At 40.9% G+C, this 144,179-nt stretch overlaps 2 protein-coding genes and 1 pseudogene across 2 annotated transcripts; 2 read left to right on the forward strand and 1 right to left on the reverse strand.

Moving 5' to 3' along the window:
- Positions 1 to 34,579: 34,579 nt before the first annotated feature.
- On the reverse strand, positions 34,580 to 34,968 carry LOC131895624 (small ribosomal subunit protein uS5-like; the record flags this gene model as incomplete). Its single annotated transcript, XM_059246114.1, has 1 exon — positions 34,580 to 34,968. A coding segment is annotated over one exon (342 nt), but the record flags the coding sequence as incomplete, so codon positions are not given.
- A 10-nt stretch (positions 34,969 to 34,978) lies between these two features.
- On the forward strand, positions 34,979 to 35,507 carry LOC131895625 (small ribosomal subunit protein uS5-like; annotated as a pseudogene).
- A 10,235-nt stretch (positions 35,508 to 45,742) lies between these two features.
- On the forward strand, positions 45,743 to 120,006 carry Slc12a2 (solute carrier family 12 member 2). The gene is made up of 27 exons (XM_059245933.1): positions 45,743 to 46,588; positions 63,628 to 63,747; positions 64,912 to 64,987; positions 65,621 to 65,716; positions 66,846 to 66,985; positions 67,776 to 67,886; positions 69,648 to 69,756; positions 71,784 to 71,911; positions 72,008 to 72,092; positions 73,571 to 73,722; positions 78,591 to 78,698; positions 79,867 to 79,990; positions 80,655 to 80,756; positions 81,936 to 82,091; positions 83,210 to 83,309; positions 87,638 to 87,749; positions 89,909 to 90,049; positions 98,203 to 98,309; positions 104,997 to 105,076; positions 106,767 to 106,892; positions 109,247 to 109,294; positions 110,644 to 110,766; positions 112,100 to 112,211; positions 113,774 to 113,860; positions 114,682 to 114,817; positions 115,219 to 115,286; positions 117,236 to 120,006. The coding sequence occupies exons 1-27, from the start codon at positions 45,845 to 45,847 to the stop codon at positions 117,369 to 117,371; spliced, it is 3,627 nt and encodes a 1,208-aa protein (XP_059101916.1). The 5' UTR covers positions 45,743 to 45,844; the 3' UTR covers positions 117,372 to 120,006.
- Positions 120,007 to 144,179: the final 24,173 nt, after the last annotated feature.

Consider the following 144,179-nt stretch of genomic DNA (forward strand, 5'->3'; position numbering starts at 1 on the left):
TAGTCGCCAGCCCTCCAGGTTTCTGCAGTTCTCAGAGCATTCCAAAAAGAACAAAGAAGACACCTATGTCTGCCAGTTGCTTTAGAAGAAAATATCCACAGGCTATTAATCTGGAATCTCTCACTTAAGTACATTTGGGGTCTCCTAATATCTAGGTTTACAAAAACAGTTTCAATTCTAGATAGGTATCGTTAGGACATTTGTGTCAAAATAATAACGTTACAATCCCATGGAAATATGTTTCTAGTAGGGTAATGAAAATCTGAGAGAATGTAGATTTATTTCAAGTTGGCCCTGATTTTTCTCTACAAATATTAATGTCCTGTTCTTGAATACTGGAAGTGTTTTTCTTATAACTGCAGAATTTATTATGTGAGAAAAAGGATTTTACATTTAAGTAAGTCTAGATGAGAGCTGGTGGCAAATTTTAAATCTTTGTCCCATCACAGAATTTCCTTAATTTTATTAAGGTTTTGATAATAGTTGGGTTGTCCAGTGTGAAATGGTCAGCCCTGAAAACGTACACACAATTAGCATTATATGGACTCAACAGGTTATATTTGGGAATGTGTGTGTGTGTGTGTGTGTGTGTGTGTGTGTGTGTGTGTGTGTGTTGTGTATATATGCATGCAGTAGCAAGTGATAAAAAAAGAAGCCATGAATCTGAAGGAGAGGGGAGAGGACTATATAGAAGGGTCTAAAACCTCTAAACTTTAGAAGAATGAAAAGGAAGAGAAAAATGTTGTAGTTAAAATATAATCTCTCTGAGTGAGGTGGTGAACATCTTTAATTCCAGCACTTAGGAGGCAGAAGCAGGCAGATCTCTGGGAAGCCAGCCTGGTCTACATAGTAAGTTCAATGACAGCCAAGGCTATGTAGAGAGATTCTGTCTCAAACAAATACAATCTCGCCGGGTGGAGGTAGCACATGCCTTTAATCCCAGCACTCGGGAGGCAGAGCCAGATGGATCTCTGAGTTCGAGGCCAGCCTGGTCTACAAAGTGAGTTCCAGGAAAGGAGCAAAACTACACAGAGAAACCCTGTCTTAAAAAAAAAAAAATACAATCTCAGATATAAACAGAAAAATATAAAAATGTTATGTCTACAAATAACAGCATACCATGCAAACCTTCTTTGAAAGGATTTTGACCTTAGGATCCTTCCCAGCTTATTTCCGTAGTGCACTTTTGGAGTGTGGCATCTCCATGAAGATACCCACCACAAACATATGGAAAGACGTTACAGCCCACCTTCAAGTAAAACTAATTCTTAGTCTTAGAAACATTTTTTTTTTTTTTTAGGGAAAGAACCAAAACATTTTTTAGGATTTATTTCTTTGGCCTGAGACTGGTGGGTGGAAGGCAGCCATGGAGCCGCTATGATGAGCAAGTGGGTGGTGGAGAGATGGGAGAGAAAGAGAATCAGAGTGATTTGTGTGCCATGAAGAGAGGCTGAACTGGAGACCTGAGGGCAGCGAGGAGCAGCTTGATGTGAGTGGCCTGCACTTCCACCTGAGGCTATGGCTATATTCAGCTCCTTGCTGCCACCAAAGGTCATGTTTGTGTCCGTGATCCTACTGCAGCTGGGGTCTATGTTGATGTCCATGGCCCATTCCCACTGAGGACTGTGTGGATGTCTGTGGTCTGTGCTGCAGCCTGAAGCCAAGTTGATCTTCAAGACCTGCACAGAGCTGGCTCTGTCCCTCACTGGCCACCACACAGTGGCACCAGTGGAAATGTGGGTGCTGGAGAGCTAGCCTCACCCCATACCTGGGGAGAGTGGGAGAGCTGGCAAGCAGACCAACTCACCTACCAACCAGGCCCACATCCAGGGCTTTAAGTTGGCCCACCCCAACATCTACGCCATTTATGGACTGCTGGAGCTCAAGAAGGGCCTGGTCCTGTGGATCCATATACCCACAGGATCTCCACAACTCAGGGCAATAGCCAGATATCCAAGAGTCTTGATGAAGGTCCAGTATTGATGGTATACTAGAAGCCAGAGGCCTTGAACCAGACCAATGACTCATTGCAATGAACATTTGAAAGTAAAGTCATTTAGGCAAAAGGCACTACACGGCACACCAGAATTTCCAATGCCACTATAATGTGTTGGTGGAATTTCTCTATGTCCTGGCAGGTGCTCCCAAATAACCACACTGAAACTTATTGTTAATAATAAATGCTCGGCCAATAGCTCAGGCTTGTTATTAACTAACTCTTACATTTTAAATTAACCCACATTTCTTATCTACACTCTGCCACGTGACTTGGTACCTTTCTCAGTACAGCAAGTTCATTTCCTTCTCTCTGCATCTCCTCCTGATTCCCAGACTCCATCCTTCTTCTTCCCAGCATCCTCCTTGTCTGGCTCTCCTGCCCAATCTCTTCCAGCCCAGCTATAGGCCTAGTCAGCTCTTTATTAATCAATGAGAGTGATACATATTTACAATGTGCAAAGATTGTTCCACAGCAACAATGGACAAATATGTGATGGAGAGGCAGTAAAGACGGAGAGCAGAATGCTACATGCACAGAAGACTGCAGTTGATAGAGGAGCAGATTCTTGCCCAGAGGGGTCGACAAGATGGGTTTTCTTTTTCTAATTTTTTTGGGGGGAGGAAGGTTACAAGGGTAGAGGGCAGATATGGAAGGACTGGGAAACGAGTGGGATTGGAATGCATAATATGAAATTCCCAAAGAATCAATTAAAAAAATAAATTGTGTTTAAAAAAGATTTATTTCTTTTTATTTTATGTGTACATGTTTTGCCTGCATGTATCTAAGTGTACCATGTACATGCCTGGTACTCATGGAGGCCGGAAAAGGGTGTTGGTCCCCTGAAACTGTAGTTAAGGGTGGTTGTTAGCCTCCGTATAGGTGCTGGAATCGAACCTGGGTCTTCCACAAAAGTAGCAATGCTGTTAACTACTCAACCATCTCTCTAGCCTCAAGAATTTTTATTTGTGTGTTTGTTGGTTGTTTGGTTGGTTGGTTGGTTGGTTTGCATTTTTGAGAGAAGGTTTCTTTGTGAACGCTTGGCTATCCTCTAGACCAGATTGGCCTCGAAATCAGAGATTGGCCTACCTCTGCCCCCTCTCCACTCACCAACCCCCATTATGCCAGGATTAAAGGCATGTGCCACCACCACCCAGCTCAAGAACTTTCTTTTACTGGTTTAATAATGTTAATTTATTGCAATTTATATACCCCCAGTTGAAAATGGATATAATACAACATGAACTCAGTGCTATTTTCGTAAACTTTTTGTCTCATTTTGCTTGTTATAGGCATTTTTTTTTCTTTTTGGTCTTTTGCTTATCTACTTAGGTTTCTGGGTTTCTTTTTGTTGTTGTTGTTATTGTTGTTGTGAGGGATCTTTTAGTGTGCTTCATGTTTTTGTTTGTTTAAGATGGATAAAGGGGGGTTGGGGATTTAGCTCAGTGGTAGAGTGCTTGCCTAGCAAGCACAAGGCCCTGGGTTCGGTCCTCAGCTCCAAAAAAAAAAAAAAAAAAAAAAAAGAAGGAGAAAGGGTGCAGAGTTGGATGGGTGGGGGGGATGGGGAATATTTGGGAAGAATTGGGAGAGAGGAAAATCATAATCAGAATATAATGTATGAAAATTTTTTCAATTAAAATTTTAAAAGGGCAAAAAAAGAAATATTTTAAGAAGAAATGCAAATGGACGTGATGAGTGAGTGACAAGAATGTGAAGGTATGTATATAGTGTCTTTTCACATTGTTTTCTTCTGAACTTCCTTGACCTACCATTTACATGGCTAATAGAGCATCTACCTTTGTGTCAAAGTGGCTACCAACAGTTCTGGAAATCTGGAATACTGAGTGGATGGGGAGATGGGAAAGGACTGGGATGGAATTAGTTTTTCTCAGATTTGGATCAAACTGACATGTAAACTGACGTGCTGAATGTGGCCGTATCTTCATTCCATAGGAAGGAACAGGGGAAGACGGTTGAGTGACAAAGGAAATATGGGCCAGAAGCACAGAGATGCATGTACACAGCAATCAAGAGTGTTTTCAACTCTGTCTTCATTTGCAGGCTCCTGAAGACACTCCTGTATTTCAACTCTTCCCCTCCTCTTCCCTGTACTCTCTTTTTCCTCTTTTTCCTCCTCCTCCTCTTCTTTTTCTTCTTGAATTTCTTCTTGTTAAGCTCAGTAAGGTTTCTGTTGCTGGAAAATAAGAGTTCTAACCAATAGACAAATAATGTAAGTATATAACTGAAAAGATAAGGAAACTGGGAAAGATTTATGTTGCTAGAGTTTTCCTGCCTGGCCCACAGTCAGGACAAATCTCTCTCATCCGCCAGTCCCGCAGCCGCTCAGACCCGACCAAGTAAACACAGAGACTTATATTGCTTACAAACTGTATGGCCGTGGCAGGCTTCTTGCTAACTGTTCTTACAGCTTAAATTAATCCATTTTCATTAATCTATACCTTGCCACATGGCTCGTGGCTTACCGGGATCTTCCCATGCGGCTTGTCATGGCGGTGACTGGCAGTCTCTCTCTCCGCCTTCCACTTCCCAGAATTCTTTTCCTTGTCCCGCCTATACTTCCTGCCTAGCCAATGGCCAATCAGTGATTTATTTACTGACCAATCAGCAACACACTTGACATACAGACCATCCCACAGCAGATTTACCCTAAAAAGATAAGGAAACTAGGAACAATTTACATATACAATTATTCACAAGCATCAAGCACCAGAAAACTGGCAATGTTCTAAACATTCAACATTATTCAACCAATATAAATCATGTTGTGGGGAAATGTTCAATAAAGTTACATGTACATAATATATGTAAATAAAAAATTATGGAAGTTTATGTCCAATTATGACCCCATTTGTGAGTTTTGCATTGCACATTGGCACACGGGAATGATGACAACGTCTGAACAAAAATGTCAACAACTTTCTATGAACGACAGAATTTGAAAATTCTTATTTCCTCATTTTAAAAAGTGTTTCCTTATCATTAAGGAGCTTGCACTTCTTTTCCATTCAAAAACAAGAAAGTTCCACAGGAAATGAAAGTGAAGATGGTGGGGATCGTTTGTTGGTACAGAAGTTGAGTGAGCAGATCAGCAAAACCAAAATCTGTAAAAGTTAAATAGGAGCGGCTTCAGCAACAGCTGAATATCGATTACAACTCAATTACGATATTCCTGAGAATGTGAAACAAACCAAAAAAAAAAAAAATCCCCTGAAAATGAATTTCAATTTGATTGTCACAACTATATTGTGTGGCTAAACAAGAGGCGTACACGTAACTAGATAAACAACATGTGGTTTGTAAGCCTCACTCATTCTCTGTGGGCAAATAGTCACTATCTCACTCACATCAGTAACATTTTAATCCAAAATGTAAATCCTACAGATAATAAATCGACCCTGAAGGGAAGGTGTGTGCTAAACTATGAGCACCCTGTGATGGACTGCCATTTATGTTTAAAACAGAAGTTGGAAAAGACTGAAAAGTTTCAACAGAAAGGTAGAAAATCATGACTGTGCATGGAAAACAGTTTTTTGCAAATACAGATTAAACTATGACTCATTCAAATATTTAAAAAATACAGATGAAACTCTCTCTCCTCTCTCTGGCTACCTGCTTGGCATCTTACCCCTTCTAACCTACTTTATACCAAGTGACTTCAATCACAAGATGGGATTGGCAGTATTTCAGAAATGCTTTTCAACAGCACAAAACCTTTTTTTGGAAACTGGGATTAGCTTGCCTCAAATATGGGTATGTAAAAGTAGGCACTCGGTTATGCAATATTTATTCAAGTGGAATTCTTCCAATATTTTCTGGAAGAGAGGTGCTTTTCAATGATGCCATTCTGTGGGCCAACATCTTAGAGAAAGTGCTTAAGAGTGTTCATCTTTTTTTTAATTAGTGTTTTAAGCATTAAAAATGCATAAATGTGAGAAGCTAAGATAAATGTTAGATTTTTCCATGTAGTGAGTGATTAATTTTAATAAATTTTTATTTGAAAATAAGATGAATTCTAATCCTTTAGTATACATCCAGCAAACTTATTACTCAGCAGGAGTGGCTGCCTCCCTCCGTATTAATCTGTACCATGAGTTATGTATATAACTACTGAATCCCTGTCTTGCTTGTCTACTGTCTCCACCAACAGCTCCTTTAGTCTAGCCTTTGGTTCAGTGTGGCACTGAATGGTATGCTCTCCTCCACTCACCTTCCATTCAGCCAGTGCTTTCAATGTTTCTGCTCGCCCAGTTGCTTCCCTTTCTTTTCATCTTGACTTCTGGAGTGTAGTCAGACTGTCAGATTGGGGACTGCTAGTTCCCCAATAATGACACATAGACTTCTTATTAATTATGAATGCTTGGCCTTAGCTTAGGCTTGTTTCCAACCAGCTCTTATAACATAAATTAACCCATTTATATTAATATACATTCTGCCTCTCCTGTATACTATAGATCTAACTCCACACACACACCTCAAATTCTTCCCCAGTTCCTCTCCCTCCCATGGAAGTCCCAACTATTCTCTACTGCCTAGCTATTGGCCACCCATCTCTTTATTAAAGCAATCAGAAGTCATCACTGGCAGAGACACATCTTCACAGCATACAAAAAGATTATTTCACAACACTGGAGTCTGACCATTCTCTAGAATCCAGTCTACAGAACACTGGCCATCTATCTCTAAAGTATTTTTGAGAACTCATGTACTCACAAGATTTTAACTTTCACTCGAGTACTTTATCTTAGCTACAACTGTCAAATTTCCCATTAAGCTGTGGCCTCAGCTAGGATTAAACCCATCATCTTGCACCCCCACACTGTTGTCTTTCTTCATTGTTCAGTTACTAAGTTTTATCCGTTCTTTTAGAGTTGACCCTTTAAATTTCTCTCTTTGTCTTAGTCACCGTTCTACTCCTGTGAAGGGACACCATGACCCAGGCATCTTTTATAAAAGAAAGCAGCATTGATTTGGGGGCTTGTTTACTTTTTCAGGGGCTTAGTTCATTATCGTCATAGCAGGGAGCAGGGCAGCACGTGACAGACATGGTGCTGAAGGAGTAGCAGACAGATCTACATCCAGATCCACAGGCAGCAGGAAGAGAGAGAGGAGAGACAGAGCCTGGCGTGGGCTTCTGAAACCCCAAAACCCAGACCCAGTGACACACTTCCTCCAATAAGGCCATACGTCCTAATCCTTCTAATCCTTTCAAACAGTGCCACTCCCTGGGGACTCAGCATTCAGATATATGGTCTTATGAGGGCCATTCTTATTCAAGCTGCCACACTCTTCATTTTTCTGTGCAATTAACATCCTTACACTTTTATGTAGGGTTGTTTATATATCAGTTTCTCCCTCCATTGGTTTGACACTGGATCTCTTAAAAGAATTAAAACATAGGATTGTGGTTTCTTGAGCAGTAATCCCAAAAAGCATAACTGAGATTCTCAAGGATGGGAAAGAGGATGAATTCAAAGGTGTCTTCTGCAAACTGGCTATAGTAACTGGTACTTGGCCTTACCAAGATCTTATAATGAAGCTTATGAAATGCCTCTCACAAAACTCACCCAGGAGATGAGCAAGGTCAATACCAGTTTATATGTTCCTGTCCCCCTGTTGCATAACTTTATCTGGAGAGCCATATCTATTCCTGCCAGATAGGACACCATGAACTTGTTATTCTCCTACCTTGGTCTTTTCTTAAGTAGCTGGGGCCACAGGCACATGCAGTTCAGGGCTGATACTTGAATTTCTAATCTAGAGGCACGTTTTGTACTTTGTTCTTAAATATATACTTTGTGTCTCCTTTCTATAATAAGATTCTACCTCAGTGGCTTGTGATTATTCAGTATTATTAAAATACCAAAATGGGGGCTGGAGAATTAGCCAGCAGTTAAGAGCACTTGTTACTCTTGCAAAGGACCCAGGTTTAATTCCCAGCACCCACATGATGGCTAACACCCATATGTAACTCCAATCCTAGGGAATTTGATGCCCTCTTCTGACCTTTAAGGGCACCAGGAACTAATGTAGTACTCATACACACATGCATATAAAACACTCATACACATAAAATAATAAAATTAATAAATCTAAAAAGTTTTGTCATGCATGGTGGCACATGCCTTGAATCTCTTCACTTGGGAGGCAGAAGCAGGTAGATCTCAGTGAGTTCTAGTCCAGCCTGGTCTACAAAGTGAGTTCCTGCACAGCCAGGGCTACACAGAGAAATGCTATCTCAAAAGAAACAACAACAAAAATATTAGAATATTAGGTCAGTCCATCAGTCACATTCAATTTCCTCTGTCACATATATGCAGAGGGCCTAGGTCAGTCCCATGCAGGCTGCTGGTTTTCTTTAAGATCATAGAACATCCTCCAGAAGATCTGCCCAGGTTATCAATGCTATTAAGTATGCATTAATCCTTTTATTCAGCTACCCAGGGATTACACAGACGAATTTAACCTTTTTTGTTTTGTTTTGTTTTGGATTGATTTTTCTGTGTAGTCCTAGCTGTCTTGGAATTCACTCTGGAGACCAGGCTGGCCTTGCACTCACAGAGGTCCACCTGCCTCTGCCTCTGAATGCTGGGATTAAAGGCATACACCACCAATTCCTGGTGATTTTAAACTCTTTACCCTTACATCAAGGTTAATTTCTTCAGTAACTCGGTTGATCATCATTGCCTTTACTTATATTTACAACTTATATGAATACTTTTTTTTGCATTCTATTCTCTGTTCCATCCACATGAGTTGGAAGACTTCAAAAATTCCTATTATGTACAAATCAGATGAAAACACCCAAACTATGCTTATAGCCTACATGCAAATAGCACTTATTTTTAGAATAGTCTAAAAATGAGATGGAGAAAACAAACTCCCTTTCTTTACCCTTTGGTTAAAATATAACACCCAAGAAATGTGTCCGGCCCCTTATTCTTTCATCAGGGTTTTTCCTTATGTTAAGATAAAGTTCTAAGAAAATGTCTTCTAAAGAAAAAGGGTTGAGAAGTTATTTTAACCTTAAATAAATGTCTGTATGTTCTGAAAGCATTAGGACAAAGATTAGAGAATGTGTTTTCATTCAGCAAGTATCCATTAAGCATTCTGTGTGAAGAGGCATGATAAGACTGTGTTCACCACTTTTCAGAAAATGGGTTGTTTTCCTTATTACACAAAGTTTGTTTTGTTTTATTTTGTTTTTGAGAAATGGTCTTTCTATGTAGCCCTGGCTATTCAGGGATTCACTATCTAGTCCAGACTGGTCTCGAACTCATAGAACTCTGCTTGTTTCTGTCTTCCAAGTCCTGGGATTAAAAACATACACCACCATAGCTGGATAGTTACACAAAGCTTAGAAATTTTTCAGCGCAAACAATGCTTTGAAAACAGAAATGTCAGCCTTTGATGGTTAGCTCATCAGTGCTTTGGAGAGAGGCGCTGAGAAAATGCTTCCTTGGAGACAGGTTAGGATTGAAAACTTCATTCTTTATTCATTTAGCCTTTCCCCTTCTTACTCATCACGTTATCTACCTCAAAAGTCAACATGGTATATACTAATACAAGTAATTGGTCATTTCAAAGTATTTTTTTTGTTTGTCTGGGTTTTTTGTTTTGTTTTGTTTTGTTTTGTTTTCTGATAATCTGGGCACAAGGGACAAGAACAACAGGAAAATACTGACAGTTAGTGTCAAGTCACTTCTCTGTGTGCAGAAGAATTCAAACTAAGAATTTGCACATTGGGTATGGTGGTACACACCCTTAGCCCCAGTACTTGGAAACAAAGGCAGGCAGACCTCTAGGAGTTCCAGGATAGCCTGGTCTACCTCAGTTCCATGCCAGCCAAGGTTACATAGTAAGAACTATGTCAAAAAAACAAACAAAACAAAAGAAATATTAACTCCACATGGTGGGCTCACACCTTTAATTCCAGCACTTGGGTGGCAGAGGTAAGAGGATCTCTGTGAGTTCAAGGCCAGCCTGGTCTACACAGTAAAACCCTGTCTTAAAAAAAAAAAAAGCACAAAAGAAACTATGGGATCATGCCAACTGAAAAATGGGCAGTCAGGAAGCAAGGCAGATGAATCTCTGAGTTCGAGGCCAGCCTGGTCTACAGAACAAGCTCCAGAACAGCTAAGGCTACGCTAAGAAACCCTGTGTCAAAAAACCAACCCCCCCACCTCAAAAAAAAATGGTCTTTTGAGGAAATTGGACAGCTGGCTTCTCTGCTCCTGGTTTCTCTGAAGGACAGATAAACAGCTCAGTTTCAGCTTGGCGGAGCTTTTGAGGCAGTGATTCCATTTGGACTTTTAGCCTCATGGGCTGGGGTCTATTTGAAAGAGCTTAGCACACAACAATGGCCTTCTGTGATTTTTCCTGTGTCAACCAAAGCTAGAAAAGCAAAGATTGGTTCATCATGCCCATGAGTCATTTTCCATATGACGGAAGGTGCCAAAACTGATAAAATTCACATTGAGTAAATACCAAAAGTGATAAACAAAATAATAATAATAGTAGTAGTAAAAGCCAAAAAAAAAAAAAAGCGTAAAGTGTGTTATTTAGAGGGGAGGCAGTGTTACCTTCAGAAAATGTGTTTTGCTAGTAATTTATATATTGAATATGAGTAAGTAGCCTATCTTAATATGGGATTTCACCCATTTTATCTGTAGTTTAAATGGTAAGTTCTAAGAAACTTATAGGAAAGAATACTATCCCATTATCATTGTCCTTGTACCCTTGGGATAGAAATAAAAATATTTCCTGATCCTTTCAGAGCATGGAGATTGGCTTCAGGTTTATAACAATAAGTTCTTCTTGTGGCTAAAGAAATGAAGCCATCATTTTGGCTGCAAATGACTTTTATAACAGTTTTAATAAGTTGTCATTTTAATCAAGCCTTTGTTTGTCTTGCTGAAGAAGAAAGCAGAGCTTCCTGACAAGACAAAGAATTGATGGGTCTGAAGGCCAAGGCTGTTTGAGTAGAAATTGTCCTCATGTATTGGTGGCTCTTTTGCCAAGAGCCTGATTGGACTATGAGGGCTCTGGCTTTTCAGTGGATCAGTCCTTTGATAGCTTTGTGATATGACAATATAGTTGACAGTAAAGAACAGATAGTGGGGCCACACTGAAGGAAGTAGGTCACTAGGGTGTGTGTCCTGGAGGTTGTCACCTCTCTGCTTCCTCCACTGCCACACGTCTCTACAGACACGATGTTCTGCCTGACGCAGGGGTCTGAGCGACCACAGATCGATCCCTCCGCAACCACAAGGAAAGCTTATCTTTCCTCTAAGTTGATGTTTTTCAGGTAGTTGTCACAGCAACACGGAGTGTAATGATTAAAGAGGGAATGGAAGGAAGCACCATTTATTGAAATAAGAAAGGTAGGGAAGCAGGTTGGGGTGCTAAAAAAAAAAACGCCTTTAATCCCAGCACTCGGGAGGCAGAGCCAGGCGGATCTCTGTGAGTTCGAGGCAAGCCTGGTTTACAGAGTGAGTTCCAGGAAAGGTGCAAAGCTACACAGAGAAACCCTGTCTAGAAAAAAAAAAAAAAACAAGAGTTCACTGCGGCTGCCTGGTATGCCTGGTACTTCTTATAACATAATTTGACATTGGCCTGGGTCCCAGCATCGGTCTGCCTTGGCCCCGGCTCTCATTCTTTCCAGGAGAGAAAGAGAGTTTGCCTGGACTTGGAGCCTGGGTGCTTCGTTCTCTCAAGTCCATGACATCCTTCCAGACCAAGCCTCTATGTGCTCAGATTAGAGATCATCAGTCACCTCTTCCTGACGTCTCATCTTGTAAATATTTGGCTTTGTCCCAGAGAGCCTGAAAGGACCAGTTGTTCAAGTTGAGAGGACAAAGTTTTCACGCTATTCATTTGAGGAGAGGAAATGAGGTGCTAGGAAACAAATAATCACGAAACTAGAAGTACTCAGCAGATTCCTTAAGAGCACACCGAGCAAGAGGCCATATGTTAGTTTCAGTGGTTTTTCAAATTCTGAAAACAAAGTTTCCTAAATTTTAAGTAACATAATCCCAAACTTGACACAGGCTACCTTTCTAATATATGCCTTGAAATTATGAAGTATGGAGTTAGCTGTCACATTTATTTGAATCGTAGAGTTAACCACTATAGGCAGATTTTTCTGTCCCACCTGCCAGCTTCCAAATAGCCACATGGAGATTTGTTATTGACTATGAAAGCTTGGCCCATAGCTTAGATTTGTTTCTAACTAGCTCTTATAACTTAAATTAGCCCATATCTTTTAATCTATGTTCTTTTACTTGGCTTGGTTACCTTTACTTTGTAAAGCCCATGCTGCTTGCTCTGCATCCCCTGGTGTCTCTGTCCTTCTACTTCCCAGCCTCCCCTCTGCCTGGAAATCCTGCCTAGCTATTGGCCATTCAGCTTCTTATTAAACCAGTCAGAATGACACATCTTCACAGTGTACAAAAAGATTATTCCACAACAACCACTGTGATCATTCAATCTAATTGACTCCTTAACACTTCAATTATCTTGGTAGTTAAAAAAAAAATGCTTCTTGTCCTGAATTACACAGGTAATTATGATTGTATTCCCAGGCTCTTATCTTTTCATCATAAACGATGTTTTAATTTGGATTGTCACTCTCTTTGATGACATCCTAAGGTTCAACTTCTTTCCTGGAAGACAGAGAGAAGTTAAGGAAGATTTCTGGGACTTGGAGGGCATGTGTGGCTCAGTGGGTAAACCTTTTACTGCGCAAGCATGAGGATCTAAGTTTGGAGCCTCAGAACCTAGGTCAAAGCTAAGCATGGTCGTGTATTGATGGCCCTAGAGCTGAGGGAATACAGACAGGAGGATCCCAGAAATGCACTCCCCAACCAGCCTAGCCAAATTAGGTACAATGAAAGAGCTTGCCTCATAAAATACAACAGAGAGCCATAAAGGAAGACGGTTGACATCAATCTCTGGCCTTTACACGCACATAGGCAAGTGCACCTGAGCACATACATACATAACCCCCCCCCCCACACACACACACATACACACCTTGTATTATAATATCTGAAAATAAATCAGAAACCAATTCCATGTCCATAAACACAGAATTTTAAAGTAATCTCTTTTCTCCTGTATGTCAACAGAATTCTGGTTCTCTAAAATGAAATAATGTCATCAAATGAAGATGTGACTGGTTTTAAAATAATCTAATCATGTATTTAGTTGGAAACTGAGATCACTTATGATAAATATTTCCTAGGGTTGTCAAACTAGTTCTTTCTCTTGCATTCTGCCAGCTGGTTTGCAAGCTAGCTGGATGCTGACTGTATTTGTATTCAAGTCTACTGAAGGATCAGTAAAAAGTTCTCAGCTCTGGAATTCACTTCCTTGGTGGTCCCACCCACTAATTATGAATTTACTATTCTTCAGGGAATGGCATTAAATGTTTTCTTCTTTGGGCAAATCGGTCTCAGAATTCAAATTGGAATGAGATTTCCACATTAAATAACTAACTAAAGTATGTTTTAAATCATTTTTATGGGTTAAGGATGTAGCATAATAAAGTACTTGCCTAGTATGTATGAGGCCATAGATAGGTTCAATACCCAGCTCTAGTTCAACAAAATGCAACAGAAAAAAAAAAAAAACCCTTGGCATTTTTGTGAGAAACATATAGCATGTAACTTTAGCAGTTAGTAAATAATTTTAATGCATTCACACATACTTCTTGCGTATTTGTCTAGCAATTACTACTTCAAAAGGGAAAATTACATTATACTACATTATGTGTTTATATTCCAACACATTCATACCTCTCAGACATTTTTTTTTAATCTCAAGTAATTGTTTGCCCAAAGAGTAAATCAATCTGGGTATGTTGTCTCATACATCCAATCTCCACACTTGGGAGGATGAAGCAGGAGGATTGCCACAAGTTCAAGGCCTGTATCGGGTACATAATGAGTTCAAGGATAGGCCTGGGGTACAGAACGAAGCCCTGTCTGTCTGGGGAAAAAATCAACTAAACAAACAACAAAAAACCTCATATTATCAAATTAGGCAAAAGACAGTGTAGGCAATTTATATACTTCAAGGAAGTACATCCCTGCTGTAAGCAATACAACCTCGTATCCAAACTATGTAAGTTGCTTTGAGCCTCTATCACACATACCATAAACTAGGTAGCTCATAAAGAATGTAGAACTATTTCTCAAAGCTCTGGATATTGGAAGTCCAAGATGATGTATCAACACAGTGAGGGGCCTCTTCTGAGTTGCAGACAGACACTTTTTAGATCTTCACATGGTGAAAAGAAGGCTATCTGGCTTCTTGGCCTCTTCTTGTGAGCTCACTAAACCCTTCATGAAGAATTGACCTCCCAAAGGCTTGATTTTTGAATACCAGTGCTAAAAATTAATGTTTCAACATATGAATTGTGCAAGGACTGAAGCATGCAGTCAATCACACAAATCTTCTGACCCATTTTTACCATATTAAGATTTTGTTTGTTCTGTTCCTCTACAGAAACATGAAGAAGACCCAGCACTATCAAATTGCAAAACTGTGATGTATGTTGACAAGATGCATTTTTCCCACTGACCCTTAGTGCCCCGCTGAATGCCAAGCATTTATAAATGACTGGTACTGAGGGAATTGTAGATGCAGGCAGAACTCTCTGTTTCTCCTCTAATGGTTAAGAAGCCAAATGAAGCAAAGAGGATGTAGGTAAAAAAACAACCAAGCTTTGAATGACATACCCCAGAACGTCATTCACAAGAAGACAGACAGAAAGTAGGGAAGGTAAAGAATAAATCTTAACAGATGTTAAGATTTGTAATTGTAATTGTCCTCAAATTATCTAGGACAACTACAATGGATTATAAGTCTGTAATAAATTGGTTGGGATGAGTTAGACTGAGAATATAACTGAGCATGAGCAAACGGTGATGACCCAGCAAGGCATGAAGAGATGTGGATTCAGTATGAGGCAGGCTGGCTGACATCTAGTATGTTGGTCAATGTTAGAACAAAAACTCGCCATAACTTCTCATCTGCGATTAGTGTCAATGAAGAAAGGCCAGTGTCCAAGAATCAAAGATGAAAGCAAGTATTTATGGGGCCTTGAGCTCCGAGCACAGCTAGGTGACCTTAGTTATCTTATATCAGCCTATGCATTTTCTCATGGTACTCCAGATTGACACACAGATTAAACTTCAGACACTTGAGATTCAACAGACGCAGAACAACTTCTTCTGAGGTCCTCCCTTATCTGACTAGAGGCGCAAACTTCTGGAAGTAAGGCTGCCATAAACCTTGTTGGAGAGAATGTTACTGACCAGGAAGCAGAAAAGACCACTGATACCTGTAAAAACAAACACCATCCCAAATTTGGCCTCTCCTTTGTTCTCCCTCCCTCTTCTATCAAATTATGTATAGAAATCTCCATCCTTTGCTAACTGGAGACTCCTAGTTTTCTCTGTGTTCCTACACAGGAAAATAAACAAACACTTTAATTATTGTCTTATCTTTTTTCCCATGTAAAGTATAACCTTGGGGCTAGGGAGCTGGCCAATGTCAATAATGTGTGAATCAAGGCTGCACAGCTGGAGGACCTGAATTCAGAGGCCCAGCTTCCCAGGAAAGTGAGTGGTACCTGCCTGTGACCCCAGTGCTGAAGAAGTGGCTCCTTGACTCCTTGGAACTCATAGACAAGCCAAAGCTCGTCAAATTGATAAACCCCAGGCTTAAGGAGAGACCCTGTCTCAAAAAATAAGGCGGAGAGCAAAAGGAAAAAAATATCTGATGTTGACCTCTGGCCTCTACATCATGTGCTCATGTGTGTACACACACATACAAACCTGTAAATTCCCACCTGGACAATGTTACATGATCAATACTTTAATTAATTAAATCGCAACTCCTAAGTCGTGAACCTGAGGGTGGAGGAAAATTTTTTCCCTCCCTTACAAACCCTCGGAGGGAAGTGATCTAATCTCCAATACCGACATAAGAAAAGTTAGAGTCAAATTCAGGAAACCTGCCCACTTGACTGAAGCAGTGTGAGGATTCACATGTAAGACTATGCTGCCCTGGAGTCTATGCTACATTACTCCAGTAAATCATTCAGACTGGGTCTAGAAGCTGCAGTCGCTCATGCAAACTGTCAGATAACTCAGGCATGCCAATATTTATTCCTTGTGGTGTTGGGGATGAACCAGGGACCAGTATGATAGGCAGTCACTCTTCTACTGAGTCCCACACCACCTCCAGTCTCAAACTTCAGATCATTTTGCTCTTTGGATTTTTTTTTTTTTTTTTTGAGACAGGGTCTCTCTATGTAGTCCTGGCTGTCCTGGAACTCACAGAGATTTACCTGCCTCTGCCTCCTGAGTGCTGTAATTAAAATTGTACATCACCATACCCAATCCAAACTTCAGATTTTAAAGGTAATCTCTACAGAGCTGGAGTTGTAACTTAGCAATACAGTATATACATGCTTAGCATGCAAGAGTTTCTGGGTTTAATCCCAGTGCAATACCCCCACCCCCACCCCTGGGGAAAACACACACACCCACATAACCATAACATAAATAAAAACAAGCAATCCTTACACTTACCATCAGATGTCTCAATTCTGAATGCTTTTGTTCATACTAGGGAGGGCCACTATTTATTTGGGTGACTGCAAAGTTCGCCCGAATTATTTAGTTAAAAAAAGCAAAGATAAATGAAGCATTTAACTTTATTTCACTTCCTGCAGAAACCGGTTTCTAAGGTTGACATGTGTTCTCACTGGGAAAAAATTCTTTACATACAACTGAAAAACTGACTCAAGATGAAAGAATTCACCATGAGTAAGATTCACAGTTTATCACAAAGCCAGTGATGAGGAAGTTTAAGTGGAGATAGACAAGACTGAGAACAAACTGAGGCCATTGCCTCCTTTGTACCTCCAAGCATCTCTTTGGAGAGAGAAGCAGCCTGGGTGTGCCTATTCTTAGCAGCTCTGAGGAGGGGAACTAGCCAGGGTTGTGCAGAATCAACTGTGGCGAAGAGAAGGATTAACGAGGAAGGTCCTGGGGGTGGAAAGTGAGCTGCAGGTTCAAAGTTCAATCCTGAAGTGACTAGAGGAGCTTCACAGAGCTGAGTGTGGAAGAAGCCAGGCTATGCGAGAACCCGTGTGTGTGTGTGTGTGTGTGTGTGTGTGTGTGTGTGTGTGTGTGTGTGTATGAACACAGGAACTACTTTGTCTTTAAAAGCCCACAAAATAGGACTGAAGGTACAGAATAGTGGTAGAGTACTTGTCTAATATAAGTGAGACCCTGGGTTCCATTCCCAGTCCTGGAAAAGAAAGTGAAAAAAAAATCCACAGAATAATATACACACTTCCAAATGGTAAAGTGTGGATGTCTATTTGAATATGTTTAGAAAAAAAAAAGCTGGAGGAATGCAGTTTTTTTTGTCAACTGGACACAAGCTAGAGGTCATCTGGGAAGAGGAATCTTCACTTGAGAAAACACCTCCATTGGATTGGCCTGTAGACAAACCTGTGGGGTATTTTTTTGATGAATACTTGATGTTCGAGGGCCCAGCCCATTGTGGGGAGCACCACTCCCAGGCAGGTGGACCTCGGTTGTACAAGAAAGCAGGCTGAGCAAGCCATGGGGAGCAAGCCAATAAGCAGCATTCCTCCATGGCCTCTGCTTTGGTTCCTGTCTCCAGGTTTCTGCTTGAGTCCCTGCCCTGACCTCTCTTCATGATAGACTATAAGCTGTAAAGATGAATAAAGCCTTTCCTCTCCAAGTTGCTTTTGGTCATGATGCTTCTCACAACAATAGAAAGCAAACCAGAGCAGATATCACAGAAATAAAGACCACTCAAATGAGAATAACCAGAGGCTATTTCTCTCAGGCTTGTCTTACAAGGGAATCAGGAATCATTACTTATGCTTGGCAGAGACTCAAAAGCATGCAGAGGAGGGTTCCATGTCAGGAGGCTTTATATCAAAAGAAGAAAAGTTTGAGTACGCTCCAATTGGAAATCATTTGCTTGAGAAGCCAGGGGTGGGCTAACTAGAAGTGGGACTTCTCTTGTGATTAGATGGGAGTTTATATTTGACTTTCTTATTTTGGTCCTAAATTTGAAACTGATAGTCACTGACAGAGCACTGACAGTCTTCTGGATCAATTGCTTCAGGGCCTCTCACTTGGCTTACTGCATTGGCTCTACAGAGGCTGTGTCAGCATTCTGTTTGTTTGTGAGGTTTGTGTTTTGTCCATTTGTGTTGTGGGATATTGGTTTAAGATGTCTTCATTCATTTATGCTGTGGAATACTTATTTAATGATGCAAAGATGTGTTGCATTCTTTTATGTTGCATTTGTTTAACTCTTCAAAGCTGTGTTACTTTGCCTACCTAAAACATCTGATTGGTCTAATAGCTAGGCAGGAGAAAGGATAGGTAGGGCTGTCATGCAGATAGAATAAATAGGAGGAGAAATCTAGAGCAAAAAGAGAGAGGAGTAAGAAAAGGAGAAGGAGAGGAGAATTCTAGGGGCTGGCCAGCAGCTACCCAGACAGCCACAGAGTAAGACACTCAGAAAAAAGTATAGACAGTCATAAAAAAGCAAATGGTTTATAAATAATAAAGTCCTTAAAGAGAGAAGTAAAGTAATATAAAAAAAGAATAAGCCAAAAAGAGATGGGAAATATGCAACGTGTCTGGATCCTGTATATTGTTATGTTAATTTTGAAGTTTTTGAATGTTGGTAAACAAAAAATAGCTGCTGACAGACATGGTATTGTGAACAGGACTGCTAAATTGAACCAACCTAGATATACTAGGGATATCTTAACTTTAAAAAAAAAAAGTAAAAAAAACAACAACAACAAAAAAAAAACAACTTGTTGGGTTAGGTATGTTTTCAAGGTCAAATAGATGTATTTTAGATAGATAGGCCATCTTCACACACTTCAGAGATCTACAGAATATGGCATTTAAGATGTTTTAATAACATAGATTTTTTTTTTTTTTTTTGACAATGAGACATGTGTGCTCCTGGCAGCACCTGTCTATTTTAGAGAAGATGATGGGCATTGAAGAAACTCCGTATGGAGTTTACTTTCTTTGTGGCAAAAGTTTGCCACTGGGCAAGAAAATGCCTTACTTCGACTGCTAACAGTATACTCTCCAAAATAGACAAGCAGGACACAAAAGAAAGGATTGCCAAACTTTGCTAAAACAAAGTAGGACAGCCCTTCAGAATATCTGCTTCACAGATGAGTCTATCAGATATACTAGGACTGTAGGCCGAAGATCGATGCCCCAATGTTGCAGAGGAACCTTGGGTGACTGTCCAGGCAGCCAGCTGTTTCTGTCATTTCTCACATATTTTGGAAGTCACTTGTTTGCACTTCCTGGTTACTCCATTAATATTTTCTTCTTGGGTCTCTGAGGGAGTTGAAGCCTAGATAGTTATAGTTTTCTGTAGCTAGAGTTTTCCTGCCTGGCTCACCTCAGGACAAATCTCTGTCACCCGCCAGTCCCACAGCCATTCAGACCCAACCAAGTAAACGCAGAGACTTATATTGGTTACAAACTGTATGGCCATGGCAGGCTTCTTGCTAACTGTTTTTACAGCTTAAATTAATCCATTTCCATTTATCTATACCTTGCCACATGGCTCATGGCTTATCGGCATCTTCTTATGCTGTTTGTCATCATGGCGGCTGGCAGTGTCTCTCTGACTCAGCCTTCCACTTCCCAGCTTTATTCTCCTCCTTGTCCCGCCTACACTTCCTGCCTAGCCAATGGCCAGTGTTTTATTTATTGACTAATTAGCAACACATTTGCCATACAGAACATACCACAGCAGTTTTTCTTGTTAACAAATTCAGAAATTCAGAAAAGAAACTCCCTAAAAAGGTGTAAAGTGTATATGTTTGAAAGACATCAAAAGATAGCTTTCAGTTGGTAATACAAGTTAGAATAAAATGTGAATTAGGCACAACACTTTGGATTCACCAAAATAGGATAGATAATGGACAAATTCTCTGAATTTGTCAAATGTTTATGGACTGGACATTGTTAATATAATTCTTGGCTATATATATTGTATATGCTTATTGTATGTTTTTTATATTAGTTATAACCTTCTTTTATTATTTTAGACAACAAAGGAAAAATGTGGTGATATATTGTTTACCCTAATAAAATTTGCCCAAAGATCAGACAACAGAACAAGCCACTAGATTAAACTTAGAGACCAGGCAGTGGTGGCACACACCTTTAATCCTAGCACTCAGAAAACAGAGATCCATCTGGATCTCTGTGAGTTCAAAGCCACCCTGGACTACATGAGATCGACTCAGTCTAGGAGAGAAAGCAGAGCCAGGAAATGGTCGCACACACCTTTAATCCCAGGAAGTGATGGGAAGGTATATAAGGCGTGAGGAGACAGGAACTGAAGGCTTTTCAGCCAGAAGCTCTTTCAACAGGAGCTCTTTCAGGCTGAGGAGCTGGTGAGGTAAGAGGTGGTGGCTGTGGCTTGTTCTGCTTTTTTGATCTTTCAGCTTTTATCCCAATATCTGGCTCCAGGTTTTCATTGTAAGACCACTTAGCAATTCGTGTTACCATCTGGCACTCAACGTAACATGAATCTTAAAAGGTCTTTTAATAAAAGAAACCCCTAAACCAGATACTGTGGTAAATGCTGAAAGATCAGAGAGACAAAGGAACAAGCCACAGCCACCACCTCTTACATCACCAACTCCTCAGCCTGAAAAACCCTCTAACCAAAAGGGGTTCCTCAGCTGAAAAGGCTTTAGTTCCTGTTTTCTCACACCTTATATACTTTCTCCACCCTGCCATATTACTTCCTGGGATTAAAGTTGTGTGTGCTTCCCAAACAAAGGCATGAGGTCTTAAGTGGTATGATTAAAGATGTATGCCACCACAGCCTGGCTTTGTTTCTCTCCTAGACTCATATAGTCCAGGGTGGCTTTGAACCCAGACAGATCTCTGCCTCCTGAGTGCTAGGATTAAAGGTGTGTGCCACCACTGTCTGGCCTGTATGTTTAATCTAGTGGCTTGTTCTGTTCTCTGATCTTCAGGTAAATTTTATTAGAGTACACAATATATCACCACAGTAACATTGGGGAAGAGGTTATGCTTTTGTTTCCACAGGAAACAAAAGGCTATGAATTTGTTCTAGGTTAACACAGATCAGGTTTGATTGGGGGAGATCTCCTAAATCTTGACAGATGATATATATATCAACAAAGATTACAGCTGGTCTTCCCAAGACTTGGCCATTATCTCAAATTTTCTCTCTGGGACCGTAAAGATACCTTTACCCACAGACAACAGGAAAAAGTCTAGAGAACATGACTCCCACATTCCCAAGAGGTGGCATGGGTAGTCTTTGGTTACTTGGTGGGTTATGGATGTTTGTTATCATTTAGGGGAAATAGAATAAAAAGACAACTATTAATCTCAGATATTTTGCATTTCATGGATTTTGATATGATGATACAAATTTAAAGTTATTTTTGTTAGACTGTGTACATGTTTCTACTCTTGTTGGGGTATTGTGTTTATTCAGCTCATTTAAAAATGCAATGTATAATTAAAAATGAGGTTAGTGGTTAATCTATAATAATCAAACTTGTAATAATGTTCGGTATGTTTTCAAGGTTAAACGGGTACATTTTCAACAGATGATTTTCAAGTACTTCAAAGATATAGAGAATATGGCATTTAAGATGTTTAATAACCTAAGGTTTATCATGACCATGAGACACAGCTGCTCCTGGCAGCACCAATCTACTTCATAAAAAGATGATGAGCATCAAAGAACTTCCGTATGGAGTTTACTTTCAATGTAGCAAGGCTAGCCATTTGGGCAAGAAACTGTTCCTACTTTGACAGTTGACAGTATCCTGTACAGACTGGACAAGTGGGACACGGGAAAAAGACTGTTGAACTTTGCAAAAACAAGGTAGGGAAGTCCTTTGAGATTCTTGCTTCACAAAAGAGTCTGCCAGATATTCTTCAGGGCACAGAGGAAAGAGACTAACAAACTTTGCCAATACAAGGCAAGACAGTCCTTTTCACTGAAGTCCTGCTTCACTGAAAAGTCTGCCAGATATTCTAGGGCTGTAGGCCAAAGATCAATGCCCCATTGTTGCAGAAGAACTTTGGGTGACTGTCCAGGCAGCCAGATGTCTCTGTTGTTAGGAAATATTACATCCTTCTGGGGTCTTTGATGGAGTTAAAGACTAAATAGTTAAAGTTATGGTTTTCCTTAGTTATGATAGACAGGAAGTTAGGTATAAAACTTCGGAATCACTAAGATAATATAGATAATGGAGTATTTTCTCTGAATTTGCTAAATATAAATGGACTGAATATTGTAAATGTAATTCTTACTTGATAACTGTTTTTGTTGTTTATAGTTTTACTATGTTAAAGTTAAAATCTTTCATTTTTATTTAGACAAAAGGGGGGATGTTGTGGAATATTAGTTTAAGATTTGTTACATTTGTATATGCTGTGGAATATTTGTTTAGATGCAAAGATGTGTTACAGTCTTTTATGTTGCATTTGTTAAACTCTGTAAAGCTATGCTACTTTGCCTGTCTAAAACACCTGATTGGTCTAATAAAGAGCTGAATGGCCAATAGCTAGGCAGAAGAAAGGATAGGAAGAGGTTGGCAGGTAGAGAGAATAAATAGGAGGAAAAATCTAGGGAAGAGGGCAAGGAGTGAGAAAAGGAGAAAAAGAGAAGGATGCCAGGAGCCAGCTACCCAGCTACCCAGCCAGCCATGGAGTAAGAAAAAAAGAAAGGTATATAGAAGAAAGAAAGGTTAAAAGCACAGAGGCAAAATGTAATTAAAGAGAAACATGATAATTTAAGTTAGAAAAGCTGGCCAGAAACAAAACAAGCTAAGGCCAGGCACTCATAAGTAAGAATAAGTCTCCATGTATTTATTTGGGAGCTGGGTGGTGGGCCCCCAAAGAGTTAATAAAAAAAAAAAAAGAAACTACACATTTGCATATCTCAGTATGCACCAAAGTGATCTTAGTGGTTACCAATGACTAGGTAGGAAAGTGTAAAATCAACAAAGGCTAAATTCATGATTTTTCATTCTTAATGTTTTACTTACATAATTTTGTGAGGTTCTTGAATAGTGTGGCAGAAAAACTGGTAGTTGTCTTTTCTATGGTCAACATGGTTGTGTCCTTATTTTACAGTTAGAGAAACTAAGACACCAAGGAGGTGACCTGTCCAGACACCACTGATAAACAGCAGGCAGAGTTGAGTTCCAAGAACACTCTGTCCTACTCACTACTACTCAACCTGCCATGTTATGGCCTACAGAAATACAGTCATGCCAACCATGAAAATGAGGATGCCATTTGGACTACACAGAACGTTGAGCAGAAGCCATGCTGGGCTACCACACTATCAACACCTGCCTGTTGGTAAGTTAGAGTGTAGAAATGGCTGCCGCCCTGGGCAAACTGATTTACCCAAAGTTGCATGGAAATCCTGCATGAATGAGAGGGAGTCAGAGTTTTTGAATTCCCCACAGGGGAGCTTTGGCTTTTGAAAGAGAGCCTTTCTTCTTTAACTCTGTGTGTGTGTGTGTGTGTGTGTGTGTGTGTGTGTGTGTGTGTGTGTGTACAGTGCTGGAACCTTGTGCATACTAAGGATGCACTCTATCACTGGGTTCTATCTACCCTGACCACAAGGCATAGCATTACAGATACAGTTACAGGTAATGACAACGTAAGAGAATGGGGAACTTCTGCGCATCCTTTAGAGAATTCCTTTCAGGGCATCATCCATCACCCATATTGCTGATGACATGCTGTTTTCAGTTTCAAATCTGGGAAATGCAGAAAAAACCCATCCCCTGGGTATTTGTAGAAGTTATAAAAAGGCTGACTCTCTTCATGTGTTCACGCAACTAGCCTAAATTATTTACTTTGCAAATTAAGAGCCTCTTAAAGTACTGTGTTTGTCTGTGGCTTATGGAGTTGAGAACAGTAGGGTTATCCTCTTTTATTTTTAAAAATCTTTCATTGGAATATGGCATTGTGATGATGTTTGTTCTTGAGACAGGGTCTTCTCTCTTAGACCAAGCTGATGTGGAACTCAAAATGCTCTTGAACAGGAGGAATGCTGAGGGTTACAAGTGTGTGCACCCGCACAATGCTAAATGTGCAACTTTTATTTGAAACTTCTAAGTTGTTGGTGGTCACACACGTGCGTGTGCGCGCGCACACACACACGAGCACACATACATTTTAAAATGTGTTTGTTCTTGAACAGAGATGGTGTTGCTGCACAAATTTAGTTTTTGTTTCTTTTGATGCTATGTGGATATGGTCAGGGTTCAGAATAACCCCCTAAATGTGGTTGTTTGGGTCACAATGAGTGATCTGTTGTAGAAACAGCATTGCTCTGTAGTTCTCTTATCTGTATTAAGACCAAACTGAGAAAGGAAATGAAATTGCTTCCTTTCCCACCACAAATCCCATTTCCCATCTCCTTCGGAAATCTCATTGTCTAGCTCTGAATAATCCCTATCTCAAGCTAATGCCTGTGTCCCAGGTTCAGTTTCCAATCTTTTTACAAAGTTCTAATTCCTCTCAGTGTCTATTTACAGTCCCTCCAAACTCTCTACATTCTCTACAGGCACCTTACCTTCCATACAAAAAGATACGTAAGTTTTTGAATGATGTTGACTACATGCTAATCACATCCCTGTGATTTTCCTCTTTTTGTAAACCAATAAATATGTTAACCTCCTCTCCCCCCCCCCCCAATGTGTGGTGGTGAGGGACTAGGAGTTAGATTCCCTGATAGGCAGACAGACAGACAGAGAGGGACAATGACTGGGTAATAAAGACGGTGAACTTCCAAGATGGCTTCTTCCTCACCCTCCTGAACTGAGACAAAAGCCTGGAGTTTTAAAACAAAGGCCCTGTGGGCTTTTTCTCCTGCCTGTAGAGCCTCTACTGATGGAATGGCGCAACAAGGTCGAGGCCAGATCATGACATGTGTACACAAGAATTGTGAGTCAACCATCCATCCTGTTTTTCTTCAAACTGACAAAACCCTAAATTAGGGGGGAAAGAGGCTGGCCTTAGACTCTCTGTATTGGGGAGGGTCTTTTGATCTGTGTGCTGGCAGACACTGAGATGCTATAAAGCTGATAACAGTGCCTAAGGGGCTTCTCCTTTGCCTCTAAGCTGTAACCCTTGGGTCACCGTGTTCAAAGTTAGACTCGTAGTTCATCCTGGCTCTTGACTGACAGGTCCTAGACTCTACCTGTACTTTTAACCATTCGGGCAGGCAGGAAACCCTGGGCCATGCTCTTCTGTTGTGTTCCAAGGGGAAAAGCAGCCCAGCTTCCCAGGTTTTCTGAGTTCACTTTGAGATACCCGCTCACCTTTTTTTTTTTTTTCCCCAACAGGGACTCACTATATAGCTTAAAGCTCACTATAGGCTGGCCTCAAATTTACAGACATCCATCTCGCCTCTGCCTCCTGAGTGCTAGGGTTAGAAGTGTGAACCACCACACCCAGTCAACCCTCACACTTTTAAAGGACATCTTAAGTGTTTTCAGAAGGAAAGTTGATTAAAAACAGTTTAACCCAACAATACTATTGACCCAACATTTATTGTCTGAGAAATTCTGTTCACACAAACTATAAGAATCTCACAGATGAAAATGTGACCTTGTTCTGAGAAAACTCTTATATTGAGATAAACTCTCCAATGTGCCAGTTACTATTGATAGTGTTATGTTACAGAGTGGATATAACAAAGGCCGCCTGCAGCCTGAATCAGAACTATCTGCTCCACAGGTTAATTGATTTCCAGGACTCATAGCTGGAAGAAAATTTGGGAAGATGTGGTGGTTTCTGTTCATAATCTAGTTCTTAGATAATAATCACATTCTACTTCCAAGGAGATGGATAGCTGTGCTGGATTCATTGTATTATATTGAGTCACAGGAAATATGTGTTGAGTCATGGGAAAATCGTTTTTGAAAAAGAAAACCAAAAAGGAGAGGATATGGAAGTGGGAAGGACACATATTAGGGTGTGTCTGAGAGGAGTGGGAATGGGGAGTTGGGGTGGACAGGATCAATGCAAACATGTGTGAAATTGTCGAAGAACAAATCAAAGATTTTTTAAGAGAAAAGAAGCTATGGTGACTCAGAGCTCTGGGAAATGCCTGGGACAGCAGAACAGCCCTCTGGCCAGGGGATCTACAGTGGAGGCCAGTAACCGACAGCCAATGGGCCAAATCTGGCCCCCAAACTGCTTTTGTAAGGCCTGCAAGCTCAGAATGGGTTTTACATTTTCAAGGGACACAACAACAAAAATCAAAGATGCTCACCTAAGAGGACACCTATTATCTGTCTGTCTCTCTGCAGAAGAATGTCATGCCTGCTCCCTGTCATTTAGTCACAGCGATCGAAAGTCCTGAGATTTTTATCTTACAAGCTAATGAGATACGTCGCTGCAGTTTCATGGGTCTAGCAGGAGAGAGAAGACTCCAGGGTCAGCAACTAGGGACTAGTTTCCAGCCACAGCAGCCATCTGCTGCAGTTACTTACATGCAGATTCCCAAAGAGGGACATGGAGAGATCCATGGGACAGACACCTGCTTGCACAGTAGGGAAGGAATCCTGAGCTCAGAGACTCTGAAGCAGTCATAAAGGGCAGTCAACACACCTGCTTTGTACCAGCAGGGAGATATTATCTCAGTGTCCTGGGGCTTTGGGCTATATATTTAAGAACAGATAGTTTGGACTACCAGTCAGGTCTCTGTTTGTGAGACATGCAGAAGCCCATGAGGAGATGGAGAAATGTAGCGATCTTAGTTTCTTTTCCAGTTGCTGTGATTAAAATATCATGATATAAGCACCTGAAGGGAGAAAGAGTTTATTTCAGTTCACAGTTTAAGAGTTATGCCAGAGAACCCGAAGTGGCAACAGCTTGAAGCCGCTGGTCACGTGACATCCACCATCAAGGATGAGATAGTGATGGATGCTGTGCTCAGTTCATAGTCTCCATTTTCAGAAGAAATAATGAAAAACTCCTAGGTTGGATGGAGAAAGAGGGTTAAACACTGTAAGCACAATTCTTTTTTCTTTCTTTTTTTTTTTGGTTTTTTTTTTTGTTTTTTCGAGACAGGGTTTCTCTGTGTAGCTTTGCGCCTTTCCTGGGACTCACTTGGTAGCCCAGGCTGGCCTCGAACTCACAGAGATCCACCTGGCTCTGCCTCCCGAGTGCTGGGATTAAAGGCATGCGCCACCACTGCCCGGCGTAAGCATAATTCATAATTCTTAACACTTAAGAAGTGTTATTATTATCATCTAATTTCTAGAAGCAGAACGGGATAAGCCATTTTCTCAAAGCATTATAAATGAAAGAGTATCTGTAAAAATTGAGACAGTTTTTAAAATTCTATAGTTTTTCAACTCTATATATAGCATTTAATTAAATGTTTAATGAGTTTTCTTTTATTGAAAACAATAAACATTGTAAATGTAGATCATCTTTTGACATAAAATAGGATGTGGGCACCAGAATTCTCTTATTCTAATAGGAAAGGATCCCATCTGAATGTCCTCATGCTGCTACCCGTACAACACTGGAGAGGCCAGGTCACTTCGGTGGTGACAGCTAACCAAGTCTGCTCTGTACTTTTCAGTTCTCAGCCCGCTGAAGGAGAGCTGCAGAAATGGTTTGATGTTTCATTAGTTAATCTTACTTGGTCATTTGTAAACAGCTTCACAACACATAGGAAACAAGACCATATTAATAAACTAAGAAGGACTCGCATGGTTGGCTGCTCTCTATGATCCCTTAGTGTTACTATTTTGATTTGTCCAGTGTGTTTTGGTGGGTTAAACTTGAAGTCATTTTTGCCGAGAACTAAGTAAGAGCCAGGTGTACATGGACTATGTCACGTAGATTATTTTTATATATTAAAACACCAACTCATTTAGACACCTTAGTGTTTTGTTTAGATTATATTTTAAGTATCCTATAAAACTGTTATAGGCTTTTTGTTTGTTTTAAGGCAAAGCCTCAATAGGCTGGCCCCAAACTTGCTGCAATCTATCGGCCTCTGCCTTTCACAAGCTGGGATCACAGGTCTGAGCCACCAAACCCAAACCATAGACAGGTCCAGATGAATCTGCTTAATTTCATTCCAGCAAGCCAATGGTTAGCCGTGGATAAAGTGAGTACTTCTGACCCGTGATACGATGTCTTCAGTAAGGTGAGGGCTGTTGGTTGGAAGGGAAGCTGGAGACAGGGTATTCTTATTTTGACCAGATAATGTTTGATAATATTTTTTTGTAATAAAATTTTGCTATCTATTGGCTTTTCTGGTGCTTAAAGGAAGGAGGCAGAAGTAGCTTAAATGTTGAATATATTTTTATTTTGATGACTCGAACTCGCAACACTCATGCATCTGCAAGGTTTCTTTCTAGGAATGTTCTCACAGACCTTGAAAAAGTTGGAGGACTAATTTATAATTCAATCCATGTCATTATTACATGACAACTCATAAAATTGGCTTCTAAGCAATTTGAATATTATATGTAACTTAAACAATAAAAAGAATATTAACAAGTACAAAAAGGTTACAAAATGAAATGTAAAAAAATTAACTTTGCAATTAAAAAAATATTTGCCATAAAAAAGCAAACTTAAAAAGCTAGTTTCTTTAATCTACCAGTTTTACAAATCACTAAGAGAGAAAAATAGAACAATATAATGTTCTGAGGAGAAACAAGAAGCATACAGTACAAATGCATTCATGGTGTCTGAGGATCATGACAGTAAAACTGAGAAAATGATCGTCCTCTGGGAGTAAAGGAAAGGTATGATCTTGAAGGAACACACTTGGGACTTTGGGGCACCTGGAAATATGTCTCAAGACTATATGGTGACTAACATAGGGGTTTGTTTTATAATTTTAATCGAAATGCACATTCATGTTGAAACACTTCTCTGTTTATATGTTTTGCATGTCATAAAAAATTGCCCAGTGCAGTGGAACATACCGTAACCTGCACACCAGGGAGAAAAGGTAAGACAATCCAGAGTTCAAGGTTGTCTGGGCTACATAGTGAAACCATATTGCAAGAACATAAACAAAACCAAGATAAAATAGGGGAGAGAATATGGTTCAACAGCAGCGTATGGGTCTAGCACGTTCAAGGCCTTGGTTCAATCTCCAACAGCACTAAACAGCTTCCCCAATAATGTCAAAACAAAAACCCAACAAAATACAAAAGTAAAATAAAAAACAAATGACAAACAAAAACCTAAACCAACCACTCAATGAACATACTATAATCCAAGGCTTGTAGACTAGTAGTCTACAATTCCAAGAACTGTCTTATGCTGGTGTACAGAGTCATGCATAAGCTTGCAGGAAGAATCCCAAGGTTTACACATCAATAATCCAAAAATAAAGCATAGAGAGGCTAAATATGGAACCATGTGCAAATCACCACAGCAAAGGCACACTCTAGTCCCAAGAAGAAGCGTTATATTTAGATTAGAAGATAGAATTTCTAATTCCTCTTTCAGGACTAGATTTCTAATATTCATTCCTAAATTAGACACAGGACAATCTTTTTCAAGGACATTACATTTCATGATAAATTTATCTCATAAATTGTCAGGTTCTCTAATTAATCATACTAATATAGTCTATCATGATAATTATGTTGAACAATGAACTGAAAATATATTTATACCTGTAAAGTGGAAATATGCACCTAACATTTTATAATAATTTGTCCTGATGGAATGTGTGTGTGTGTGTGTGTGTGTGTGTGTGTGTGTGTGTGTGTGTTGTGTGTATCCATGAATTGAAAACTTTCCTTCCTTCTCCTTTTCTATTACCAGGACCATGTATCTAGCCTGCACCTGAAGGGCCCGGGAGTTGAAAAGTATAAGCACATGGATCTGGTAGTATAAGCCTGTGATCCCAGCTACTTACGAGGCCAAAATAGGAAAATCAGAAGTTCAAGGCCGTCTGCGCTGTATGAGAAGTTCAAGGGCAACCTAGACAACATGGAGACCCTATCTTAAACTAAAACTAGGCAAACATATCAAGGACTAGGGACTTAGCTGAGCGGCAGAAACCTTCCTAGCCAGTGTGCTCATAGGCTCAACCCCCAGAACACAGGGGAAAAGGAAAAGGCACAAGTATGTGAAGTAGCCATCAGCATATGAAAAGCGCCTCTAAAATCATGCTCCTTAGGCAAAAGTGTAAAGAACTGTATGTGGTACTCCTGATAGAAAAGGAGAGGAACAAAATGTTTAGAATTCTTACCCCTCCACACACAGACACACACACACACAGACACACACACACATTTTTCAAGTCTTGGGGAGAAGCCTTAGAAAATGTTAGCTATATCTTTTTCACTTTACAGTTGTAAGCACGTTTTCAATTTCATATTCATCATAATTATCATTTTGATAATAAACATTTAAACATTAAGCAAATGTGTCCTAACCCCTTAAAACAGGTTTTTACAGGCAGGACTCCTCATTGTAGAAGGATTCCAGAAATCTGTGTGCTTTGCTGGCCATATGATTGCCAGGTAACCTCTAATGCATGTGTGCTCACATAAACACCTCAACAACAACAAAAAAATGAAAATCTCATTTTCTCAATCTGCTGTGTAAAGTGTTGAGACAAGTGGGGGCTGTGCTGGGGGTGGGGACTGGGGTGGGGTGGGGGCGATTGTTCTCTACTCCGTAGTTCCCCCTTCTCTCGGGTTGGAAAATAGCAATAGAGTCTCCTGGTGAAAAGGAGGCCTGGCCTCCTTCAGAAAGCCGGTTCTGGATTGACTGTTGTCTGAGAAGAATGTGAGCACTGAAATCTGAGCTGAGGCTACTCTTACAGCAAAACATAAAAGTCTAAAGACGCAAAATATGTCCTGTGGATTGTTACATTATTGCTGTGTATTAAAATAAAAATCACTCCAATAATAGGGGGTAAAGAGCAAAACTTTATATATATATATATACACACACATATATATTTACTTATTTATAATTATATGCTCTTGTGACTCATTTTATTCATATGATTTTTGACAGCAAAGGATTTCCCAAGCATTCAAAAGCAGCCAAACCCTACTGATCTCACTAAAAACTGAAGGTTAGCAGCGTGATAAGTAAAAACTACAACGTAAGAAACAAACTAGAGAAAACTAGTTTAGTGTAAGGTTTGTAGCCAGAATCCATAAAAATCAAAAGCACTGCATATATGCTGATTCTTGGTTGCAAGCCAACAGTGTTTAATTAAAACAGGCTAAATCGCTAGATGGATATTGCTGCAGGAAAGCTAAAAAGAAAGAGCCAGGTGCGGAGGGGACAAGAGGAGCCCTTCCAGAAGGTCTTGCAGGGACAACCGTGCAGTCCTCTGATTGCTGTCCCCAGAACCAGATGGGCAGTCCCTGGAAGCAGACTGAGACAGAGAGGGGAGGAGAGAGGGAGGGAGAGAGCTTTCTGGGTCTCAGGCAATGTATATCTCAAAAGAAAATAGCAAGGCGGGATTTGCAGAGGGTCAGTCTAAAAGTAGGAGGGTGCTGAGGCCTCAGCCACTCCCATCCAGTGCTCTTTGCTGGATCCTTTTACAACTGTCCCAGGCAGCCAAGGCTTTTGTATTCTCAGCCAGTCTGTCAGTCACTCACAGTGGACTGCCCCAGGCACAGCAGTTCCCTAATGAGGAGGCAGGGAGTTAGGACGAGGTAACAGTTATAGCAAATTGGCTTATTTTCTTATTTTGCATCATACCACCCGGACTTCAAAACATGAAAGAGCCAGGCTGGCACATTTTGGTGATGTGCTCACAATTTAGCTGGAGCAGGCAAGGTCCTAATTTTGTTTTTTCCAAAACTGTGCACAGAGGTAATCATCCACCCTAATAAATAAGTGTGTGAGTATGTGGGGGAAGGGACATTTAAACAAGAATAAGAATCAAAAAGCACTTCAGTGTCCACATCAAGACAGGGTGGAAGCCAGACTTTCGAACCCAGCAAATGTCTACTCCAGGTGTCAGCAGGCGACTCAAAAGACAGACAAATGATTACTAAAGGCTGTTCTTTGGGGGAGGGGTGGTTCCTGAGACCAAGTCTCACTCTGCTGTCCTGAGTGGCCGTGAACTCTGAAGACCCCACTTCACTTGAGTAGCTGGAACTCAGGTATGCAATACTTCAGGGTGGGAGTGAGGCTAATAAACTTTTAAAAGTATGTCTTTAGACTGCTAAGTCTGAAAATTAAATTATCTTTTGGTGATGAGGTTGCCATGGGCTGTGGAGGGGGTGGGTCATCCTCAGACGTTGTAAAGTATCGGAAAGCTGGAGACAGACACAACGCCAACAGAATAACTTTTCTGATGATCTGTTTTTTTGCACTGGGTGTCAAGTTTTAGAATATACACATGCTGTAATTTTATTTCTAGGAATTTATCCTTAGGAAAAATCAAATCAGGGAGAAAGTGGAGTCTTTGAACCCAGGACTTTGAGAGACACCTGGCCAAAAAAGGCAGGCATAAAGAAATGGGGCAGGCAGGGCATGCACACAAAGGCATTAAATGCAACTTTTCTTCATATTATTTACAAAGGAAATAAATGTTCAAACACGACAGATTTGGTGGATTGTGGTAAATCCAAATGATGCAATCTTATGAAGCCGGCAGAAAGCATGCAATTGTAAGACATTGAGCTTTCCACATGGAAAAGTGACTATTTCATCTGTAAATTTTAAAAACTAGAAAAACGTACAAGAAGTTTTTTTTTATATATCAAAACCAAAAGGTGTTACATTTAGGTGACATTATTGCAAGTATTACTTTCATTTTGTTCTCCTATGTCTATTTTATAACTATATTATGCGCTAAAGAAAGAGTTTAGCGGTAGAGTATGTGCCTACCACGCATGAAGCCGTGGGTTCAATTCCCAGTACTGCAAAGCACAAAATGTCACCCTGTATCATGTTTATAATTGTAAAATGATAAGTAACAAATGCCTAATTACTTGGGATCTTAAATGAAATGGTATATATATATATATATATATATATATATATACATATACATATATATTCTATAATTTCCTATTTTAGAAACTGATTTTAATAAAGGTGGATTTTTTAAAATTTATTTTAGTGCGTTGGTGTTTTGCCTGCATGCATGTCGGTATGAGGGTGTGGGATCCCCTAGAATCGAAGTTACAGACATCTGTGAGCTGCCATGTGGGTGCTCGGTGTTAGCATTTCAGGCAAATGCCTAACCAGCACCCTAGGGTCTTATGGCAGTATGTCACGTAATCTATGCACATGTGCTGCATGTCTGCATAAGCCTCTATACACATGCGCATGCTTTAGGATTTGCCCCCCCCCCCGTCCCCGCCCCTACACACCTTTAAAGGCAAGCTCCACCCATTCCTCCCATTCCTCGCTCTCTTTCCCACCGCTCCTCCCAGAGGCGGGCAGGCAGGCCTTTGCACCTCTCCCTTCTAATCTTTCCCTCTCTTTCTCCCTTCTTCTCTCCTCAGCTGTTGTCTCCCCGTTTCATAAACGCTCCGCATGGAGCTCTGTCGCATGGTGTGTCTGTCTGCTCTCGCCCGCCCGCTGTTTTTAACAACACTGGGAATTGAACCTGAGAATAATATCCTGCTCCGCAGGCTGAGAGAGAATTGACACAGGGCCTGGATTGGGTTTTTGAGACCTCAGAGCCCACTTCCAGTGATAACACATTTGCTCCAACAAGGTCACACCCCCCCAGTCCTTCTAAGCCTATCAACGAGTTCCACTCCCTGGTGACTAAGCATTCAAATCTATGAGCCTATGGGGAGCATTCTTGTTCCAACTGCTACACTCAGGCTCACCTAAAACTTACCATCCTTCAGTGTCAGCCTCCTGAACAACTAGGATTTTACCCACGTGCCAACACTCCACACACAGCTTGCGGTGGATGTGTTTGTGGTTTTCTTTGAGACAGGCTTTCATGCCATAGCTGGCTGAGACTGTCCTGGAACTGCATAGCACAAGCTAGCCTGGTGCTTGTGGCAGTTCACTTCAGCTTCCCAAGTGGTAGAGTTAGATGTGATTCTTCATGGTGAGCTTGCAAGGTTTTTGACCGATTGAAGAGTTGATACTCAGGGACATACTGGAAGTCAGCTCATAGCTCAGTATAATTTAAAGTTCTGGTTGTTTTGTTTCCTGCTTCCCATTTTTCCATGTAGCCGATTGACCCTTTACCACCAAGCTACAACATCAACCAGAGAGCCCACTAATGGAATTTTTTACGTGTGTGTGTGTGTGTGTGTGTGTGTGTGTGTGTGTGTGTGTCCACATATATGCCACAGTGCACGTATGTAGGCCAGAGAACAAATTGCAGGAGTCAGTGTTCTTTTACAACTTTATGGGTTTTAGGGCTCGATCAGGTCATTAGGGTTGGTGACAAACTGTCTCTATGTACTGTGCCATCTCCCTGTCCAAGAGAGTTTAATTTTTTTTTTTTTAGCAGATTTAATTCACTTTATTTTTCTTGTATAAAAACCCTTATGTGGTGGCCACAGCTGGAGCCTGGGTCCTCTGAACAGACACTCGGGTGTGGGTTTTCACAAGATGGTCAGTGAATTCCTGATACGGTGATTTGGTGAACACAGTCTCTTTCCAGAGGTCGGGGGTCAGGTAGCTGTAGGTCTTGGAGATGGCATCAAAGGTGGCCTTGGCAAAGTTGCCCAGGGTGGCAGTGCAGCCCCTGGCTGACGTGTAGCAGTCATCAATACCGGCCATCATCAGTAACTTCTTAGGCACAGGAGCAGAGACGATGCCAGTGCCCCTGGGGGCAGGGATGAGACGCACCAACACAGAGCCACAGGTTGCTTCTTCTTCTTCGGGAAAACACCAAATGGCAGACGACGCCGGTGCAGCGGGAGGACCCGGGGGCCCGGGACTAGGAGGCCGCGGCGGCTTCCGCGGAGGATTCGGCAGCGGCCTTAGGGGCCGCGGTCGTGGTCGAGGCTGTGGCCGTGGCCGAGGCCGCGGGGCTCGAGGAGGTAAAGCTGAAGACAGGGAGTGGATCCCCCGTCACCAAGCTGGGCCGCCTGGTTAAGGACATGAAGATCAAGTCCCTGGAGGAGATCTACCTGTTCTCCCTTCCCATTAAGGAATCCGAGATCATTGACTTTTTCCTGGGCGCATCCCTAAAGGATGAGGTTTTAAAGATCATGCCAGTGCAGAAGCAGACTCGGGCTGGCCAGCGGACCAGGTTCAAGGCTTTTGTCGCTATTGGGGACTACAATGGTCATGTTGGTCTTGGTGTTAAGTGCTCCAAGGAAGTAGCCACTGCCATCCGAGGGGCCATCATCTTGGCCAAGCTGTCCATTGTCCCTGTGCGGAGAGGCTACTGGGGGAACAAGATTGGCAAGAGAGTTTAATTTTAAATGAAAACAATTACTTGAACTATAAAAGCTTTATAATCATTAGTGGGTTTTTTTGGTGTTTTTTGGCTTGTATTTTAAAAACTGGAATATCAAACCTTATGTTTAATGAAACATTAAATTACTTGGAAAATACAGAAGCAAATGATAAAAGAAAAAAAAATCACATGCTTAGAAACTGTGCTCCATAAGGACACACAGGAGATATTCAAAAATAAAACTGGAAATGAGGGGTTTTTTTGTTTACCATAATATTTGAATGAGAAAGAAAAAATACGAATTGTTTGTTCTAATAACTTGGGTTAGCCACGGAGAAGAAGACCCTATTAAAGATATACTGAAGTAACTTACATATTCAATGGTTAAAAAAACCAATGTGTTTTAGCGTGTTACTACAGAAAAAAGTCATCCCTTTGAAGTGTTAAATGTAGAATTTTTGTTTTGTTTCAAGACAGGGTCTTACTATGTAGCTGTCCCGGAACTCACTCTGTAGACAAGGCTGGCTTGGACCTCAAAGGGATCCACCTGTCTCTGCCTCCTGAGTGCTGGGATTAAAAGCCTGTGCCACTATGTCAAGCTAAAAATCGTGTTTATTATTTTTGAACATTTTATTCATTTATTTATTATTTTCATATGCATAGGTGTTTTGCCTGTATATATATGTCTGTGTACCACAGGCATGAAATGCACAGCGGAGACCAGAAGAATAAATCTGATCTCCTGGGACTAGAAAAACAGACAGTCGTGAGTTGCCCTGTGGGTGCTGGGAATTGAACCCGGGTCCTCTGGAAGAGCATCCCAGGTGCTCTTAATTGTTGAGCCATCTCTCCAACTCAAATTCTTTTCTTTTTATTTATTTATTTTTACTTATTCATTCATTTATTTAGACAGGGTCTCTCTCTACATAGCCCTGACTATCTTGGAACTCACTGTGTAGAGAAGGTTGACTTCTAACTCAACAGAGGCCTGCCTGCCTCTGCCTCCCAGTGCTGGGATTAAAGGATTGTGCCTTCATGCCCAGCTTTTATATGTGTGTGTGTGTGTGTGTGTGTGTGTGTGTGTGTGTGTGTGTGTGTTTACTCATACCAATTTAAGATCCTTTCCAAGGTCTGGAGTTGTAACTCAGTGATAGAACGCTAGTCTAGCATAGGTCAGGATCTGTGCTTGAGCTACAGCATTTTTTTTTCCCTCGAGACAGGGTTTCTCTGTGTCACTTTGCGCCTTTCCTGGAACTCACTCTGTACCCCAGGCTGGCCTCGAACTCACAGAGATCCACCTGCCTCTGCCTCCCGAGTGCTGGAATTAAAGGCACCACCACTGCCCAGCTGAGCTCCAGCATTTAAAAGAAAAATACTTTCCACATCTTAAAACATTTATAAAAATATATTTGAATTGTATTTATGGCTTTTTGAAAGTGACAAATGGATTAATCATTAAGGAATGCACTAGAAGATTAAACTATTAAGGATTTTTCTCATTAATGTTGAAAGACATGAAGGTATGCAGCTCAGTGAGGGAATGTATTGCATTATTCAGTCCATAAAGCATGGGAAAGGGTAAAGTAGTCATTAAGAGGTGTGTGTTTTGGAGAAGTCTGGCCGAACTAGAGGCTTTACCTCTACTGACTAGCTTTCATTGTACTATACGGTACTCTGCATACGAGAGGAGAAAGGTAATCACCTACAATTGTGACTTGCTTAAGAGCAGAAATATTGTGAAAGTAACCATCCACTCTCAGACTGGATTTAAGGCCCACTCCATGAGACAGAATCCATGCTGGGGTAAACAAGAATCAGAGCCTGGATAGGCCATGGGCCTAGGGAAAAACTAAAAACTATCGTTCTGCTCAGGGAACATAGTAACATGATGACTCCTAATGACATTCTGCTGTACACATAGATCAGACCTCACTTAGCCATTATCAGAGAAACTTCTTCAGTAGACAGGAACTCTACAGAGACCTGCCGCTGGACAATGTGTAGAGAGTGAGAGACTTTGGAGCACTCAGATCTTATGGGATGTCTCCGTCAAATCCCTCCCCTCAAGGATCATGAAACACTACAAAAGAGGAGGCAGAAAGACTGAAAGACCCAGTGGTTATGGAAGACACCAAGGAAACAGTGCCTTCCAGACACAACAGGACTGAAACACATGAACTCATAGAGACCATGGCAGCATGCACAGGTTCCAGCTAGATGGGGTCCCAGTACTGAGAGGGAGACATTGCCATGAGATCCTATCCCTAGCCCAGAAGCTATTTGCAACTGATACCCACTGACAAATTAGTTTTCTCCAATGGAGTCTCAATGAGTATATGAACCACTCTTTAGAGCAGGCACCATGTATAGGAGTATTCGGCCAACACAAAAAGAAGTCAATGGTATTTTTGTAGACTTTTTTTTTCTTCTCATTTTGCTTTGTTTAGGCTTTTTTTTTCAGTCATGTGGTATTTGGTCTTTTGTTTGTGTATTTTGGTTTCTGGTTTTGTGTGGTTGTGTGTGTGTTTCTTGTTTATTTTTAAAGAGAGAGAGGAGAGAAAGGGTGTGGAGTTGGGTGGATGGAGATGTGGAGAGGATTTGAGAGGAATTGGGCTGGGAGAAGCATGATCAGAATATATTGTATGAGAATTTTTTTAATTATAATACATTAAAGATATATTCATTGTATCATTTTAAACAAGAGGTTCATGTTTGCACTGTGAAAGAAGGGAACCAACTCCCACAAGTTGTCCTCTGACCCCATAATGCATGCATGCACACCCCACATATACATACATACATACCCACACACCCATGAAAAATAAATGCAATTTAAAATTTATTACAGGTGTTGTAAGTGTCAATGTATGTATTATAACTGTTTTTGAAACTCTAGTGCGATTCAGGGAATGTGGTTTATTCTGCAGTACATTAGATTCTATAGTATAGTGCAATTATATATTAGGCCTCTGTAAGTGTATTTGTACCCATTAAGCTCTGTTTTGTTTTAAGTCAAGGTCTCACTGTGTTTGCCAGGTTGTCCTTGAACTCATAATCCTTTGGCCTCAGACTAAGCACCTATTAGTCTTAAAGAGAACAGTGAAAAAATTTAAAAACGGTCTGAAAGAAAATGAAGAATCATGTACAATGTGGATGCTGCTTGAACTTCCACATGAAGTAGCTGAATAATGACAGTTAAGAACTGCTTTTAAAAATTCATTACCAAAAAAAGATTCATTACCAGAAAACACAAACAAAAAATGTATCAAAACAGCATTTATTTTGTAATAAAAAAATGCTTAAATACCCCCGAAAAGCAAAAGGAAAATATTAAAGAGATCCCCTCTCCCACCATGTTATGAGATATTTGAATACACTGTGTAAAGATATGTCACTGTGATTGGTTTAATAAAAAGCTAAACAGCCAATAGCTACGCAGGGAGACTAGGCGGGACTTCCAGACAGAGAAGAAGTAGGAAGAGGAATCTACATCAGAGAGAGACAGAGACCGAGTAAGAAAGAGAGAGAGAGAGAGAGAGAGAGAGAGAGAGAGAGAGAGAGAGAGAGAGAGAGAGAGAGAGAGAGAGAGAAGGAGACACAGAAGAAGCAGGATGGGCTGTGTGTGACAGAATGTAGATTAATATAAATGGGTTAATTTAAGTTATAAGAGCTAGTGGGACAAGCCTAAGCTAAAGCCAAGTTTTCATAATTAATAATAAGTCTCCATGTCACTATTTGGGAACTGGCTGGTGGGACAGAGAAAGCCTCATTATACCCTCACACAAAGAGAGACCAAAGACATCACTTAAAAGACTTACTTCATGGCCATTTCTCTGATTAAACTATCAACTAATTTTTGTTGTTGTTTTGTTTTGTTCTGGTTTTTGTGTGTATCTCTGGCTGTTCTGGAACTCTTTTTGTCGACCAGGCTGGCCTTGAGCTCACAGAGACCTGCCTACCTCTGCCTCCTGGGTGCTGGGATTAAAGGTGTGGGCCACTAGGCCTAGCTTTGAATTTACAATTTGTATAAGAGCAACATAAAATTAAAAAAAAAAACAAACCACGGGGCTGGGAAGATAGATCAGTACAGTGTGTACCCCATAAGCATGAAGGCCTGAGTTTGATCCCCAGTACCCATGTAAAGGGCCAGGCATGATGGAGTGATTTGTTATCCCAGTTTGGTGGGGTGGGGTGGAGACAGGCAAATCCCTGGGGCCAGCTGGCCAGCCAGCATGGTCTAATCAATGAACCCAAGGGCCCAGTTAAGAGACTATCTCAAAAAACAAGTTAGACAGCTCCTGAGAAAGGACAGCTGAGGTTGTACCATTACACACATGCACACACACACACACACGAGACAGAGACAGACAGAGAGACAGAGAGACACACACACAGAGGCACATAGACAGATAGTTGACAGATGATAGATAGATAGACAGACAGACAGATGGATAGTGTTGGGTTATCCATTATATATTTTAAAAGGGATAACTTATAAACATGAATTTAAATATTGTGCTTTGAGAATGGATAATAAGGTTTGGATTAATGTTGAATACTGACTTGAAAATATTTTCAATATTTTTAAAGAAAGAAGCACGTGAATAGGACTTAGGGAAGACAACAAAATAACAAGTACAGCATGAACAAGCTTCTCTAGGGCAACTGCTTGCTTTTTTTCCATGATAGGATAATCACTTTCTTTCTCAAGGGAAATACTGTTGACTTCATCGGCGTGCTTCATGCCAGCTAGTGAAAACAGAGAACCACAACCAGGTAGAATGGCAGTTTGTCTAACTGAACTCACTGGCTTGGGGTGTGTGTGTGTGTGTGCGCGTGTGCAGGGTGCATGCTTTTGTGTGTGTGTGTGTGTGTGTGTGTGCGTGTGTGTGTGTGCATGTGTGTGTGTGTGTGCATGTGTGTGTGTGTGTGTGATTTTAAAGGTTCCACATGAAGTCAGGTGGCAGCTCATGCTTGTAACCCCAGCACTTAGGAGGCTGAGGCAGGAGAACTGATGTACCTCTGAGGACAACTTGATCTACGGAGTGAGTTCCAGGCCAGCCTGAGCTCCCGTGAAACCCAGGCTCAAGACCAGACCATTGACAGGTTCCACGTGGTTTTGAATCTCACTTATTCTCACACTGCAGATACAAAGCTAGAGAGTCTAACCAGAATTTATGCCTCCAGTTAGAGTACCTTAGTGTTCTGGCTTCCTTTCCTCGGCTGGGATAAAAACAGTCCCACCAAAAGCGACTTAGGGAGCAAAGGTTTCATTTGATTTAGACTTCCCAGTCATAATCCACTGAGAGAAGTCAGGGCAAGGAACTCAAGCCAGGAGCAAGACAGCAAGACTGCTTGTTATTTTGTGCAGCATTACCTCCCACCAGGGAAGGTAATACTCAGCTAAGTGTTCTTAGACAGTCAAGCACCATACTGCTCACAGTGGGCTGGACCCTCCTATATCAATTAGGCATCAAGACAATGCCCTACAGACATGCCTATATCCTAATCTGATCTAGGCAATTCTTCAGGTGTGGTTCTTTCTTTCCAGGTGACTCTCTAGGTTGTAGCAAGTTGACAATAAAAACTAACCAGGACACTTAACATTTGTAAAGTAAGAAGTTTGATATAACAACCTAAGACCTATCTAGCCTCCAAGTCTAATTGCATTTGGTACAAACTGCTAAATTTGTTGATACTACATTGGCCTGGGCCTGGGCTATTAGCAAAAGGTGGATAAATGAACAAAATAGTGCAGCGTCCTCCTCTATGTCACTGAAGATGAATCTGTTTTTATGGCCAGTCCCTTAGTAGGCACCTGGCAAATCTGACAGCCACATGATTGACAGTTAACTAAGGGAGACCCCCCCACCACACACACATACACACACACACACACACACACACACACACACACACACACACACACACACGTGGAGGCCCAAATTACTCAGGGTCAGAAAATCTGAACTTGCTTTACCCAGCAGGCCTGCATAAAGGGATGATTTGACCACGGACGTGGTTGCCAGGTGTGTGGAAGGGTCTGCACTTGGCTGTACAGTGTGCTTTGATCTAGCAAGGGGGAGGTCTTTTGCCCTGCCCCTTGGCATTATTATAAAAAGCCCTTTTGAATAAACTTCTGGGACGGTGGATTTTGATCCAGGTCCTCCTGAAGCTATCCTGTGTTTTTGTCTCCTCTCCACTGTCTTTTTCTATCTAAAAGTTTCTTATTTCTCTCTCCTCATAGGAATCCTTGAAAAGGTGGGAGCCGCCCTCCCACCCCCACACACAGTGTTTCTACATGTTTCATGTGCATATTTCGATTGTTTCTCCCGGAACTATACCAACTCCCATTCCCCTGGCCAATACTGTTACATAATTCAGTATATTCAACTCTTCTCTGTCCTGCTTCCAAATGACATTAGCTGGTTTTCTTCTCATCTTTTAGGTCCCTTATTCCTCCTGCCTTTTCTGTCATTGAGTTTTGGAAATACTCATTTCTCTACTGAACTAAGCTTTTTGTATATAACATGAGGGTAATGGCATTTTATTCCTCACAGTATTGTGCCATTAAGATTATGATGTAAAGAATTTAGTCCAGTATCCCAGATAATACATTCTTCTAAAGTCATAGCTACTCCTCCTCGAGCAGGTTGATGAAGTCCTGCGTTCTATTGTTGATTCTTCCCCCTCCACTCTGTTGAAGGTCTTGTCATGTGCCCTGCTGTATGTCTGGAAACCCGGTCATGGTTTCATGGGGCTTTTAGAAAAAAGACAGTCTCATCCTCTGCCACTCTTGCCTCTCTCTCAGTCTGACGCTTTTCGTCAAACAGACTTCAAGGTCCTTGGGCCACGTTCACTCCAGGAGGGCTCTGGTCCACACTGTTCCCCTTGTTTGAAATACTCTGAGTTAGTTGACTTCCGGGCATCTTTCAGATTTCTTCTGAAAAGTCACTTCCTCCCGAGTCTGGCCTCTCTATTTTGCATTCTCTCTTAGAACTTCAGTTCGCAGCACAGGCTTGCACAAGTCATTATTTACAATTCCTATGTATTTATTTTTGACACCTCAGCTCCTGTTCCATGTCTCACTTAAACCTATTCCTTTCCTTCTCTTCTCATCTCAGAAACTCCATTATTGTTTCAGTTGCTTGGGCCGAGAGCCTTGGGTTCTCACTCCACACTCACTGTTTCTAGATGCAAATGCTACCGCTTCCCTGACCAACCACTTACTGCCCCACCCCACCACTTACCCCACCTTCTACTATTAACCACCATGGCCAAAGCCACACTGTCCACTTGGTGATTGTTCTAGTCCACTTTCACACATCTTGATCTTTCTCTGCCACTGACTTCCTTGCCTACAGAGCAATTACATTGGTCCTCTGTGTTGGTTACCTAGAGCGACAAATGTGTTGTTTGGTAATTTTGACTGATCACTGTAGAATGTATGTACTCAAACCTACACAGTACATAGTCTACATCATACATGCACGATGCGGCATAGCCAATTTCTCTTAGGCAACAAAACTTGCACAACATTAGTGATCTGAACACTGCATGCTTAATATAATGCTGCGTGTGTATCCAAACAGAAAAAAGTACACTAACATAGGGATATGGATTTTTCAGCTCCATTATGACATTAAGTGACAGGTTTCCTGACCCATCACTAAGCTGGACATGATTCTACATGTAAGATGTTCTTCCTTCCTGGAACTCTTCAGTGATTCGACAGCTGCTATGGACTAAACACTGTGCAGCCCAAACATTTGTAGTTGAAGTTACCCCCCCTCCCCAATCCCCTCATATGATTGAATTGGAAACGAGGTTTTTCACCAGTTACCTTAAGGCTAAATGAGCTCATGGGGATGAAGCTGGGTTCAATACCATTGTGCCTTTATGAGAAAAGGGGGCAGCAGCAGACTGGTCGCTCCACTGTGTAAGGCCGCAGTGAGGAGGCAGCTGTTTGTAATCAGAGTCCTCACCTGAACCTAAGCATGCCAGGACCCCGATTTTCTCAGACTCAGAGAGCCCCCCCCCCCCCCCCGGAACTATGAACAAAAGGTATTTTCTGTTGCTTAAGCCATCCAATCTATGGTATTTTACTACAGAAGCCTGAACTGCCATTCCACTCAGAGTAAAAGCCAAAGTATATCCAACAGCCAGAGGCTTGACACATTTCCCATGTCCTCAAACACTGACCTCCATTGCCTTTGATTCTTCCCGAGGCCTCCTCAGTTCCAGTCAGAGTGCCCTGCATGCAATTCCATGTCAGGCCTATTCCCACTTAGGGGGCCTTTGCTTTCTCTCTTTAGATCGTTCCAAAATATTTGCATAATATACTTTCTCCCTCAAAGGTCACCTCGATGATGTCATCCTAAGGAAGATTTACCATCCCAATCCTACCCCCCCTACCCCTTTCCCTTAGCATTTGCTTCTGATGGGCAGGCTCTGCATCTTATCTCTTTACCTTAACCATCCTCACGAGATGGATGAAGCTCTTTTTCATGGATTTTCCCGAGAGCACAGGGAAGCTCACAGCAGGTGTTTCAACATTTGTTCAACAAATTAATGTTGCATTCTAACAGCCATAAATTAGCTTTAGGCTGAAAGGCTCAAGACAGAGCTGTTACTAGGACAGCGTTCCCTAGCTGAAAATTATACTGCTTGAAAGAAGACGTGATTTTTTTTCTGGCCTCTTCTGGTTTTCCGTTAATACTAGGAAAGTTCAAGGGGGTTTTTAGAAGCCCCGAGTGCAGAGTGCAAGACCCAAGATCTGTGCTTTTCGATTTCCATCTTTAAAATACAGATAACGGTAATAAGCTGATAAATTGTCAAGGGCGATTAAGATCGCAGCTGAAGGTTTTTAAAATTTTGACCGGCTGCTTTTTTTCACACCTTTTCATTTTTGCAAACTTAGGCTCTGAGGCCTTTGATACTTTGATCTTGCTTAAAGTCTTCGGCAAGAGGTAGTGTTTATTCCTACAATTCTCTAAGTATGGAGTAAACACATAGATAGCAGACAATGAGCCCAGGAAACTATTTGCAGTGACTTTCTCTTAGGGCTTTGGAGAGGTGGTAAGTTAAAGGCGAATACTGCGACTAAGCTGGAAAACAGGTGTTGCTCCTCTCCATTTTCGGAGAAAACAAGCCTGCAGAGCAGGAGCGGCTTTTTTTTGTGTTCAACATGAGGAATTCTTCACTACCGCGGCCAAACGGAAAACCCCTTGTTGAAACTGTAGCCTCGGTTGCCGCCGTCACTTTATTCCGAGAGCTGCCGTTTCCTAACAGTGAAGTTAAAAATTGTCTTCCAACCTCGGAACGAGGTTCCCTGGCCCCCTTCAAACCCCGGCTTTAAAAAAAAAAAAAAAAAAAAAAAAAAAAATCAAGGTGTCACCCCAGCGTGGACACACCCACCGCACCGCGGCTGGAATTACTCTCTGGTTATGCACATCTAAAACGCTGGCGCGGGGGTACCCGAGACCAGCTGCGCGCTCGCCCGCTCCGCTCCGAATGAGCGCGCGCGCGCGCACGCAAGCACTCGCGCGCGCACGCAAGCACTCGCGCGCAGGCCCTGCCGGGAGCGCGCAGGCCCTGCCGGGAGCGCGCCTGGCCAGCGCCTCCGGAAGCGCGCGCGGGTCCAACAGGAAAGCCCCCCAGCATCCCCCGCAGCCGAGAGCGCCGCGGGCCCTGGGTACCACGCGCCCTAAAGGGAAACCGCCCACAGGCCCGGCGGCAGCATCTCGCGAGATCTCGCCGGCTCGCCCCCAAGTACTGCGAGTTTAGAACTTAAAAAAAAAAAAAAAAAAAAAAAAGAAGCGAAAGGAGGTCCGCAGAGCCGGTGCTGCCGGGGGTGGGGGGCGAGCATCGGCGGCGGCGGCTGGCACCAGGGTCCCGGGCGGGCGAGTGGGCGAGCGGGCGGCGGCGGCGGCGGCGGAAGGGGCGGCGGTGCGCAGGTCGGCGGCGCGGAGGCGCGTGCGGCCGCGCCTGCTCGCTGCGCGGCTGCGGAGGCCGGCGCTCTCCCAGGCTGGCCGGCGCAGAGCTCGGGGCGGGCCGAGGGGGCGGGCTGAGCGGCCCCGCCTCCCGCGTGCTGCACCGAGCGCCGCGGCGGCCCCGCCGCGCCTTTAAACCGCGGGCCGGCCGCGCTCGCGGGCACTCGGCGGCTGGCGGCGAGCGTGCCGCGCGCGGGCTGGTGGCGGCAGCGACAGCGGCAGCGGCAGCGGCAGCGGCCGCGGCGCTGCGACTCTCGCATCCGGCTCCTTAGCGGGATCGCGGGGCCAGAGGACCCGAGCCGCGCTGTTGGCAAGCGTTCGGGTACCCGCTCGCTCCGCAGGTTTCCCCGAGCGTCGGGCGGCGATGGAGCCCCGGCCCGCGGCGCCCTCGTCTGGCGCACCGAGGCCCGCCCGGGATGGGGACGCGCCGCTGGCTGCCGCCGCCGCCGCCGCCGCCGGGGTGGACCTGCCCGGCACTGCCGTGCCCTCCGGTCGAGAGGATGCTCCGGCTGGGAGTCAGGCCGGCGGGGTGCGCGGAGAGGGAGCCGCGGCGGGGGGCGATGGGCTGGGCAGACCTCTGGGGCCCACCCCCAGCCAGAGCCGCTTCCAGGTGGACCTGGTTTCCGAGAACGCCGGGCGGGCGGCGGCGGCGGCGGCGGCAGCGGCAGCGGCTGCGGGTGCAGCCGGGGCGGCGGGCAAGGAGACCCCGGCGGCCGGGAAAGCCGGTGGTGAGAGCGGCACGGCCAAGGGCAGCGAGGAAGCCAAGGGCCGCTTCCGCGTGAACTTCGTGGACCCGGCTGCCTCGTCGTCCGCGGACGACAGCCTGTCGGATGCGGCGGGGGTCGGAGGCGACGGGCCCAACGTGAGCTTCCAGAACGGCGGGGACACGGTGCTGAGCGAAGGCAGCAGCTTGCACTCGGGCGGCGGCAGTGGACACCATCAGCAGTACTACTATGACACCCACACCAACACCTACTACCTGCGCACCTTCGGCCACAACACCATGGACGCGGTGCCCAGGATCGACCACTATCGGCACACGGCCGCGCAGCTGGGCGAGAAGCTGCTCCGGCCCAGCCTGGCGGAGCTCCACGATGAGCTGGAAAAGGTGAGCTCGCCCAGACCCTCCTCCCTTCCCATGCCCTGGTGCGTGCTGGCCTCAGGATGCAGCCGCTGACTCTCCCTGGTGAGGTGGCAGCACAGGACCCGAGGAACGACTCGCTGGCATCTCTGGATTCAGCTGTCAAGTGTGGAATTGCAGCGGAATGTAACTTAATCCTTCAAAAGTTTGCAGCGGGTTAGGCTGGTTACGCGATACAGCAGAGGCAGCACTTAGCAGCCTTTTCCATCCAGTTATATATCTTGTGTGTCCTGTCTTTTTTCACCCTGTCTTGACAGTGTGTCACCTCTCTGAGTTACGCATGTGTTTAGAGCCCAGAGAAAGGAGTGTGGAGGAGGTTTAGAAAAGGTTCTCTCTTGGGACAGGGTGGAGAGAACCTACTACCATCTGGGTCCTTTTTAGATTGTAGTGTATGGCTTATGTATATCCATTAGGGATCCAGAGTGGAAAGGTTGATGTTTGAAGGAAAATCTTAATAGCATGTGTTTGTAGTCTATTAATAATTAAAGCCCAATTTTTGCAATCATGAGTATGCAGAGGACTATAGAAATCTTTTGTTCTTTTCTTCCTTCCTTCTTTCTTTCTTTCTTTCTTTTTTTTTTTTTTTTTTTCCAAAGGTAGGGTCTCTGTGTATAGCCCTAACTGTCCCAGAGCTTGCTATATAGCCAGGCTGGCCTTGAACTCACAGAGATCCACCTGCTTCTGCTTTCAGGCGCTAGGATTAATTTGCCAACACGCCTGGAGACACTAGAAATCTCAAATCTTGGGAAAAGTTGTGCCTGATAACAGCATGATCTTGTTTGTTTGTAATGTAAACTTTTTGAAAGAGGGCTCCGTCATTGCTGGGCGGTGATAGAGAGATGGCTCAGAAGTTAAGAACACTTGTTGCTCTTGGGGCGAACAGCGAGGGTTCAGTTTCCAGCACCCACATCCTGTAACTCCACTTCCAGGGAAATTCTATGCCTTCTGACCTTGGTAGGCACCAAGCATGCATGTGGTGTATGTCCATGCATGCAGGCAAAACATTCATACACATGAAATATTTGCAAGAGGGTTGTATTTCTAAAAAATGGCATGGATGAGTCTTTAGAGTAAAAAGGAAACACAAGAATTTTATTTTATTTTTCTCCCCCTTGAGGATGTCCAGAAAAATAGTCTGGAGTCCTTTTGTGCAAGCCCTTTTACTTTGTAAACAGAAAACCCTTTTCATACATTCTTATTGACTTTTCCTTCTGTTTTTTTATGGCCTCATAAGGCTTTTATTTCCTCGGGGTTCAGATAATTATTTGAAGATAACATTGATGCTTTTGAGACCTGATTAATATTTAACTTTTTTATGAGTCGAATTACTTGACATCTGCCTCAGCAAGTCTATAATGGAATTTTATGACTTCAGAGTTGGTACCACACAGGTCGAGATGATCAGTGTGAAGAAGTTTATGTGATTTGTTTTGACTATGATGGTTTGATCTCATACATTCGTGTCTTATAAGATTGCACTTGTCCCAGTGTTTGATGGAGTGACAATCACGGTTTGAAGTAAGTGCGTAGGTCCCAACCCTTACAAGCTTACGGATTGTTTAAAAGATTGACATCATTTAGCTTTAGATAATACTACTTCTGTTCTAGTGCTGTATTTTGTCATATCAGAAGCTAAACATTTATTCATAGTTAGGTTTTTTTTTTCATATCCATTCTTTTTTTCTTTATAGTCTCAAGTAGAAATGGAGTTGATAAACAATATTTTATTGGAGCATTTTTAGTATTCATAATTTTTATACAAACACATTTCAGATTTATTTCAGTAAAGCCAAATTTAGCAGTATACCTATAAGTTGTAGAATTTAAGTTGAAAGGTATCATATGTCTTTTGAAAATTTTTGTTGTTTCACATTTTGTGAGTACTAGTACACTTCAAGTCCCCTAAGGCTGAGTTTGGTTTGTGTGTGGCTTGTGGCTTGGGTTCTGGTGTTTTTGTCCAGTTTAGAGCATCTAAAAAATAGACAGATTATCAGTTACGTGGTAGTTGAAAAAGTCACCTAATCCCTCAACCTCAGCTTCCTCAGCTTTCAAGATTATTGTAAAAATTAAAGAAGAAATGCAACAGATATAATGGACCACGGCCGTGCTAAGTTCTTGGAATATTGCTATTGTGGTTCTTATTTTGTCTTGCATTGACTCCTCAAGGTACAAGGCTAAACTCCTAAGATTTCAATTTTAGACTCTCTTAATTACATCACTAGATGCATAAGTTTATAAAACGCTCGATTCAGAGTCCCAGTTGTGCAATGAGTAGCATAATGAATTCTTCAGTTTTATCTTCCATAGCACGTGCTAGAGAGATGCTATTCATTGAGGTGGGCCTTTGGCCTCTACTCAAATTCTGTATAGCGACCAGAAGTCCTTGGTGGTGTTAACTAACTAATAAGCAAATATTGAAGATAATTGCAGCAAATGGGTTAAATACCTGCCATGTTGAATAGTACAGAAACTCTGCTCAGTGCTGTAGGAGGCGCAGGCAGAGGTGTAACACATGACGACGGGGTTCTCTGACTGGATCTCCAGAAGTTGTTCCTCATCCATAGAGATTGACAGAAACTTGAGTGCTGTTAGCCCTTAGTTAATAATGATACCTAGAATTTCTGTGACGCTCTCGTATTTGATTGTCATGTACTGTGCTCTGGTGGCTGAGTGCTGTACTGTCCATGAAGTGTCTAAGGCAGATCTAAGGAACGGTTGCTCAGGATGATGGAAGATGAGAGGGGAGATGCTCTGCACACTCACTGGGAAAAGGCCGAGGCTGTCTTTTGGTCACTGGCCTTTCCAGACTATTTCCCCAAATATCCAACTGCAGGGGAATAAATAATACCCTTGCTGTGTTAGCGGCCCTTCTAGAAAGAAGGCTGGTGACTTTCCAGTTAGGAGCTGTTGGCGGGGTAAGGGTGACTGTTGTCCACAATGCTCTGGAACTCTGGGATGATGGATGATGCGTGAGTGGCAAGTCGGATGCTGTGTCTGCTTGCACAGACATAAAACAAATGAGAGTTATTACTAACATAACAAATAATAGTTTGTTTTTTTTTCCAGTGCAATGAAAGGAAACATCACCAATCAGGATATAAAAACCCAATTTTAACTGGGCTTTGGGAGGAAATAAATGTGGCATTGAGGCTGAGACCTGAAGGATAAGTCGATGGGTAGAATGACATTCTAGAACAAAGACTGTATTTATAAAGGTAGTGAGGAGAAAAGTGCTATGTTCATGTAGCAAACATAGAAGGCTAAAATATTTTACTGTAAATGTAGTGGGAAGCTGTTGAGGGATTCTGTGTGATAGAGTACACGGTCTATTTTATTTGAACATCTTTGCTGGCCCTAGAATGTGTTCTAAGGTGTGACTGGAAACGAAATCTTAAACTGTTGGCCTGACATAGAGATTCTAAGGACTTGTACAGAACAGATTAGAAGTGAGAAAGGCCGACTGCCAGGTTTTGGACTTGAGTAATTGAATAGTGGGCTGGGGTTCTGCTTCCTGACTTGGAAAAGACTGGAAGTGGAATGGATTTGGTGGGATGAAGAGATTTCTAGTTGTATTCTTTGTAAGACACCTTATTCTAAGAGTCACGGAGTGTGGCAGAAAGTTTGTGTGCGTGCGTGCGTGCGTGCGTGCGTGCGGGCATGCGGGCATGCATGCATGCGTACGTGCATGTAAATGGGCGAAGTATCTTAGTTATGAGTGAAAGGTTGGGTTGATAAAGGAACAGAAAGCATGGTCCAGGATTGGGCCTGGAGGTCATCTAAAGTTGTGTTGGGGACTGTTAGTAGCTTGGAAAGCAGTAGCCTAGAAGGGCAGAAAAGAGTTTTAAAGAAGGCCGACACTAAACTAAGCCAGGCATAGTGGCGCCTGCCTTCAGCTCTGGGAGGCTGAGGCAGGAGCACCTTTTGGGGAGAGGCCAGCCATGGCTGTTTAGATGGTTCTAGGCCAGACTGAGTTAAATAGTGAAACTCTCTCTCAAAGGGGTAGAAGCTCTAAAAATTGATGCTAGGAGTTGATTTTAAAAAACTTGCCCCCCCCCCAATCAAAGTATTGATTTCTCCTATAGGAAGAAATAGAAAGTGGAGTATGAAAAACGAGATGGACACCTTTAACACGTGCGATTGGGAGCACAGTTACCAAGTGTGGGGTGGTAAACAGTCTGCTGCTGCTGGACTCAGCATCAGCATCAGCATCCTCATCCTCCTCAATCACCATATTTTGTAACTACAGTTAGAACCGTAGGAAAGTGTTTGAGTGGAGCTGTGCTACCACTGTGATGGGACACATTGTAGTTTGCAAGTGTGTGTCAACCTCAGGTATTGGTCATTGGAAGCCATTTACCTGGACTGACCTAGGCTCACAGATTAGGCTCTAGGCTTGCTGGCCACTGAGCCCTTGCTCTGGGATTACAAGCATAGGCTTGCACACTTAACTGTTTTACTGACTAAGCCAGACTTCACCCCACCTGTCCTTTTCCTCTTTTAAAAATAACGTCCCCTTTGCAGTTGTTTTTAGACCCAGGTTTAGAATCATTTTGCTAATGTTATCAAGTCATGGGATGCCATTGCCTTTCTCATTAATGAAAGAGGAAGGAAGTAAGGAGGCAACAGGATTTTATCACTGAGCTTTTTATTCATTTAATTCCTAAAAAATCTTTTACACATTTACTAGTAATAAAATGGCCTCATAGAAACTGAACATGGTTTACTAGCCATTTAAACTACAGAGCTAGACTTTATACTTGCTTCCCTGTCTGATGCTAGAATATTTTCCAAGGTCTTTCTCTGTATCACATATCTCAGCTATCTCTCAGACCTGCTGTAAGATGCTTGAGCTGCTGGAAAGGGAGACTTTGCCATCATCACTTGAGCCTGTTGACATCCTGAGAATAGGAGGGAGGATGCGTTAGATGATGCAATTGTTAATTAATCCTTCACCAGAATCAGAGCTTTTTGTCTCATTAATTTTCATACAGTGATTAGGTACTTAGAACAGATCTGTTCACTGGATGTATCAGGGCTGGCAGTTCCTGTCACTTAACAAGGGCTTTAAGTAAAACACTGAACAATTGCAGTATTACCTCTAACACTGAGCTGCTTCTATGCCCTGGTAATTATTTCAGGATATAGCTTGGTTCCTTGAAAGTCAACCTGAAAGAACAAGAATAGGTCACAGCTTGGGTGGTATCTGTGAATAGTTTCCAGATGTGAGTAAAAATGTGACCCTAATAAACATTTGCATGTAGCAAAGTTAGATTTCAGTTTTGCTGGGGCCCCAACTTGCTAAATCCATGTTACTGGCTACTGTAGTCTGGCTTTTGTATTCATTATCCAAGTAGATGGAGCTAGCAACTGACTGACTACCTGGGTAAAAACAAAGATAAATTTGGGAATCTAAAATGAGGCAAAGGAAAAAAATCTGTACATTACTAGTCAAATTTGATGCAGTATCTATGTACATTTATGGTCATGCCTATCCTGTGAAACTAGAACCTGAGAGATACAAGTGAGTTTCTTGGTTCTCAGGTTTGGTATTTTTGCTTGCAGTGACTTTTCCTTGTAGTTGGCATATGTTTGGGAAGTTCATAATACCAGTTGAGTTAGTTCCTTGCTGAGTGACATGGGTATACATTCAGTTACCCACCAAATCCTTACTGAACATCAACAGCATTACTGTTGAAAGTGTGGGGGATATAGCAGCCAGTAAGCAAAATAAAGTCCCAGGACTTCTAGTTGCAGGAGACAGTATGCAAATAGGTCAGATGTACTACTGTGAAGGAAATAAAGCAGGAAGAGAAATTGGTGGCCTAGTTGCCATTTTAGAGTAGTTGGGGAAGGTCTTAATTAATAAAAGACACTAGCCAAGGGATCACCCCACGCAAATACCAGGATGACTACTCTAGACTCAGAAATGGCAGGCGTCTGAGACTGAGGTGGGAATGTGACTGGTGTGATTTAGAGGCCAGGGAGGTCAAGACTGGCAGGAGAAGACAGTGACAGAAGAAGTTAGAGATTGGTGTTGAACCTTGCAGATCGTGACAAAGACTTGGGTTTTACTCTGAGTGGCATAGCGGAGACATTGGGAGGGCTTTGAGCTCAGATTTGATGGGATTACACTTATGACTAAATATGACTGATTACCATGTGGAGAATATGCTATAGGGTTTAAGGGAGGGAGTCAGGACAGCAGAATCCGAGCATGATTTTTACAAAGGTGAGCTGTTTGGTAGAACAGAGGTTCAGATGCAAGTGTTTTTAAAGGGAGGATTGTGGGGCCTTTGCTGGAGTTTGGATGAAATGTATATGGAAAGAGAAACATTACGGTTTTTAAAATGGAATTACTATTTATGGAGGTAGGAAGAACTGGGAAGAGCAGGGTTAGGTTGGTTCAGTGGGATATAATCCTGTAAATCTGTTCTGCAGTGGGGCAAATCCTAGAAAATGGCAGCTACTAATTAATTAGAACTTGAGCAGTTTCACATTGTAGCTGTTTGTAAGACTTTCCCCATCTGAAGAAGAGGCACTGAGGTTCTAAGACGTGTACTATGCATGGGGCTAGCGGTACTTGCTCTACTAGGTATATTGAATTTATTCAGCTGAAATAGAGGAATCTTGAGAGACTACTTCTCTAGTGCCTTTGCCATAGTCAGATAAATAGTAAACCCAACAATGCATTGCTGCACTCTTCATTTTAACATACAGCTTTATAAAAACTGAGGCCAGAATAACTCCATTGAGAAATGCGTTCTTCCATCTAATGTTACGTTCCTTCCTTGAGAACTTCTTGTCATAGAAGCAAGCTACCAACACATACTGTTTTCATTTAAGATGGCTTTCATACACACTTGATAGTTTTGCAGATGTAGCCTTGGTGGAGAGGTTCTCTCTTAGCCCTTTGAGGATACTGTTCCAGTGTCTCTGGCCTCCATTGTTGCTGGGAAGAAGTCAGCCAACAGTAGAGGATGGGTAACATCTCTAAGACTGAAGGTTTCCTCATTACCTTTAACCTCCTGCAGTTTGTAGTTACGGGTACTTTCCTCTGTGTGTGTCTTTTCTAGGTTTTTTAGTTTCTTGCATCTGTAAATTAGTTATTTTATCTATTTCTGTCTTCTGTCATCTCCACTCTGACCTGAAGTCCATTCAGTGAATTTATCATTTCAAATATTGTGCTTTTCTTTAAAATATACCAACATCTAGGATTTCTGAAGTTTCCAATGAAGCTTTCATTTCTCTTTTGGATGATGTTGGTAATCAGATTTACCTTTGACTTCTTTTATAGTCATTTTGAAGTGTTTGTGTCCTGAAAAGAACATTTGGTCTGTACCACAAACACTTGAATGGGGAACATTTTCTCATTTGTTTGTACATCTACTAATTTGAGGGGGGGAGGGGAAGAAATTAATGTGTAGATAATACATTGTGGTGACCTTGAATTGTTATTTTTAATATTCTGGGATCGATGTCCCTTTTCTTTGTTGAGACAGTGTCTCACTGTGTATTTTACACTGACCTGGGATGCATTATGCCACGCAGGCTAGGCTTACAGGTGTGTTCCGCCTTGCTGGGCTCAGACAGTGTGCAGTAGCTGCTGTCTCTGTTCTGTACCTGCCTCTGCCAACAGCTGTTGTTTGGCCCCTGGCCAGCTCAGATACGGGGACCTACCCTTACTGTTACTCTTCTTTTTCTAGAAATTCAAGTGAATTTCCCAGTTCCTCTGCTGATTTGGGGCTCTGTTCTGTTATTTCAGACTGGTGTGGCTTCTGTTACCAGTGTAAGCCACAGCCACTTTGAGAAGATCAGTGGAAAAGAAGCAGACTCCTGCTTTCACCAGTGCAGGTCCATAGGTCTGTTTCCGTCTGGTCTGTACTGTCTTCCTCTTTCCCTGGGTTCCTGTCCGTGAACAAACAGTTGGGCTGTCAGTGGGCAGTTCTTGACCATTGGTTAAGTCTGGAGTATCCCACTTAATACATCTTCAGAAAAAGGATAAGTCATCTCTGACTCTGAGTTCCTGAACTGAAAATGGAAGAGATGACAGAAGATAGCATCCAATCCTGAGAGAATCCCATGAAACACCCAGTGCAGTCTGCCCACTCCTGGGTTTCCATGCAGATTGCTTTTCAGTGTTGACTTGGTTCTGATGCTGCTTGTTAGGTTTCTCCAGGTTCTTCTTAATTTTGGGCTTTAGAAATAAAATTTGCACAGGGCTACTGCTTCTTGTTAACAGAAGGTGTATGTTTCCTGGGAATTTTATCTAAAAATGTTTCAAGCTCTTTGTTGACATTAGCCAGTTGTGTGGGATTTGAAATAATGCCTGTGTTATTATTTGTGAAACATTCTTTTGTAACCCAGTCTTGAAGTTTTGGTAAAGAACATGCAGAGCTAGTTCTAGTACTGAATTCTTTGACTTGGATCAGCAGTTCTGACTTGGTTCATTGTGAAGTCACATGGTCACACTGACCACTTTTATCTGTGGCACTTGAGTTTTGAGCTTGCATTAATGCCACTGGATATTAATAGAGCATTGTTAACCGAAGCAAATTGGATTTGTGCAAAACAATACTTTGTTTTGAAAGCGTAGTCTGTGTGGGGAGCATTACACTGAATACACCAATCACCGACGGCACGGATAGGAAGTCTTGGTGGCTTTGGGATGATACAATTAGCTAGTACTTGCTAAAAAAAATCAGAACAATGATTAGATAAGCCCCTCACTTTGGCATCTAAGTTTGCATATATATATATATATATATATATGCTACATATACATGCATATATACAATAGTTTATATTTTAAATGCTAAGTAAGCTGTTTTAATGTAACATTTTGGCTTAGACTTAGCAGCTGCTATTAAATGGCATGAGAACTATTGCTGTTTTAAGGATTTTTACCAGTATTTTAATTCAGAATTATTTTTAGGATGTAAATAGCTTTTTGATGAACATTCACATTTTTAATATATTAGTTTGGATTTATTTAAAGCAATAATAACCCAGTACTCAGAGACTGTGAGTTCAAGGCCAGCCCAAGCTTTCATGATGAAATCCTGAGACACAACTTGAAAATAATAATAGCTTTTCCCTTTTGAAGTTATTTTTTTAGCTTGTATGAGAGCTTTTATGTTGTATAAAATCATCACATTTTTTTCATTTTGTCTTTTCAAACAACATGTGATAGGTACCCCATCTCACAGGTGTTGAAACCAAACTTAGGGGTTAATTCTGTAGGTCATGAGTAGCAGGGCTAGGATTTGAATAGAGCTGACTTGAAAGTTAACCCTTTCACTTCAGTGTATTATTTCAAGGTATTATTTAGAGAACAGATTTACCATAAAAGCTTAATGTTAGTTTAACTCTATTTTAGTTAAAATGACAGGAAAAGTGTCTGTTTCAGACATTTTAGAAGAGTTGAGGTGACTGCGTGCATTATAAAATCTGAATACTGTCCATAAAGAGGACTGCCGCATATGATGTATGCCATGAAGGAACTACAAAAGCATCTGTAGGGGGGTGTGACTAACCCAGTCAATGAGGCTGGATTTACTCTAGGGTTTGGGTTGAGAAAGTGCTAGGTCCCGTTAAGATAAATTGTAAGCAGAGGAAGTTCAAGCTGAAAGTCCCTTAGGAGAAATAGTTTAAAACCAACTTTTCAGGTTGGGAGTGGTGGCATGTGCCTTTAATCCCTACACTCCAGACACGGACACATGCAAACCTTGGAGTTCAAGGCCAGCCCACTCTACCTAGTGAGACCACTTCTCCTTAAACAAACAAAAACCTAACTTTTCAGCTAAAGTAAAATTGCATCAGTTAAATATTTGATTTGAACTTGCAGTAATTTTCTAATTTGAAACATAAGAATTGGCAGGGGAGGAGTTTCAAAGAAAATTAGTAGAATTAGAGCTGCCTTGGGTTAGAAAAATATGAGGACGTTCTTTGCTTTGTAAATGTTGTGTGTGTGATTTTATGTTCATTTCTGCTTGTCTCACTGGGCAGTAAACTCTGAAGACATTGAAAAAAATTCAAAGTCATGGTTTTGTAGACTTGACTAGAGAAAGTCTCAAAGTTAATATTTCCCTTTATTCCTAAAAAGAAAGTGTGCTCAACAGAAAAAGTGAGAATTTCCCTCCTGTTAGCAGTCTAATGTTTATCTTTAATCATGTCAGATATTATTTATTAAAAACAATTGACAAATTCAAAGAATTCAGTGTGGATACTTTATTTTCCCAGCCTTCTGGAAAAGGCATGGACACTTTGGGCCCAGGGGCCAGGCTTGTGATGGGAAAGTGTGCGAGGGAATAAGAAAACAGTGTGACTAGGAACAGTGATTGAAAGGAGGTAGCAAGTTTGAGTGGCTCATTACAACCCAGACACTGAATGATTGGCCAGTTGGACTGACCTCCACCTACCAAAATAGCCTCCAAATAAACTTGGAAAGTTAACGCACACGCCTGTTTCCTGCTACACATTTGATGTCCCTTCCTGAATGGAATACATCTGGACAGATGACAGTTCCATCTCTGAAGGTGCTGTGATGCAGCTGTCTGCAGTCATTGTGTCTTGTTGCTTAGTGGTAAAAAAACAAAAAACAACAACAACAAAAAACTGTGTCTTGCTGTGTTAGGCACAGAAGGATCTAGTGTTTACCACAGGAAACCTGAGGTGCTTTGGGTTGGAGTCTCTGCCAGGGTCTGCTCCCCAGATTTGGAAGAGCCAGATTATTCCTCCGCCTAGAAACCAGCTCCTACCACTGCTGAGCTCTTGTGACACTAATGGAGAAAGCCGCTGATTCCCACTGTCCTTCCCAGGAGCTTGGTGGTTGGAGGCTCTCGTGGAGGACTTGAGAAACAGATGGGGTTGTGTAGAGCTGGGAAGCCAGCACGGTTCACTACTTTGGCTTTTCCATCTTGTTCTTATTTAGTGCACGAGTTTTAACTTGTGATATCATTTAAAGCTTAACTCAAGAAAGGATCATTTTGTTTTATTTATGTGTACTCCTCTTTACTGTTAAGAGTTTTGTTTTGTTTTGTTTTGGTGATTTACAGTTGCCTGAAGTGTTTAGCATTCAGATAGTGTGACCGCCAGAATAATCTGCAAAGGGATAACCTGAAAAAGGGTATGGTTTTGACTTTGAAATTTCTTTTTTCCTCCATTATAGGTACTATCCTGTATTCATCCATCTCCTGAGTGTTCTGTTCTCCATTTTTGTCTCTGTTCAAGTTTCTTTGCTGTCCCTTTAGGTTACTGTTTATAAGCTTTGATTTACCATATAAAAGGGCATCAATAAAATTGTGACCATAATCGAGACTTATTTCATGGATAAAGTATGAGAAAGGTGTTTAGTGTAATAATTCCCTTGTCATCTTTAAGGGGGTATTGAATATATCTTGTCATGTCAGGACAATGCACTATATGCTTTCCAGTACATATAATTTTGACTTAGTGAAAAACTAAAAACCTTCTATATCCAACTTCCTTACCAGCACTTTTCATCTCTAATAAATAGCCATCCTTGAGTATTTGCTAAATGAATGCCCTTTATGACCTCCCTACTCACCATGGAAAGTAATACATTAGTTTAGGATTCATTTTTCATAGAGGATGCTGAAAGGAAAACTTGTTACTCTTAAATAAGTATCTCTTTGCCTAAAAGCAGGCTTGTTTGTTGCCCACAAAACCGATCAAGGTTTGATCATTGTGTATTTCAGCTGTGGTCATCTGCGAGCGGAGTGGAGAGTACTGGGTGTCCTGCTTTTGATCCTCCTTATTAGATGAGCCAGAGCTTCTAAGCAGGCATAGCATGAGCAGAATTGACCAGCGCCAGTACCTGTAGTCCAGGGAAGCTGCTTCCTTCACTCACATAGGGTCAGCTGGGTAAACTTTCTCCTTCTGAAGAGTTGCCAGGGATTGAAAAGGCAGGTCACCTAAGGACAATTCTCCCACTGATAGCTGACTAAAAAAAATACCAAAGTCTAGCTATAGATTTGACTTAAAAACTGTCACACACGAAATGTGGCATTGACACTTCAATTATAGTTTTGTAATCATGGTGTGTCAGCTCAGTAGCCAAAATAGACAACTCACCTGCTTTATATATGTCTGTGTATTATCTAGAGAGCCCACAGCCTTCCAGGATATGGTATTGGTGGACAGGAATTATTATCTCCATTTAGACGAGGAAACCAGTTCTCAGAGAGGGGTTGTAATGTGAAAAGTAAAGTGGGGATATTATTGAAAAAAGGTATGTAGTTCATTGTTGTTGACAGAGCTAAATATTTACTGGAGGCTACATTGAATATGGAAAGGGTCCTAGTAGGTAGAAGGCTATTGGGAAAAAAAAAAAAAAACTAGTCTCTATTGAAAAAAAATCACACTTTTAAGCAGGCTGGGAAGTACCTAGCATGGTGACTGATAGTGTGTTAATATCTGTGTGCCCAATGAATGAGTGAGTGAAAGGGTATGGTTATTATTTATGCCCAGAAAACCTGAGTTACTGGGACTCTTGTTGCACATTGGCACCATTAAGGGACTGGCCCATTTCCCTACTTAAGAGGTATTGATATTTGGGTGGCTTTAAATTGCGCTAGAGACAATGCTGTGGTAGCTTCCTGAGCTCCAGAGAGACACTTTGATACAATTTTGCCCAACTGTTCTTTAAGACAACCCAAACAACCTCTTCCCAAGTTAAAAAAGTATATAGTTTATTATCTTTGCCTGAAGTCACCAAGTAAAGTTACTTTTGTACTAAAAATGAATCTATGCTAATAAACATTGCCTGAAATCTGATTTAATAGTGTTCCCGCTGTACTAAGGGGCTGTACTCCTCAGTCTTAATGCCTTCCCTGGTGCAGGGAGTGGGCATGAGACAGAAATAGTTTTGGTGGATGAAAGTGGTTACACATTTCTATAATCCAGCACATGGGAGGCTTCAGTAGAGGGATGGTTGAGTTTGACCATTTGAACTTGAGGACCAGAGTCCCCTGTCCAACCAGGTGTGGTGACGTGTCTGTGATACCCGTGCTCCTTAAATAGGTGAGATGGGAGGCAGAGACAGTCCCTGGAGGCTTGTGAGCCAGCTAGCTGCTTCCTGTGAAGTAGCAAACAAAGAGACCCTGTCTCAAACAAGGCAGAAGCCAGGGACCAGCATCCAGATACCCCAGTTCGTCCTCTGACTTTTGTCCATGGTTGAAGGGGAGCTTTGAATCCTCAAGAAAAACAAAAGACAGCACCCAGTCTATAAAACATTCTTGCTTTTTCTACTTCCTGCAAAGAAATAATAACCATGGGAGCTAGACTTTCTTCCATTCTTGTATTTTCTCTGTCCTTAGAAAAACACTCACCTGCCCATGTTTTCTCTGTGTTTCTCTCTGTTTCCATACAGTCACCCACTGATGTCCCTGGCCCCTCTTCTAAGTGCCGTTCATGAATTTGAAGCTGCCTGATGGACTCTCTTGTCTCCTGGTCCCTCCTTCTACACACTCCATTGTATCTTTTCCAATTTCCTTTTAGACAGAATCTTGCTTTGTAGCCCAGGCTGGACTTCAATTAATAATCTTCCTGTAACCCAAATACTAGAATTACAGGCATGCTGACATATTCTTTTTTAGTTTTTAGTTTAATATAATTCACTAGTAGGTCTGTTTCTTTTATGAGGAATCCTTCCTGTTACAGTAGGTGTAATTTACGTATGTCTTCCATTATTTCCTGTCTCTCCCTCTCTTCTGAGTTTATTTCCATTGCAACCCCAAACTCAGAATCACAGTGCTACTTCTTTGAGAGCTTTATTTCCTAGAATAATGCTAAGTTAATTTTATCTACTTCATTAATATTCCACTAAATAGTTTTTACTTTCCACCTACTATTGTGGAAAAGGTAGTAAGTATTGAAAATTGTTATTTTTTGTACCTTTTGTCTTGGCCTAACTTAGATAAGTTTGTATTTGAATTTTTATTTGTGAGGTTTTTTATGTAAATTTTTGTTTTGTTTTTTGTTTTGTTTTGGTTTTTTGTTTGTTTTTCGAGACAGGGTTTCTCTGTGTAGCTTTGTGCCTTTCCTGGAACTCACTCCGTAGCCCAGGCTGGCCTCGAACTCACAGAGATCCGCCTGCCTCTGCCTTTAATCCTGGGATTAAAGGTGTGCGCCACCACTGCCTGGCTGTAAATTTTTTTTGAGGTGGATAGAGTTTCATTCCTGAGAGTTTCTTTGTTCCTTGGAAGCCCCTACATTAGACAACTGAAAGCTGAGGATGTTGCTCAGTAGTAGAGCCTTGAGGTGGACACCGAACATTACCAAAATAAAGAAACTCTGATTTCTTTTTATTTCAGGAAATTTAGTTCCAACCCCAGTTTTATTACACTTAAGTCCATTTATTCAGCCACAAATAGCACACTTATTTGATTAACTTGATGTTTGATTGGTTGGTTGGTTTGGGGTCTGTCTTCCAGCCTTGGTTGGCCTGGAGCTCACTGTACATGCCTCAGACTCCTAGCAACCCTCCCATGTCATCCTCATGAATGCTGAGGTTATAGGTGTGCACCATTGCACCAACCAAGCTTTAGATGTATTTTGGAGATTAATACTAAAACTTTGTAAAGGAGGTTTGCTAGAGGATGATTGCAAAGGTGATTTTTTTGTTTTCTGTGATCAAATCATTAGTTTTCTAAATTAATATTTCATATAAGCCAGAAAATACTTGTTTCTTGAACAGTCACTCACAGTGTTCACACTATGGTAGAAACAAGCATAATTGCCAGATCTTCAGCTTTGATCTGAAATTCTGATTAGCACCCACAGCAAAAATTTTAGGATGCCTGCATACTTTTGCATTGTTCAAAAGACACCCACATTGCTGTTTAGCCTTGGGAAAAGTAGCTGGTTAGGGACATACATATTCAGTTTCTTATAACAGAGATGGAATGTGATGCCTTTTCTGTGTATATTATAGACTTTTTATTGCAGTGTGAAAACTAAGGACTTTTTGCTTAAAGATTAATAAGTTGACAGGCTGAGGGGATTGGTGAAATCTGGATGAAGAGTCTCTGTTTACTGTCTGGAGTCAGCATTGACCCTCTGCTGTGTGGGAAACATTGAACAATGGGGTGAAGCCTGACTGGGGTTGTGATGCCCTGACATCTGGTCACGTTGAAGAAAAAGCTATTTCTACACATTTCTGTTAAGGTTAATGACTGCTTGTTGCCATGTTTACACAGATTCTACATAAAGAGAAGAACAGTAATAGGCTAGAGACAAGGGAAGATTGGATGAGTGTATCAGTTTGGCTCTGGTTACACATAACTTTCCATAACACTTCTTTTAATTATAATATTCAGAAGTTCAGATGTTGAAGCACTAAAATCAGTTTTAAAAATTGGACTTTGTATATATAAAGATTCAGTGCTCAAAATATAGCTGTGCTTTATTCTCTGGTGGTGAGAGTATGGATTAAGAACCATGGTGATGGTGTGAAGGTCGTATCTTTAGACTTAGAGCATCTGTCTTCCCAGCCATTTCCTTTTATCCTTCATGTTTTCATTAAGTCTTTGTAATACTAGTTTGGAGATGTCATGCCTTGTGTCCCAATAAGGACTGAACAGGTAGTGAGAACCATTGAGAACAGAAAGTAGAAAATAAAAAAATAGAGCTACAGAATTAGACATGAAACTTTACCTAAGAAAGACAGACTAATATGGAGAAAGCACTGTGTGGTCTGTGCAAAAGTCAATAGAACTGAATGACTAAGAGCATGTAGAGTCGGTATAGAGATGGGGTTCTGAATGAATCTTAGGAAACTTGGGAATCTTCTATATTGGTTGATGTGGTGGTATACATCTTTAATCCCAGCACTCAGGACACAGAAGCAGATGAACCTCTGAGTTCAAGGCTAGCCTGGTCTACAGAGCTAGTTCCAGGACATCCAGGGCTACACAGAAACCCTGTCTTGACAAAAAAACAAAAAAGGAATTTTAAATTGTTAATGTTGATATTTCAGATGTGGGAAAGAGCATAGTAGCTAGATGATATAAATTTGTGCTAAAGAGCCAAGGCCTGACTGCCTGACTGCCATCTGTCTATCTTTGATATGATCTTACTAAGATTACCTGAAAGTGGGACAGGCTGGCCTTGAACTCACAGTCCTTCTGCCTTAGTGTCCTGAGAGTGTTGGGATTACAGGCCCATCTTACCATATGCCTAGCAGCAGCTCTGAATTTATTGACCCATCTAGATTAACTCTGGCAGGCAGCAGTCACTGCATACTTCAGATACCACCAAAGTATAAAACCATTATTCTTTTCATTATTAGTTCAGACTGGATTGTGCTATGTTGCCTTATTGGTGTCCAGATTTTGAACTCAAACAATCAGTCTCTGCCTTCTGAGTCTGAGAATATAAGTTTGTACCACTAGGCCCATTTAAAAAGTTGGGATCATTAAAATGGGTTTATGTCAGAGTGACACCTAATTTTAGGTTTCCTTTTACTTTATTGCTTTGATTTTTTTTTTTTTTCCTAAGGAAAAATATTAAGGGACCTATTTTTATATTGAAATACTTAAGTCAGGTTATTTAGGAAGAAAGGCTTATTTGGCTCACAGTTGTGAGTGCTGAAAGCCCAGACAGCTTGTTGTAGGCCTTGGTAAGGGCTTCCCCTCGACTGTGTCACCTAATAGTGCAGTCCAGTAGAAGAGCATGTACAAGTGAGAGCATTACATCACCCGCATCCAGGAGACATATGCTTGCAGGGTGGCTTCCCTGGTGATGCAGAGACCTTGAACTAGGCCTCTCTTTTTATGGTTTCACACCCCCAGTACCACTATACTGGGGACCAAACTCCCAATTCATGAAGCTATATAGGAAATAAACTGTGTAAATTATTGCATTTCATTCTTGGAAGTTTTTGTCATCCTAAGTGTGGTTAACCATCTTTAGTCATGTTTGTTTGTATCAAGTGATTTAAGATGATCTAATTCTTAATTTGCATTCATATTTCTTTCTGTAACCAGGAGCCTTTTGAGGATGGCTTTGCAAATGGAGAAGAAAGTACTCCAACCAGAGATGCTGTGGTTACCTATACTGCCGAAAGTAAAGGAGTTGTGAAGTTTGGATGGATCAAGGGCGTATTAGTATGTATGCATAGATTCTACATGATGGCATAGTCCTGATTAGAAAACCTAGCTGATGTTCTCAAGATAATTACTATTTTTCTGCTTTCAACTGTTTGTAAGTACTATGGAAGACCCAGTTAATGACTTGTATGTTCTTTCTTTTGTGACATTTATGTTCATTAGGGGAGAAATGTTTATTATTATACACATCACTTTGATAAAATTGGAAACTCACAAATTTTTATTTTTGGTAGAGAGGTCCTTTTTTTTTTTTTTCCCTCGCTTTTTTCGAGACAGGGTTTCTCTGTGTAGCTTTGTGCCTTTCCTGAAACTCACTTGGTAGCCCAGGCTGGCCTCGAACTCACAGAGATCCACCTGGCTCTGCCTCCCGAGTGCTGGGATTAAAGGCGTGCGCCACCACCGCCCGGCGAGAGGTCCTTTCTATATAGCCCTGGTTGGCCTAGAACTTCCAAAGTACACCTGGCTGGCCTTGATCTTGTCATTGTTTTACATCTGCCTCCCAAGTGCTGAATCAGTTGTAACAAAACACAAAGAGGAACACAGAATAAAAAATGAATATATGCCCAAGTTGTAGGAGTATCATATTTAGTTTAAAGTTTTCAAAAATGGTGTGATCCATTGACATTTGTGTTGGTATCCATACAATACTTAACTCTGCCTTAACCATTCATGACAGATGTTATGAATGCTTAGCTAAAACTTATATGATAAAGAGAGATTGTAACTTTGTTTAGAAGTCTTAGCCAGGTGTGATGGCATAGGTCTTTAGTTCCAGCACTCAGGAGGCAGAGGCAGGTGGATCTTGGAGTTCAAGGCCAGCCTACTCTCTGTAGTGAGTTCCAGAATAGCCAGGGCTACACAGAAAAACCCTGTCTTCAAAAACCAAAAGGAGTCAAAGTCTTAAAAATAATCTGCTGTTGTGTTTCTGACATTCCTGGTGAGCACATTTACTTTCAAACATACTTATATGGCACTTAATTACATCAGATAACATAAGCTCCCAGTAAGCCCCTTTGACAAACTTCAGGAAAAGGAGATAGATTGCAAAATGCTTCCGTAGTTTCAAGCACATTTTATCTTTTGGCTTGTTTAATTTTTATTGCTGTATCATGTTTTAATTACATTTCTTGATCTGTGATGTGACCTCTTTTTCCCTCCTAGGTACGTTGTATGTTGAACATTTGGGGTGTGATGCTCTTTATTAGATTGTCGTGGATTGTGGGTCAAGCTGGAATAGGTAAGTGACGTTTTACAACCCTTGACCTGTGTGTTAGAATACCTGTGCCTTTCTGCAGCTGCTGACTAAGCTGGGTTGCCTTCATTATATAGATTGCTACCGTAATTGACTTCCGTAATTTTGACTTTATTTCTCAAAAATGAGATTAGAATTAGGTAATTTATGGCCTATGTCTTAGTTACTTAACCTATTTCTGTAAAGAAATGCCATGACCAAAGCAACTGATAAAGAAAGCATTTAATTGAGGGCTTGCCTACAGTTTCAGAGAGAGAGCCTGTGGCCGTCATAGTGGGCAGCATGGCAGCAGGCAAGGCGGCCATGACACTGGAGCAGTAGCTGAGAACTTACCTCTGACCCACAAGCAGGAGGCAGAGAGAGTGAGAGTGGGCCTGGTGTGGGCTTTTGGAACCTCAGAGCCCTCCCCCAGCAACACACCTCCTCTAAGAAGCCCACTCTTCTAACCCTTCCCAAACAGTTCACCAACTAGATACCAAACATTCAAATATGTGAGCATAGCGGGGGGGGCATTCTCATTCAAAACACCCCAGTCCAGTTCAGTGCTGAGCCCTGCCAGTTCTAGGTAATGGCAGGTTTAGGAGGATAAGGTTCTTAGCTTCTTTTTCCTCCTTCAAGGTCTCTCGGTCCTTGTAATAGCGATGGCCACTGTGGTGACGACTATCACGGGACTGTCTACTTCAGCAATAGCTACCAATGGCTTCGTAAGAGGAGGTGAGCCCAGCTGGCCCAGGCCTGTGTGAAGGACACAGTCATGCCTGTTCAGTTCCTGTAGCTTCTTCTGCCTAGAACCTTTTCCTGTCTATAAATGGAACCTGTGTTCCTGAGAGCTTGAGTCCTGTTGATTGTGCCCTTAGATAATCTGCGTCTCAGTCCCGTCACTCAGACCTGCATTCCTGCATTGCACAGACCAGTCTCTTCCCCTCTACAGCTGAATACAGTAGACAACCATCACAGGCACCTTTAAAAGATGAACACTATAGATTTTATTTGGGCTTACCTCTGAAATGAGTGTGCATTTGCCTATTCTGTGGTTCGGTGAAGTGTATTTGACTTGTACTTCAGTCAGTCAGAAAATTGTTGATCACCTTGTGGCACATGCTGGGTCTGCAACAGTGTCAGGCAGGGTCCAGTTTTCTAAGGACGTAAGATCATACAAGAAGAGTAGTCATTGCTGGAAATCTAGGGGCTGGGAGTGATACCGTGGTTTTGATATACATTATCTTGATGAATGCAACATTGCTGTTTATTACTTTCATCTTTTGTATGACTAATGAGACCAGAAATGAAACAATCATAGTCATCTTTTATTAAAAATTTAAACTTGATGGAGATTATGCAGCTTGGTCTCAAATGTCTAAAAAAAATTTTTTTTCTGAAAAAATTGAAAGCCTCATTTTTGTATCGGTAAAGCCAAAACACTGAAATTGAGGAAAACTTAACATTTTCCTATATGTGACTAAAAACACTCTTAGTAAAATCAGGTTATCATTGGAGGTCAAGTTTTTTGTCTTTAAATCCATTAACTATATGGATCACTAGTATTACCAAACAAGAAACTCCATAGTGCTTTCCTGTGATAGATAAATTCCTTCAAATTGTAACTTTCAGATCAATGAAATATTTGTAGAAGCTAAAAAGGCAGTTCTGAAATTCCTGTTTTATTAATGCAGTTTTTGCTATAATACTTTCCGTAAACATGAGCAGCTCAGATACTAGTCTTGGGGGTATTTCTTTCTGAAAATACACTCACCCACTTGGCTGAACCTGCTTTGTGAATTCCTTGGTGTCATGAACAGAGTTGTTGCCATTTCAAAGCCTAACCTTCCATTCTTTCTCTTAGGGGGAGCATATTACTTGATCTCTAGAAGTCTAGGGCCCGAGTTCGGTGGCGCCATTGGCTTGATCTTTGCCTTTGCCAACGCAGTGGCGGTTGCTATGTATGTGGTTGGGTTCGCAGAAACGGTGGTGGAGCTGCTTAAGGTAATGGACCTTGTCATTCACTTGTCAAGTCTTCATGACAGGATACACACATACACACACACATACCTTGACCTGTATGTGCACTTCAAAAATGCCACCAACATGATTAAATCTTACAAGTAATGTTGCTTATGGAGTAGGAACTGTGTGGTTTTGATAATAGCATGAAGGTTTGTTCTTTTTCCCTTTTGTATCATAAAAGACCATTAAAACGAGTTCACTAACAGAATACATTTCTGTTGTGCCACTTTATAAAACCTAACAGTACCAGTCAGATTATAATTTGCTTGGTTAGTAATTCTTATTTTTGATTTATTGGGTCCATATCAGATATACCAGTATTTGTAATTTAATAAGACATTAGATGCCAGGCGGTGGTGGCGCACGCCTTTAATCCCAGCACTTGGGAGGCAGAGCCAGGCGGATCTCTGTGAGTTCGAGGCCAGCCTGGTCTCCAAAGAGAGTTCCAGGAAAGGCGCAAAACTACACAGAGAAACCCTGTCTCGAAAAACCAAAAAAAAAAAAAAAAAGACATTAGATATATAAGGTAACTGAATGACAATTAATAGTAATTAGTTTTTTTTTTTTCCTTGATTTTTAGACAGGGTCTTGCATGTGACTGGCTGGGAACTTGTATAAATTTTGAAATTTTGATAGTCCTTCTGCCTCTGACTCCCAAGTTCTGGGAACACAGGCATGCACCATCATACTTATCTCTGTCCATTCCTTTAATAAGCATTGATTGAATGTCTATATCTAAGGAGCTGTTCATTGTATTTCTCTTGTGTAGGAACATTCCATACTTATGATAGATGAAATCAATGACATCCGAATTATTGGAGCCATTACAGTAGTGATTCTTCTGGGTATCTCAGTAGCTGGAATGGAGTGGGAAGCAAAGGTAAGTCGTGACAGAGCATCTACAATGTTTAGTCCACAAACCTAATCTTAGGGGAAACTTAAACGGACTTTCAGAATCTAGTGGAAAAGTGGCCATTTTTTATAGAAGTTTATGATATATAGGTTGTTTGGCATTTAAAATGATATATTTGAAGGTAATCCATTTTAAATCCAGTAGAAGACTACCTTCCTCATTATATGCTGTTTTTGAGTGCTTAAGAATTGAGCCTGAGGCCCCCTGCATAATAGGCTTTATGTCTCCCACTGAGTATATCCGGTCCTTCATTCATTTACATATGCAACACATTGATTTTATTGAGAAGATTATAATTGCATCCTACTTGGGCCATAGTTAATGTATAAGAATTCCTGCTGGGCCAGCAAGACAGCTGAGTTGGTAAAGGTGCTTGATACAGATGCCCTGTGGCCTGATTGGATTCCTGGAAGCCACAGAAAGGTGGAAAGAGAGACCCAACACCCTAAAGTTGTCCCCTGAGATCCACACATCACTGTAGTACATATGGCTCCCCTTCCCGTAGGAATCCTTTTTTAAAATGCTTTGTAAACATTTTGTCTGCACATAGTATTTACTCAGTTGTTTTGAGCAGCTGAAGTTGGAGAAGGGTTGATGATCTCTTTGGCTATCTGCCCTCCCTGTGTCCCTGCCCGAGTGCCTACTTGGTACATAGAGCAGTTGCAGGCGTACACACCTCAGTGTTTGGAACTGATCTGAAACTTGATTGGGCACAGGCATAGTCTCCCTTCAAGACTGTAGTCTCGGCAGACAGGTGGGAGAGAGATGTATAGAATGGAAAGCCTGTGGCGTGGGTGGGGATGCATAGACCCATCTTTAGTACTTATTTTAGAAATGTGTGGCATGATTCTACCCATAATTGAACATTCTCAGATAGTTTTGGTTGAGGCAGGGTCTTACTAACTCAGAGCTCAGAATAGTCTCAGACTTGTGGTCCTTCTGCCTCAGCTTCCTGACAGGCGGGAACTTCAGGCTTTAAGACAGGTCTTTAAGAGTTGTTACTCATGTTAACAGCATTTATTGAGTACCTGCTGAATGCTTTAAGACATTTGACAGAAAGGCAAAATGAGACAGACTGTCTAATGGAGGAGAGTGTGGAGACAGACTGTCTGTAATGGAGGAGAGTGTGGAGACAGTCTGTCTGTAATGGAGGAGAGTGTGCAGACAGTCTGTCTGTAATGAAGGAGAGTGTGGAGACAGACTGTCTAATGGAGGAGAGTGTGGAGACTGTCTGTCTGTAATGGAGGAGAGTGTGCAGACAGTCTGTCTGTAATGGAGGAGAGTGTGGAGACAGACTGTCTAATGGAGAAGAGTGTGGAGACTGTCTGTCTGTAATGGAGGAGAGTGTGGAGACAGACTGTAATGGAGGAGAGTGTGCAGACAGTCTGTCTGTAATGAAGGAGAGTGTGGAGACAGACTGTCTGTAATGGAGGAGAGTGTGCAGACAGTCTGTCTGTAATGGAGGAGAGTGTGGAGACAGTCTGTCTGTAATAGAGGAGAATGTAGAGACAGACTGTCTGTAATGGAGGAGAATGTGCAGACTGTCTGTAATGGAGGAGAGTGTGGAGACAGTTTGTCTGTAATAGAGGAGAATGTAGAGACAGACTGTCTGTAATGGAGGAGAGTGTGGAGACAGTCTGTCTGTAATGGAGGAGAGTGTGCAGACAGACTGTCTGTAATGGAGGAGAGTGTGCAGACAGACTGTGACTTTCAGGGTTTGAACCATAGGCTCAGATCGTCCTCCTGGTGATTCTTCTTCTGGCCATCGCTGACTTCGTCATAGGAACGTTCATCTCACTGGAGAGCAAGAAGCCCAAGGGGTTCTTTGGCTATAAATGTAAGTACAAAGAATAGAATACTTTGTTAAGAATGCAAATTACAACACTCTGCTGTTAACTACATTTAGCACATTTTAGGTATTTTAATTGTAATTAAGTTTGGTCCGGTGATTCACACTAATTCATAATTCAGTTTTTGTCCTCTTTATGTAGGCTGTACAACTAGAGTAAAATTGCTTTCATTTCCATTTTCTGTTTTTCAATGACAGCAAGAACAGGTGGGTGAGTATAGGGAAGCCAGTTTACTGAGGAGAAGAAGGTGCCTGCATGGCTCTCATTATGTGTCCAGTTATGTGTTTCTTGGTGATGGGAAGGTGAGAGATGTGCCTCTAGGTGATTTTATTGTTGTACAAACATCTGAGGGGATACTTACCCAGACTATGATGTCTATGATGTCATCAGAACTTAGAACCCATTATGTATATTGCCCATCATTGACTAAAATGCTACTTGGCATGTGACTTTTTAAACGTAACAATTTTAAAGTGCTATGGATTGTGAAAGCAGATTGAAGTTGCAAAAATCATGACTTTTTACCTCTAAATACTTCAGCTCATATCTACTAAGAAAGAGGGCATCAGGAAATTTATCTTTGGCACGATGCACAGATGATGCATAGATGTTTTTCAAGTCTTCATGAGGATCCTAATAGCAACTACAGATTTCCTTGTTTAGGATAAGTCACATTAAGTTGTTCACTTTCCTTTTTAAAACAAAACAAAACTGATTCATGTAATCTTCAGTCTCATAAGGCTTTTTTGTCTTCTGTGATGCTGACAGTTTTCAGAATTACAGATGTGTGTGTGTGTGTGTGTGTGTGTGTGTGTGTGTGTGTGTGTATTGGGATCATCTCTAGCTGGGTTTTTTACATTATAACCAATGTGTCTCAGCACCCGGAATTGAGGGTCCAAGTGATCTCAGCTTTCCCCGCTTGGATGATGTGAGTTTTTATCTCTTTATTAAGGTGATGACTAAGGCTTCTCTGTTGGGAAGTTGCCATTCATTGTCAGTTAATAAGTGACACTTGGAGACAGTGCACAGCCGTGCCTCCACATGACTTCCAAATGGTTTTATTAGTAGTCCTTCGTGGCTTCTGTCAAGTCACAACGACATGGACCAGCATAGATGGCTTTGTCTTCCTTTGTTACAGTCTTCTCCATTTTGGAAGGCTCTCCTTGTTGGCCGACCAATTGATGTTCTGCCTGACTCAGTGCTTGCTGTGTCTCTTACTCCTCTTACTTGTTGGTCTCAGTCAGGGTTACTGTTGCTGCAGTGAAACACCATGACCAAAAGCAAGTTGGGGAAGAAAGGGTTTATTTATTTGGCTTACACTTCCATATCACTGTTCATCACTGAAGGAAGTCAGGGCAGGAACTCAAACAAGGCAGGAACCTGGAGGCTGGAGCTGATGCAGAGGCCATAGAGGGGTGCTGCTTACTGACTTGCGCCCCCTGGCTTGCTCAGTCTGCTTTCTTATAGACCCAGGATCACCAGTCCAGGGAAGGTACCACCTACAATGGGCTGGATCCTTCCCCATCAATCACTGATTAAGAAAATGCCCTACGGGCTTGCATACAGCCCAGTCTTATGAAGGCATTTTCTTAATTGAGGTTCCCTTCTCTCAGATGACTTCAGCTTATGTCAAGTGGGTATTGGAGAGTAGGGTAGAGGTTGGCTCCAGATCAGTGTGTTTCTTTTATTTCCCTACCTCCTTTCTGTGTTTTTTATTTTGATGTGGGGGAAAGTGTGGTCAGTAATCTATACTTGTGATTTTTTGTTTGAGTTAGTGATAATTAAGTTTGGAGATTCTTAAACAATTACTGGTAAGAGGTACCAGAAGGTAGGATATATCCTAGATTAGATCACCATTTTGATAGCAAACCATTCCTTCACGTATAGATACTGAATTAGCATTACATAAGAAAGACCAATTGTGTAGAGACTATATATACTAATTACTCTTGACTTAAATTATTTTGGTCTCATTTGCTATCCAGTAATTGCCAAAATATTTTGTCCTCTGTAGCTGAAATATTTAATGAAAACTTTGGACCGGATTTTCGAGAGGAAGAGACTTTCTTTTCTGTATTTGCCATTTTTTTCCCTGCTGCAACTGGTATTCTAGCTGGAGCAAATATCTCAGGTGATCTTGCAGTAAGTATTATAAAGTACTGTATTGATTACTGATGTGCTAAAAATGCTATCCGGGCATTTATTTTTATAGACTAAAAGAACCTTCTTGTCTTCTAGGATCCTCAGTCAGCCATACCCAAAGGAACACTCTTAGCCATTTTAATTACTACAGTGGTTTACATAGGAATTGCAGTGTCCGTAGGTAAAGAGCCTTCATTTCTTCAATGCCTTAGAAATTTTGTGATGTTCATAGCATAAGTAGTAGTATAGCATTTTCTGACTTTAACATTCCAAAATACTTTAGGTTAAAAAGGCATAGAATTAGTTGCTTGTTTTAATCCAAAACTAGTTGAGGAAAACTAGTGGTGACTTACAGAGAGACATAAAACTACCAAGTGCTTTGTTGGTTCATATCTAGCATTTATTTATTATAGTAAATTAGAAATACATGGAAAACCTATAAACTCACACTTTATTTGGATATATAAGATATATTCACACGTGCAAGTAAATTTTACTCTTAAAGTTATAAAGATTTGGGAGGCCCAGGCAATCCTTGCACACTGTTATGCATGCACCTGTTCATTCGCATACAAAATTATAAGCTCTAAATTTATTCCTTTCATAGTAAGAGGTTTCCATGTATATTTTACTGTGAACACTTCAGTTTTACCACGTTTTTTCTTTGTTTTGTTCAGAAATACTGACAGAACTCTATTTCCAAATTTTGTAGCTATTTCTCAGGGTAATTTTGAAATTTGACTGAACAAAAGTTAGAAATGCTGATTGTATCATGATGGGCCAAATTGCCTTTTTAAAATGGTTTTGGATTTAATTTTTTTTAATACATAATAATGAAATTCATTTGAGAAAACCAAGTGTTTTTTCCTAAAACTTTCAAATATTCTTATATAACATATAGCCCACCTAAATAAAATTTGTTTTTAATTTAACTTATGGCTTAACTGATTATGTTCCAACTTTTAAAATTTTTTGTTGCCATTGATAGATTTCTGCTTTGGTCTGACCCTCTGGTGTTGCTAGACCTTGTATTGACTTCATTCTGTTTGTCCTCAGTGAGCAGTGGGACTGCCCCTTTCTTTCTGTGTTCAGGAGTGGCCTGGGAAATTCAAAGCAACGGACCCTTTTACCCCAAAACTGTCTGGTACAGCACACGAGTGTGATCCTGGTGCTCAGTGTTTTCCTTGTCAGTGTGCCCAGGCCACACTGCACAGTGACTGACAGGACATGAAACGTGGCCGCTTTCAGGCTGATTGGAGTCCTAAGTGTTCTTTCCTCTCTCTCCCCGGTCCGCTAAGAGTTCAGAGGTGCATTTAGAGGGAGAGATGCTTTTGGAAACAGTCAAAAGGTAGAGAAAAAAAAAGTAACCAGCAAAGTACTATGTAGTCTGTCTAATCTTTGAAATATTTATACAAGGTTTTCCAGTATTTATGTAATGCTGGAAATGTAACACTTTTTTTTTTTTAAATAGAAAGTTCAGTTTCATTGCTTAAATTTTAGTGACCACAAAGCTTTTCATACTTCATTGAGAGTAAAGTTCAGTATACATGCAGTGTGTGCTATTATGAATGTGCACCTAGACAACACTGTGATTTCTTTATGAATGGATTGTAAGAGGAATGCATGGATGAGTTACTCTGATTGTTGCTTGTGCTTCAGGTTCTTGCGTGGTTCGGGATGCCACTGGGAATGTGAATGACACCATTACAACAGAGCTCACAAACTGCACTTCTGCAGCCTGCAAATTGAACTTTGACTTTTCCTACTGTGAAAGCAATCCTTGTTCTTATGGGCTAATGAACAACTTTCAGGTGAGCATTGCGTTCATATTATATAGACATTCTGTATTTACCTAATAGTAAACCACTATGAAATCTGGCCTTTCAGAATATAGCTGTATGTTAGAGGGGAGGACAGTTGATACTTTGTGCCCCTCCTACTAAACTGTATCATCACTAAGTAGGCAAATGGAAAGCATGAAAGAGAGAATAAACTCTGAGATGATTCATGAAGAAAACAAAGCCTTTGAGAGTTATCTTTTCTAATAGAGGGCATAGTGTATATACATGTAGAGTATGGATATACTATTTCAGAAAACCAGGGAACAAGCATCTTTTGTAAAAGTCACTTGTGGTGGTCTGTTTCTGGGTTCTGTCTGCTCTGTTCCATTGAGCTTTGGGTTTGTCTGTTCATGAGTATCAGTCCTGATTCACATAGCTATTATAATAAGTCTTAAAGTCAGATTAACTCCTTCTTCTAAAAAAGTTCTAGCAATTTTAGCTTCTTAGTAATTAGTGGTACCCTCCTTGCTACTTTATGGATGAATGAACTATTAGTATATACCGAGCGATAGAGCTGAGTTTGTGGCTTAGTTGGTAGATGCTTTTGCTTAGCATGTGCAAACCCTGGCTGGGTCCTCAGACCACACGCACAGGGTGAAGTGGCACATTCCTGTAATCCCCAGCGTTTGAGAGGTAGAGCAGGAGGGTCAGCTCCAGGTCATCCTTAACTGTGTTGCAAGTTTGAGATCAACTTGAACTACATGATACCTTTTTCAGCATCTATATTGATTGATATGAATAGTAATGCTAGTTAATTAGGTATGGTCTGTGTAGGTTTGTGCCTTACCAAACCACCATTAACAAGAGAATTAAATTATGAATAGATGCTTAAAAGTTAGAAAACGTTTAAAACATGTGAACTGTATAAAGATCAGTATCAGTATTAGGTTTTTGGAGACTTAATTCTTTGTTGTTTATTATTTACCTCTGTTAAGATTTTAAATGCAAGTGGCTGAGGAAACAGCTTAGTTGGAGCACATGGACATGAGTTTGGTCCCCAGAAGCCATGTGAAAAAAACTGGGTTTAGTGGTATGTGCTTGCCATCCCAGAGCCAAGGAGGTGGAGATGACTAAATGCTCAGCTCACTGGCAGAAAGCCCAGGCCTCCTGGTGCAAATTTAGGCCAGTTTTGAGATTGTCTCAGGCAAAGCTGGGCAGTACCTGAGGAGTGGCACCCACGGCTGTCCTTTCCCCTTCCTGTGAGCACGCTCACGTGTTCATGGACATACGCACGCATAACAAAAAGATGGTGGCAATGAAGTGAGCTTTTAGTGTGTCAGAATTGCACAGATGACCAAACAAAAACATACACGTGGACTTCGGAGGTCAATACAAAATAGTAATTTTATAGAATATGGATTTTTGTTGATCCCAAGTAGGAAAATAGAATTTTTGTTACCAAAACATAATTAACACAGTAGTGAAAATCTGAATATTTTTAGAGCTCACTATTGCTATTTACAATATGTAAATATTTCATGATACAACTTGTTGGTATTTTTTGCTCTTTGGGGGGGGCCCATTACCCAGCTCCCAAATCACGCATGAAGGTTTATTCTTAATTATAAATGCCCGGCCTTATCTTGACTTGTTTCTAGCCAGCTTTTCTTAAATTATCCTGTCTACCTTTTGCCTTGGGGCTTTTATCTTTCTCTATTCCTGTATAACTTTTCTTTACTTCTTACTCTGTGTGTGGCTGGGTGGCTAGCCACTGAAGTCCTCCTCCTCCATCTCTTGTTCCTTGCTTGATCTTTCTTCTTTTCCTCCCAGATTTCTTCTATTTATTCTCTCACCTGCCAGCCCAGCCTATCCTTTCTCCTGTCTCGCTATTGGCCGTTCAGCTCTTTATTAGACCACCAGGTATTTTAGACAGGCACAGTAACAGCTTCACAGATTTAAACAAATGCAGCATAAAGGAACGCAACACATCTTTGCATCATTAAACAGATATTCCACAGCATAAGCAAATGTAACACATTTTAAAATAATATTCTACAACAACTTTCTGAACAAAAATTTTAATGGCATTTTATTTTCCATTGTATAGTTTCAAGCAGTTTATTTGTAGTAATTGTGTTAGATTCAATTATGTGACACACCTTTGTGTTTTCTAGTCACAGGATTAGGCAAAATTGTAGCAATGACAGTATTCATGCTAAGCTAATGATTCACTCCAGTTCTGACATTGATATTGTATATAAAAGGTACAAACATTGGTCTCTGCCCAGTGATGGAGAATGCTAGTCTGATTTTTGTGTGTTTGTGGAAATACACTGTGTTCTTTATGATCTCTCTTATAGTCTCATTTGAGTATAGCTTTGTTTTAATTTAAATAAGTAAGACTTTTAATGCCATGGGAAGAAATACACAATGGTGGTAATGGGGGAATCCTGTATAAATCATGTGTTATTTAGAGAAGAAAGCATGGTCAGTAGAATATAACTAAACAATATGTAGGTTACATACTGACTTAGTGCTCTCCTGCTGTGAAGAGACACTGATCAAGACAACTCTTATACAGGAAAGCGTTCAACATGGGGCTTGCTTACAGTTTCAGAGGCTTAGTCCGTTATCATTGTGGTGAAGAGCATGGTGGCGTGCAGGCAGACGTGTTTCTAGAGAAGTAGATGAGAGCTTTAATTTCTGATCCTCCGACTGCAGGTGGAGAGAGAAACAGACACTGGTATAGCAAGCTTTCTTGGACTGCCAGCCAACAAATCATGACACGGAGTCTTTCTATTAATTATGAATGCTCAGTCTTAGCTTAGGCTTGTTTCTAGCTAGTTTTTTTTTTTTTAAACTTATTTGTATTCATCTATGTGCTGCCCCAAGGTTCATTTACCTTATTTATGTACTGTCCATTCTGCTTTCCTGCTTCTTCCACATCTGGCTGCCTGGCTCCTCTTTTTTTCTCTGTCAGCCCTGCCTATCCCTCTTCTGCCCAGCTATTGGCTGTTCAGCTTTTTATTAGATCAGTCAGGTGCCTTAGACAAGGTGAAACAGCAGCATATCTTCACATCGTTAAACAAATACTCTATTCCACAACACATTGGACCTGGTGTGGGCTTTTGAAACCTCAGAGCTCACCTCCAGTAATTCACCTCTTCCAACAAGGACATATCTCCTAATCCTTCCAAACAGTTTATTAACTGGGGACTAAGCATGCAAATATTTAAGCTTATGGGGTCCATTCTCATTTAAACCACAACAGATGACTTTTATAAAATCCATATAGGCCCTACTTTATAATGCTCTTTTACATATATAAATAGCTTTATGCTTAAGAGAGTAGAGGCATTTAGGATGTCTTACTGGTTTTAAAATTTGAATTATATATGTGTTTTGTCTCATTACATTATTTTGATATCCTCTGAAACTTTTGACTTAGCGCATTGCATGATGTACAAAATGTGAGGGGTTTTTGTTTTTGTTTTTGTTTTTGCCAGCCAAAGCTCCTCATACCTGATCTGTCACAGCCCTCTGTTTGTCCTGTGCTCGGTCACTGTGTTTTTGAAAGTGTGTGCACACATGCTGCCATTCCTTACCTCCACTCAGTGCTTCCTTTGGAGCGCCGTCTTGCCTTTCGTCTTGGCTGCTGTATGTCATGGACCACACTGATGTCGGCACTGTTTTCATTCAGTGTCACTCTGTGCAAATATTCCTGGTTCACCATTAAATTTTAAGACATGCTGAAGTTTGGGTAAATATTTAACTGGAAAGCCGGAAGTCTAGTTGGCTTTCCCTGCAGTATTCCCATTACTAAGCATAGGACGTGATGCTGATCTGTGCAAAGGACAGTGCAACCAGAGAATGTGTCTGAGGTTTTGATGTTTATTCTGGGAGGAGTGCACATGCACACACGCTCATGGGCCCTCATAGTCAATGTTTGGACACAATGAACTTCTTATCAATTTATCAGTGTGTGGTTAATTGTGTTTTGTTTATAACTTCTTATATCACAGGTTTTTTTAAAAACAAAAGTAGAATTTGTATCACAACCTTTTGGCTAGATGTATTTTTACTTAAGAAAACACCATACCCACAATCCTATTGCAGCCCCATAAAAAGCAACCATCTTAATGTGGTATACTTTGACAGGAGCTTTAACCTCAGTCTGACTCTTTGGCTAGATCTGATAATCAGTTTTCTAGAAACTAGGATGAGAGGAGGGGGTTTTACATAATAGAGATGCAGTCAGCACATTGCAGGATATAGGATAAAAGCTTCAGAGAATGGCAGGAAAGAATTAAATAAATTGAAAAAATATGAAACTATATATTAAAAATATTGAAAAACTGAATCAACCAAATATAATAATCACTTTTGAGAGCTAGTTGAAGAAAGACCCAAGAACTTGTTTTAAAATGACTAAGAAAACGGGGCAGTTGAAGCTGTTTGGTTGCTGACTAGATGTGTGATACTGTGAAGGGGTGGCCAGATCATGGAGCTGGGCCAGGGCCTTTGGCTACAGCTTCCAAATGTCTGCCTGTTCACAGACACACGCTGAACCTTTGCATTAAAAATCTAGGCTTGGAAATGACATGGGAGTGGCCGAAGTTGTCCATGGTTGAAACCTAGTGACAGGTAGTTGGTAGTTCATTATCATCTTTTTTCTGCCATATGTTCATTTGGGAATTTACAAGAGAAAAGCATTTTTTAGTGGTAAATCTGTTTTAATAATTTGTAATTTTCTTATCATTGCTATTTACCAAATTCCTGTCAGATTATTCCAGTATTAGTTTCCTTTATTAGAATCCTCAAATTGTGACTGTTCAATACTTTACTCGTTTTCAACCATTTTTTATGACTGACTTTCCAATTTTGTCACTTCATTTAAGGTGATGAGCATGGTGTCAGGGTTCGCACCCTTAATCTCGGCAGGTATCTTTTCAGCCACACTTTCGTCAGCGCTAGCCTCTCTTGTGAGTGCCCCCAAAATATTTCAGGTAAATGTTTTCATCTTATAATTTGTATTGAGTGGGATGTTAAGATATTTCAAATTTTGGATTGTTGTTATATTCAAATAGGTTACCTTTATCAACCTCACATGTTTGATATGTTTGCATATACGTATATCAAAATTGGTATAAATTTTATGTACGTAAATGCTACGCAGATCTATACAAACATTTGTGCATTTTTCTAATGTCAAGGTACATGCTTAGAAAGGATGATTTGGGGGTCTAGAGAGATGGCTCAGCTGTATTGGGCTCATGCAGAGGATCCAAATTCAGTTCCCAGCATGTATATTGGGTGGCTCCTAACCACCTGTGACTCTAGACACATAATTAAAAATGACAAACATAAATATTTTAGGGGTAAAAATGATGAGTTTTGCTTCTTGATATACTTAGCATAAACGTCTAGGGTTCTTTTCTTTTCAAGTATTAAGAGTGTGATCTAAGACTAAGCAGAAGTATGAATAATGGTTTCAGTTAGCAGGATGCCAACTGCAGTAGTTTATGTGGCTAGCATTACATTAATTGTAGTAGGTGCAGTGATAACGAGAATGAACATTAACTTCCTGTAGTGACCATTAAGCAGATAATAATGATTAGGATATCATTTTTAATTACCAAGTCAGATAAATTATTGGTTTTCTGCCTTATTCTTAATATTGGTAGCCAAAAAGTATAGTAATGGTGTAGAATATGATTTTTAAGGCAGCATCTATTAAGAATTGAAGAAATGTGGTTAAACTTTATATTTGGGGTTTTTAATCTGCTTGTAAGTTGCAGATTTGGGCTTAGTTTTCTTAAAGCCATGGGTATATCATACTTACTAACTTCCAAGTTTCTTTTTTATTGTATTATTATTTGAATGTCTGCTTCACTGGTTCTTCATAAGTGGAGTTTCAACATGGGTGGTGTAAGACAAAATCTTAAACAGTGTTATAAACCAACTACCCTTCTGCTATTTGAACTGTTTATATATCCTTTATAGTCTGTAGGTGAAGTACTGTGAGGTAGAAAACAAAGAAGATCAGAAATGAGAGACTCGGGCTCCATTCTTTATTAACCGGCTTCAACTGTTAGGAGATTTGTGTATTTTAATTTTCATGTATTTCATTTTAATGTTTGGTTTTGTTTTTGGTTTTTTTTTTTTTTTGATTAGGCTCTATGTAAGGACAATATCTACCCAGCTTTCCAGATGTTTGCCAAAGGTTATGGGAAAAATAATGAACCTCTCCGTGGTTACATCTTAACATTCTTAATTGCACTTGGATTCATCTTAATTGGTTAGTTCTATGAATGGTCTATCATTTAGGTTTTGGTATGTTTATAGCATTACCTATAATCATGAATATTAAATTATTAACAAAATGTGCCTTGCTTTAGTATACTAAATTAACTTCTAATCAAACAAAGGAATAAGTAAAATACTACAAATACTAGTGTCAGATATAATTTATTAAAATTATTGCTATTACATAAAATTAGGGATAGAAGAGATTACATTTTTTTTAAAGACTCATGTAGCCCAGGCTGGCCTTTTATTATTCACAATTGTATCCAGAGATAATCCTGAATTCCTGATGGTCCTGCCTCTATTTCCCAAGGACTAGGATTATAGGCATGTACGACCATGCCCTTTTCCTAAAATATGTATGATGTAAGGAAAAGGACATTAGTGTATCCCAGGAAGGTGATACCTCTATCTGATCTTATGTAAAGCTGTGGATTCTTCACTGCTAAAGATAACTTTAGACTTTCTAAAGAATTTTGTCTAGATTCTCAAATTAGTTGACTGAAAGTCTCATTATACCATCAATTGTAATGGCAAGATATAAATATCAGTCTGTGGCAGATTTATGGCTATTTATTATGCTATTCAGAAATTAGGAATATTTCAAAATTTTAAGTTTTAAGTACCATTAAACTTATTTCTTTTTTCTTTTGCAGCTGAATTGAATGTTATTGCTCCAATTATCTCTAATTTCTTCCTTGCATCGTATGCATTAATCAATTTTTCAGTATTCCATGCATCACTTGCAAAATCTCCAGGTGATTTACATTTTAAAAATTTATATGTACTAATGGCTTTGATTTCAGAGGAAACAAAATTTCCACTTTTCTAAAATGTGATGTTTGTGAGTTTATTTCATTAAAGTTATTTTCTTTTATAGTTATGTCAAATTCAGTGCTCAAAGAGCTCTTTATTATGAAGTACACTGATAATAAGCTGTTTCTTTTCAAAACATTAAAAATAGCATTTGTCATATTAAAGTGTTATTTCTTATTTTTAAAATTTCTTTACCATTTGCTTACCTAATTCAGTTCTCATAACATTGTCATTATTTAATAAGCTTTCCAATTTGGTCTTTTTGGTGCTGAGAATTGAATCTGGTGCTTCAAACATGATAAGCACACATTTTCCTATGGAGCCTAAGTGCCAGCCCCCAGCGTGGGTTTTACACAATGAGTTCGTGGAGTTCTAACATGCGGGGCTCTATCAACTGAAGAAGTACCATGGGGCTTTTGTTAAAAGTGGATGAGGGGTTGAAAATCAGGAAAAGAATGGAAAGTACAGAGGAATTCAATTTTCTCAGAACAGGACAAATAACATGTGGGGTTTTCAAAGGAAAAGGACATATGAACACATATGTTTTAGCTTCAGTTTTACTTTCAAAACAAACTTTTATTGAAGTAATTAAAAACTATTTTTGACAAGTTTAAAACATGGTCTTTTTAGTATTTTATGAGTAGTTTTAATTCATACATACTAATGGAAAGGTATGAATTTCTTGATTTCACACCAAGATTTTGTTACATGGGTAGGTTGCTTGAAGTGTTTTATATAATCATTAGAACGTGGATGTGTCTCATGCTGAAGACTGGAGGGTAAAGCTGCCTCACTGAGGAGAAAATCTGAAGCCTTTCTGTTGTGTGATGCTTATCTGTTTTCACTCTGTTGGGTTGATTTAAAATTTAAAGGATTGTGTTGACTGAAAGTCTGAGAAGATGCAGTAGTAGGAAAATATTATCTTCACAGTCATTAAGAATTATCAAAACTAATTGTGATCAATAACAGCCATTAACTTTACTGTTAGATATTAGCCTTGTACTTTATATTTTAAGTCATCTGAGTGTGGAAGCTATAGTGAAAGCCATTTTATATGTAATTACATACCACTGTATACAGCAGATGGAAGTCTGAGTGGCGTTTCTGTGTGTCCTTGTTAGGATGGCGTCCTGCGTTCAAGTACTACAACATGTGGATATCCCTTATTGGAGCAATTCTGTGTTGCATAGTGATGTTTGTCATTAACTGGTGGGCTGCCTTGCTCACGTACGTGATAGTTCTTGGACTGTACATTTATGTTACCTACAAAAAACCAGGTCAGTAGTCTTTTCTGTTTAGTATTTCAAGTTAGAAAATGTTGACAAATTTTTGTTACTTTTTATTCAAACATCTTTTGTATATTTGGAAAGGTGTCACATGTAAAACTTTCAATACCTTCTTTTGTATTTAAATGTTTTAAAATTTGCAGCACTATAGTAACTGCTAGCCAAATATGTGTGTATATTGTCTCTTGTCATCATCTTAGAACTGTTGTAGAGCAGGGGATTCAAGCACTAAAATATGCAAATAAAATTTTTTTGTTTGTTTGTTTTGAGACAGGATTTCTCTGTATAGTCCTAGCTGTCCTGGGACTCACTTTGTAGTTCAGGTCTCAAACTCTTTCTCTATATAGTCCTAGCTGTCCTGGGACTCACTTTGTAGATCAGGTCTCAAACTCACAGAGATCTGCCTGCCTCTTATCTCTTGAGTGCTGGGATTAAAGGCGTGTGCCACCACCACCCAGCTAATATAAATGTTCTTAACTGAGAAATGATTAGTGATTATCATCTTCCACATTGATGTTGTCTACGTAGGTCTCCATGTAAGTGATAAGGGTAATAATGATGGAACATTTTTGATCTGATGTGATGATGAGCTTTTGGATTCAGATGGTGGCTTTAGAAATGAATGGACAAAAGAGCTGTATTTTTAACTTTTAGGAGCAATTTTTCTTCTAATATACCTATTAAGCATACATTAATGTGTTTAAAATCACTGAGGGCCCATCCTTTTTAATTCAATGGTAGAGGACATTTTCATGATTAAATAGCTTGAATGTATTTGCTGTATTTATAATGTGCCCTTCAGGTCTTTGGCTATAGAACAAATAATTTTAAATGTTTTATTGTTGAGAGATTGTTTCGAGTTATGTGAACATGTGTGCAGTGCCATCAGTATGCCTGTGTTAAGTCAGGCCTTTTTTCAAGGGCAGTGATGGACATGATGATAGTCTCAATGTGCTTCTATATTACCGGAACTGTGCAAAGTTACAGAATAGTAGTTTATTTTAGCGCTTGACTTACAAACATAAAAATTCTGCCCAATTTGCTATCAGTCTCAGTGGTTTGAATCGGCTGCAATTGGTGTTATACTGCATGATCGTGTTTTCCTACAGATGTGAACTGGGGATCCTCTACACAAGCCCTGACTTACCTGAGTGCACTACAGCATTCAATTCGTCTTTCTGGGGTAGAAGACCATGTGAAAAACTTCAGGTAAGAGACGAGGCACCACAGAGGGAGGCATCCTCTGTTTGCTAGTCCGTCAGTTCTAAACCATTCATTCTTCAGTAACATTCTATGGAATAGTACAAAACATGCTGTTTTGTTTGGCTGGTCTTGGACAGTTAATCATTCAAAACCAAATCATAAAAAAAAAATTACCTCCCTTCAAAAAAAGATTATGGAAGTTTTGGAACTGTCATTTGAAGAGAAATATTTTTTTTCTCTTTATAACCATTAATGTTGTATACCTATTTAAAAGTTTTTAAACAATTTTTATGTGTGTGGATGTTTTGCCTGCATCTGTCTGCACCACTTTCTTGCCTGGTGCCTGCAGAGGCCAGAGAAGAGCATTAGACTCCTGGAACTGGAGTTACACACAGTGGTGAACTGGTGTGTGAGGTGTTGGGAATTGACCCACAGAAGAGGTATTTTGTTTATTTGTTTGAGACAGGGTTTCACTGTATAGCTCCAGCTGGCTGGGGACTCGCTTTGTGTAGACCATGCTATCCTTGAACTCACAGATCTGCCTACCTCTGCTGCTTGTGTGGGGCAAGCACAACCATGCCTGACATAGGCTTGTTTGGATACACCTATTTTTGTAATTTTACTATTGATATTGAGTTATTCACATTTTTTAGCAGCTAACTGGAAACCACTTGTAGTGATAAGACTCTGCTTTAGGCTAAGGAGTACTTGCATTGTACTTCCCTCAGCAAACGACTTTATCATTGGTCTATTAGTCAGTGAGACTTCTGCAATATACTGCTAATAATGGAGTAGATCCAGTTACTAAAGCACTGTTGAGAGATGGCTTTTCTACATTCAGAAATATTATTTATGTATATAAAGTCCAGGAAATTTTAGCTTATTTATACTTAATATTTTCATAAAATAATATTTTTTAAATTGATCAAATTGTTTAGCTGTGAAGAGGTGACTTCCTTTGGTAATGAGTCATCCCCTTTCATTGGCTTCTGTAACACAGACAGAGTTGTTCCAGAAAACATCTTTGAAGAGATATGTTTCAGGAGAGAATTGCTCTCCATAGAAGGAGGATTTGTGTGTGTTCTTTATGCTGCTCCTTTGGGCACCTGCCCACCCACTGTCCCTTTTCTGTAGAATGAAAAGTTCCCAGAGACCACACTTTGCAAGTGGGGGGTGGGGTGGGGTGGGGAGGGGATGAGAGCCGTGGTAGAAAAACTTAAATTTTTAGCATAGTTTGCGTCGTTGATATTAAGTATGACAGAAATTGTAAATTATTCTTTTGTGGGTTGTGTGACATAAATGAAGATATGAACAAAAGTCACAGTTAATTTTAAATCAGCAAAAACTTGCTTGGACTTACTTTTTTTTATAATTGGAAGGATTTTTTTTTTTAAGTTCTTTTTATCCCAGTTTGGTTTATTGCTATTTACTAATTTATCGGTATAGCCCAACTATTCTGTAACTCAGGGTACTCCTGCCTCTGCCCCTCAACCAAGTCCTGAGATTATAGGCATGTGTGTGTTTTAATTTTTTATGAAAATTAAAATAAACATAGCATAAAGAGGAGAATTTGTAGAATTTTGCATGAAAACCAATGCTTGCCTATCCTGTGTTCTTTTCCTGTACCAGAGGCAGCAGGTTCTGCATTTGGCTGCCTTGTTACCTGTTTGTTTTGACTTCATGAAGCCATGCTTGTCTTGCTGTGCATTCTGATTTTTGCTTGGCCTCTTTCTGGCTACAGTGCATGGATGTGCTCTTCCCATACTTCCAATACATTTTATGATGTTACTTTGTTTAATTCATATTTAATATTTATATTTTTATGATGTTAAACAGGGTCGGCAGAGTGTAAATTTCTTTTTCTTGGCTTTTTTTGTTGTTCTATTAAAACTAGTAATTCTTTTTTCCATGTTTAATTTTTGTATTTATCTCAGCCTTCATCAGAGTTGCCAAAAGTTAGAGTTACTTGAAGTTTCTTTCTCATTGTTTCCTCCTCCTTTAGTTTGGGCTCTTGAATTTAACTCCATCTAAAGTGCAGTATCTATGCTCCTTGACAAGGAAGTTCTGCATTGGTGGTCAGGTCCTTCCTTGCCAGTCAAGTCCTTAATATAGATTAACGTGGCTTTGCCATTCTTCAGGGAATTTAAGTCATCTTAAAGGCTTTCTTTTTGATCTGATTAGATTTCTCAGAAAGGAATAGTTTAAGCTGTTTGTATGTCCTTGTTACCAGAATTCTGAGAGCGAGGTAGGGAAGAAGGTGGAGGTTTCAGCCCATCAGCAATCTTCTAGGCCCTCTATTTTAGATTGCCGACTTCTGCCCCTAGCTTTTTTCAGTGTCTGGACCACAGAGATCTCTTTAGCAAGCAGCCCTAGTGCTGGAAATGACTTGGCTCTTCCTATTGCTTCTCATGTGTGGTGAGACCCATGTCTTGATTCAGGTTTCTCTCACGGCATCACTGCTGTCTCCAGATCCGTGAACTCACCGTTGTCGCTGTGCTTGAGGTAGAGAATCAAGAGTTTCACAGCATCCCTGTTCGTTTACTTTCCCGATGGCCAGCACCTTCGCCCTACTGCTTGCCTAGAGCTTTCAGTAGTTTAGTGCTTGTTACTGTCCTGTGGATTTTGTGGTTTTAGAACTTTTAAACATGGAAGGTGTTGGGAGATGTTCAGACCTGGATGGTTTAGGGCAGGTAGGCAGATTTGGTCATTTGGCTCTTTACTCCATTCTGCTGTAAGCTTATAGGAAGGAAAGGAAGACTTTTAAGTAGCATGGCCTGGAAAAGGAACACCTTCAGCATTGTAAGATACCCACAGTTACCTTATTCTTGGAAGGTGGATAGGATGTTCGATAGCTGGAGAATCGTGCCACCTGCAGAAGCTGAAAAGCGACAAGATAGTCAGAAGAGAGCACTAAATAGTCTGCGCCCTGGGCCATAACGTTACATTTGATTGCTCCAAAGCAACTCTCCCAATCAGTAGAGCTGATTTAGAGCTACTTCACTAAAATTCTGAATAAGTCAATATTTTGAAAAGTCTTTGTTAATATTTTTATTATTTTAGGAACTAGTCTAAAAGTGTTTAAGTTAGAATTAAAGAAAAAATTAAATCTTTACTTAGTTTTATTTTATGTATATGTGTGTCTTTGCCTACATGTATGTCTGCGAATCAGAAAAGAGGGCATCTGGTCCTCTGAAATGAGTTATAGACTGTTGTTAGTTGCTACGTGGGTGCTGGAAACCCTGCCCTGGTCCTCTGCAAGAACAGGAAGTGTTCTTACCCACTGAGCATCTCTCCAGTTCTTATCTTAGAAATCCAGTCAGCTCTTTGCTTTGGTTTAATTATAGATGTTGCTATTTTAAGGAACTTTGCTAATCTGTTTTAATCGGTAAAATGGATACCTAGATATTATATAAATAAGACTGATTTCCTCTTATAGTTAGTGAAAATCAATTTTTATTTTTCAAGACAGGGTCTCTCTCTGTACTCCTGGCTGTCTTGGAACTTGCTATGTAGATCAGGTTGGTCTCAAACTCACAGAGATCTGCCTGCCTCTGCCTCCCATGTGCTGGAATTAAAGGTGTGTACCACTGAGGCCAACCGAGTGTCAATAGTTTAAAACAGCTAAATATTTTGTATCTTCTCATGTTTACACAGATACTTGAGTGCAGTTTTGGCATTCATCATTATTAACTAGAATTAAAAGATTTTAGTCCAATAGAACATGTAGTTCAAACTGCTGTATTTGGTTTTACTTACATCACAACAGTCTTAGGTAAGCTATATTAGACAGGGTTGATATGGGAAGTAGATGTCATTGTGGTGAGATGGAACTCACCTGTTTATATTATGGATTAGTTGTGCTCAGTAAGTTTTTCAGGATCTATGAAATGACTGGAACATTTATTACCTTTGAAGATTTAAAAAAAAAAAAAATGGTTACGTCGTTCTTAAACAAGGTGGTGATTTCTTTAGCATCCCAGAAACTCAGTGTTTAGAATTGCCTGTTGTTTGAGAGGGGCATCTGGTATGTTATTTGTTACTTTTAAACATTTGGTGTAATTTACGTGTATTTGTCTGTACAAATGTCCCTGTGTCTGTGGGGGCCCTTGATGGCCACCTGGGGTTACAGGCAGTCTGGAACTGCCTCTCATGGCTGCTGAGCACTGACTTGGGTCCTCTGGACCAGCAGCAAGCACCGTTGACTGCTGAGCCGTCTCTCCAGCCCCAAGTAACCCTCATCTTCTTAGAGTTCTTCTGTAGCTTTGTTTTTAGAGAAACCACATACAGATTTCAAACTGTTCTAATTTTATTTTATTTTTTTAATCTTAAATTAGGCCACAGTGTCTTGTTATGACAGGTTCTCCAAACTCACGCCCTGCTTTACTTCATCTTGTTCATGACTTCACGAAAAATGTTGGTTTGATGATCTGTGGCCATGTGCATATGGTATGTATCAGTTTTGTTTTCTATAGTAAAACATTTTTTCACTCATCAAACAGATTGTAAGTTACAGACTTTATAGATTGGAAATCATTGGAAAAATTTGTAGGATTTTTTTTTTGAGATGTTTTCTTCAAAATACTTTTTTCTTTAGACAGTTGCAAAGTAACATTTTTTAAAAAGATCTAGATATTTTGAACTGTTGTGATTTTAACCAGGAGTAAGAAAAATATCTAAACTAATAAAAATAAGTTTTCACCCAAAAAGTAATGCTTTTTAAAAACATTTTGGATCTTGAAGATAATTGTGAAATGATGTCTTACCTGTTCTGCATAAGAAATTAAGATGGCCCTTTTTTGTGGCCTGGCGCCTCTTGGCCAGCTATGTCCAGATGAAGCTGAACATCTCCTTCCCAGCCAGTGGCTGTTGGAAACTCATTGACATGGACAACACACTTAGTACTTTGTGTGAGGGGCACATGGTCACAAAGCAGCTGCTGATGTTCCAGAAGAGTTTTGTGGTCCAAGTCGGTGGGATTGATAGAATTTTCCCATTATGCAAGATATTTTGATCCACAGCAGAGTGTGCCTGCTACTGAGTGAGCGCATTCCTGTTATAGATCAAGGAGGATTTTGGAGAGAAGCACAAGTCTGTTTGAGATGCATCATGGATGCCAGCCTGAGGGTTCTCAACTTGGTTACTGTAAAAAAGAGAGAGGAAGATATTCCTGGACACTAACTACTGTGCCTCAGCAGCTGGGGCCCGAAAGAGCTAGCAGGACCCGAAAACTTTTCTGTCTCTCTAAAGATGATGTCTGCCAGCATGTTGTCAAAAAGCCCTTAAGAAGGTAGGAAGCCAAGGACCAAAGCAGCCAAGATTCAGCATCATGTTACTCCACACATCCTGCAACACAGATGCCAATGTATTGCTCTGAAGAAACAATACCATGAGAAAATGAGGAGGCTACAGAATATGCTAAACATTTGGCCAAGAGAATGAAGGGACGCCAAAGAAAAATGCCAGGAACAGATTGCCAAGAGATGTAGGCTGTCCTCGCTGAGAATTTCTACTTATAAATCTGAGTCCAGTTAAAAATAAGTTTTAAGCGTAACAAATAAATGCTAGGCCCTGCGGGGAGGGTAAAAAAGAAAACCTAGAGTGTCGTCGTATTTGTTTTTTCTCAAACCCTGCTCCACTGTTAGGTGCCAGAGTGTGTGCTGTGCATTGTATTGGAACTCTTGTGACAGTTGCTCTTCCCGTATGGTTGCAAAGTCAAGGCCACAAATATCCATGTGCACACACATGGGCCTGTGTGTGGAGGGCTTGTCAGCATTGATCCCACTTAGGGTACATGGAGCCTTTCAGTTTGTCTCTAGCTGATCCCCTGAAGTCAGTGTCTTGAGCACAAGATGCTAGAAAGAAGGCAATTGCCATTCTTAGGAAAGATATTTTTCTCTACATACTTGTTTTTTTATAACTTATTTATTTTTATTTTATGTGCATTGGTGTTTTGCCTCCATGTATGTCTGTATAAAGATGTCAGACCCCCTGGAACTACACACAGGTGTGAGCTGCCACATGGCTGCTGGGAATTGAACCCAGGTTCTCTGGAAGAGCAGCCAGTGCTCTTAACCACTGAGCCATCTCTCCAGCCCCCAGCATACTTATTTTTAAGATGTGTTGTATAAAGGTATCAAAATGGAATTTTGAGTTAGCAAAGCTTGTTTCCTTCATTTTACAGCAGAAATACATTTCTTTCTTTGATTTTCACTGATATTCTCAAGTTACTGTGACTTAATAACCCAGACACTTAGACCCAACAGAAAGCAAAGTAGGGAACTTTCTGTAGAAGAATAGAAGGCTTTATTTTGCATTGTGTAATCTCTTTTCCATTTTCAGTAATTGCAAATTTCTCTCATTAATTTAGGATTGACATACTTTGTTTTAAAATCTTTTTTCCTCCCTTCTCCAGGCCAGCAGTGCTCTGCCTGTTTGTGTAATCTTAAGTATTAGAGAGGACTCACTCAGGGAGAATGAAAGACTGTTCTTGCACCTCTCCCACATCAGCATTTAAGCACATCTTTCAAACCAGCGTAAGAGGATACCTCTTCTAAGAGTAAAAGGTTGTGCTTCAATAACAATTTCGATACTATTTTGTTTTAAAGGGCCCTCGAAGACAAGCCATGAAAGAGATGTCCATTGATCAAGCCAAATACCAGCGATGGCTCATTAAAAACAAAATGAAGGCTTTCTATGCTCCGGTGCATGCCGATGACTTGAGGGAAGGGGCACAGTACTTGATGCAGGTGACGAGTCCTTCAATGGCTGCATTTGATTAAAGCTTCTGCTCTCTATTGAATTATTACGGCAATATATATGTATATTATTTCTAGTACCTTTAAGCAAACCACTAACTTTTGTAGTTTAGAACTCTGCAGACATTTTGTGCTTTCAGGTGACACAGAGGCCCATTGGAACATCATCTCAGCCTCTGTTAGCTGTTTCTCACCTCCTCTACCCACTAGGTTTGTTTTTAAAACGTTGAGTCATAGCCATCTTTAGTTTGGCTTTTCAGAAAGTCTTGTCTTTTGTGTTTCTGTTTATTTGCTAGTTCTAAGTTTGGGCTTTATGTGTTTTAGAGGCACCACATAGGAAATCTGGAATCAGTCCCAGGCTTAAATGGTAGTGCTGTTGCTGTCTTATGGATTTTGGACCAGACTATTTACTTAACTTCTGAACTCTACCCTCCCTGTCCTGAAGGCAATAGGGAGATATAAATTGAGACAGTGTTTACCAGCTTAATCTTCGAAACCAATCAAACACACATTAAAAGTAAAAAGGGCCCTGACTGGAGCTGTCTGTTAAAGGTGAGGTGAGGCTCCTAGCACTGTCCTGAGCCCATCCTGCCGCATGCTTCTTAGAACTTATGAATAATCCACACAGTCTGTAGGAAGGGCAAGCAGTGAGTAGGTTGCTAAGTAATTATGACATTATTATATGAAACGGCTGTGATTCAATGATGACAGCAAATGGAAGGAATAGAGGCCACTCACAGACAGTTTACTGTATAAGTGGCTTTGAGAAGGTTGTCAGTAATAACAGCTGTCAATGGAAACGGAATGAAATAAATCCTTACAAAGATTATGCAGAAATCATTTTGAAGCAAGGTTTGGTGTATGCCTATATAATCCCAGCGCAGAAGGCTGATGCTTGCCATTAGTTGAAGACCAGCTTGGGATACATGCTAAGATCAGGCCTTCCATGGCTGCAAAACAGAAAGAGCCAGATGTGGCAGTGCACAGCTGCAGTCTCAGGACTTTGGAGGCTGGGGACTATCCCATGCTTTTGGCCAGCTTGGTCTACACAGTGCATTTCAGGCCAGCCAGGATTACATAGTGAGACCTTGTCTTAAGTGAAATCGAAACAAAACCATCATTTTTAACATAGATTAAAGGCCTAGAGATAAAATGCAAATTTTAAAAAGTAGGAGAATATATAAAATATTCAGAGAATAATTTCCTAAGTGAAGCCCAGAAAACAGAACTATGAAGAATGTCAGTATTCTTTTGGAAGTTGAAAGCTTTGAGATTTTAAAGGAAACATAAAAATGAAAAAAAAAAAAAAAAGTCCCAGATTTCTGGGAACATAATAATCCTGAAGTGCAGAGTGTGTCCTGAAATACTGTTAAGTCAGTAACAGAGATGAAGAAGGGTGAAAGACAATTCACAGAGGAAAGCTAGGTGACAGGAATAAGTGAAAACCAGTTCTGCGCCCATGGTGACCAGGGTCACTTCTGTCAGATAAAGAGAAGTCGGGCAGTCCATGCCATAGTCACTAATAGACAAGAGCCTGGCAATTTGAAGGACTTTTTTTTGGTAACACTGGAGAAGAAGCCTATGCTTCATGCAGACCCCTCTTCACGTGTAAAGAAGACTCGGTGCAGTTTTAAGTTCCAAGCACAAGAAACCTCCTTCTGAGTCGTTGGTCAGGCTGTCTAAGTAGTTCCCCAAACAGAATATTGATGGAGCCCTTGGCTGTCTCTCAGGGATTGAGGGTGGGCCTTTATTCCTGATGACACCATACACTTAGGACATGTGAGACTTAGAAGATTCGATCTGGGTCTGACCCCAAAGCCTCTTTTCCTGCAGTCCACCTTCCATGGTTCCAGAAAATGCTATGTCAGATGCTAAGGGAGGGAAGCTATTAAATAGTTCAACACAACTACAACATCTGTGAAACATGACGGTTTACCAGCATGGCAAGGTGTGCTTAAGTGGCAGGCACATCTTGGATATTAGATAGAAGGTCTACTCATCAGGAGGGAAGTCATCTCTGGTACTGGAAACCTAGCTGGCTTACCCAGGCTAGTGAGGTCATGGACCTTAGTTAGGAAAGAATCCATTATTGCCACTTGGCAGCATCATTTGCAATAGCTAAACACAATTATAATTAATTTCAGCAACCATCAGATAATTTAAATGTGACATGTATCATTGTATAGAATTCTGCATACAGGTGAAAAGAACTGCACATACCCATGTGGGTAAATCTCAGAGTTAAAAATAGCAACTCTTAAAAAGTGTATGAAAAATGGAGGATAGCAGGGCGGTGGTGGCGCACGCCTTTAATCCCAGCACTCAGGAGGCAGAGCCAGGCGGATCTCTGTGAGTTCGAGGCCAGCCTGGACTACCAAGCGAGTTCCAGGAAAGGCGCAAATCTACACAGAGAAACCCTGTCTCGAAAAACCAAAAAAAAAAAAAAGAAAGAAAAAAAGAAAAATGGAGGTTGAATTTTTAAAAATTGCAAAATGTTCCCTGGATATGTCCCTAAATAATAGAATTGCTAATAGATGTGATAAGTGCACGTGAAGACGCATGCAATCTTCATGTGTGTTTCTGGTGTCTGTCTGAACTGTGTGCTTGTTGCTGTGTGCTGTTTAGCTTTTGTAGTTTGTAACATTTTAGTACTTGAGGTGTCATGTGATGCCTTTTGCCAGGTTGTTTGTGATGAGTTAATCCTGCTGGCCTTTGTGAAACTTACAGAAACACTTTGATAACCACTTACATATGTAATCATTTTTATGAAAGAAAACTCACTAGAGCAGATTTTTGTTTTCCTCTCTCAGTGAAGCAGGTTTGTGATAAGGCCCAAGAGTCTCCCTTTCTCCTGAAAGTGCAGACCATGCTCCTGCCACTAGTCCCTCTGTGGAACTGCCCCGCCTCGGGAGCCAGAGACCCGCTGCCCTAGACAGTTCATGTGGTGTACAGCTTGGAGTCTGGGAAGACTCGGACTAATCTAGTGCTCCTCATCAACTCGCATGCCTCCCTGGATCATGAAAGTTCCTCAGTGTGGGGCGAGGGCAGGAGAAGCAGAGCAGGATCATCTCTTGTGATTGCCCGGTGTGCCCCGCAGCCACAGCACTGCGCCTCAAAGGGTGGCCGCGCCAGCCGATAGCTGTTGTAGAGTGCTGCAGACTGCTTCTGTAGAGTTCGCAAGTCAGAGTGTTGGCACTGGAGAGTTGGTTCCCTTTCCGTGTGGAAGGAAGCCTGTCACTTACGTGATGGGTTTATCTTGGTTTTTTTAATCATTGTCAGGAAGTGTTAAGGACTTGTTTTTCTTCACCGCCTTGTATTCTACAGTGCGGTTTTAAATAATTGATTCTTTCAGTAGAAATTACACTTTACACTTCTGATTTCTCTCCTTTCTTTCTGTCTAGCTAGTCTTGACCATCAGAATTGATCATTAAACCAGCATAAGGATATCAGCCTTCATTACAGAGTTTTAATCTCTAGTTTGCTAATGAGAACTTTAACAGTGAGACATTAGCATGGTTCATTTCTTCATTTATGTTTTGGATTTTCTTTTTCTTTTTAAAAAGGCAGTAGACATCTGATTCTCAAGCCATTTTTAAATCTTAATTTTATATAGCAAAATGATATTGTTCTTAATGATCATTCCAAATTACATCATGATGGCTCTTCACATCAATTGCTTACTTAGAATTTCAGCCTAGAATTACCTTGTGTGGCGTCTTCTATAAGTTCTTACGCTTCCTTGGTCATGTGCTGGAACAGTGGGTAATGGCGGTGGCAGTTTTTGTTACTTCACTGTCTGTCCTGGATCTCACTGTGTTAACTCGTCTGGCCTTGAGTCACAGTACGTGATCCTCTTGTGTCTGAATCCACAGATTGGTTTTTTGTCAAACACTAATGAGGTGTTTTCTGGAAACGATATTTTTTGAGTAGTAAACTGTCTGCTTAAATGCATACTGCTTCATGGAATGTTGAAATAATACCTCTTTTGTAATACCTACACTGAGTAGAGGCTTTAAAGGTGAAAGAAATACATGTGGAAATTTTAAAAAATTGAGTAATCCTAGGGAGAGTTACTGCAGTAATGCCATTGAAAGCCTGAGTATACAGAGGGTCTCACAGCTGTTTATTCCTTATTTTATAAAATTGGAGCTAAGTGGTAGCATGCGTTCTTACTTTGTGTGAGACCCTGAGCTTAATCCCTCACACCAAAACAAACAAGCCATTTTAATTATAGTAGGATTATGACATGATAGTTTTTTTCTCCCAAGAAAATGACCTTTATAGTATTTTGTACCATCAACAAGTTACTGGCTGTTTTGTGAGTTAACTCTATTAAACAGCTGTTGTACTTTAAGATAATGCTTGGTTCTGTTCAACACCCTTGACTCCACCTCCACCCTGAAAAAAAAAAAGTGAGACTGTTGTGGTTACACCACCCAGCAAATAGTTTTGCTTTTAGAAGAAGATGGGATATTCTTTGTTGTCCCTTTAAGGAAAGGATGTTTTAAATCCCGAGTAAAATCTTGATCTCTTAAATTTGTACATGAGAATGATGAATACACGCTTGCAGGATAGCTTACTTCCTACTCCTTAATTACTGAAATGCTTAGGGCGGTGGCACATGGCCAGGCCTCTGATAAATATTTGAATTCATGTTTTGAAAAAAAAATGATTTAGAGTTGTCACTTAGAACCATAGACAAAAGCAAATTAGAATGTATCTCCAACATAAATGAGAGCTAAAGCCATAAAACTTAAAGAAAACAGAGCTCAGTTTTCCATGACCTTTGATCTGGCAGTGGAGTCAGTTATGACACCAAAAGCATGAACCTTAAACAGAAGTAAATTGGACATTTCCAGAATTAAGATGCCCTCTGCAGAGGACTTTATACGGAAAGTGAAAGCAGCTTACTGAATGGGAGAATATGTCAATGAATCCCATAAAGGGTTTTGTCTTAGTGACTAAATAACTTAGTAACTGTTGTTGTGATGAGACACTATGATCAAGGTAATTTATAGAAGAAAGAGTTTATTGTGGGTTTATAGTTTTAGAGGGTGAGTCCATGACCATCATGGCAGTGAGTATGGTGGCTGGCGGCAGGCAGGCAGGCAGGCAGGCAGGCAGGTAGGCAGGGAGATGTAGCAGTAGCCAAGACCTCATATCCTGACCCACAAGCACAAGGCAGAGAAAGCGCTTACTGGGTCTGGTGGGCCACCCCCCAGTGACACACCTCAACAAAGCCACCCCTCTTAATCCTTCCCAAACAGTTCACCAATTGGGGATAAAACATTCATATATATGAGCCTGTGTAGGCCATTCTCATTCAAACCACCACAGGTTTTGATATCTATAATATATATTTTAAAACATCTGAAAGTAATAACCAAAACAACAGAATTGTTACACTTTGGTAAAGAAAAAAATTATATATGTCTCCAGTAAACATGAAAAGATTTTCGACATCATTAATTATAGAGGAATTGTAAATAAGAAAAAAAACCATAATGAGATACTAGGTCAATATTGGGATAGCTATAATTTTAGAAATAGAAAGTGTTATGGGATTGTAGAAAAATGAGAGCCTGTGCTTTGCTGATTGTGAGTATAAAGTGATACAATGTTATAAAATTAAGTTATTGTTCCTCAAAAAAGGTATAAATTTAAAGTGACTTTGTGACTATCAGTTGTGCCACACTCTTGGACATTTATCCCTAAAAACTGAAGGAACAGAGTTAGGTTTTTATGCAGATACTCAACACTGCACCATCATGCACAATAGCCACAAGCTACAAAGTGTAAACAGCCACCAAAGTGTTCGTCATCAAATAGATGGATAAGCAGCTGTGACACATGGAGATGTAAATACAGTAAAAGGCTGTTTGTCTGTGGAAAGGAATAAAGGTGTACTCAGGAGACGGCCTGCTAAGTGAAGTAAGCTAAACACCAGAGTTCTGGGGTTTTGTTCATGAAATAACTAGGTAGAAGTATATTAAATGTCCTAAGGGAGAGCATGAATAGCGATGAATAGCTACTACACAGCAGCTGTGGAATTTCTGATTGGAGTGATGAAAAAGGTTTGGAAATAGTGGGTTATTACTTGGCAGTATTATGGACATAATAAATACTGCTTGACATGGTAACTTTCTTAACCTTATACCATAATTCATTTATGTGTGTGTGTATGTGTGTGTTCATGTGTGTGGACTTGTATGCCTAGGCCAGAGGTGTGGTGATATATTGTGTACCCTAATAAACTTGCCTGAGGATCAGAGCCAGCCACTAGATTAGACATAGAGGTCAGGCAGTGGTGGCACACACCTTTAATCCCAGCACTTGAGATCTCACGCCTTTACTTGGGAAGCACACACGCCTTTAATCCCAGGAAGTGATATGGCAGGGCAGAGAAAGATATATAAGGTGTGAGGAAACAGGAACTCACTCTCTTTAGGCTGAGGATTTCGTAGAGGTAAGAACTAGTGGCTGGCTGCTCTGCTTCTCTGATCTTTCAGCTTTCACCCTGATATCTGGCTCTGGGATTTTACTAAAAGACCATCTAAGATTTGAACAACACAGAGGCCACCCTCAGTTGCCATTCTTGTGGATGTCATCCACCTCTTGTTTTGTTGTTTTGAGACAGGGTCTTTGACTCTCTACCTGGAACCAGCCAGTTTGTCTAGCTTGGCTGGCCAGTGAGCCCCAGTGATCTGCCTGTCTCTAGCTCTATCACTGGTATTACAAGTATGTGCTGTAAAAACAAGGCCTGGGTTTTTACCTGGGTTCTAGGATTGAACTAAGGTCTTCATGTAAACTGTCTCCTCAGCCCTTATCACAATTTTTAAAAAGTCACAGCCTCCTCCCCAAACTTAGGTGTTGTTGCAGTCCCAGGATATAATTTCTCAGTGTACTTAAAGAAACAAACAAAACCTTAGGAAAGAGATTGTATTGGACTTTGAGGAATAATTGTTAATTATGTTCAATTGCTGTGTCTGTTATGTGTGTTTTAAGACAGGATCTTCCTATCTGCCTCTGATATTATGTAGCCGTGACACTCACTATATATAGACCAGGCTGGCTTCAAACTCTTGGCAGCCCTGGCTCTGCCTCCTGAGTGCTGGGACTACGGGCATGCACCACTCTACTTGGCCTGCGTTGTAACTCTTGGGGAGATTCAGAATACTTGAACTATTGTGGGATCCCACACAGATTAAAAGAATTCAGTTTCCTATTGGTGGAATTCAGAACTCCAGACATCAGACTTACATCTAGGCATTAGTGACTATTATTAAAATACATCATGGAGGTAGAGAATACAGCTTTTTTAGTTAAATACGTTATTTTGGTTAGTAAAAGTACAAAATTGTTGTGTCATCAAGATATAATAATGAATTGAGTAGTTTTCAAGTATTTCATTGTAACATTTTTATTTGTGTTTAGTATAAATAATTTGGGGTGAATTTCATATATATAATTTACAAAACACCTATCAATTTGGAAATACATCATCTTTTAAAAAATTCTTTAATTAAATAGTCTGTATTCTTTTTTTGTTTTTTTTTTTCATTTTTCTTTATTAAGAATTTTTCTACTTGCTCCACATACCATCCACAAATCCCCCCTCCTCCCTCCTCCCACCCCCTAGCCCTCTTTCCCAAGCTACTCCGCATCCCCACATCCCCCAAGTCAAGGTCTCCCATGGGGAGTTAGCAGAGCCCAGCACACAGAGCCTAGGCAGGTCCAAGCCCCTTCCTACTGCACCAAGGCTGTGCAAGGCATCACAGCACAGGCACAGGATTCCCAGAAGCCTGCCCCCATAGACCAGGGACAGATTCTGATCCCCCTGCCTGGGTGCCCCCCAAACAGTTCGAGCCAAACACCCGTCTTCCGTATGCAGAAGGCCTGGTCCAGTCCCATGGTGGCTCCACAGCCACCAGTCCACCGTTAATGGGCTTCACCTTGGTCTGCTGGCAGTGGTCCAGAGGGTGCCTTGACTGGTCTACTCTGGTGACCAGCCTAGCAAATAACCTAGCTGTCATCATAGAGCCTTTGTCCAGTGACTGACTGAAGCAGATGCGGAGATCCACAGCCAGACACCAGGCTGAGTTCTGGAAATAGTCTGTATTCTAAGTTGTGTTTATATATTTTAGGCTGCTGGTCTTGGTCGAATGAAACCGAACACGCTTGTCCTTGGATTTAAGAAAGACTGGTTACAAGCAGATATGAGGGATGTGGATATGTATATAAACTTATTTCAGTAAGTATGCTCAAAATTGTTATGTATTTGGCAGAAAAAAATGCTAATTTTGAAAGTATTCATGTTTTTACCTTGGTTTTTTTATGTAGTCTTTCCATATTAGGTGCATAAAAATTAAAAAGAACCCCATGAATTGTCTGGGTTTTAAAATAATGATCTATTAGCAAAATACTGATCTCTTTTTACACAAAACATATATACAAGTACTTCTATATATGTAAAGATGTAAATACATCTACAAAATAGCTTATGTATGTGTAAAATAGTTTGTTGACCTTACCCTTACCTTTTTATTGTATTTTTATTAATTCTTTAATAATTTCAGTGTATCTGGGACATATTTACCCCCTTAAACTCTTCACTTTCTATCATCCTTTCTCACTCACCTTTGAGATTACTTTTTCTTTCCTTCTCCCGTGCCCAGCTGGTGTGTGGTCAGCCTACCAGGGATCCCATTAAGAAATACTTGCTCTCTCACCTGCTCCCAGATGCCAGTAGCTCCTCAGCTAATGGTAGGGTTACAAGTCCACCATCCTCCCTTTGGCTGGAGCTTGTGCATGTTGTCATTTCACTGTGAGTTCATATGTGGGTCTTTCCTATTTTCTCTAGAAGACTTCCTTGAAGTTGTCCACCACCATTAGCTCTTACAGTCTTTCATCCTCTCTTTGGCGAGGATTGCTGAGCCTCAGGGTAAAGGGTATGGTATGAATGTCTGACTTCGAGCTAAGCATTCTAGTTTTTTTTCTCTGTACATTCACCAGTTTGGAGTCTGTTAATTGCCATCTACTGCCAGGAGAGGCTTCTGATGGTGGGTTAAAAGATGCTCTAATCTGTGGGTGCAGCAATCAGTCATTAGAGGTAGTTTTAATACTCAGTTCTCTGTCCGTTTAACAGACTAGTATTGGGTTCGCCCCTGGGGCCTATGATCTGTCAAGCTACAGATTCCTTAGTCCTTTTAATAGTGCCATGTATGAGTTCTGTCTCATAGATAAAGCCTTAAATCCAGCCAGAAAGTGGTTGGTTACTCCCATAACATCTGTGCCGCTCTTACACCAGTGGGCATTATCCTGTCAGCCAGTCTTTGTTCTACCTTGCAAGGTTTCATAGCTGGGTGAGATTGAGGCTTACTGTTTCTTCTCTAGCACTGGGCATAGAACCTTCCAGCATCATGATCACTGGCCAGTAAGGATGAAGCTAGCAGGTGAATACCCACTTGATGTCTCCATATCTGTAATTCACGTATGTGGTATCTTCAGCAGGTTTTTTAGCATCAAGTTAGGGAGGTTAGCTTGTAATACTTGGAGGTCTATGTGTCCCCATTGGCCAACAACTCAAAAAAATGGTAACCCATTCTTGCACTGGGGTAATGTGTTAGATAGAATGGGATATCTAGTTGAGATATCCCTCCCCCATTGTAGAGTAACACCGTTATACCTCTTTATATATGTCTATATTTTGTGAAGCATCTACAGTCAGTAGGTTTCCAATTTTTTTTTAAAAAAAGACTTTAATATTAGTTACCCCTCCTCCCCATATTCTCTCTTCTACCCTGCCTCCCATCTTCCATCTGTTTAATCTGTCTTATTCCATTATTCCCTTTAATATTTTATACTGCTGTGCCCTGTCTCCACATTCTTGAAGGCCACTTCTCCCCAGTGTCCCCTTAATAAATTCCTGACTTCTGTGCGTATTACACATGGAACACATGTATCTGAATACTCAAAGGTAACATCCAGAAATGAGAGCAAACATATGCTGTTTATCTTTCTGGATTTAGGTTACCTTATTCAGTATGAATGTTTCCAACTCCATCAGTTTACCTGTGAATTTCATAATTTCATTTTTCTTAAGAGCTGAATAATCTTTCATAGATGCATGCGTTAGATGTGAACAAGGATGGTGTGTACAGACCCTGCTTCCTGTGTAAGCTGGCCGGCTTCTTCCTGTGCTTTTGCTGTGGCTGAACAGTCAGATGGCGGAGTATCGCTTTGTAAGGTCTTCATGTGTCCTGCACTGAGCGGCTGCAGAGATGGATTTGGTCCCCATGCTGGTCTCTGGTTCATTCCTTGAGTTACTTGTTTGCCTTTTCCACGTGACGTTCTGAGCTGCTGGTTGGTTCTCATTTCCTCTGTCTTGGTGGTTTCACATCACTCTAACTTCTTACAGCTTGTCTGCTGAGTTCCTTTTATTCTCTTGCTACTTTGTCGTTCTGGTTCGTAGACTTTTGCGTATATATTTAATCTTACCAGTGCTTTGTAGAACTAAATTATTTAATTAAAGAATTTTTGTTTTTGCCAGATATACTTGTTAAAACTTGAAAAGTACTTCCTTTTCCTAGTATTATGGGATTTGCTCAACAAATCTAATTTACACTAACAATTCTCACTGTGCCATTATGGTACAATATTATCTTGCATATAGACATTTGTCTTTCAAAACAAACATCAGTGAGAAAATCCTGTCTTTAGCAAAGTGGTTCTCAGATGGAATTCACAGGCCCATTTTCCTGTGAATTCTGATGGGGGTTACTTGGAACTCATTGGAGTCATCGCCTGTACTGATTTCCTGCTACGTCTGTCTGATAGCTTTTTTTCATAGCTTATTTGAAAAGTTTCCGGAAATGATCAGAGGTCATAGTTGCTCTTTGAAAAGGTCCATGTTGATTAGTAATACACACAGGTGACACACAAGAACCCTTCCATTGTTAGGTGGTTTCAGGAAGGTCAAAGGCTGTGGAGCTTGTGCCTTCTGACCTTCTGGGGGCAGACTCCCTCTGTAGCTGTCTAGTTCTCTACTTCGTGTATGTGGTGCCTCAGAAAAGCAAAACAGTACACACAAAGATTAAATCATGAGCTATCAGAGTGGGTGGGTTATGCTCTTTCCTCTCAAGGATCAAGAGCAGTGAGATGGAGTAATTACCCTAGAAAATAGAGAAGCAGCACTTGGAAAATGGTTATTATACGCCAACTACATTAGTAGTACTTGTAGTTGATCATGATGGCCCTGACAGGGGTCTGTCTTAATGCTTTGGAAGTTAGCATTGCTCTGTATGTTGTGCATCATTTGGCCACTTGCAGACAGATAGGGAAGGATATTCTTTAGCTTTCAAAGCCATTAGAAGTTAATGGCCTTGTTGTTAATGTTACTACACTTACTTACATGTGTACATACATGGGCATGCTTGGTACTCGTGTGGCGGTCTGAGGACAACTTGCAGGAATCAGTTCTCTTCTCTTACTATGTGAGTACCAGGGATTGAATTAGGGTTGTTGGGTTTGGCAGCAAGTGCCCATACCTACTGAGCAAGCCATCCTCCTGGCTCTCAATGTTATTTTTGTGTTTTGTTGTGTAGTACTGGAAATTGAAGCTAGGATTTTGCACATGCTAGAGATGCATGATATTCCACTGAGCTATGAGGGTTGTACCCTCATCCCTACAAAACCATCCAGGCTGGTTTCGAGCTCACTCTGTCACTGAGGCTGATCAGTCCTCACCACCCAAATGCTGGAGTTACAAATGGTGTTTACTACCACACCCAACCCTTTCATTTTTTTTAGGGTGGGCGAGGAGAAAGGGTCTCCCACTAAGTTGCTCAGGCTGCTTTTAAACTCAGTCAGCAGCCCAGTCTCACCTGACTGTGTGATCCTCCTGACTCAGCTTCTCCAGTAACGAGGATTGCAGGTCTTTATTACCAGACCCAGCTAATGGCAGCTTTAAAGCATGTTACTGCTCAATCTTTGTCTTAGATAATTATCCCTTAATGATTTCTGTGCAGTTTTAAATATTTGTGTAATTGAGTATGCTTTATATATTTTATTAGCAATATGTAAGACCTGAAACAAAACATTTCCTATAATTTATAGCAAAAACATACAGGTATTTTATCTATGGTAAGTTCGAAGTTTATTTCCTGATATTCTCTAAAGAAAATTGGCAGTTGATTTTATTGATTTACTATACTTAAAATAATTGGTTACTTCTTTAGAATTAGATCCTTCAAGATATAATTGAGAAAGTAATCTCTATTAAATTTCTTTTTACAATGACTCTTTGACCTTAGTTAACTAATTACAAGAACAAAGCCAAATAATCTCTACCCCATAGATAAATAGATAGATACGTAGATACATAGATACATACATAGACAGACTGACTGACTGATTGACTGACTGACTCACTGACTTTGTTATACCCTAAACAGTCTTCATTTTGTTTGTAACAGCAGCAAGTGCTCTTAACAGCTGAGCTATCTCTTCAGCCCCGGTTTTCAGTTTTCAAAGTTTTAAGTATGGGCTTAGAGGAACCTTCAAGGTTTTGGTGTACATAAATACATCCTTGCAATGCCTTTTTTTATTTTTGATTAAAACTTTTTGATAAACTATATTTTGATCATATTTTCCTACCTCCTCCAACTCCTCCCAAGTCTTCCTGCCTCCCTTCCCACCCAGCTTCATGTTCTTTCTCCCTATGCTGGCTAGTTTTGTGTCAACATGACAGAAGCTATAATCATCTGAGAGGAAGGAACCTCAATTAAGAAAATGCCTCCATAAGATCAGGCTCTACATAAGACTATGGGACATTATCTTAATTGGTGTTGGGGAGGGCCCAGCCCGTTGTTGATGGTGCTGTCCCTGGGCTGATGTTCCTGGGTTCTATAAGAAAGCAGGCTGAGCCGGGCAGGTGGCACATACCTTTAATCTCAGCACTGGCAGGCAGAAGTACGCAGATCTTTGAGAGTTTGAGGACAGTCAGGGCTATTAACACAGAGAAACCCTGTCTCAGAAGAAAAACAAAACAAAACAACAAAGGCTTGTGGAGCAATTCAGTAAGCAGCATCCTTCCATGGCCTCTGCACCAGCTCCCGCCTCCAGGTTCCTGTCCTGCTTGAGTTCCTGTCCTGACTTCTTCAGTGATGGACTGTCACCTGGAAGTGACAAAGCATAAGCTAAAATAAACCCTTCTGGGTCATGTTGTTTTCATCACAGCAATAGTAACTCTAAGACACTCCCTCTCTCTCAAAAAGGAAAAGAAAAGAAAAACCAGAACACCCAACCAGACACAGATTGCACAAAAATAATACAACAAAACCATGGAATCCATTTTTGTGTTGGCCAGCCAACCCTAGGCATGGTAGAAAACCTTAGACTAGAGAGGTCCTGGGCCCTAGGGGAAAGCCTGCCACTAATGTTCTGCGAAAGAAAGGTGGCCGTAAAATGACTGCTGATGGTGTACTGCTATACCAGAAACCAGTGCTTTGCACCACCCTCACTAGAAAGTTGTTCTTGCAGTAGGTGGTAGCTAACAGACTCACCACTGTAGAGCATGCTGACAGTGAGACTTGGAGCACGAAGCCCTAAAGAAGTCGTTGTCAAACCCTCCCCTCAAGGCTCAGGGATCTGTGTGAAAGCGGAGGCAGAAAGGTGTAAGAGCCATGGTGGTGGGTGACTCCAAGGAAGCAGCATCTTCCAGACACAGCAGGACTAGGCCGCAGAGAGACTGACAGCACACCCCAAACCCGCACAGATTCAAATCGGACACTAGACTAGCTTCTAAAAAGTACAAATACTTTAAATACTACCCTTAGGGTGTGGAGATGGCCCAGCCGGTGAAGCGCTTTGCTAAGAAGGCGTAGGGACCCGAGTTTGATCTCTAGCACTCATGTGAAAACCTGGGCTTGGCAGCGCGCCCGTAACCTCCGCCTTGGAGACTGAAGGGAGGAGAGTGCCTGGGCTGTGTGGGCCAGCCCGAGCTGACGTGACAGGCTCCAGGCTCCAGGCTCAGACAGTTGTAGTGATTGAGGAAGACACTTGATGGGGACTTTGTGGATTCTGCAAGTGTGCACAAGTACTTGTGCACACATACATTAACACACTCACAGATACTGTCCTTTCAGAAATGTCTTCATACACTAAAAGCTGTTCTCATTCTCAGTAAGATCCATTTCTTCCTCTTCAGATGTTTCTCTTAGCTTCAAAGGAATACACCTAAGTTTAAGTGCAGTAGGATTACTGTAATGGTTGTTTTCTGTCATATTGCCTTGCAAGATCAAAATACTGTTGGATGAGGCTAGATGGTACAGTGGTTAAGACCACTCAGTTCTTCCAGAGGACCCAAGTTCCATTCCCAGAACCCACTCCAGGTGCCTGTAACTTCAGCTAGAGGGAGATCCAGTCCTTCTGGCCTCTGTTCTCATAGACACTTAAGTGCACATGCCTCCACACTGACACATAAAGAAAAATAAAATAAAATCTAAAAATAAATAAATAGCCAAACAGCAACAGTTACCAAACAGATTGCTCCTGCTCTAAAAAGCTGCTCCATGAGTCAGTCGTAGTGCTTGATGATGCTGTGAATTCTGGGAAGTACATTGTGAGCTGGCTTTGTTGAGAGTAGGTACAGAAAACTAGGCTACACCCAGGCTATATGGCATGTGAAGGCATGCATATGGTATGTTTCTGACCAGAGCATCATGTGGCACATCACTGTAATATAAACTTACATGGTTTCAAGGGTATGATAGAAGAAAAGTGTGAGATTAGGAACTAAGGTGATTCATTTCTCTCTGACTTTCAAAACATATTAAAGAAAACAGACATTTAGAGTGGAAAGTCATTTTAGAGATCCATGGGTCCTTTCACTTTTTATAGAACATAAACAATTTTGTGATTCTCCCTTCCTCTGTTGTAGTGATGCTTTCGACATCCAATATGGAGTTGTGGTTATCCGCCTAAAGGAAGGATTGGACATATCACACCTCCAAGGACAAGGTCAGTGCTCCTCAGATAAGATTTTATTCTAAAAGTATCAATTACTTTGTTAAAAAATTGTGCCTATTGTTACATGATCTTCACTGACTTAGATATTGCCATCTTCATGCTTCCCATCTTAGGATCAGATGCTCTGGGAAGCCACCAATGTCTGCATCTTAAAGGATGGCTGATGATTATTAATGGAGGATAAAATTTAGTATAAGTCATAGCCTTAAGAAAGGCAGACATTAGTTATGATTGTAAATTGGCCAACCAAATTTTTTTTAAAAAAAAAACAGGATGAAAAAAATATTTAAACCACTACTAAGATGCTTAAATCACTACTTAGGCTGTTAGTTAAATAATACGATGTATACATTTATTTTTAAAGTGATGGTTAGGACCCAATTTAAGGTATAACTTTCTTGCTGATTTTATGAAAATGGAAATTTCCATAGCCTTCAAAAAGGTTTGCTCATTTAAAAGTATTGAATAGCTACCATTTCCCCTTATCAGTTAGTTAATGAAATCATCAGATTAGCTGAGGTTAGATAGACAAGAAGCATATAAAAACTTGTAATCTGTTCATGATTTAAACTCTTGAAACAAAGAAGCTTAGCTCGCTGAAAATGTACTTTCTTTTTCTGGAGTGACTGTGGTAGCACCTCATTTGAAGTCTTGAGACTGTGTTTAGAGAGCCTGACTCATACCCATTGACACTGCATGATTAGAAGTGGTGCCCTCTCACCCAAGAGAATGATGGATTATTCCGTTCTGTTATTTACCGGGGTTTGAATGGGACTGAAGCATTCAAAAGTACTATGTATTTATGATTATTATGAAGTGCTTTTTTGAAGGCTTTGCCCATTGCTAAGATCTGGTCTTAGGCCCAGGTAGATGTCTTCTAAAACTTCCAGCCTTTACCCGTAATTTTGTAGCCTGGCAAGCTGGGTGGCTTCTGGGACTGTTTACTTCTCTGTTAATGCCTAGTGATGAACCTCATAGGGTTGTCCTGAACGGTAAAGAGGTTAACTCTTTTAACCCCTTAGTTTAGTGCTGGAACTTGGCTCCCATATCTTCTGTTGTCTCTCTCCATCCATACAAAGTAGTGATGAGGATTGTGGACAGATTAGCCATTTTGTATTGTATTGTCTATTTTATATGTTTTACAGTTGAAGTTCAGTATTTACTAAGTATTTGCCAAAATCTGAAAATGCTTTAAGAGGAATTGGTACATTCCCTGGACTTGTTAGGAAAAGGTTGTATCTCTGACATTGACTTTGTAGTTATGGAATAATTTTCTAGGGTTACTTGTCCTTTATGTGAATGTGAACATTTGTTACATTTACATATTTTTATATTTAAACTACCTTTGAGAGTAGAGTTTCTTGACAGCCTACATATCATCTTTTTGCCTACTGTATTCTGTTTTTATGTGGATTTCTCATTCATTACTTACTCCCCAGAACCCAGCTTAGCCCCTAGTGGCTGACATATTTACATCGATAGTCATTTTAAACAGTATGGTTGTTTCTTAAATCATTTATCAAAAAAAAAGAAAAAAAGAAAAGAAAGAAAAAAGAAATCCTCACACCTTACTATTTCACAAGTGATACTTTTTACCTTTTTACTATTAAACCATGATACTTTGAATAGTTAAACTATGATTTTGATACAGTTTTAAGTACTTTCCCTTTCATATCTACAGAAGAATTATTATCTTCACAAGAAAAATCACCTGGTACCAAGGATGTGGTAGTAAATGTGGACTACAGTAAAAAGTCAGATCAAGACACTTGCAAATCATCGGGTGAAAAATCCATTACACATAAAGGTAATTTTCATTCAAACAAGATTTTTTTAACAGTTCGTTTTAATTTTGAGGGGGTTGGCTTTTGAATATAATACATATTACAAAGTTCCTTTTGTTAAGCTAGACATTGTTTGCAATTTTAAAGTGTTGCTTTCCTTAAAACAGAAGTTATGCCAATTAACTAGTGACTAACATAGTTTTTTAAGTAGTTTGCTTCAAAATATTATTCTTTAAACTTGGGAAGAATATGTACTTTTTCATGAGGCTTACAGATAATTTCATCCACAAACTTGTGTGTCATGTTGTAAGAAGAAAAGGGATGACTTCCAAATCTTACTCTCCCACCCTCACTCTCCAACCTCTGTTCAGACTCGTATCTCCATCTGTCCTGTTCCAACTGATAACGCAACAAGAAAGAAATCTGCACTGTAAATCACCCAGCCGTAGTGTACTTTTGATTTCTCCAAGATGACTACCATCTTTTGTATGAAACTGATAGCCTTGGACAAACCCTGTCTCTGCACAATTTATCTTTTAGATTATTTGAAAGCATTGATGTTGCTCTTTATTCTCTCCTTTCCTGTGTAGCTTGCCTAGTGTAGTAGTAGAGAGTGTGGCTTCACACAGTTCTCCTCTTGGGCCTTGGTGGCTTTATTATTCTGTGTTTGTGTTGTCCATACACTTCATACGCTGATTCTGTTCATTTGTTTTTGCATTTATTTTATTTCTACATTCTTTTGCCCTTTCCCATTTTCTTGCCTGAAACAGACCCTTTCTGTCTAGTCTGTGAGGAATTCATGCATGCAGTCGTATTGATCATTTCCTAGAAGCTACTCTGCACTCACATCTAAGTAGATGCAAACACGTACATTAACTCAGTGATGTGTGCTACAACTTCATAGTTTTAAAGAATAGGAAACTAGATTAGTATATTTCTACTCAATTGTAAAATTGTAAATGCAGATAGCCTAATTTAAAGAGTCATTTTGGTGGGTAAGAAGGCTCTGTTGGAAAAAGGCATTTGCCACTAAGTCTTATGACTTGAATTTGATTCCTGGGACCTACAGAGTGGAAGAAGAGAACTGACTCCTATGAGTTGTCCTCTGACTTTCATACACCTGCAAAGATAGGTAATATTATAAATAATTTAAAATGCCACTTGTCTTTGACATTTAAACTCCTTTAAATGAATATAAACCACCCATCACTATATGTTCAAAAGCAGATATTAAGTATTACTTTATAACAGTAGTATTTAAAATATAATTATTTTTCCAAAACATGCACAAAAAGTAACAATTGTATAGCTTGATTTTTCTGTCTGTTTTCTATTTGGCGAATTCTCAAAATCAGCACAGATACTGTAAGAGAAATGGATACTTTGTAAAAAACAAACAAACAAACAAACAAAAAAAACAACCCTTCAGGATTAGGAACATTCTAATATAGTTATATAGTCACAGTATTTGGTTTTATCTGTCTTGCTTACTGAGGCATATAATATACAAGGGGACAAAAAGAGAATGTTCTGTAAGTACTTGCTTTGCACCAGCCTAAACTCATTTCAGCAATGCCTGCAGCTTCACAGCCTTCAGAGGTAGGTGCATTTCTACCAGTGAGAAAGCAAGGCATCAGCTAACCAGCACTAGCTCATCGCGGGTAGTGTTAGAGATGCTGTTGAAAGCCTGGGAGTCTTACTTAGGATCCCACTGCAGAATGTTCTTTTTAAATCTCGAGTTTGCTTGCCTTAAGTAAATTTACATCTATGGGGAAAAAGAATTAGAAAAACTGCTTACCCCAGAAAACAAATTGGTGAATATTTAAACATAAGCTGATAAATATATGCACACATATGTATATGTACATAAACTTTATTTGAAGAAAATGACTCTTATAAACTGGCATTTTACTCTGATCAAATTCCCTAATATTTCCAGTTCTGATTGACTTGTGCAAATACCAGGTGCCTTTAGTCACTTGTGTGTGATGTAGTGGCATGTTTAAAGCTTTGTGTTACCTTCAAAGATGGCTGCTCAAAGGGCCATGCTTCTACCCTGCACACCGTAGTGTGACAAGTTCAAGTCTGAAAGCTTAACGTTTACAAAATCTGTTGGCTCTTTTGAATAATTTTAAAGAAATAAAATTTCAGTGTGGGTGTTCATCATTCACTCTGTATGGTCTTTATAAAAAAATAATGTGATTTTAAAAAATATTAAACACTCAGTATAGAAAATATTAATTTTCAGTATTAATCATTTTTTATGGGCTGTTTCTTCACACTGTCTTGTTTATAATGTGCTCTATTTACATTTCCATTACTTTATGATTATAAAGGCAATTAACTTCATATTTTGTGTTTTTTAAACATAATCTAGATGAGGAAGAGGATGGCAAGACTCCAACTCAGCCACTGTTGAAAAAAGGCAGGCATTGTTCATCATTTTATTTTAATCCCCCTTTCCATACTGTTATCTCTTTAATTCCAACCCTATTATTTTCCTTTTATTTTAATTTAGTTTTTATTTCCATGGTGAGGTGATATTACAGTTATCTATTAAATGCAGATTAGCAAAATTAATTTTATTTCAACTAAGCATTATGTCTCACTGGGACAAGCTATTGTTTTACAGTCTTTTGAATCGTCATGGTGTTTCTGAAGTACACAAACCTGGAAAGGCAGGTGTTCTGTTTTTTGGGTTTTTTTCTTCATTTCAACTGCATGGTTTAGATGATAAGTAGGGACACTGGAACAGGTGATTCTACAGTGTCGCTTACACTCTTTACCATCAGTTGTACCCAGCCAAATTCTCGATTTTGATACTAATATATTTTTCGTTTCAAAAATTGCAATATTTCTCACAGTCGTGCTGCGTTTGGGAGATACACAGTCATGTCAGCGTACATGAATTTTATGAGGAGATAGAGGTGAGAGTTATGGAGCAGTGTGGTTTGGTAGCCATATTATTTCATCATGCAAAATCATTTGTCATGTTTGCTTACATCATGGCAGCATGGAAAGTGAATGATGGACCTCTGGAAAAATGACCAGAGATCCTTCTATGAATTTCTGTTTTTAAAATTGTGATAGTGGAGTTTCATAATAGCCATTTGCTTGCTCACAGAGTCAATGCTGATTTTTTTTTAAAATTCCTAGAAATGTAAATGGGAACTCCTTTCAGACATGCAGCATATTTGTACCCTTTCCAAGGAGTTCCTGCCATCTTTCTATGATTCAGAGAAAGATGTGGTTATGTGGCTTTACAATTGGGCATCACATACTGAGGGGACAGTGATCAATGAGCACATTTCCCTGGTAATGACAAGAGTGTATTGCTGTTAATCCAATCATCTTGCAAATATGGCTTTTTATTTAATACCTTTGAACTCTAAATCATTGAGATACCAGATAATAAAAGAAATCTCACAGAACAAGTGTAAAGCTTGATTTATTAGCCTAAAATAGTTCTCCAGGAAAATTAAACTCTATCAGTAAATGTTCAGTATTTAGGATTCCTATGCATTCACCAGAATACTTCAAAATACTAGACACTAGGGTAATTTGGATGAGTTTACCTATTGTAAAACAAAAAGTACTTTTTTTGTACTCAAATTATATCTGTTATAAGCTACTACAGGCTTATAATGGAAGCCATATACAGCTATCTGCATATAAATATCTGAATTTACAAATGCTAGGAAATTCTAGGAATACAGTAAAAGGAGATTTAACATTTACTTCCTTTATGTCATAATTTTTTGCTTAATCCTTCAGAATCCAAAGGCCCTGTTGCACCTTTAAATGTAGCTGACCAAAAGCTTCTCGAAGCTAGTACACAGTTTCAGAAAAAACAAGGAAAGAATACTATTGATGTCTGGTGGCTTTTTGATGATGGAGGTAAGGCCCTTAATGTATTTTTTAAATAATTAGAAATTTGCTGACATGTAAGACTAGTGCTAAGAAATGGCATACAGTTTACCACATTCAAGTTTTACCAGCATGCTCAAACAGCACAAGAATCAGTGTGAGAGTCATACATAGTGATGTCCCTTCAGGAGTCTTCCTGTAGAGGCTGCTTTAGTCCTTTCTTGAACTTTGTGACAATGCCATTATATTAACTATGACTAGTTTATGTAATGTGACTCAATTTGGAATGCAGTCATATTGGTCACAATCAGTTTCACGGTATAAATCTTTGGCAAAAATAGCACAGAAGTGGCACTGTGCTCTTCTGTCTATATCCCACTAAGAGTGGCATATTGGTGTAAAGTAAGCTGTTGAGTAATGTGTATTTTTTCAGACTTTTGCCTGAAAAGTTGCTTTCGCCTCTTTATGATTATAGATGTGGTGGTGGGGTTCTTGGTGGCTCTGCAGATAAACTTTTCTTTCTCAACTATTTCACCTGGGTTAACATTCACTCACTCATGTTTCTCAGTTGGCTGTTGTGGTCCTGGATGATGCATTTTCACCCCCATCATTCCTTCCTCAATGATTGGCTGGCATTTTATTAAAAGAAGAGCTTGTCTCTTCATTTTAAGGCATTGCTTCTTAGTTTATCCAAAGAGATCTCACTTAATACTGTCATCATTTGTTTCGTTTTCAGATTGTCCACATCTAGCACCAGGGTCTTCCCCAGGGTGACTTAATGTGTTCATTTGATAGAGGGAACTCATTTTGGAAGTTGCTTCCTAAAATAAGATGGTCTCCTAGACTTATCTCTTTCTTGCTATGAAAAGGACTTTCTACCCAAGGTCTCCTTGTCCTTCTGGTCAAGAGTAGTACTTAGAAGCACTATGCTTGTGGCTTATTAGATAGTTCTTGGTTACCGGGTCCCCTCAGTGGACGAAGCTAGGGAATATATAATATGTATGTGTGCATGTATATACTATGTAGAACCTGAAAGCCAGTGCCAATCAGCCTTTTCCCTCTCATCTCTCCCATTTCAGTGTGAAACTTGCTCCTATTAGGCTACATTCATTTCCTTCCCCTTTCTGTCTGCAACACATTTTCTACTGCCTAGGCCACCATCCAATTTTGTTGCTTAAAGAACTGCAATTCTGGGACTGAACCACAACTCTTGGACCTCCCTCCTTGATGGAATTGTCAAGGGAGGACGAATTTTACTTTACATTGAGTTATAATAAATGTGTTTTTTGAGACCAAGTTGAAAATAATTTTTTTGTTTGAGATATTAGCATTTTAAAAAGGACTTTATATTTTTATAATTCAGGTTTGACCTTGTTGATACCCTACCTTCTGACTACCAAGAAAAAGTGGAAAGATTGTAAGATCCGAGTATTCATTGGTGGAAAAATAAACAGGATAGACCATGACCGGAGAGCGTAAGTTTGTTTCAAGTTGGAGAGCATTAACTAAATAGTCCTTTCATGACAGAGATTTGATAAAATAAAAACCATATAGACCCTAAAGTATTAACCATACCTCAAAAGCCTCATTAAATAGAACCTTATCCTCTTTAATTTTTTGACATCCATATTTAAATTATAAATGCATAATTTTCTTAGATGTGGTAGTTTAACACGTTGGCAATTTAGAAAGTCTTTATTAATACCTGTACCATCAGGTGTTAGAAGCAGATCTTTAATCTTTTGAAAGAAAGTGCATAGAAATGGCCTTTTCGTATATAGAGAAATGGTGTGGACTTGGAGACATCAGCCTACTATTGTCTGCACTGCCACGAGTCTGGTTTCTGGTGCTTCTCTCCTGGCCTTGTCCCTGAAGGGTACTGCACACATTGCTTCCAGTTTCCTGTAGAAAGTCTGAGAGTTTTGACTGATGCTCCCACAGTCCTATAACCACTTGTAGACAGTGTGAGTGCTACAGTGTGGCATCAAGTTTCTGGTTGTTGTCTTGTCCCCTTCCATCTTGTCCCCACTCCAGATATGTCCTGCATATGCGGACTTCAGGCATTTTTGGTCTACCTGTTTTATCTCTTATGTACATAGTTCTTCATTTGCCTCATTCCTCTATGTAAATGTGTTATGTGGCAAGACTTTTCCTGGGGAGATGAGCACACACATCTACTCACCCCAGATAGGGAACCTATGACAAGACCACATGGATACTACCAAAGTCCGACTTAGTGAACCAGTGAGTTTTAGTGGGGTTACTTACAGGAGTATGGCTGAGGAGTTACTTAAGGAGCAGATATGACTCAAAGACGCTGCCTCACCAAGGCCCACCCCAGCATGGTGTCAGCTCACGAAGGCTGGAAACCTGGAGCTCACTGCACTGCCTGCAGGCGGCTCAACTGGTTGGAGAGTGCCTGTGCACTTTGCCAGTGACTCTGGTCTAATCCTCTGTCTGGCAGCTTGATTGGCTTCTGCTACAGGCAGCTGGTCTGGTCTGAGTCTTCTTTGCAGCTTGGCTTCTCTGAGAGTGACTCTCAGCAGCCTTATTGCTTACTCTGGGAGGGAGGAGCCCAGTGAATATGGTCAGTTTCAGGAACTTCCTGATGTTGTTGTGTGTTGTTTACCTTCCTGCTTAAGTAGCTTCTTTGCAGGGTGGAGTATATCAAACTTGGAGGAAACTGTTATACAACAAAATGCTGCATTCTTTTGAACCCAGCTCAGTTCTCACAGTGCTGGGCCCCCTTATACTCCCCTTTCCCCTCTCCAGCACATTTCCTTCCTGGATAGTTAGCATTTGAGTCCACTCACATCACTTTCTTAAATTTTAGCAGGGATAGAGAGGGTTAGATGATAGTCATCTCTACCCAGGCAATTTCAGTGTTTACTTTTTTAATGGAGAGTATGGGCCAATTCAGGAAATTTGTGTAGCAACTGGTAGACTTTCCCTTTAGGTCATCTTATCACATATGTAGTGAATAAAAATACTTAACATCCTTTCCATGTCTGAATGCTGTTTGTTCTTTTTGTCATAGGATGGCTACTTTACTTAGTAAATTCCGAATAGATTTCTCTGATATCATGGTCCTAGGAGATATCAACACCAAACCAAAAAAAGAAAAGTAAGTTGCTGGATAAATTACTCTATATAAATTTCCAACTTTTTTGGCCTGTGCAGACACAGATAATTTAACTTTAAATGATTACCAGAGCTTTTTCTCTGTGCCGAGTTAAAAACCATATGGTAATTGGCTTGCCAGTGTGATACTGCAGTAAGTTTAAAGAATTCTCAGTTTTCAGAAGGGATTTCACTCTTTAGACATGCTTTCTGAAAATTGTTAGTGCCACAGAAATTGCAGATAGGTTTTAAATTCCAGATATTTCCTACCCACAGTCACTAAAAGCATTTGATCATAACTTTACGTATGCATTACTTCCATTGTTCACTTTTATAGTGAAAATCTGAATTGCCCTATAATAGTTGCAGTCAAGAGTCTCTTACCACAGTTTCTATTTTTGGAATAGTGTTCTTGAAAATGGCACAGAGAGGCAGTTACTGTCTGTGTGTATTTTGTCAGGAATAACTAATTATTTTTAGGCATGTGTCAAGTGAGTTAGAGAGCTGGGATAAAGATCGTTTTACATTGAGTTGGAAAAGATTTGCTATTTGAGCAAAGTTGTATTTTACTCATCACTCAGGAGTTATTTCGGCTAATGTGATACTCTTTAGTTCGAGAGTTGACACAGGTAAGGGCAGATTACAGTGTGACAGGCTTTAGCTCCAACTTTGTTATCTGTGCAGTTCGAGAGACTGGAAATTACTGTTTTCTAACTAAATTATAAAAATGATTACAAGTTTATAACAAGTTATAATTTCTACTTAAGGATGTTCCTAATACATAATTCAAAATAAGATTGTCAGTATTCTTTCTGTTCTTTAAAGTATTGTCGCTTTTGATGACATGATTGAGCCATACAGACTTCATGAAGATGATAAAGAACAGGACATTGCAGATAAAATGAAGGAAGACGAGCCTTGGCGAATAACAGATAATGAGCTTGAGCTTTATAAGACTAAGGTACTCTTCCCTTCTCTCCGTTTCAGTAGTCTTACATGTGATTTAATAGAATTACTGATGCTGTAAGTACCAAGCACTGTGATTTGATACAGGGGGAAATGGTTATGTAAATTAAACTTCCCTTAAAGGTCATTTTATATTTGAATGGTGGGAAGCAGCTGTCTAATATTTTTCTGAATGATATTTTATTATACAAAATTTGTTTTTGCTACTTGTTTTAAAAACCATGGTAGTTTCCACTTCATCGTCTTGTTCTTCTTCTTCCTCCTATTCTTCCTCCTTTCCCTCCTCCTTTTTCTTTGGTAGTGCTGAAGATCTAGTGCAAGGCTGCATGGGCTTACACACTGTATACTGGGCTGCAGTCTGCCTTACAATTCTAATTCTGTCCTTTTCCATTTCAGACATACCGGCAGATCAGGTTAAATGAATTATTAAAGGAGCACTCGAGCACAGCTAATATTATTGTCATGTAAGTATTATTGGAAGAAGGTTTGTGCTATTTTCATGAAGGTTCCTATAGCCAGAGGTTTTTCTGCGTCCTGTCCGCTTATAAAATAATCACTCAGAGGCTTAGACTAATTATAAATGTTTGGCCGATGGCCCAAGCTTATTACTAACTAGCTCTTACAATTTAAATTAACCCATAGTTCTTATCTATGTTGAGCCATTTGGCTCGCACCTTTTCTCATTATGGCATTCTCATCTTGCTTTCTCTGCATTTGGCTGGTGACTGTGACTCTCTTTCCCAGCATTCCTGGCTCTTACCATGTTTATGTCCCCTCTTCCTCAGTGCTCTCTGAGCCTTGGTTGGCAGTGGACGGCCCATGTGTGATAAGAGATGCCCATTCATGGCCAAGGACTCAGTCACGTACTCAATATTTTGATAAGTTATGGGTCTCTGCATTAACCACTGCCCTCTGCTGTAAGCTCCTCTGAGCAACGTTGAGGGCGAGCACTTGTAAACACGGGTGTGAACATTTAGAAGGCAGTCTGAGTCCATGACCATTTAACAAAACCATAGAAGTAGGTTACCCCTAGGACCACTGCCATCCCAGCCATGAGCTTTTGACCCTGTTTACAGTAGCAGTCATAATTTCCTTCCTGCAGAGCAGGCCTGCCTCTGATGCAGTCAGAATGCAGGGGTTCCACTGTAACAGTCACACCACCATTGGGTTGCTTTTTTGTTTTGTTTTTAATCGATAGCCCAGGCTGATCTTAAACTTGGAGTTCTCTGCCTCTGTCTGCCAAGTGCTGGGATTTCAGTCCTGTACTACAAGGCCTGGCTAATAAGTGCTTAAAAAGTTTATCAAAAAGACATTATCTATAAAAAGGAAAACTCACACTCTAAAATATAGTTGCCTTCAACATGTGGAGCTAGCATTTAGGCATGAACAAGAGATACACTATACCCTTGTATCTCTCTAAGTAATTTCTTTTGATAAGTTATTCTGAACTTTTATGTTCATATTCTTTAATTTCCTTTTCACCTTTTCAAAAGTTTCTAGCAGGGCCACAGGTGTGTGAGGCATAGGGGGGTTCACAGTAGAATTTGGATTCCAGATAACTTTCTCATAAAGCTAAGTGTAAAGGCTGTATAGAATATTGACCTGGTCCAGCAGGTCCTGTCTGAACCCACCCCGTTTCCCCTGTGACTGTGTTCCGTGGGAACATGCTGTCTTTGAATTAGATGTAGTTCTGTGCAAACATGCTGTCTTCGAATTAGACACAGTTACTGGTCCCACTTGAGCCTCTCCTCTGTGAGCCATGTTATTAGAGATATGTGAACCTGGATGTTTTTAGTTCTGAATCCTGTGTCCCTAAAAGATAAGAAAAGCTCAGGCACCCAGAAACCAAGACAGATGAGGGACATAAAGAACTGTCAGGGTAACACCAAACACAGCGTTTTCAGTCTGTGCTGATGGTGGGCAAACTTCTAGAATGAAAGATGCTCAGCCATAGAAATTTAGAATGACTCCTTAGAGGTCAAGAGGTCACTACTGTGCTCTATAAATAGAAACTAAAATTCACAAGAGAAGGTAAAATTAATACAGTTAATTATACTTTATTTTCCATCTATAACTTCTACTGTCTGGGTTCTAATACAAATACATTTTTATTCTAAAGAATCCTATCCTTATTGAAGGGCTAGTTTGACTAAATATTAATATTATTAATAATAAATATAAATTATATGTATTGAAGTTCACAGGAATACTTTTATGGACAAATGTTTGAAAATTGGTTGAAACCTAAAAATCTGGGGATAATGAAATGAGAGTATGTATAATAGTTATTGTTGTATCTATGTAGAATTTCCCTCCATTCAGGTTTTATCATGGGAATTGGGACCTAATTAATAGTTGCTGTTTCATTTTCTTCTCCAAAGCATTGCTCAGTGTCTTCTCATTCTGATCCTAGGAGTCTCCCAGTCGCACGGAAAGGTGCTGTGTCCAGTGCTCTGTATATGGCTTGGTTAGATGCTCTATCTAAGGACCTGCCACCAATCCTCCTAGTTCGTGGAAATCATCAGAGCGTCCTTACCTTCTATTCTTAATTATTCTGCACCATGGACTGCCCTCCAGGAATGGTACTTCAGTGCCTAGTGAAAGCGACTGAAATCGTCAGTAACACCAGATATCACAGTGGTGAACTGGGACTTTGTTTCAGTACTTCATTTATTTGAAAGCACATGGAAAAGTTGCTCCATTGATAGATAGATGGAGACTTCAGTTTTAGTCAACTCCATATCAGTGACTGGTAATTCTTTCTTGTTGGACTGAAGTTCATGAGAGTAAAGTTGTCCTTTGCTACCTGGAAGCAATAAGAGTGTGTTATTTTTTGATTGCTGAGAGGAGTACAAAAGCCTTTAGCCTTGAGGTGCCTTCTGAAATTAACCAAATTTCATCCATACAGCTATCGTCTTTTGTAAATTTATAGAATGTTAAACTTTGCCTTCAGATGTTTTTATTTCTAATCTGCCACCTTCGGTGGACACTCCTTTTCATCTTCCATTGACCAGTCAGTCTGGAGTACTGTGTGTTTTGTATTCCTTTTGTAAAAGTATCTGTTAGATACTCAAGATAATTAGGACAAACTAATAAACTATATGGGGGAAAATACCAAAAAATGGAGCCCAAGGTTAGGTTTATATGAGTATGTGTACATGTAGAGCAAGGAAATAGAGGCCTAAACACCATTTTTAACTCTCAATTGAAATTATGTATTATTTCTTATAAATCTTAGAAAAGGGTGAAGATCTACCTAGCACTTCCTATATGATGCTGAAAAATCACATGTCCTTTTCAAGCAAAACTCGAGATCATTTGTATTATTTCTAAAAGATCTGTTCTAATTTGGAATTCCTCTCAAATGTGAGGGACTTTTAAGACATGCTAACAGGTGGTTTTGGAGGAAATTTAGACAAAGAAATGCCATTTAATAGAACATTTCAATAAACACTATGGGACTTTCACTACCCTATGCCATACTTTATTTAAAAAAAAAATCATTAAAATTTTATCAATGGTTAAATGGACCACTGTTTTCTTAGTGGAAATGGTTTTAGGCTTAATTTATTCAAGTATCAAGTACATTTAATCTTAATACACTCAGGTTTGAACAGATTATTCTGAACATTGAAATTTAATCCATTCTTAATACTTTGAAACTTTTGTGTTAAAGAAAACTGCCAGTTTGTGCGTTTGACCTTGTCGTCTACCCGTGCACTTGACAGTGCAGATGTGCTGTCCTGAAAGCTTTATACACAGTTTTGAATGTGAAGTTTCTCATTTTCCAAGGAAGGACTTCCTAAACACATTTCAAGGGATTCGTGTCTACATGTCTGTATGTGTGTATGTTATGCATACACAGGTGCATATGTGTATATGTAAAGAAATTTGTGTTGCTGGTGTTTCAGATTTTAAAGTGGTCACAGTTGAGTAGATTACATTTTGTTTTGTTTTGTTTTGTTTCAATAAACATTCAAGTCAGATCAAGAGGTTACAGGTTTCATGGAGGACAAAGACAATTTGAAGATCATAGTGAAACTTGATCCAGTTATCCAGTTAGGTACAGTGCTGTTGAGCAGATGATCAGTAAGTTTCAGTGGTGGAGAACAGACACAGACTTCCATCATCTTAGGGAAATGTTAGAAAAGCATTTTCAGTGATGCAATATTTTTGCATGAATATGACTTAAATTAATACCAGCTGGATATCTGGTCGTTTCCATTCAGAATATTAAGAAAATGAAGTTAAATGATTTTTCTAAGTTTTTCCTGCATTATAATTCAATATTGTTCCATTTACTTTAAATTCTGCAGAGTTTGGAGGCAATATAGAAATGCCATATTCAATAAACCATATCATGCTTGAGTTTTCTGAATGGATTATAGGGCATGGGCTGAATGCTGCTATCTTGACATGTGCACAGGTACACTTGCCTTTTATTTCTAAAGGTTTTTTTCCCCATTCAGGAAAACTTCATTGTGACCTGTACTACAGAAACTAAATGTCATACACCATACATTTGTGTATAAAGTACATACAATGGATCTCAATACACATACTAGGGAGGGTAATATTGTTTGTGAAATAATGTAAGAAGCTTTCCACTTTTAAAAACATGACGTTCACTTAACACTAGACACCAGGTCAGACATTTTCAAGGTTGCAATAGTACTCTAAACTGAAAATTTTCAACAATTCTTAGAGATGCTAGCTAGTATTAAAGCTATTTTTATTTTATGCTGAATTTTGATTATCTTGATGCCAAATTATTTTTAGTCCTAATCATTGATAATAACTTGAAAATAATTATGCAGTGGCATTTGAATTCATTGTTATGATAGGTAAAAAATTCAGTGGGTTCAGAGAGAATGTTGGTGTTGATTATTAACAGTTACTAAATCAAATATTTATTTGTTGCAATGTTTTCTTTGTGCTTTAGGTTTTCCTTTACACTCTTTTCATATTGCTTTCTGACATATGTGTTTTTTTAAGACTATGAAAATAATTGAAAGAGTTGAACTCTGGTGGGTGATTATCTGCTCAGTTTGAAAATGTAATATTTTGATAATACTGTACTGTACCTGTCACAAATGCTTTTGTAATGTTTTAACCCTGAGTATTGCAGTCGCTGCTTTGTACGGAAGTTACTGCAATAAAGGAAGTGGAGTCATTCAAACTTTACTATCTACTCTTAATTTTACCTGTTTTGTGCCAGCTTTGCAGTCTCATCTCACGTCAGTGGCAAATACTCCTAGCGCCCGTGGCTTTGAAGTGGCTTTGGGGAAGCTGAGTGAATTGTTCACCACCTCTAGTCTCCCCAGAGTGACTGTTGGTACTGACTTGACTGAACTGTATAAAGTACAGCACAGTCTGGTCGTTTTTAAACTGATTTAGATTTTCTAATTCTTAATTTCGGGCCAGACTTCTCAGGGGAAACTAAAAGATTAAAAAGGATTCATATGCCCTGAATGTAGGTTGATCCTTGGCTCCTGGGGTTGGTTTGTTTGTTTTTGTTTTGACAAGCTGATTTGCAGTTTTACAGATATTTTCCCTTTCTCATTTGGAGTCTTTGCTGGGTGTGTTTCATGTGCTGGACTGTTACTTAAATTGCATTTACTCTTGAGAAAGCAGCTTCGAGAGGTTAGGAAGTTTGCTAAAGGTCATGGAAACTGCTGAGGACATTGGCCAAAGCCAGCATTTGTCCTGTGTGCACAGTGCTGCCCTGCAGGGCCACTGAGGTAGGGCAGGCATTTGCATTCCCTCCCACCCTGCTCTGCCAGTCTGCCCAATGTTCATATTACAGCTGCAAATAAATACTTACTCCAGATCGACATCATAGATCCGAAACCAAATCCACTTGTGATCTTTGTTTTTATTCTCAAATAAGCTACTGTTTGTGCCACTTTACTTTTTGGGAGCTTAGTAAGGAATTCAAAAGTTACTATGACATTTTAAACAGAAACCAGTAGGGTTTTGTTAATCGATTCAGCTGAGGGAAAAGTTACAGTTGATAGGCAGTTGTTAATATGTACCAACAAGGTAATTATAGAGCCTGAAGAAACCCATGGTGAAGGTAGTGCAGTCCTTGGAGGCACTCTGTAGAAAATTCTATCTTGCTGAGGTAGTCCACATAGTAAATACATAAGATATGTTGATGGGCTAAGCATTGGAGGTGTTATATGAATCAGTTTAATTGTTTTTATAAATCTGGTGGCAAGATAAGAATTAAGAGTCATCATTCTAGAGAAAATGTGACTTGCCACCTCCTGGTGAATAGATTTACCTTTGTAGCTGTACTCACAGAGCAGGGACCCATATCCCAGTCCAGTCAACACACAGCATCTGTACTGCTGTTTGCATATGAAGACAATTGTCTAGTATGTTCTGCCCACAATTAAAAGCTAAACTTAACTTTTGATCCATGAAGTAGGGTGAATGATCCTTGGATCTTGGATTCATTTCATGGTAAAATTATATCAAAATATTGCTGACGTATTTGTTAGAGAACAGTTAAGATTTTGCCCTAGAAGAAGACATAGTTTAGTCTAAAGAAAAACATTTCATAGGCTAGCTTTCGATTCACCTTTCTCATCTCTAATAACAGACACACACAAAGATAATAATAAAGTTAAGAAGGCAGTATTTCATATTTACAGAGCTACATGGAAAAAGATAAAATGAACAGGGTATGCTTGCCTGTCTACATTTTAAATCCAATGAAACCAATTGTAAAGGCAGGAATGCTATTTTGAAAACAAGCAATGTTTAGGGCCATGGTTCTCAACTATGGAAGAATGGCCCTTTCATAGAGGGTCACATATCAGATACTTACATTATGATTTATAACAGCAAAATGAGGAAGTAACAATGAAAATAGTGTTATGGTTGGGGGAATCCCCACATGAGGAACTCTATTACAGGGTTGTAGCATTAGGAAGGTTGAGAACCTAAGTTCTTTTTTTAAAATTGTTTTCACAGTGTATTTGGATGTTTTTGCCCTTCTCCAACTCCTAGATTCTCCACACATTTCTATCCGCCCAACGTTATATTCTTTTCTTGTTTCAAAACAAAAGTAACCCCATAAAGACAAGCAACAGACCAATAAGACAAATAGTTGAATAAATAAAACAAAAAATCCAAAATGTGTGTTTTGTGTCAACAACTCCTAGACATGGGGCCTGCCCTAGAGTGTGGTTGGTATATCATACAGTGATCCTCCAGTGGAGGAAACTGTTCTCTTTGTAGACAGGTATCAATTGTAAATAGCTTCTTTGTTAGGGATGGGACACTAATGTCTGCTTCTCCCTTTCAATGCTGAGATCCCCTCTGGCTTGAACCTGTACAGGGCCTGTGTGCGCCACCACAGGCTCTATAAATTCATAAGCACACCAGTCCCATTGTGTTTGGAAGATGCTGTTTCTTTGGAGTCACCCATCACCTCTGGCGTTAAAATCTTTCCATCTTTTCTTCTGCATGGACCCCTGACTCCTGAGGGGTAGGGTTTGATAAAGACATCTCATTTAGGGTTGAGTGCTCCAAAGTCTCCCATTCTCTGCACATGGTCCAGTTAGAAGTCTCTGTGTTTTTTCTATCTACTGCAAGAAGACACTTCACTGATGAGGCTTGAGGGCAGATAATTGACTTGTGGGCAAGGCAGTATGTCATTAGGAGTCATTTTATTGCTTTATTCCTTTAGCAGAGTAAAAGTTTTCCCCTAGGCTCATGACCTATGTAGTCTCAGGTTCTTGGCCACTTTACCAGTGTCATATATGGATTTTGTCTCAGGGAGTGGGCCTTAAGTCCAACTGATGGATCACTCCCATAACATTTGGGCCACTATTACACCAGTATATCTTGCAGGTAGGTTGCTTATGTAGGTCTCAGGATCTATCAGCTGGGTGATACTGGTAATCATTCTCCAGTAGTGGGAAGAGTATCTTCCAACACCATGAGTGCTGGTCAGTAGGGGTGGAGCTTTTTTTAGGCACCAGTTTTGTGTTTGATGACATAGTGTTGTTTTCAGCAATAGGCCCTTACCGTCAGGTTCTGGAGGGCAACTAATAGCTTTGATAGTAATGTGATGTTTGGGGGTTCCTTGGGATCCCTTTGGTCAACTACTCAACAAGATATAACTCGTTCCTTGCACGGTAGTTGTTTCTTGATGGCATAAGAGAGTTGAGGCATTGCCTCCCCTATTACTGGGTTACTCCTTCATGTATGTATGTATTTTAACAAGCTTCTGTAGTACTAGGTTTCCATATGGTGTTTCAAATGAGGTTTGTTAGCTGTCCCTCCCCATGTTCTCTCTTTTACCCTTCCATTCCCCTCCCCATTTAATCCACCTATTCCAGTTTCCTCCTTATATCTTTATAACACTATATTCTATTTCCTCTTATCCTTCCATTCCCCTCCCCATTTAATCCACCTATTCTAGTTTCCTCCTTATATCTTTATAACACTATATTCTATTTCCTCTTATCCTTCCATTCCCCTCCCCATTTAATCCACCTATTCTAGTTTCTTCTTTATATCTTTATAACACTATATTGTATTTCCTCTTTTCCTTCCATTCCCCTCCCCATTTAATCCACCTATTCTAGTTTCCTCCTTATATCTTTATAACACTACATTCTATTTCCCCTTCCTTGGAAGACTCTTCCCCACCTCCCTTGTCCCTTACTGGGGGTACCTAGTATCTGTGGCTATTCAGATTATAGCACACATGGAAAACTTAAAAGCCAACATCTACATATAAGAGAAACTGCAATAATGGTCTTTGGGGATCTGGATTACCTCCCTCAGGATGATTTTTTTCTAGCTTCATTCTCTTGTAAATTTTAATTTTCTTAGGAGCAGATTTGTGTAAAGTGCTATATTTTCAATATCCATTCAACAGTTGATGGACATCTTGGCTGTTTCCAATTTCTGTGAACATGGTTGAGCAAGTGTCTCTGTAGTAAGATGTAGAATCTTCAGGTATATGCTTATGAATGGCACAGCTGGATCTTGAGGTAGATTCATTGTCAGCTTCTGGAGGAAAGACCATACCGATTTCCATCGTGGCTGTACCACTTTACACTCCCACCGACAATGAGTAAGCATCCCCCTTTCCCCACATCCTTGCCAGCATGGGCTGTCATTTGTTTTATTGATCTTGGCCATTCTGACTGGGTAGGATGAAATCTCAAAGTAGTTTTGATTGGCATTTCCATAATCATCAAGGGTGTTGAACATTTCCTGAAGTGTTTTTCAACCATTTGTGTTTCATCTTTTGAGAACTCTGTGTAGTCCTGTACCTCATTTTTTTAATTGGGTTCTCTTGATATCCAGATATTTTAGTTCTCTATATATTTTAGATACTAACCTTCTACCAGCTGTATAATTGGTAAAGATCTTTTCCTATTCTGTAGGCTGCTTCTTTGCCCAAATAATAGTGTCCTTGGCTATGTAGATGCTTTTCAGATTCATGAAGTCTCATTTATTAATTGTTGATCTTAGTGCCTGTGTTATTGGTGTTCTGTTCAGAAAGTCCTTTCCTGTGCCAGTGAGTTCAAGCCTACTCCATACTTTCTCTTCTCTCAGGTTCAGGGTACCTGTCCTTACTGTTGAGGCTTTTGATTAATTTGGAGTTTTGTTTAGGGTGATAGATGCAGATCTATTTCCATTATTTGACATGAAGCCATCCAGTTTGGCGGACACCATTCGTTAAAGATGCTATCTTTCCCTCCATGCCTTTTAATCAGTTGGTGAGGCTTATCTCTGAGGTTTTTGTTTGACATCCTGAGTGTTTCTAGTTTTATTTCAGTATGGGTTTTCTTTCATGATTCTATTTATTTGTTAAATCTCACTTTCATGTCTTCAATTGCTTTCATTATTTCCCTCAGCTGTGTTTTTGTGGTCTTCATTAAGGCATCTATTCATATCTTTTTTAAGGTTCTTGAATGTATTAATAATCAACTCTTTTCGAGTGCTTGTCTTATGCTTCAGCTGAATTACTTTCCTCCGGCCTATTACTGCAGTAGGGTTGCTGGCTTCCAGAGGATGCATATTGTCTCAGCTGTTCGTGTTTGTGCTTTTGCACTGGGATCTAGGCATCTAGAGTTACAGTGTTTGAATTCTTTCTCCATGTAGATAGCTGGTCTTCTCTTTATTGGGTGGGTGTTTGTCTGGGTTGCTGTTGCCCACTCTGGATCTAGGCAGGTGTGGTGGTTGTGAAGTCCCTGGTAGAGAGTATTTGTGTGGGTCAGCAGGTGAGACAAAGAAATGGAGCTGGGCTTGCAGGAAAGGCTGAGAAGGGCAGCGGGGAATAGAGAGGGAGAGCGTAGGTCTGCACCGAGAGGCCAAGTCCCCGGAGAATAAAGGTGAGGGGAGAGGAGGGCTCCTGCAAGCAGCTGTAGCAGGACTGTGGTGAGATCAGAATGCCTGGAATACACAGGAAGGACAGTGTAAATCGCTTGCCTCATCGCCAAGGATGGGTACTGGGGCTTCCCTGGTAGAAAGTGTTGCTGAGCCTTGGTGGATGACCCAAACAAAGAGATGAGCTGGCAGGGAAGGCTGAGACAGGCTGCCAGCAGGAGCTCAAGTGCCCTTGAATCTGGGTGGAATCCCCAGTCGGAAGTGACACTGAGAACTTGCCAGTCTACAATTGTTCTCCTTAAACCATGAGTAAGTACACCTTGAGTTCCTAAGATGTTCTACTCAGATATTTGGAAGATGGTAAGGACGATTTGAGAATGGGGAAGGACACCGATGGCCGTGGATGGAAAGTCGTGCCCTAAGAAGTTCATGGACTCAAAGATTTGCCTTTAAAAAAATTTTAAACTTTCAGAATTCTATTTTCCTTTGGAAAATAGTAAATTGTAAAGAATGGAGGTCATTTTATTCCCTGAATTTTTTTGAAAGAAATGTTGATCATTTCCTATTAGTGACTCGATCCCAGTCCCATGATAACCCACATTATGCCAGTGGCCTGCCCCCTGGATGCATCCATGAAGGTAATCTTTGCTTATATTCATACACCTGGGAGGTGAGTGTTGTTGACATAAACTTTACAGTTGACTTTTTCCCCTCAGAAAACTGATCGTGGTAAAGCACAGGTGTGTTGTGTTTTGAAATACTGATGATGGGTGGTTCTCAAGCTGTCACCACTTAGCTTACACCAGAATCTACCAGAGGGCTCAGGAAAGTTCGCTTAAGCTACCAGCCTAGCCTGGGCAAAGTAGTTTATGCCCAGCCACACATAATCATACTTCATTCCTGGTGCGTCATGGCTATCTAAAACAAAGGTCTCCGCATTCTTCCTTAATAGAGCTGGCCCTCTCGTGGAATTGTCTTTGCCACTTTTTCTATGGGATACAATCATTCTGACTTACCCCCCACTCCTTTTTTGTTTTCTGAGACAGGGTTTCTCTGTGTAGCTTCGGAGCCTGTCCTGGAACTCGCTCTGTAGCCCAGGCTGGCCTCGAACTCACAGAGATCCACCTGTCTCTGCCTCCTGAGTGCTGGGAATAAAGGCGTGCGCCACCACCACCTGGACTCCGAGTATCTCCCTTTTAATAGCAGCTGTGTATTAAATTATTGAAACTTTTATTAGTTCTTTTATCGGTGGCCAGATCAGAAACTAAAAGTTGCTAATGGGAAAGGAAGTCCAGGAAGGCAGCCAAGTTATTCGCTATATTATGTGAGATGGCTTCTGGGGGAAAGCCCCACTGAGCCCCCGCTGCTTAGCCGCGCCTGCAGTGAGGATGAGTGAAGAGCATCAGTGAGCTCTGCTTAGCAAGTGTGGTCCCTCTGACTTGGTCATGGCATTGGGTAGACATGAATCGTACACCTGCCTGACCTGCAGCGGGTTCTCTGTAAAAGTGAGGAAGGAGAGGGACTGGAAAGAGTAAACAGTAGATCCTGTGGCCTGTGACCTGTTGGGACTGCTTTAAATCATATTGGTCCTGCTTCAGCCGAGTATGAGAGAACCTGAGTCACCAACTGTTTTGGAGTCTAGTTACCAGGACTCACCTGAATGTAGAGTATTTATGACGTTCACTTCTGAATGTGGCTCATTATAACAGAGCAAACTGAATGGCTAAATGATACTTTCCCTCTAATGGGCCTGATGGGGGCTAACGGTGATGTCTATCAGATGGTTGACGTGTTTTTCCTCATTTAGTCTTTAACAGCCGTGATCTGGTTTTGAGTCTTGGTTGTGGGTAAAGTACCCTAGAACCCAGATAAAGGCAGTGTAGCTGAACCCTGTGCTCTTAACCCTCACCCACCCTGCTCCCAGCTTACATGCTATTGTGAAGTTATGGTAAAAAAAAAAAAAAAACAAAAAACAAAAAAAAAAAACAAAAAAAACAAAAAAAAAACAAAAAAAAAAACGAGGAAAAATTGCCTTTCAAATGAGTCCATGGCCGGCTGTGCCTGTTCGTTCCACCCTCTTTCTTGTCTTCCATATCTGTGTGAACGTGGGTTTCCTGTGGCTGCTCCTGTGAGCCGAGGTGAGCCAGGGGTAGAGGACTGCTCTGAGGAAGTCCCAGCTGCTCAGTCCCAGGCCAGTCGTTTTTCTGATCAGCAATGCTCTTGACTTTTCCAGACTCTAGCCTTTGGGAATTGCAGGGCAACGCCAACAACTGAAGCCAGACCCTTTCTAATTTTATTGCTTAAATTGTGTGTGTGTGTGTGTGTGTGTGTGTGTGTGTGTGTGTGTGTGTGTGTGTGTCTGCCCGAGCACAGGTGTCCCTGCAGGCCTGAGGACTTGGATCCCCTGGAGTTGAAATTAAAGGTGGTTGTGAGCTGCTTGATGTGGGTGCTGGGCATTGGACTCTAGTCCTCTGGAAGAGCAATGTATGCTCTTAACTATTGAGCCATCTCTCCAGCCCCTGAAGTCAAGATTCTTGATTTAACATTTCTCTAACATCTAATGAGGCAGGAACTCAATATATGAACTGGATGAACTGGCCACAAAAATGTGAGAACAAAGGACATAGTTTAACAATTGGCGAGACACTTGCAAGGTCAACAGTAGCAACCCTGGCCAGCACCAGTGGCTAGCAGATAGTCACAGTCAGCAGCTAACAGAAGCTGGAGATGGGCAGGGTGAGCAGGGCACTGACAGCATACCATCATCTCCATGGCTGAGCTGGAAGAGCCTACACGGGCTGTCTAATTGGCATACCCTGTGATGAGCCCAGACCCAATAGAACTTACTCAATCTTCGGCCAGTTTCTGACTTGAGTTTTATAAAAAGCCCCAGGGACATGCAGCTTATGTCCTTCTTCTTGGATTTTTTTCTTTCCTTGGTTTCTCACTTTTCCTTTCAAAGCTTTGCTTTCACTTCCCATTCTCCCTCAAGTCCATGTGTTTAATTATCACTGGCATGAGACACCAAACCCCAGAGCCACCAACTCACATTGACACCTTGAGTCCTTTGGCCACATCTGGGCAGATCTGGAAGATCTCCCGATCCACATTGCCAATAGTTTGTAACATGCCTGTAACATCTTAAACACCACCTTTAACACAGCCCTGGACAATGCTATGAGGAAATTGTACCTGTTGTATTAAGTCAGTTTTTCACTTCAGAAGATGCCCTTATATATGTACCTTGCCTATCAATCAGAAAGTATTTTAGGGCCTCTATACCATAAATATAACTTTTTTTTTTGTTTTTTTGAGACAGGGTTTCTCTGTGTAGTTTTGGAGCCTGTCCTGGGTCTCGCTCTGTAGACCAGGCTGGCCTTGAACTCACAGAGATCTGCCTGGCTCTGCCTTCCAAATACTAGGATTAAAGGAGTGTGCCACCACCACCTGGCTTATAAATATAACTTAGTAAGTCTTTAGATTGCAAATCTAACAGAAGCTTAAAGTTTCTTATTTACTGAGAAAATATGTAATAGCTGTTAATTAATGTTTCTATATTTATTAACCTGTCTTTTTCTAATTTTCCAAGGAAAGAAACAATCCATTGGGTTTAGGAACCCAAACCTTGGCATTGTTCCAAATAAAAGCAGTAACCATTCTACTTTCCAACTGTTTATTCTAACATTGCCTATCGTAGTAACCATTAGTAACTCACATAGCAATTCCTTATTTTCACTGCCTGAGACCCTCCATCTAATTAATACATTTCTGCCTTTACTGTGATTCCAGTCTAGTCCCCAGTCAGGCCCTGAAATCATTGCTTCTACGTGGCAGTGACTAGCCATCCAGACTCAGTTTAACTCTGCGTCAACCTAGACTAGTTTTCAGTAACGTTTATACCCATTGCTCTCAAGTCATTTGATCAATCTTAGTTTTGTGTGACACACACACTTCAAAAATTTACCAATTCATTAAATATTTATATTCGTTATCTCTATACTGATCCTAGTACTGTGAACAAACTATTTCAACTTTTTTTCCCAAATAAAAGATATTGATTGGTTGACAATGTGGCCACACTCATGGCAAACAGACACCTCTATAGCAATTTAGACAACCGCATTACAGACACTGATGGAGTTCATGGACCCAGAGGAGAAACTATTACTGCTACTTTCCTAAAGCAGCATAATTTCTAAATGTATCCTAAACACCCATTTGCCCACAGATGCATGTCACCCTCACTCTTCACCAAAGGAGCCTCTTCATATGGAGACCATTACAGAAATCCAAACTGGTCAAAAGGCAGAGAACAACTGACCATGGGATTCGCCAACCCATCTGATAACCCTACACCACTGCTCTCAGACCTAAGGCTAAGTAGCATCATGGAAAGGGGGCAGGCAGATTCTAACAGCCAGAGAAGTAGTGTGTTTGCTGTGAGATACTGTAGGACAGGGAAGCTCTACCCATGAAATCTCAAAGCTATGGTCGCCTAAACAAGGCCGACCCAGTGACAACACCTGTCGACTGGCTGGAGGCACTGTTTCTAGTTAACATTCTCTACTTCCTGCTTGAGGTTCAAGATGGGAGCTCTCAGGTTGCTATTACAGCTGCCATACCTGCTGGTTCCTGTCATGATGATGACCACTCTGGGACCAGGAACCCAAATAAATTCTTCTCCAAGTTGCCTTGGTCATGTTCTATCATAGTAATGGAAATGTAACTAGTAGAGCCCAAGTTTGGTAATGCTAATACTGTGGTATTATTAACCAAAATGGAGAAATAACTTCTGTAGGTCAGCCAAGGAGGAAGCCCACAGCCTCTCCAAAACTTAAATGCATCTTCAGGTATTCTGTGAGTCTTCTACTTAAAGCACGTGAGTTGTTTTCACGTACTATGTGAGTATTACCACATTATAACATAAATTTCAACACACTCTGTAAATGTCTTCCATTACGTACCTTACCTCATGAATGGTGTATGTGTGCAGATAATCATACATCCATGTTTAATTGAATTTAGGATCTACTCCCTATTCATATAAGCATGTACACAGTCCTGTATAAAGTATATATAATCCATAAATTATGTAACCATGTCTTACTTCTTGGGTGACTATTACAGTCTTGTTTTTTGCTTGTTTTTGCTTTTTTGAGATAAAGTCTCATTCTGAATCCCAAGCTAACCTGGAACTCAGTATGTAGCCCAGGCTGGCCTCAAACTTATGGATGATCCTTTTGTCTCAGCCTCCAAAAGTTGTGATTGAGGCAGGAGCCACTGTGGCCAGCTTAATTATTAGTCTTACATAAGACATGATATTATTACTTGTACACATTAAGTCTAATAAATTCTTATCACCATGTAGTGATATTTTATTTGTGCTGAAATGTGATATTTCATTTGTATGTTAATAAATAAAGTTGCCTGGAGATCAGAGGTCAAATAGCCATAAACAGAAGTCAGGTGGTGGTAGCACATGCCCTTAGTCTGATCACATGGCAGGCAGAGTCTCTGTGTAGTCAAGGACACAGCCAAGCAGCGTGGTGACACATGCCTTTAATCCTAGTACCAACCGTAGAGCCCTGGAGGTCTGTATAGACAAGCAGTGACGAGGAAGTCATGTGGCTGGGCTTAGAGCCAATGAGAAGACAGAACAGGAAGGCAAAAAAAGCACAGGTTAGGCAGGAAGAAGCTCTCTCTCTCTGTCTGTGGAAGCTACTGCATGGTGGTAAGCTAAAGCTAGTCGTGGCTATTCACTCTGATCTCTTCGGCTATTACCTCTGTATTTGGCTCTGTGTTTCTTATTTAATAAGACTGTTTAGAAATTCGTCTACATCACCATCCTTATCACCTCCAATAGGAAGCTCAGGCAGCATCCTTCATGAAGCCAGCAGCCTGCTCTGGAAGGGCACTCCTCTCACACTGGGCGTAACCCCTGGGAATTCTGTAATTCAAACATGCATCTGCCTCTTATTTCAGGGCCATCACAACAAAGACACCTATTCACTGGACTGATGACCATCAGCACATTATCATACATAAATGTGCTACTATGCATTTGATAGTTTTTAATTCGGGGGATGCTAGGATCCAGCATCATTATCAAGGTTTTGGTGCTGTCAATTACCCTGTAGCTGAACTTGTAGTTGAATATTCAAGAAGTTACATGTAAATCATAAGGTCCTAATCCATCCATGCTTGATATACAACACAGTTTTACAAGGCACATCATCTTCACAATACTACATACATGCAATGTGCACACACACACATACATCTTCAGACACAGACGCATTAGGTTTTACAAACCAGCTCTACACTCCCCACCACAAAATCCTCACATCTTTAAATGCATCACTAATAAACTTGTATATTACTATAATACATAGGCTTTTATTCTTGCCAAACCCCTAAGACCAGAAAAACATATCCATTAGTTGAGGATAATTCCATAAATAGGAAATTAAATTACAATATCAATCAGCAAAGATTTCAGCCTAACTTGTAATTAAACCATATTTGAAAACTCAAAAGCTTTATTTATCTCTGAGCTTGTCAGGCTAAAACTTTTTATTTTTCCTTGAGAAGTTACTGAAAAGATTCCCCAACACTAACATAGTACTTAAACATAGCATCTTTTTTTTTTTTCTCCAAGGGTGTTTTCTCTAGATTTGATTTTTTTTAACTTAATTACAACTTCAATTTGAAGCAGGTTTTATCCTAACTCCCACAAAGTATATTTAACTTTCCCCACATAGCTAACATAGCTGAGTATATAAAACTAGGCATGGGAAAGGCCTAGGTGTTTTTTGTTTGTTTGTTTTTAATACTTTCGTTAGCTATAGATTTGGTCCTGGCATTTTGACTAATTTCTAGTACGATTATACATTCAAACTGCCATATGCCAGAAAGGATGCCTCACAGCTCTTGAAGGTCAGAAGAAGGGAGCAGGCATCAGAGTATTCCCTGGTAGATCAAACACTGCCCTCAGTCCCTCACCAGCAGCATGAGGAAGAAGCAGTTAAGTGGAAGTTGGCTTAGTATGTACCACTATTGGGGTTGGTAAACAGAATAAACCCATGTCAATAAAACCCAGCATAAAGTGTCTTTAAGGACACTCATAAATAGTAGCACACACCTTTAATCCCAGCACTCAGGAGGCAGAGGCAGGTGGCTCTATGAGAGTTCAAAGCCAGCCTGTTCTACATAATGAGTTCTAGGACAGCTGGAGCTATGTAGAGAGACCCTGTCTCAAAAAACCAATACCAAACCAAACCAAACCAACCAAAACAAAACACCAGCCAAAACGTAATGTTAAAAAGGAACTTGTTGAAGTTTACAGATAAAGTAAAAATCAACTACAGAAGTAATTTTAATATATCTGACTATATAATAGCTAAAACCCCAACTGCTATGCTTAGCGCCGAAGTAAATGTCTAGCAGAATTAGTTGGTGAAGGGCACACAGTAGTAGCTCAGAGCTCCAAGGACTTAGCTGTGTTCTCTGTCCTCCACAAGAGACCTGTTCTGCAGTGCCTCGCCTCGGAAACTGAGCTGCATTCCTGGTAACGGAATGCCACGGGCAATTCGGCAGCAGTAAACCATTTCTGAACAAGTAACAACTGAAGACTAGCTCCTCACACACACGAGACTCCAAGGAGTCTCTAGCAGTACCAGGGTTGTGTCTCACTGCCCCGCAGTCTTGGTTCTGAACATACAGCATGCACTTTGCATTGTGCATGCCTTCATGCTGCATGATGCCAAGAAATACTGCCAGAAGCAGTGTAGCTCAGATTCAAGACTATTGAGCGTTAAAAATTTACTGTTTTTAGTGTACATACAAAGTTTTCTGTTCAGTAGAAATATGGTGGTTGTATAATGGGAAAAGAGGAGTTTTAATATTTTCTGATCATACACACACTAATTTAAAATTTTTTTATAACATATCTGATGTCCTCTTTTGGAGGCACATACCCATACGTGCTCATACACACACACACACACACACACACACACACACACAACACACACAAATAATTTTAAAATTATGGGTGGTGGTATTTGTGCCTATCAGTGTGGGTGTCCTTAGAGGTCAGAGGAAGGTGTTGGATCTGCTGGAGATGGAGTTACAGATGGATGTGAACCATCATGTGGGTGCTGAGAACAGAGCCCATGTCCCAGCCCTGGTCATTCATATTTGGCTCTAGAATAAACCATCTGTTATTCCTCTTGAGATAAGAGTGATATTTTTGCCTGCATGCTCACTTTGGGAGCCTATTGTCCAAATGACACATAAACCCTGACATTCCACTGTGAGAATCCTACCCCCTGGAGGATTTGAAGGCTTGGCTCTTCCCATCTCTTCCTTCGGGACAATGGAATCTCTACAGTTTCTGCTGCCATTTTATTCTCGGCCTTGTGCCCATCACCAACATCACCGTTGTCTTCTAGCAGAACATCTGTGCTTCAATCCAGTCCACACTTGTTACAACCGGACTGCACTGCTTTGGTCAGAGGGGCTTGCAGAACAGGACGCACTGAGGGAGAGATGGCCAGGAGTCCTAGGCCTCAGGCACCTCCTGATTCTGCCTGTGTTTTGAATTTCCGCTCTTTACTTCTTTGGCTCACAACTGACCACTGGGGTTTTAAATACCGAAAACCTTTGTTTGATATCATCTAATTATGTTTGCCGGCTGGAGAGCTCTTGGCAAAACCACATCTTACCCTTTGTCCTTCACAAAAGCCAACATTCACCTGTGCTTACAGAAAACTGCTAGGATCACCAGAATAGCCCAAAGTATGCTGTTACCGTGGAGAAGCCAACTACCCAAGCTGCCACGGCAGAAATAACTTTCTCACTAAGAGCAGGTCCTTGAAGGGACTGTAGTTCAAAGAGGGCCAGCTCTCCCAGGCTGAATCCAATAGCTTATACAGGACAGGATGATTGCAGTCTGCTCAGCATTTTCTCATAGGTGGAGGTTTGTGGTCCAATGATGCATCTCTGTGCAGGGCCCCTCTGGACACTGGTGAGTTACCCTCCGGTAGTTCCTGACATACCACACACACAGGTGAGGGAGGCATTGGGCCAGAGGCCCTTGTGTTGATCACCAAACTTTTGATAAGGAAAGAAAACAGGATTAGTGGTAGAGTAGACTGTTGTGGAGTTGGGAGGAACTAGAAAAAGGAAGACAAAAGAAAACATCACCTGATTATCACTGGATTGTAGAAGAAAAGGGTCTGGTGAGGTTAGTCGGGATATGAAGGATTAGGAGCACTGGTTCCAATGCTTAGCTTCAGTGTCAAAATGGAATTTTCCAAAAGTTAAAATGTGAAGCAATTGAGCAGAGCATGCTGTCATAGACACTGTGGTTTCATGTTTCTGCATAACTGATGCCTATTCATCTCCCCATGTTTACATTTATTAGTTAGATTTGTTTCTGTTTTCTGAAAGAGATGATTTTGTATTGAACTCTGCTTTTCTCAGTCATGATGGCTGATGAAATTGACAGAGACTTTCAACTGTAGTTCCCTACTTATTAGAAATTATGCAAATTACACGGGATATTTTTATTCAACTTGATCCCAGAAAATGTCCATGCCTGAACATTAAGAGAGGTCTCTGGAGATAACTATGTCTTTCCCCAGGTCCCCACTGTCTTGCACATCATGATCTGTGGTAACAGTGGAGCTGACCTTACATCTTAAACAGGCTTAACTATTTCACAACATCAAAGTAAGTCTATTTCTAAAAGGATGGGACAAGTTAGCTGCTTAGGCTCAGATCACACTGAGAGTTCACATGTTCTGTTGGATGCACTTGACCCAGAAGAGCTAATGATGGGTTTTCTCCTAAACATTTAAAGAGTGAGGAGACAGAATGCACAGCCTAGATCTGTGTGAGAATGCAACATTACTTTCTTCTGCAACCCAAGGCCATTCACCTTCCTCTGAAGACAGTAAGAGGTGGGCCATTAAAATACCCCAAACCCCACCTGGGAGAGAAGAGAGAGGCTTTACGGGAAGCTGACCTCAGTCTCATGCTGACCTCACTAGTCCCCATGGCCAGGGGCATGTTCCTTGGCCTTTGTGAACTCTTCAAGTCTAGCATGAGGATGCCATCTCCCCATCAGAGGGATTCTAAGAGGTTTCAATAGGCCAAGGGTGCTGGCACAGTCAGTAGTAATTTCTAGGAACTCTCCCTGCTTCCCATGTCTCTGGAATCTTAGGGAATCAGTGGAGTTCTTGACCACATTGGGTACTCCAGAGACTCTAACTTCTAGTTTACAGTCAGGAGTGGTCCCTTACCAGATCCTGTTGTTTTCTTCTCCCTCCTTCCCTTTATCCATCCTTTTAGCTATGCCTTCATATCAGATATCCAGCCCAGGGACTGGTTAAGCCATGGTTCCTCTCTCCCTAGAGCCTTCCACCCATCTGCCTTGTCCACGGCAGTGTACCCAGGAGAATTCAGAGCTGTGTGCCAACCTGGTGTTATTCTGTGGCTCCTCCTTAGTGCTCTTTTGCTGGTGTCTCAGCAAACTTATGAAAGGGTCTAAGAAACTAAGCATAAATCATTTTAGTACTCCAATTCTGATTGGGGATTTGTAGGTTGACCAATTTCAATATTTTTCTCATGTGAGTAAAAAAGGTTTCTAATGAATCTGTTTCCTTCCCCTTCCCATTCGGAACTGTCCTACACTAAGTCAGGGTGAGGCTTCCAAGCACATGAGATTGGATTGCTCCCCCCATATTTCACCAGAGGTAATCACCTGAATGGAAGGCAGGTACCTTAATGGACCCATTTGAATCAGGCTCTGGACTTCCCTTAGCTTGATTGAAAATCCATTTGTTTGTTCTGATCTGGTTAATTAAGGATCCTAATTTGATAGATGCCTTTATTGGCCTGCCTTCAAAGTATCTAGTTTAAAGTATCTAAGACAGCATGTGCCACTTATTTTAGCTTCTTGCTAGGATACTACTATTTCAAGAAGGGGTTATTTAATAAACTACGATCTAATGAATATGTACTGGTCTTACGTGCCTAACACTTAGGACGATATCTGCTACATAGTAGGCACTCCATAAACATTTTTTTGAGCAAATAAACAAAATCAGCTCATTTAAAAATAGAAGCCGATTTACTACACTAGTCCACATGAGTCTGAACAAGAGCTAATACACCATCTAAGCCAGAAACATCTTCTTTACCTCATTTCCCATCAGCTCCTGGCTTCTGGACAAGGAGCTCAAAGAGGTGGGGTGCTGGGCTAGGCACTGGCTGGCTGTCACGGCTCATCATACTCCATTTGCAGTTTCTCATTCTGCTCATAGGGTATGTCACTATGTATTGTAAATGGATTTTTCCTTGGGCTGCCAGCTCACAAATAATGAACGACGCAGAGACGGTCTTAGTTTGGCTTTCTATTGCTGCAATGAAACTGAGGTTCCTTCCTCTGATGACTCTAACTTGTGTCAAGTTGACACACACAAAACCAGCCAGTAGGCTGACCTCTTGTCAACTTGACACACAGACACATCACTATTAAGCCACAACCCTTCCTTCCTTATTCATGCCCAAGATCCGAAGTGGTGTTAAAAGTCTCACAGTCTTTACAAACTCAAACACATTAACACTTCGGTCTCTTAATAACCAATCTCCTTTAAAATCCAAAGTTTTTTAAAATTCAAAGTCTCTCAACTGTGGGATCCAGTAAATTACACTCTTACTTCAAAAGGGAAGAATCAGGGAACCGTCACAATCAAAGCAAAGCAAAAACAAAATTCCAACCGTCCAATGTCTGGGATCCATTTGTGATCTTCTAGACTCCTCCAAAAGGCTTGGGTCACTTCTCCAGCTCCGCCCCCTGCAGCACACACAGCTTGTCTTCTAAGTTCAGGCTGGGTCCACTCCACTGCTGCTGCTGTTCTTGGTGGTCAGCCCATGGTCCTGGCATCTCCAAAACGCTGGGGTCTTCAGCTGCAACTGGGCTGCACTTTCACCAATAGCCTCTCATAGGCTCTCTTCATGGTGCCAAGCCTTAACTTCTTTGCATAACTCCTTCAGTCCTGGCCCTTCAACGGCCACTGAGGCTGCACCTTCCCCAATGGCCTCTCACAGTGCGAAGCCTCAGCTGCTCTCCATGACCCCTTCATGCCTTCAAAACCAGTACCACCTGGGTGACGCTTACACATTACCATGTCCAGCTGCCAGCACGAGGTACAACCTTGGCCACTTCTGGAACACAGCTTCTCTGTGCTCTCAGGAAACACTTCCCAGAAGATTTCACCTCAGTGATGCTGGTTTCTTCTTAATCACCACTAATTTCTTAGCTCTAGCTGACCAACATCAGTTGCCCCAGTAACGTAAAGATTTCACTACATTAGTTCTGATATCTTGTTAATCACAGCTGATTCTTCAGCCCCAGCTAACCGGAACCACAGGATCTTAAATCTGTAGATGGAAGTTTTCCCGTGTCCCACAGCTGTTTGGTCCCAAATAGACACACAGAGGCTTGTATTAATGACAAGCTGTTTGGTCTATGCCCCAGCCTTATTACTAATAAGCTCACTCGTCTTAAATTAACCCATTTCTGTTAATGTATGTGTTGCCACGTGTCTCATGGCTTTACCTGAGTTCTACTACATCTTGTTTCTCAGGCAGTGGCTCACAGCATCTCCTCTGACCCTGCCTTTCTTCTCCCTGTATCTCTCTTGGATTTCCCGCCTGGCTGTAACCTATCTTGCCATAGGCCAAGGCAGTTTCTTTATTAACCAATGGTAGCAACATATATTCACAGCATACAGAAAGACCATCCCATAGTAAATGGTCCTGATAGAGTTTTTTTTTTTTCCTCCTGAGACAGGGTTTCTCTGTGTAGTTTTGGTGCCTGTCCTGGATCTCACTCTGTAGGCCAGGCTGGCCTTGAACTCACAGAGACCTGTCTGGCTCTGCCTCCCGAGTGCTGGGATTAAAGGTGTGCACCTGATAGAGTCTTTAAACTTCTCTCTGAACTTTCACAAGCCAGGCCTCCATCCTCTGCACTTCTCTCAATATTCTTATCTTCCAAGCTCTCATAGATCACCCCACTGAGGTTGTAACACTTAATGGCTTTTCTAGCCCAATGTTCCAAAGTCCTTCCCCAATCTCCCCTAAAACATGGTCAGGTCGGTCACAGCAATACTCCACTCTGCCAGTACCAAATTTGTCTTAGTTAGGGTTTCCATTACTGCAACAAAACACCAAGACCAAAAGGCAAGTTGGGGAGGAAAGGGTTTGTTTTGCTTACACTTTGGCATTGTTTTTCATTATTGAAGGAAGTCAGGACAGGAACTCAAACAGGACAGGATCCTGGAGGCAGGAGCTGATACAGAGGCCATGGAGGGTTGCTGTTTACTGGCTTGCTATGGCTTTAGCAGCCCACCTTCTTATAGAATCCAGGACCAGCAGCCCAGAGATGGCACCACCCACCATGGGCTGGGCCCTCCCCCATTGATCATTAATTGAGAAAATGCCCTACAGCTGGATCTCATGGAGGCACTTCCTCAGCTGAGGCTCCTTCCTATGATGACTCTAAGTTGTGTCAAGACGATATGTAAAACCAGCCAATACGGAGACTTATTAATCACCAAAGCACAGCTTTAGCTTAGGCTTGTTCCTAACTAGTTCTTATAACTTAAATTAACCCATATCTTTTAGTCTATGTTCTTTTACGTGGCTTGGTTACCTTTACTCCGTACTGCCCATCCTGCTTCCTCTGCATCTGGCTAGTGGCTCTGCCTTTCTTCCTCCCAGAATTCTCTCTCTGCCTGGAAGTACTGCCTATCTCTCCTGCCTAGCTATTGGCCATTCGTCTTTTTATTACACCAATCACAGCAATATGTCATCACGGTTGTTTTAAAATTATAGGGGTGCTGTTACTGGGCAAAAAGGTCATGAGACATGACAAAACCCAGTATCAGAGCTTCATTAGGAGGAAACGGGGGTGGGGGGATGGGAGGGTGGGGGGGTGGGGGGGGTGGGGCCCGGGCAGAAGTTAGTAACCAGGCCTGGGGGAGACACACAGAAAGAGAGAGAGGTGGCGGGTGTGTGTGTGTGTGTGTGTGTGTGTGTGTGTGTGTGTGTGTGTGTGAGAACAGAGAGAAGAGAGGGTAGAAGTCTGTGTCCGGCTTTTTAAGGATTCCCCTGCACATGTGCAGGTGGTCTTACGGAGCTATGCCAAGCATGTGCTGATTGCGTGACCACGCTGCATGCATTTGTGCAATCACGCAGCACACTGATGATGTAGGACGTAAGACTCCTTACTTAGCTGGGCGGTGGTGGCACACACTTTTAATCCCAGCACTTGGGAGGCAGAGGCAGGCAGATCTTTGTGAGTTTGAGGCCAGCCTGGACTACAGAGTGAGATCCAGGAAAGGCACAAAGCTACACGGAGAAACCCTGTCTCAAAAAAACAAAAAACAAAAAAACAAAAAACCTTGCTTAGCTACTGAACTGTGCATATGTGGATATGCAGCTGGAGTGGCAAAATCCTAACAATCACAGTGTACGAATGCTGCACAACAATGTATATGACCTATGTAAATAATCAATTAATATTGCAAAGATTTATTGAATCACTACATGACAAATGCCATGTCAGTTGCTACAGCATGGAAAGGAAGAGGCCACTGTCGTACCTTTGAGAAAGTCACAACCTCCTGCTATAAATAGCTGCAGCTGATGTCAACACCCAGGTACAGCAAAGCCAGGTTTTTGTAGAAAAACACTTGTTGGAAGAAAAGGTCAGAACTCTTGGCTTTGAGAGGTACGCACAGACCTCAGGAATTCAGGTTACCTTTTCTGTTTACCAGGTTCACAAACTGGGGACACAAAGTCCAGTGGGCTGCTAGACACGGACCCAGGGACCCAGGAACAGCCAGTTACTGTGCCTATGTACTATTTCACAGAAGCCCCTGACCTCCAAGTTCCCATTACTGTGTTACTGCCCAGTTCCACAGAGAAAGCATCTTCCAGAATCGGTGATGGCCCTTATTCCCATCTCAGGGGGAAATGAGGGTGGCATGCTTCTAGGCACCTCAGTTCTGGTGCCACAGGCTCGGGAACACCTCTTGCAAGAGAGTGTTTGAGGATCTAGGTTTGAGGACAGGCTGGGACTGCCCAACCCTGAGACCAGTTGTGCCGGGGCAAAGTGCGTAGTCTTCACATTGAGAGATAGGGATGGAGCCAAGAGTGTTGATGGATGGATGCCTTTAATCCCAACCATCATAAGGAGGCAGAGACAGAAGGATCTCTGTGAGTTCAAGGCTAGCCTTGTCTTCGTAGCAGATGAGAACAGTCAGAGCTACGTAGTCTGTCTTAAAAAAATTACAACAACAAAAAATCAAAACAAAACAAAAGATGGGGATGGCCTTGAACCTCTTTCCCTGTCCAGTCTCAAAGACTAGAAGAAAACTAGGGTAGAGAGGTGGAGAGGCAGCGAGGGTGGGGAGAGCAGGCACAGAGCTGCCTGGGTAGGAGAAAGGAGAGGGGAGCGGTGGAGAGGAGCTGGTGGAGGGAACAGAGGAGGGGTAGAGGCCACAGGAACTGAGGAACAACAGGAAAGAGGCTCAGAAAATTGGGAGGAGGAGGCTGGGCCAGGGCATCTGGGGCAGGGAGCCAGGCCACAGGCTTCGTAAAGCCAACCTTTATGAAGTTGTACTGGCCTAGGTGTCCCCAGGACCCCAAAGAACCCCAGCAAGTGAAGGTGTAGATGTAACCACTCGGACAGGAGACTAGATCTTCTAAAGAGACACTCACAGCCCTCTATAGGCACCAGACTGTTGAAATAATGGACTCCAGACAACTAAACATTCCCCTGGAGTCCCTTGTTGAGGGGAAGGGAAAGCCTGAAGTCTTCAGTCAGAGGAGGAACTGTCCTCTGGGAAAGATTTAACACAGTTCTGACCACTTAAACTACTTTTCAGGAGCACCCAGGATTGAGACAATGGCTGCTCAGTGATTGGTAGGCCCTGAACCAGGACTGTTGAGATATGCATACCTCTTGCCCTCTAGTTAAACATAAAAACTTCCCGTTGGTACCCCAAAACAGACTTGGGGGGATCACTGGACCTCTTCGTTTCTCTTCCCAGTATGTTCTCATTGTGTATATCTCCTTGTGCTTTTCAATATTTCTTTCTCTTTAATCGGTGCCTTCGGGCCTTAGCAGAGGGACCTTGTTTGTTGGGGTTGTCAAAGTCAGGGCTTTGTCTCCCCAAACCCCAGGAACACTGGAACTTGGTTTGAAATGCCTTAAGTCAAGAAGGAAGGGAGGTAGTATTTAGCTAGGTGCCTGAGTGTTTGCTTAAGGAATTAGCTACCTGCTTGTCCAAGTTTGGGCACCTTCAAAGGCGTCTTGGTGGCTTTTGTTCTTTGAGGATTATTGGATAATCCAGCCCTACAGGTGCCTACTGTTTTGAGAAAACTTTGCGTTAAAAAGCAGTGGAATGGGAGCAAATCCTCAGTTGCTACTCAAACTGCCATCTTTTTATTTCTTATTATTATTGAAAACAGATTCTTCTCTCATACAATACACTCCAACCACTGTTTCCCTTCCCTCTACTATTCCCAGCTTCCCCTCAGCTCTCCTCTCCCTCAGATTCCCCGCCTCCATTTTCTTTTCAGAAAAGAGCTTGTCCCCAAGAGACAGCAGGACAAACCAAGATACAATATGACAAGCCCTTCTATCGAGGCTGGGCACCCGCCGTTTTTCAAGGGGTCCTCTGCTGAGGCAGCTGACACTGAGATGTGACAGAACCCCACAGTTCTAAACAGAACTGGGGCATTTTGCTGAAACTACGGTTGCCCCCAACTAAGCTCACGTCAGTAAAATGCCCCCCCCCCCTTTGTTTCCTTCCTTTCTCTGTCCTCTCCTCCATCCTTCCCACTCTGTCCCCATTTATCTTTTTGGGTTACTGTAGCTGCAATTCTAAATGATTCCCTTCTGCCTTCTGTTTGACATTTCATGGTTTGGGACACAGGAATGTGTTTTGAGGCATGGTGTGACTTGAAAAATGTTTAAAATTTTATTTTTAATTACTTCTAAAAATTAGTTTTTCATTTTTAACTCTTCAGTATGTATGTATGATTACATGTGGGTATGGGCATGTGAGTACTGATGCCTGCAGAGTCCAGAAGGGAGTATCAGATCCCTTGGAGCTGGAGTTATAGAAAGCTGTGACCTGCTGGATGTGGGTGCTAGGTACTGAATTTCAGTCCTCTGGAAAAACAGGACTCATTATTAATCACTGAGGCATCTTTTCAGCCCCTTATTTCAACTTTTTAAAAGCATCTTTCTTTCCTATTTTGTCTTTAGTTTGACTGAATGCAGCTTGTGGAGAGAAGACCTGACCCACGGGTTTCTAAAGCTCCCTAGAATGCAAATCTCTCGCTCACCAGTTTGGAAGACCAAGAACTCAGAATCACTGCCAGGGGGCGCCCCCGTGTGGTGCCAGAGGATATTAACTCTGCATCTTGGATGTTGACCAGGGGACCAAGGGACATATGTATCTCAGTACAAACAGAAGACGTAATGGTTCAATCTCTTCCCTACCTCCCTTCCTCCATCCCTCTGTCTCTCTCTCCCTAGCTCTCTCCTACTCCTCTGTCTTTCTCCCTCTCATCCCTCCCTCTTTCTACATACCCCTCTCCTTTCTCTCCTTCCCTCTTCTCTCTCTCTCTCTCTCTCTCTCTCTCTCTCTCTCTCTCTCTCTTCATTCTGCTCCTTACCTCCTCTCTCCTTCCCCCCTTCCCCCCTCTGTCTCTCCTCCTCTCTCTATTTCTGATCCCTCCCATTTTCCTCTCTCTCTGTCTTCTCTTCCTTCTTATGGCCCTTCTTGTCACCCCCAGTCCTCTCTAGCCCTAACGCATCTGTCTTCCTGGGAGTAGAAGAACTTTTCAGTTTTCTCTAACATGTCATCTAACTTCAAGAGACATCCTCCTGCTTGGAAGACAGTTGGGGGCAGAAGTACCGTAGGACGCCTGGCTACTCTTCACCATTCAAGTGAGTGGAGGGGGAGAGATACAGATGAGTGAATGCACACTAGGTGCCAAGCTGTACAGCTGTACAGGCTTGAATATGAGTACACACACATACACACACACACACACACACACACACACACACACACACACACACACACAAGTGAGTATTTGTAGAACTAACCAATCTTCCTTTCCCTTAATTCTGCTGATTCATGCTTTGGGGATTGAAAGAATGCTAAACAATACTGGACTGTGTCATGAATGACTTCATCCAAACTAAGAGTGGAGACAAGCATCCAGTTGTGTTGACAAAGAGCTTTCACGTGGGAGATGTGCACAGCGAAGACAAAGAGCTTTCACGTGGGAGAGTGGGAGATGTGCACAGCGAATATTTTATCTGTGTTAATATGTATTAATTTGTGGGGGGTGGGGTGCGGCATGTGTGTGCCATGGCTGAGTGTGGACCTCTGAAGGAGCAGGTTCTCTTTTTCTACCGTGTGGGCCTCAGAGACCAAACTCAGACTATCAGGCTTGGTAGCTAAGTCACCTCCGGGGCTGTTTTATTTTTCTTTAAGTTTTAGAATTTGCATTTAAACCATGAAGAAATAATGACCATGGCTAGAAGCTGAAGTGGTGAATGAAGCTCCCTCCTTTCCTGTCTCTGCGAATGGGAAGAGTTGGGGTCAGAAAGGGGACTGTGTTCTCAGGAGACAAAGAGGAAGAGCCCTGAGAACGAGGAAGTGTTAAGACAACTGAAAACCAGAGGAACAGAAAGGCAACACAGAGGAAAATCTTAGCTAGTCCACAGCTCCAATTGTGATCCCCAAGAGAGCATGAATTGGAAGCCACAACCGCAAGGTAAGACAAGCAGCCATGGTGATAGATTGGCAGCCCCAGCCCAGCTGAGAAGCCCACTTTGATAGTGCTTTTTTTAAAAGTTACTTTTATTTTGATGTGCATTGGTGTCTTACCTGCACATA

The sequence above is a fragment of the Peromyscus eremicus genome, chromosome 19, assembly GCF_949786415.1.
Source record: "Peromyscus eremicus chromosome 19, PerEre_H2_v1, whole genome shotgun sequence".
Taxonomy (NCBI): Eukaryota; Metazoa; Chordata; class Mammalia; order Rodentia; family Cricetidae; genus Peromyscus; species Peromyscus eremicus.

Bases quoted from the DNA above. Each gene is read 5' to 3' on its own strand.
- Slc12a2 (XM_059245933.1), top strand. From the start codon at position 45,845: ATGGAGCCCCGGCCCGCGGCGCCCTCGTCTGGCGCACCGAGGCCCGCC. The intron at 79,991-80,654 runs GTTAGTTCTATG...TTTCTTTTGCAG, and splicing joins ACTTGGATTCATCTTAATTG to CTGAATTGAATGTTATTGCT. The intron at 98,310-104,996 runs GTAAGTATGCTC...CCTCTGTTGTAG, and splicing joins ATGTATATAAACTTATTTCA to TGATGCTTTCGACATCCAAT.